Genomic DNA, 121,972 nt, shown 5'->3' with positions numbered 1-121,972 from the left:
GGGGAAGGGCGAAGGGGGGGAAGGGCGAAGGGGAGGGAAGGGCGAGGGGGGAGGGCGAAGGGGAGGGAAGGGCGAGGGGGGAGGGCGAAGGGGGGAGGGCGAAGGGGGGGGAGGGCGAAGGGGGGGGAGGGCGAAGGGGGGGGCAAGGGCGAAGGGGGGGGCAAGGGGCGGAAGGGGGGGCAAGGGCGAAGGGGGGGCAAGGGCGAAGGGGGGGAAGGGCGAGGGGGGGAAGGGCGAAGGGGGGAAGGGCGAGGGGGGAAGGGTGAGGGGGGGAAGGGTGAAGGGGTGGAAGGGTGAAGGGGGGGAAGGGCGAAGGGGGGGGAAGGGCGAAGGGGGGGAAGGGCGAGGGGGGGAAGGGCGAGGGGCGAGGGGGGGAAGGGCGAGGGGGAGGGGGGGAAGGGCGAGGGGGGAGGGGGGGGAAGGGCGAGGGGTGTCATGAAGCTATTAATGGATATAATATTTTGGAATAGGGGTTTAGTCTGTGGGTGTGTGTTAACTGGATTGGAGCCAGTTAGTCTGGGTGCTCTACTATGTTTAGTTTTGAGGTGTAAGAGAGATAATGAGCATTTGCATTTTTGAATAGAGCATTCAACAAGTGGGGTGAAAACTTGATGCCTATCTCGCAGCTACCAAGCAATAGGTTTATATTCCTAATAAAACTGGTACAATGAAAGGGGTTTCATTGTTAAAAAGATGAAGTTGAAAGAGACAAGGATAACTTGAATCCAATCGGTGGTGGTAGGTATAACTCCAGTAGTTTTCGGGTGTGCAGGGCAGAGGCAATGTGAGATTAAAAGGCAGCTGTCAGCCTCCAACTGGTTCCACAGCGAAAGGAACCTCATTCTGAATTCATCAGGTGAAAACGCTTTGCCTGGTGTTTGGTTAAGTTATGGGTTGCTGTTGCCTTAATGGAGATTCGTTTGGGAATTTGTTAAAAGTTATGACTAGTAATTTATATATATGTATATATATATATATGTTTAACCTGTGTAAATTAATAAAATGTTTCAATTAGTTTAATGTAAAACCTCAAGAACTGATGGTCTGGTTCCTGAATTTAAAGTTGCATCTCAACCCTAACACTTAAAATTATAGGTTATGACAGTTGTTTAAAGTTTCCCTCTGGGATTTTTAAATGACTCCACTTTACCAACTGCATCGGCCATAACAGGGGGCAGGGAGAGGGCAGGGAGAGGGGTAGAGGGGGTTAGGGAAAGGGGTAGGGGGGGAGGTAGAAGGGGGTGGGAAGTAGGTAGAGGGGAAGGGAAAGGGGTAGATGGGCGAGGGAACGGAGTTGACGGGGTGGGTAAGGGATGAGGGGGAATGGCATGGGAGGGAAGGAGTAGGGAGGTGGAGGGGGAAGGGAAATGGGGAGATGAGAAGGGGAGGGAGAGGGGAGAGGAGAAGGGGAGGGAGAGGGGGGAGGGGGAGGAGGGGAGGGGAGGGAGAGGGAGTTAGTTAATCTGTGCTTAAATCCAAATGTGTGTGCACGCTGACACATTGGACATAAGCAGGCCTTGACTGAGCTGCCAACACTCGCTTATGTGGGACACTTGACCACAGGACTGAAGGGTAGACCGCACTGAGCCTCAGCATCTTCATGAAAGTGGGGGGGGTGGTTTGAGTGTATCCTTGCGTGTGCAGATCAACAGGAATCATGCCCCTGGGCACTCACCATCCTCCAACGCTTCGTCTGCGATGTGTTCGGACGGTCCTGAGGCCAGTTTCATCAGGTCCACATCGTTGGCCTTGAGGAGATCTGTCAGTGCTTGCCCCACGCTCTGTCCCAGGATGTCAGTCCCAGGGCGATCGTCTACACTCAGTTCACTGGTCCCACTGTCCTGTGATATACCGTCACTCTCCTTGGCTGTGAAGACAGAAAGTCCCCAGTGAGGGGGGGGGTGTCAGGGGATGACATTAGGATTCGGGACATGAAAATAGAGGGGAGTTCAGCATTCATGTTCTCCAAAAAAAACCCCACTCGCCCTCCCCTAGCATCACAGCTCTGGTCTCGGGGAGACCCTGACAGTGACTTGCGTTGAAATGATGTTAATTTTTCAAGCTGACATTAACCCTCCCCAGTCCAACCCAAAATGCCCCAGGAGCCACCCTCCGACAAGACACAGCCTCGTCCAACCCTGCAACCCAATCACCTAACTCAACATCTCCTCGACCACCCCAAGCCAAATACCCCCAACTCAACATCCCCAATATGGGGAGGCAGTAGCGTAGTGGTATTGTCACTGGGCTGGTATTCCAGAGACCCAGCGTAATGCTCTGGGTTCGAATCCCACCACGGCAGGTGGTGAAATTTGAATTCAATAATAATCTGGAATTATAAGACTGACAATTGTCATAAAAGCCCGTTCACTACTGTCTTTTAGGAAGGAAATCTGCCATCCTTACATGAGACTCCAGACCTACATCAATGTGGTTGACTCTCAAAATGCCCTCTGAGCAAGGGCAATTAGGGATGGGCAATAAACGCTGGCCTCACCAGCAACGCTCATAATCTATGACCAAATAAAAAAAACACCCCATCACTCTCAAACTCCAATTCCACCAGAACCACCTCAGCCCACTTAACACCACCCCCAACCCAAACCCCCAACTTCAACCCCATCCAACACCCCTTCAACTCAACCCCAAACCTCAACCTAACCCCAACACACCAACCCAAACCCATTCAACCCTCATCACCCTCAATCACACCAATATCCCCAACCAACAACCCATCCAAACCAAATCCCATCAACCAAACCTCAAACTCCCAACCCAACTCCAACCTCAGCACAACCCCATCCCCCCCCGAACCTCAACGCAACCTTGACCCACATTCTCCCAACCTCGGCCCAGCCTAACCCCACTCAATTCCATCAACCAAACCTCAAACCAACCCCAACCTCAAACCCCCCAACCCAAACCGCGACCCAGCACCCCCCGCCACAAACCTTCCCCCAACCTCGAAGCAACACCCCAAACCCCTGAACCTCAACCCTCCGCCCCTGAACCTTGAACCAACTCTTCCCAACCGCGACCCAACCCCGCTGAACTGTGATCCAACTCCGCCAACCTCAAACCACCCCTCCCCAGCTCAACCCAACCCCTACTACCAACAAATAAAAATTCCAAGCCATGCCCAAATCAAACCCAAACCTTCCTCCCAAACCCTCAACCCTCAAACTCAACCTACTGCAACCCCGCCACCCCCCCCAACATGTCCCACACCCCCAACCCAACCATCCCCACCTCCAACCCAATTCCTCCTAATCCAACCCAGATTCACAACCCCCAACCTAGTCCATCCACCTCAGACTGTCCCTCACCTCCAGCCAAACCCAGAGCTCCCCCCCAACCCTGCCGACCACCCTCCAACCCAACCACTCTCTGACAGCTCACCCTTCAGCTTGGGGCTGGGTTATGAGCCCAGGTCCCAAAGCCAGCAGAACTGTGTGAAACATCCCCTGTCCATTTAAGCAACACCAAGCTCCCCACCCCACTGACCACACCCCCACCACCCCACACCCCAGTCCCTCCCTGCATCAAAACCCGTTTGGACTTCCCAGACTGTCCTGGGAGCCCCTCACTTCATCGGCTTCCCCGCCTTACCACTGAAGTCGGAGTTGATTCTGTCCCGAGTTGAGAAACTGTTCTCGGAGTTGAGCATCGGCTCCTTGTAGGACATGCTGGGGTGGGGTGGGGGCAGAGAAGAGAGACAGGACAGACTTAAAAGCAGACTGACACAGAGCCACAAACCAGGTACTCTGTACCTTACCTTTTTTACACAGGAACAGAAGGAGGCCATTCAGCCCCTCGATCCTGTTACACAGGAACATGAGGAGGCCATTCAGCCCCTCGATCCTGTTACACAGGAACATGAGGAGGCCATTCAGCCCCTCAATCCTGTTGCACAGGTACATGAGGAGGCCATTCAGCCCCTCAATCCTGTTGCACAGGTACATGAGGAGGCCATTCAGCTACTCAATTCTGTTACACAGGAACAGGAGGCGGCCATTCAGCCCCTCAATCCTGTTACACAGGAACATGAGGAGGCCATTCAGCCCCTCGATTCTGTTACCGAAGAAGAGGAGGAGGCAACTCAGCCCCACGATCCTATTGCACAGAAGGAGGAGGCCATTCAGCCCTTTGTGCCGATGCCAGCTCTTTGGTACAACGATTTAATTCATCCCCCTCCCCTGCTCTTTTGCCATAGTCCTGTAATTTAAAAGAAAAATAATTTTTCCAATGATGTTTTAGAAGTTCCAATTGAATCTGCTCCCACCGCCCTTTCTGACAGTGCATTCTAGGTAACAACAACTCGTTGAGCAAAGAAGGTTTCCCCATGTTGTCTCTGGTTCTTTTAGCAACCGGCATTATTCTGTACCCTCTGGTTACGAGCAATGCCCTTGCACTTATGCATTCCTGGTATTGGCTTCTCCGACAACGTTTTGGCTCTCATTGGGTCCGTGCATTCTGCCGTGTTTTCAAGGCCTCTATCAAGGCACCCCGAAAATAACCCTAATCCTTCTCTTTTCTGAAGCAAGAGATGTTTCCTGCTGGCTGCCATTTCTCACGTCTGCTCCCCTGGTTTCTGCACCCTCTCCAGTGCCCTTGTTAAGAGCGTGGAGCCCCAGAACTGTGCACAAACCTCCAAGTGAAGGCTGATCAGGGCAGGTTCGATGTAACCGCACTCCTTTCGAATTCCGCACCCCTGGTAATCGAGCCAAGCGCTCTGTTTGCATTTTTTTTATTGCCCTTGGACTGCTCGCCTCCCTCCCTCCCCCCCGACAGCGCCAGGCCGCCGAGATACTTACGTGGGGCTAAGGGGCATGTTGGCCGAAGGTGGCACCAAACTGTTCCTGGGCGCCATCGAGGGCTTCAGCTGACTGAGGGCTTCCTGCGTGCTCAGGATCTTCTCGCACCAGCTGTGGGAATCACAGGAAAAGAGCGGGAGGTTAAGTCGTTGCAACGGGCGCTGAGAGGTCTGTTTCTCAGCTGGTGTTGGCGCCCTGGGCACCGGCTCTCTCGACGGTGCCCGTGCTGGCAGTGCCGCGGCGACCCGCAGCCCCTCCAAAACAGCCCGATTTTGCCGCGCGCGAGCGGCGTGCTATTCGACCAAGGGGGGCGGGGATTCATCAAAGTCAGACAAAATTCCCTGTCCTGACTCGGTGTCCTTTCACAGCAGGGGACGGCGGCTGGTGACCTGGAGCTAACGAGACCTCCTCCCCGCCACCTCCCCCGCCCCCCGCCCGCAGCGAGGCCAGGCCCCGTCCCATCACGAGATCTGCCAACCCGGTTTCGCCTGCTACTTACTTTCTCCTCTCGGAGACCGTCTGTGCCACCAGCTCGTAAATCTGTGCCCCAGTGCTGGTCTGAAACAAGACGAAGAACGCCTTGCGGTCTGTAACAGAAGCACAAGTGTTTGTGAAGGACAAAGGTCATGGTTTACAGGCACTGACCGTCAACTGTCTCACAAGGCAAAAACACACACACACATATCATCACACACAAAACCAGACGGAGGGACTGACAGACACACTCACAAGCAAACATATCGTAACACAAGCAACCAGAGCGATAGACGATAGGCAAGTGTGCGTACACACACTCACACCATATGGAGACACACACATACACATACACAAACACACAGACGCACAGACTGGGGGGGGACGCACAGACTGGGGGGGGACGCACAGACTGGGGGGGGACGCACAGACTGGGGGGGGACGCACAGACTGGGGGGGGACGCACAGACTGGGGGGGGACGCACAGACTTGGGGGGGGACGCACAGACTGGGGGGGGGACGCACAGACTGAGGAGGGCTCACAGACTGAGGGGGACGCACAGACTGAGGGGGACGCACAGACTGAGGGGGACGCACAGACTGGGGGGGGACGCACAGACTGGGGGGGGACGCACAGACTGAGGGGGGACGCACAGACTGAGGGGGACGCACAGACTGGGGGGGGACGCACAGACTGGGGGGGGACGCACAGACTGCGGGGGACGCACAGACAGACATGGAGACAGGGGACACAACCACACACACAGGCAAAGCACACAAATAGAGACCGGGCCATGAATACAGACACAGGTGCATGCACAGGCGCACATGCGCGCACACACACACACTCAGAAAGACACAAGTATGAACAGATACACACAACAAAGATTTGTAAATCCTTTAACAAGGTAAAATATGCAAACGCAGACAGCCCCACTCACACTGACTAGACTCTCCCTGCAATCAGGGGATTATGGTGCCATAATGGTTGTGTTACTGGGCGAGTAATCCAGAGAATGGTCCAGAGACATGGGTTCTGATCCCATCGCGGCAGCTGGGGGAATTTAAATTCAGTTAATTAAATAAATTGGGGATAAAAAGCCAGTTTCAGTAGGGGGTTCCACGAAACGACTGAATTGTCCATAAAAAATCCCATCTCGCTCACTAGTGTCTTTTTAAATGAAAGGCGTGCATTTCTAACGCGCTTTTCACGACCACGGGATATCTGAAAGCGCTCTACGGATAATGAAGTGCTTTTTGCAGCAAAGTCACGGCTGTAATGTAGAGAACGGAGCAGCTAATTTCTGCACAGCAAGCTCCCACAAACAGTGATGCAGTAATGACAGGTACAGATAATAATTTTTGTGATGTTGATGGAGGGACAAACATTGGCCAGGACACCTGGGGGAACACCCGCACTCTTCCGCAAAACAGTGCCGTGAGATCTTTTACATCCACCAGAGCAGGCAGGGGGGAAAGTACAAACATACGATTTAGGAGCAGGAGTAGGCCATTTGACAAGGAAGTATTCAATGAATGGCATGACACCAGGAATTCTGAGGAACAAAGGGATCTTGGCGTGTGTGTCCATAGATCTCTGAAGGCAGAGGGGCATGTGAGTGGGGTGGTGAAAAAGGCATATGGGACACTTGCCTTTATCAATCGAGGCATAGATTACAAAAGGAGGGAGGTCATGTTGGAGTTGTATAGAACCTTGGTGAGGCCACAGCTGGAGTACTGTGTGCAGTTCTGGTCGCCACATTATAGGAAGGATGTGATTGCACTGGAGGGGGTGCAGAGGAGATTCACCAGGATGTTGCCTGGGATGAAACGTTTAAGTTATGAAGAGAAGTTGGATAGACTTGGGTTGTTTTCGTTGGAGCTGAGAAGACTGAGGGGCGACCTGATCGAGGTGTACAAGATTATGAGGGACATGGACAGGGTGGATAGGGAGCAGCTGTTCCCCTTCGTTGAAGAGTCAGTCACGAGGGCACATAAGTTCAAGGTGAGGGGCAGGAGGTTTAGGGGGGAATGTGAGGAGGGTAGTGACGGTCTAGAATGCGCTGCCTGGGAGGGTGGTGGAGGCGGGTTGCCTCACATCCTTTAAAAAAAGTACCTGGATGAGCACTTGGCATGCCATAACATTCAAGGCTATGGGCCAAGTGCTGGTAAATGGGATTAGGTAGGTAGGTCAGGTGTTTCTCACGTGTCAGCGCAGGCTCGATGGGCCGAAGGGCCTCTTCTGCACTGAGAGATTCTGATTTGGCCCCTCGAGCCAGCACCACCATTCATTAAGATCATGGCTGATCTGATTGTGGCCTCAACTCCATATTCTCCCGACCCTCGATAGTCTTTGACTCCCTTGTTAGTCACGAATCTACCTAACGCTGACTTAAAAACATTCACTGACCCTGCCTCCACCGCTGTACGGGGAACGGAGTTCCAAAGATCCACGATCCTCGAACAGAAAACTTTCTCCTCATCTCCATCTTAATTGGGAGACCCCTTATTTTTAAATTGTGTCCCCTAGTTCTCCCATAAGGGGAAACATCCTCTCGGCACCTGCCTTGTCAAGCCCCCTCAGGATCTTATGTGTTTCAGTAAGGTCACTTCTCCTTCTTCTAAACTCTAATGGTTAGAGGCCCAACCCTGTCCAACCTTTCCTCATAAGGTCATCCCTTCATCCCAGGGACCAGGCGAGCGAACCTTCTCTGAACTGCTTAATGGACAACTGAGCAATTACGTCCTTTCTCAAATAAGGTGATCAAATAAATGTGGTCTCACCAAGGCCCTGTACAACTGCAGCAAAACTTTCCCTGTTTTTATATTCCATTCCCCCCCTGCAAGAAACGACAATATTCCATCTGTCTTCCTGGTCACTCGCTGTACCTGCATACAAACTTTTCCTGACTCTGTACCCCCAGATGACTCTGTACCCCCAGATCCCTCTGTACCGCTGAGTTCTGCAATCTCTCACCACTTGAAAAACATGGCGCTTTTCTATTCCTCACCCCAAAGTGGACGGGTTCACAGTTGCCCACATTGTACTCCATTGGTCCAATTTTTGCCCACTCACTTAACCTAATCTTAACTTAATCCCTTTGCAGACTCCTTATGTCTTCTTCACAACCTACTTTCCTATCTACCTTTGCGTCATCTGCCAATTTAGCATTCAGTCCCTTCATCCAAGTCATCGATACAAATTGTACGAAGCTGAGGTCCCAGCACCGATCCCTGTGGCACTCCACTTGTTATATCATGCCAACCCGAAAATGACCCATTAATGCCAACTCATTGCTTCCTGTTGGCTAACCGGTCCTCTATCCATGCTAATATGTTACCCCACCCTACACCATCAGCCCTTGCTTTGTGCAGTGAAGACGGAGCCTCAGTTTAACATCTCATCTGAAAGGCCCACATGGGGCCCCAGATCCACAGCACTGCGGTTGGCTTTTAACTACCCTCCGAAAGGGTCCCGTACGCCACTCGGTTGTATTCAAGAGGGCGGCTCACCACTACAAGGGCAATTAGGGATGGGGCAATTGAAATGCTGGCCTTGCCAGGGATGCTCGTATCCTCTGAATGGATGAGGGGAACATCACCCCTGCCCCTCTCCCTGACCCACTGTATCGTCCCCAAGGCGACGGGGCCCACCTGTGGCGACGTCCCGAGCGAGCACGCTGCCGAGTTTGATGATGGGGCACAGCATCTGCTTCCCCTCGGAAACCCCCATCGAGTTCTTGCTGTGACACTTCAACACCATCTTGTCGTCCACTTTCTGCATCAAGACCAGGATATCGTCGAGTAACAGCACGTGGACATCTGAGAGAGAGAGAGAGAGAGAGAATGTGTTAGAGCAAGGAGAAACACAGAGCACCAGGGAAAGGACAAGGAGTGTTAGAGAGTTGTGGAGGGAGAAAGAGTATGTGTTAGAGGTGTTGGGAGTGTCAGAGAGAGAAAGGAGGGAGGGAGAGAGAGAGAGAGAGAATGTGTTAGAGTAAGGAGAAACACAGAGCATCAGGGAAAGGACAAGGAGTGTTAGAGAGTTGTGGGGGGTTGGAGAAAGAGTATGTGCTGCAGATGTTGGGAGAGTCAGAATGAGAGAGAAAGAGAAAGAGAGAGAGAGAGAGAGAGGAAGAAAGAGAGAGAGAGCGAGAGAGAGAGAGGGAGGGGGGGAGAGAGAGAGAGAGAAGGAGAGAGAGACAAGGGCCATGAGAGAGGCAGGGGGGAGAGAGGGAGTGTGTTAGAAGGGCTGGGAGTGTGTGATAGAGAGAGTGAGAGTGAGAGAGTGAGAATGAGAGAGAGAGTGAAAGTGAGAGTGAGAGAGAGAGAGAGTGTGAGAGAGTGAGACAAAGACCATGTGACTGGGAGGGAGAGAGACACGGAGAATGTGAGCGTGTTAGAAAAAGCTTACAGGGAGTGTCAGTGAGGAGGGAGAGTATTACGAGACAGAGCATGTGAGAGGGAGGGAGAGAAAGTGTATGTCAGACTAGGAGAGGGAGGGATAAGGAGTGTTGGAGACGAGGGAGAGTATGAGAGACAGAGCGTGGGAGATAGGGGAGAGGTAGAGTGTCCGAGAGGAAGAGCGAGTGAGTGTGTTAGAGATGGAGGGAAGGATGGGCGGGGGGATGAGAGAGTGTGTCAGAGAAACAGGAAGAGGGAGAGCAAATGTCAGAGGAGGCGGGGGTACAGAGGGACAAGGAGTATCAGAGAGGAGGGGGAGTATTAGAGACAGAGCAGGAGAGACGGAGGAAGAGCTGGAAAGGGAGTCAGAGAAGGAAGGGAGTGTCAGAGAGTGGGGGAGAGAGGAGGAAGGGGCAAGGACATGCAGCATTAGAGTAGGAGGAATAAGTCTTCACAGAGACCCCTCTCAACCATGTTCACAGAATCCTCCAGAAAGAAGATGTGCAAGAACAGAGAACGTCAAAGCAATACCTGATTCGCTGCTCTTTAACCCAGACCACCCCCTCTAACACTGTCAAGCTGACTGCAAATGAGACCCTTCATAAGGACAAACCTCCTTCAAGTCTCAATTAGCCAAGACCCTTAGAAACCCACACTTAACAGGTCCTTAGTAATGGAGACACACGCTCAGTCCTTGGCGAAGATTCCCGCTAATTGAGAGTCTCAATGTCTGGAAATAAATTCACGTCAGACACCCTCTCTGGAATTTATACCCTGCTCAGTCTCTCACTATTTTACACCCCTTGAGCAGGGCTCCTCCTCCCATCGATGCTCTCTCACTTACCAACAGCTTTTTCCCTTGTGAGTTTCCAGATCAGGGGTCCCTCATGCACCATTCGACGCTGAGTCAGGTCAATGTTCTAACCCAAAGACAAAGAAACGCTTCGATTTAATCAACAGCATCAATTAAATCCCAACCCGCTCCCTGCCAAAGGTAGCTGCACTCCAGGGCAAAAGCACTGGACACCTCAGACAACCACCTACAGTTGCCTCTTTTTACATTTAGGCCGAAGGGACATACACGGGAGAGAGCAGGGCAGTGGGATTAGTTTGGGATTGATGACAGGGCAGTGGGATTAGTTTGGGATTGATGACAGGGCAGAGGGATTAGTTTGGGATTGATGACAGGGCAGTGGGATTAGTTTGGGATTGATGACAGGGCAGTGGGATTAGTTTGGGATTGATGACAGGGCAGTGGGATTAGTTTGGGATTGATGACAGGGCAGTGGGATTAGTTTGGGATTGATGACAGGGCAGTGGGATTAGTTTGGGATTGATGACAGGGCAGTGGGATTAGTTTGGGATTGATGACAGGGCAGTGGGATTAGTTTGGGATTGATGACAGGGCAGTGGGATTAGTTTGGGATTGATACAGGGCAGTGGGATTAGTTTGGGATTGATGACAGGGCAGTGGGATTAGTTTGGGATTGATGACAGGGCAGTGGGATTAGTTTGGGATTGATGACAGGGCAGAGGGATTAGTTTGGGATTGATGACAGGGCAGTGGGATTAGTTTGGGATTGATGACAGGGCAGTGGGATTAGTTTGGGATTGATGACAGGGCAGAGGGATTAGTTTGGGATTGATGACAGGGCAGAGGGATTAGTTTGGGATTGATACAGGGCAGTGGGATTAGTTTGGGATTGATGACAGGGCAGAGGGATTAGTTTGGGATTGATGACAGGGCAGAGGGATTAGTTTGGGATTGATGACAGGGCAGAGGGTTTAGTTTGGGATTGATGGCAGGGCAGAGGGATTAGTTTGGGATTAATGACAGGGCAGAGGGATTAGTTTGGGATTGATGACAGGGCAGTGGGATTAGTTTGGGATTGATGACAGGGCAGAGGGATTAGTTTGGGATTGATGACAGGGCAGTGGGATTAGTTTGGGATTGATGACAGGGCAGAGGGATTAGTTTGGGATTGATGACAGGGCAGAGGGATTAGTTTGGGATTGATGACAGGGCAGTGGGATTAGTTTGGGATTGATGACAGGGCAGAGGGATTAGTTTGGGATTGATGACAGGGAAGTGGGATTAGTTTGGGATTGATGACAGGGCAGAGGGATAAATTTGGGATTGATGACAGGGCAGTGGGATTAGTTTGGGATTGATGACAGGGCAGAGGGATTAGTTTGGGATTGATACAGGGCAGTGGGATTAGTTTGGGATTGATGACAGGGCAGAGGGATTAGTTTGGGATTGATACAGGGCAGTGGGATTAGTTTGGGATTGATGACAGGGCAGAGGGATTAGTTTGGGATTGATACAGGGCAGTGGGATTAGTTTGGGATTGATGACAGGGCAGAGGGATTAGTTTGGGATTGATACAGGGCAGTGGGATTAGTTTGGGATTGATGACAGGGCAGTGGGATTAGTTTGGGATTGATGACAGGGCAGTGGGATTAGTTTGGGATTGATGACAGGGCAGAGGGATTAGTTTGGGATTGATACAGGGCAGTGGGATTAGTTTGGGATTGATGACAGGGCAGAGGGATTAGTTTGGGATTGATACAGGGCAGTGGGATTAGTTTGGGATTGATGACAGGGCAGAGGGATTAGTTTGGGATTGATACAGGGCAGTGGGATTAGTTTGGGATTGATGACAGGGCAGAGGGATTAGTTTGGGATTGATACAGGGCAGTGGGATTAGTTTGGGATTGATGACAGGGCAGTGGGATTAGTTTGGGATTGATGACAGGGCAGTGGGATTAGTTTGGGATTGATACAGGGCTATGGGGAGAGAGCAGGGGAGTGGCATTAGTTTGGGACTGATACAGGGCTATGGGGAGGGTGCAGGGCAGTGGGATTAGTTTGGGATTGATACAGGGCTGTGGGGAGGGTGCAGGGCAGTGGGATTAGTTTGGGATTGATACAGGGCCATGGGGAGAGAGCGGGACAGTGGGATTAGTTTGGGACTGATACAGGGTTATGGAGAGAGAGCGGGACAGTGGGGTTAAATTGTGAATACTCGACAAGCAGCAGGCAGATAGGATGGGCTGAATGGCCTCTTTCTACACTGCAAAAGGCTGAGGCTGCTTGTGAGAGCATTGGCTGTGAGTATCAGCACGATACTCAAGTGCAGATAGCAGGATAGCTGAACCAGATGCTGTGCACCTTTTATAGGCAGTCACTGTTGCACATTTCCCCCCTACACACCCGCTCGCTCTAAGTGAAGCATCATGGCTCATCGGAAACAGGCACCAAGGCTGATTACCCTCTTTCCAATCCCTGTGGCACTGAGGTGAACAGTAACACCACCATACTTGCTCCTTAACACAGTGCTGAGCAAGAGTGGAGTCTGACTCCTTGGCCTGCCTCTTCCATAGTCCCACAAGGCATGGCTTGGGGCTAACTGAATCACATACAGGGGGATGCCTGCTTGCCCCCCCAGGCTCACCTTATAATCGGCCATGACCGCGTCAGTGCTCTGCCTGAGGTTCGAGACATCCAGGCGCCGTTGGTAATCGTGCAGTCGCTGGAGGGAAATGAGGGCAGGGTTTAGAAACAAAATCAGGGGCAGCAAGAGACACACTTTAAAACAAACACACTGAATTTAACACCAGCTACACTGTCCCCATCAAACACTCCCAGGACAGGTACAGCACGGGATTAGATACAGAGTAAAGCTCCCTCTACACTGTCCCCATCAAACACTCCCAGGACAGGTACAGCACGGGGTTAGATACAGAGTAAAGCTCTCTCTACACTGTCCCCATCAAACACTCCCAGGACAGGTACAGCACGGGGTTAGATGCAGAGTAAAGCTCCCTCTACACTGTCCCCATCAAACACTCCCAGGACAGGTACAGCACGGGGTTAGATACAGTGTAAAGCTCCCTCTACACTGTCCCCATCAAACACTCCCAGGACAGGTACAGCACAGGGTTAGATACAGAGTAAAGTTCCCTCTACACTGTCCCCATCAAATACTCCCAGGACAGGTACAGCACGGGGTTAGATACAGAGTAAAGCTCCCTCTACACTGTCCCCATCAAACACTCCCAGGGCAGGTACAGCATGGGGTTAGATACAGAGTAAAGCTCCCTCTACACTGTCCCCATCAAACACTCCCAGGGCAGGTACAGCACGGGGTTAGATACAGAGTAAAGCTCCCTCTACACTGTCCCCATCAAACACTCCCAGGACAGGTACAGCACGGGGTTAGATACAGGGTAAAGCTCCGTCAATGTGCAGTTGGCCCACACGCAGTAAAACTGTTGATAGTCTTGAGGACTGGGATTTTCTCCATGATGCTCCAGACTCTAATCACCAAATTATAAAAAAGAACTATAATTTCAACACCACCTCACAACCCCTTAGGATTCCCCGAACGGTTTCAGCGTCAATGAATCTACTGTTGCCATGTCAGAAAGGTTGCTGCTAACTTGTACAGGAAGCACCACAAAGCACAACACGGCAAGCATTTTGGTGAGGTTAGGTAAGGGATAGGTTTTAGCTCCAGGTACCTCCATCCCACCCCCAACACTCGCCCACCCCATCCCACTTCCAAATGTTGGCCTTTGGATCATTGAAGTTCAACTGAGGGGGGAGATGGTTTTAGGTCTCCTTTGAAAACAGCACATCTGACAGTGCAGCACACCCTCAGTACTGACCCTCTGACAGTGCAGCACTCCCTCAGTGCTGACCCTCCGACAGTGCAGCGCTCCCTCAGTACTGATCCTCTGACAGTGCAGCACTCCCTCAGTACTGACCCTCTGACAGTGCAGCACTCCCTCAGTACTGACCCACCGACAGTGCAGCGCTCCCTCAGTACTGACCCTCTGACAGTGCAGCGCTCCCTCAGTACTGACCCTCTGACAGTGCAGCGCTCCCTCAGTACTGACCCTCTGACAGTGCAGCGCTCCCTCAGTACTGACCCTCTGACAGTGCAGCGCTCCCTCAGTACTGACCCTCTGACAGTGCAGCACTCCCTCAGTACTGACCCTCCGACAGTGCATCACTCCCTCAGTACTGATCCTCCGACAGTGCAGCGCTCCCTCAGTACTGACCCTCCGACAGTGCAGCGCTCCTTCAGTACTGACCCTCCGACAGTGCAACACTCCTTCAGCACTGATCCTCTGACAGTGCAGCGCTCCCTCAGTACTGACCCTCCGGCAGTGCAATGGACCAGTGCTCCTGAACTGGAGCGAGTTGGTGAATAACGTTGAGTGGTTTTACACTGTGCTAAGCCCACGTAGAGAGCAGGGTTGGATTCGAACTCCTGCCCCAGCAGTGAAAGGCCACCGCCCTTTCCTGTGCCCCTTCTTCCCCGCTTGACGTTTTGTAAAACGGACGCTCTGGCATAGTTGATTGGCAGTCTGTCTGCGGGCATGGGGGACCTACTTACCCGGAGATTCTCGGTTTCCCGCACTTCCTGGTTGACATCCTTCAGGATGTTCCGGCAGCAGTCGGCCGCTTGCTGCACCTGCTGTTTCTCCGTCGGTTGATCTGCAGGGTAGAGACAGAGCGAGAGAGATGAGGGAGAGGCGGAGAGAGGGCGGCGGACCTGAGCTCAGCTCTGTGTCATGGGCCACGCAGTGTCCAGGTGGCTGACAGGTCGTAGTCTGTGGCAAGCAACGCACCTCCCGACTCCCCAAATCCTGACATCTACAAGGCACAAGTCAGGAGTGTGATGGAATACTCTCCACTTGCCTGGATGAGTGCAGCTCCCACAACACTCAAGGCGTTCAACACCATCCAGGACAAAGCAGCCCCGCTTGATTTAAACACCCAACTTCAACATTCACTCCCTCCACCACTGACGCACAGTAGCAGCAGTGTGTGTACCATCTACAAGATGCACTGCAGCAACTCACCAAGGCTCCTTCGACAGCACCTTCCAAACCCACGACCTCGCCACCTAGGAGGACAAGGGCGGCAGAGACATGGCAACACCAGCGCCTGCAATTTTCCTCCCAAGCCACTCACCATCCTGACTTGGGAATATATCGCCGTTGGCTCATGGGTGCAGGGTCCAAGTCCTGGAATTCCCTCCAAACAGCACTGTGGATGTACCTACACCAGGGTAGGCTGCAGCAGCAGCAGGAGGTGGCTCACCACGAGCTTGCCAAGCGCAAGTCAGGCTGGGCAATAAATGCTGGTCTTGCCAGCGATGCCCATGCTCCAAGAGTGAATTACCAAAAGCAAACAGATCGAATACCTGGGCGTTACTTTTTAAAATATTATTTGGTGGGTGGGGTTGAGGGAGATGGGGAAAAGGTGCTGGGTCGGATTGAGGGATACGGGAGAAGGTGGGTGGGTGGGATTGAGGGAGATGGGGGTAAGGTGTGTGAGTGTGTCACGGTGGACTCTGCTTTGGTTCCAGTGACAGCCAATGGTGCAGAATGAATGCTGTGGGGACTGAGCCTCTCCAGGGCAGCCTCTGTACAGTACCTGTGTACTTGGCGATGTTCTCCAGTAGCAGGGGGTACTTGGTCAATCGCTGCATTTCAATGGGGATGATGTCCTTGAGCTGCAGGCGTCGGCACTGAGGATTACTCTCTGCATCCTGTTCGGGGAGCGAGAGAGAGAGAATGAGAGAGGGGGCAGCGGGGGAGGTGGGGGGGTGCGGAGGCAGGGAGAGATAGAGAGGGGGTCAGCAAGACAGAGAGAGAGAGAGAGAGAGAGAGAGGGTCAGCGAAACAGAGAGAGAGAAAGGGTCAGCGAGACAGAGAGAGAGAGAGAGAGAAAGAGAGGGTCAGCGAGACAGAGAGAGAGAGAGAGAATGGGTCAGCGAGAGAGAGAGAGGGTCAGCGAGACAAAGAGAGAGGGTCAGCGAGACAAAGAGAGAGAGAGGGTCAGTGAGACAGAGAGAGAGAGAGAGAGAGAGAAAGAGAGGGTCAGCGAGAGAGAGAGAGAGACAGAGAGAGAGAGGGAGAGAATGGGTCAGCGAGAGAGAGGGTCAGCGAGACAGAGAGAGAGAGAGAGAGAGAGAGAGAGAGAGAATGGGTCAGCGAGAGAGAGACAGAGAGAGAGAGAGAGAGAGGGTCAGCGAGACAGAGAGAGAGAGAGAGGTGGGAGGGGGGTCAGCGAGACAGAGAGAGAGAGAGGCGGGGAGGGGGGTCAGCAAGACAGAGAGAGAAAGGGTCAGCGAGACAGAGAGAGAGAGAGAGAATGGGTCAGCGAGAGAGAGGGTCAGCGAGACAGAGAGAGAGAGAGAGAGAGAGAGAATGGGTCAGCGAGAGAGAGACAGAGAGAGAGAGAGAGAGAGGGTCAGCGAGACAGAGAGAGAGAGAGAGGTGGGAGGGGGGTCAGCGAGACAGAGAGAGAGAGGCGGGGAGGGGGGTCAGCAAGACAGAGAGAGAAAGGGTCAGCGAGACAGAGAGAGAGAGAGAGAGAGAGAAAGAGAGGGTCAGCGAGACAGAGAGAGAGAGAGAGAGAAAGAGAGGGTCAGCGAGACAGAGAGAGAGAGAGGGGGGTAGAGAGAGGGAGAGATGGTCAGCGAGACAGAGAGAGAGAGAGAGAGAGATGGTTATCGAGACAGAGAGAGAGAGAGGGGGATCAGTGAGACAGAGAGAGCGAGAGAGTTTGGGGGGCAGCGAGCGAGAGTTTGGGGGGCAGCGAGCGAGAGTTTGGGGGGCAGCGAGCGAGAGTTTGGGGGGCAGCGAGCGAGAGTTTGGGGGGCAGCGAGCGAGAGTTCGGGGGGTAGCGAGCGAGAGTTGGGGGGGCAGCGAGCGAGAGTTGGGGGCAGCGAGCGAGAGTTCAGGGGGCTGCGAGCGAGAGTTCGGGGGGCAGCGAGCGAGAGTTGGGGGGGCTGCGAGCGAGAGTTGGGGGGGCTGCGAGCGAGAGTTCGGGGGGCAGCGAGCGAGAGTCTGGGGGGCAGCGAGCGAGAGTCTGGGGGACAGCGAGCGAGAGTCTGGGGGGCAGCGAGCGAGAGTCTGGGGGCAGCGAGCGAGAGTCTGGGGGACAGCGAGCGAGAGTTTGGGGGGCAGCGAGCGGGAGTTGGGGGGGGCAGCGAGCGAGAGTTGGGGGGGCAGCGAGCGAGAGTTGGGGTGTGAGGAGGGGAGAGCGGGAGCAGGGAGTGTGAGGAGGGGAGAGTGGGGGTGTGAGGAGGGGAGAGTGGGGGTGTGAGGGGGGGAGAGCGGGAGCAGGGAGTGTGAGGAGGGGAGAGTGGGGGGTTTGTGGAGGGGAGAGTGGGGGTGTGAGGGGGGGAGAGCGGGAGCAGGGAGTGTGAGGAGGGGAGAGTGGGGGTGTGAGGGGGGGAGAGCGGGAGCAGGGAGTGTGAGGAGGGGAGAGTGGGGGTGTGAGGGGGGGAGAGCGGGAGCAGGGAGTGTGAGGAGGGGAGAGTGGGGGTGTGAGGGGGGGAGAGCGGGAGCAGGGAGTGTGAGGAGGGGAGAGTGGGGGTGTGAGGGGGGGAGAGCGGGAGCAGGGAGTGTGAGGAGGGGAGAGTGGGGGTGTGAGGGGGGGAGAGCGGGAGCAGGGAGTGTGAGGAGGGGAGAGTGGGGGTGTGAGGGGGGGAGAGCGGGAGCAGGGAGTGTGAGGAGGGGAGAGTGGGGGTGTGAGGGGGGGAGAGCGGGAGCAGGGAGTGTGAGGACGGGAGAGTGGGGGGTTTGTGGAGGGGAGAGTGGGGGTGTGAGGGGGGGAGAGCGGGAGCAGGGAGTGTGAGGAGGGGAGAGTGGGGGGTTTGAGGAGGGGAGAGCGGTGGGTTTGAGGAGGGGAGAGCGGGAGCAGGGGGTGTGAGGAGGGGAGAACGGGAGCAGGGGGTGTGAGGGGGGTGTGTGGGTGGGGGAGAGTGGTGGGTTTGAGGAGGGGAGAGTGGGGGTGTGAGGGGGGGAGAGCGGGAGCAGGGGGTTTGAGGAGGGGAGAGTGGGGGGTGTGAGGGGGGAGAGCGGGAGCAGGGGGTTTGAGGAGGGGAGAGTGGGGGGTGTGAGGGGGGGAGAGCGGTGGGTTTGAGGAGGGGAGAGTGGTGGTGTGAGGGGGGGAGAGCGGGGGGTGTGGGTGGGGGAGAGTGGTGGGTTTGAGGAGGGGAGAGCGGGAGCAGGGGGTGTGAGGGGGGGAGAGCGGTGGTGTGAGGAGGGGAGAGCGGGAGCAGGGGGTGTGAGGGGGGGAGAGCGGGGGGTTTGTGGAGGGGAGAGCGGGGGGTGTGAGGAGGGGACAGCGGTGGTGTGAGGAGGGGAGAGCAGGAGCAGGAAGTGTGAGGAGGGGAGAAGGAAGACAAGCGCTCTCCATCCCAGGCACTGTACCTGTATGAACTGGCTGAATCGTGGGTCCTTTCTGTGCTTGGATTTAATCTGCTCGAGGGCGTACGATTGCCGGCTGCAGAACCGAGAGGCCAGCTTCTTAAACCAGTCTCCCTCCGTGCCATGGAACTGTAAGGGAGAGGCACACGGAGAGCAGAGTGAGTGCCAGACAGTTTTGGCGGACAGATCACTTGTCGAACCTGTTCAGCGGAGGTGCGATCTATCTGATATAACCCGCTGACCTACCCTGGCAAGTAAGGTGTCGCCAATCTCCGTCACAAGGTAGCCATTGTCCTGACGAATCTTCTTCATGTTTTCGTAGAAAGATGCTGGAAGGGGAGAGGAAGAGGTGACTATCAGATAGTGTTGAGGAGTGAAAGAACAATCGATGCAGAGAGCTGGAGTGGGGTCAAGCGACAGACATCTGCCTCTCACTGGGCAACGCGATTGGGACAAGCATGTGTCGCAGTCGGTTCAGCACCTGCCAACCGCTCCAGATGTAGGCCTGTCCCCATACACACCCCCATGAACCCAAATCCGCCTCCCCTAGTCCCCGTGCTCTCCTCCCCTCGGTCCCCGCGCTCTCCTCCCCTCGGTCCCCGTGCTCTCCTCACCTCGGTCCCCGCGCTCTCCTCACCTCGGTCCCCGCGCTCTCCTCCCCCCGGTCCCCGCGCTCTCCTCCCTCGGTCCCCGCGCTCTCCTCCCTCGGTCCCCGCGCTCTCCTCCCTCGGTCCCCGCGCTCTCCTCCCCCGGTCCCCGCGCTCTCCTCCCTCGGTCCCCGCGCTCTCCTCCCCTCGGTCCCCGTGCTCTCCTCCCCTCGGTCCCCGTGCTCTCCTCCCCTCGGTCCCCGCGCTCTCCTCCCCTCGGTCCCCGTGCTCTCCTCCCCTCGGTCCCCGTGCTCTCCTCCCTCGGTCCCCGTGCTCTCCTCCCTCGGTCCCCGTGCTCTCCTCCCCTCGGTCCCCGTGCTCTCCTCCCTCGGTCCCCGCGCTCTCCTCCCCCAGGTCCCCGCGCTCTCCTCCCTCGGTCCCCGCGCTCTCCTCCCCCAGGTCCCCGCGCTCTCCTTCCCCAGGTCCCCGCGCTCTCCTCCCCCGGTCACCGCGCTCTCCTCCCCTCGGTCCCCGCACTCTCCTCCCTCGGTTCCCATTCCCTCCCCCCAGTCCAGGTGCCCTCTGCCCACAGTGCCCATAACCTCCTCCAGTGCCCATACCGCATCCCACCAGTCCCCATATCCCAAGTCTTTCTTCCCTCCTCCTTCCCAAATCCCTGTGCCCCCTCTCAGCAGTCCGCATGCCTAACATTCCCAAGCCCCTCTAAACCTCCCCTCCCTCTCCATTTTCTGTGCCTTCCTCTCTGCGTCCCCTGGCCCCAGCCAATGTACCCCTCTCCCTCTCCGGGCAGGCTCAGGTGCCCCAAATCCCCAGGCTTAAGCCCTGCCAACATACCGTGCACCTCGATGAGCTCGTCCAGGCTGGGGAAGATGCTCTGAAGTTCAGTGTCGGTCAGGATGGACTCCACCAGCATACGTTGATAGAAAACCTCATACAGGACTTTCAGCATTCGGACATGAGCATGTTCTGTGATGAAGAGCTCTGCGCAGTCGAGAGAGAGAGGTCACACAGGGAGCTGAGAGCATATTTGAAGAGAGGACAGACAGGGAACCTGGAACATAACTGGAGATTAGGCAGGGAGCTGGGAGTATAACAGAGAGATCAGACAGGGAGCTGGGAACAGAGAGAGATCAGACAGGGAACTGGGAACATAGAGAGATCAGACAGGGAGCTGGGAATATAGAGAGATCAGACAGGGAGCTGGGAATCTAGAGAGATCAGACAGGGAGCTGGGAATATAGAGAGATCAGACAGGGAGCTGGGAACATAGAGAGATCAGAGAGGGAACTGGGAACATAGAGAGATCAGACAGGGAACTGGGAACAGAGAGAGATCAGACAGGGAACTGGGAACAGAGAGAGATCAGACAGGGAACTGGGAACAGAGAGAGATCAGACAGGGAACTGGGAATATAGAGAGATCAGACAGGGAGCTGGGAATCTAGAGAGATCAGACAGGGAGCTGGGAATATAGAGAGATCAGACAGGGAGCTGGGAATATAGAGAGATCAGACAGGGAACTGGGAATATAGAGAGATCAGACAGGGAACTGGGAACAGAGAGAGATCAGACAGGGAACTGGGAATATAGAGAGATCAGACAGGGAACTGGGAATATAGAGAGATCAGACAGGGAGCTGGGAACAGAGAGAGATCAGACAGGGAGCTGGGAATATAGAGAGATCAGACAGGGAACTGGGAATATAGAGAGATCAGACAGGGAGCTGGGAATATAGAGAGATCAGACAGGGAACTGGGAATATAGAGAGATCAGACAGGGAGCTGGGAATATAGAGAGATCAGACAGGGAGCTGGGAACAGAGAGAGATCAGACAGGGAGCTGGGAATATAGAGAGATCAGACAGGGAACTGGGAATATAGAGAGATCAGACAGGGAACTGGGAATATAGAGAGATCAGACAGGGAACTGGGAATATAGAGAGATCAGACAGGGAACTGGGAATATAGAGAGATCCGACAGGGAGCTGGGAATATAGAGAGATCAGACAGGGAGCTGGGAATATAGAGAGATCAGACAGGGAGCTGGGAATATAGAGAGATCAGACAGGGAGCTGGGAATATAGAGAGATCAGACAGGGAACTGGGAATATAGAGAGATCAGACAGGGAACTGGGAATATAGAGAGATCAGACAGGGAACTGGGAATATAGAGAGATCAGACAGGGAACTGGGAATATAGAGAGATCAGACAGGGAACTGGGAATATAGAGAGATCAGACAGGGAACTGGGAATATAGAGAGATCAGACAGGGAGCTGGGAATATAGAGAGATCAGACAGGGAGCTGGGAATATAGAGAGATCAGACAGGGAACTGGGAATATAGAGAGATCAGACAGGGAGCTGGGAATATAGAGAGATCAGACAGGGAACTGGGAATATAGAGAGATCAGACAGGGAGCTGGGAATATAGAGAGATCAGACAGGGAACTGGGAATATAGAGAGATCAGACAGGGAACTGGGAATATAGAGAGATCAGACAGGGAGCTGGGAATATAGAGAGATCAGACAGGGAGCTGGGAACATAGAGAGATCAGACAGGGAGCTGGGAACAGAGAGAGATCAGACAGGGAGCTGGGAACAGAGAGAGATCAGACAGGGAACTGGGAATATAGAGAGATCAGACAGGGAACTGGGAATATAGAGAGATCAGACAGGGAGCTGGGAATATAGAGAGATCAGACAGGGAGCTGGGAACAGAGAGAGATCAGACAGGGAGCTGGGAACAGAGAGAGATCAGACAGGGAACTGGGAATATAGAGAGATCAGACAGGGAACTGGGAATATAGAGAGATCAGACAGGGAGCTGGGAATATAGAGAGATCAGACAGGGAGCTGGGAATATAGAGAGATCAGACAGGGAACTGGGAATATAGAGAGATCAGACAGGGAACTGGGAATATAGAGAGATCAGACAGGGAGCTGGGAATATAGAGAGATCAGACAGGGAGCTGGGAATATAGAGAGATCAGACAGGGAGCTGGGAATATAGAGAGATCAGACAGGGAACTGGGAATATAGAGAGATCAGACAGGGAGCTGGGAATATAGAGAGATCAGACAGGGAACTGGGAATATAGAGAGATCAGACAGGGAACTGGGAATATAGAGAGATCAGACAGGGAACTGGGAATATAGAGAGATCAGACAGGGAGCTGGGAATATAGAGAGATCAGACAGGGAGCTGGGAATATAGAGAGATCAGACAGGGAGCTGGGAACAGAGAGAGATCAGACAGGGAACTGGGAACAGAGAGAGATCAGACAGGGAACTGGGAATATAGAGAGATCAGACAGGGAACTGGGAATATAGAGAGATCAGACAGGGAACTGGGAATATAGAGAGATCAGACAGGGAACTGGGAATATAGAGAGATCAGACAGGGAACTGGGAATATAGAGAGATCAGACAGGGAGCTGGGAATATAGAGAGATCAGACAGGGAGCTGGGAATATAGAGAGATCAGACAGGGAACTGGGAATATAGAGAGATCAGACAGGGAGCTGGGAATATAGAGAGATCAGACAGGGAACTGGGAATATAGAGAGATCAGACAGGGAACTGGGAACAGAGAGAGATCAGACAGGGAGCTGGGAACAGAGAGAGATCAGACAGGGAACTGGGAATATAGAGAGATCAGACAGGGAACTGGGAATATAGAGAGATCAGACAGGGAACTGGGAATATAGAGAGATCAGACAGGGAACTGGGAACAGAGAGAGATCAGACAGGGAGCTGGGAATATAGAGAGATCAGACAGGGAGCTGGGAATATAGAGAGATCAGACAGGGAGCTGGGAATATAGAGAGATCAGACAGGGAACTGGGAATATAGAGAGATCAGACAGGAAACTGGGAATATAGAGAGATCAGACAGGGAGCTGGGAACAGAGAGAGATCAGACAGGGAGCTGGGAATATAGAGAGATCAGACAGGAAACTGGGAATATAGAGAGATCAGACAGGGAGCTGGGAATATAGAGAGATCAGACAGGGAGCTGGGAATATAGAGAGATCAGACAGGGAACTGGGAATATAGAGAGATCAGACAGGGAACTGGGAATATAGAGAGATCAGACAGGGAGCTGGGAACAGAGAGAGATCAGACAGGGAACTGGGAATATAGAGAGATCAGACAGGGAGCTGGGAACAGAGAGAGATCAGACAGGGAACTGGGAACAGAGAGAGATCAGACAGGGAGCTGGGAACAGAGAGAGATCAGACAGGGAACTGGGAATATAGAGAGATCAGACAGGGAGCTGGGAATATAGAGAGATCAGACAGGGAGCTGGGAATATAGAGAGATCAGACAGGGAGCTGGGAATATAGAGAGATCAGACAGGGAGCTGGGAATATAGAGAGATCAGACAGGGAACTGGGAATATAGAGAGATCAGACAGGGAGCTGGGAATATAGAGAGATCAGACAGGGAGCTGGGAATATAGAGAGATCAGACAGGGAGCTGGGAATATAGAGAGATCAGACAGGGAGCTGGGAATATAGAGAGATCAGACAGGGAACTGGGAATATAGAGAGATCAGACAGGGAGCTGGGAATATAGAGAGATCAGACAGGGAGCTGGGAATATAGAGAGATCAGACAGGGAACTGGGAACATAGAGAGATCAGACAGGGAACTGGGAATATAGAGAGATCAGACAGGAAACTGGGAATATAGAGAGATCAGACAGGAAACTGGGAATATAGAGAGATCAGACAGGAAACTGGGAATATAGAGAGATCAGACAGGGAACTGGGAATATAGGGAGATCAGACAGGGAGCTGGGAATATAGAGAGATCAGACAGGGAGCTGGGAACAGAGAGAGATCAGACAGGGAGCTGGGAATATAGAGAGATCAGACAGGGAACTGGGAATATAGAGAGATCAGACAGGGAACTGGGAATATAGAGAGATCAGACAGGGAACTGGGAATATAGAGAGATCCGACAGGGAGCTGGGAATATAGAGAGATCAGACAGGGAGCTGGGAACATAGAGAGATCAGACAGGGAGCTGGGAACATAGAGAGATCAGACAGGGAACTGGGAATATAGAGAGATCAGACAGGGAGCTGGGAATATAGAGAGATCAGACAGGGAGCTGGGAACAGAGAGAGATCAGACAGGGAGCTGGGAACAGAGAGAGATCAGACAGGGAACTGGGAATATAGAGAGATCAGACAGGGAGCTGGGAATATAGAGAGATCAGACAGGGAACTGGGAATATAGAGAGATCAGACAGGGAGCTGGGAACAGAGAGAGATCAGACAGGGAACTGGGAATATAGAGAGATCAGACAGGGAACTGGGAATATAGAGAGATCAGTCAGGGAACTGGGAATATAGAGAGATCAGACAGGGAGCTGGGAATATAGAGAGATCAGACAGGGAACTGGGAATATAGAGAGATCAGACAGGGAACTGGGAATATAGAGAGATCAGACAGGGAGCTGGGAATATAGAGAGATCAGACAGGGAACTGGGAACATAGAGAGATCAGACAGGGAACTGGGAACATAGAGAGATCAGACAGGGAACTGGGAATATAGAGAGATCAGACAGGGAGCTGGGAACAGAGAGAGATCAGACAGGGAGCTGGGAATATAGAGAGATCAGACAGGGAGCTGGGAATATAGAGAGATCAGACAGGGAACTGGGAATATAGAGAGATCAGACAGGGAGCTGGGAATATAGAGAGATCAGACAGGGAGCTGGGAATATAGAGAGATCAGACAGGGAGCTGGGAATATAGAGAGATCAGACAGGGAGCTGGGAACAGAGAGAGATCAGACAGGGAGCTGGGAATATAGAGAGATCAGACAGGGAACTGGGAATATAGAGAGATCAGACAGGGAGCTGGGAACAGAGAGAGATCAGACAGGGAACTGGGAATATAGAGAGATCAGACAGGGAGCTGGGAATATAGAGAGATCAGACAGGGAGCTGGGAATATAGAGAGATCAGACAGGGAGCTGGGAATATAGAGAGATCAGACAGGGAGCTGGGAATATAGAGAGATCAGACAGGGAACTGGGAATATAGAGAGATCAGACAGGGAGCTGGGAATATAGAGAGATCAGACAGGGAACTGGGAATATAGAGAGATCAGACAGGGAGCTGGGAATATAGAGAGATCAGACAGGGAGCTGGGAATATAGAGAGATCAGACAGGGAGCTGGGAATATAGAGAGATCAGACAGGGAGCTGGGAATATAGAGAGATCAGACAGGGAACTGGGAATATAGAGAGATCAGACAGGAAACTGGGAATATAGAGAGATCAGACAGGGAGCTGGGAACATAGAGAGATCAGACAGGGAGCTGGGAATATAGAGAGATCAGACAGGAAACTGGGAATATAGAGAGATCAGACAGGGAGCTGGGAATATAGAGAGATCAGACAGGGAGCTGGGAATATAGAGAGATCAGACAGGGAGCTGGGAATATAGAGAGATCAGACAGGAAACTGGGAATATAGAGAGATCAGACAGGAAACTGGGAATATAGAGAGATCAGACAGGGAGCTGGGAACATAGAGAGATCAGACAGGGAGCTGGGAATATAGAGAGATCAGACAGGGAGCTGGGAACATAGAGAGATCAGACAGGAAACTGGGAATATAGAGAGATCAGACAGGAAACTGGGAATATAGAGAGATCAGACAGGGAGCTGGGAATATAGAGAGATCAGACAGGGAACTGGGAATATAGAGAGATCAGACAGGGAGCTGGGAACATAGAGAGATCAGACAGGAAACTGGGAATATAGAGAGATCAGACAGGGAACTGGGAATATAGAGAGATCAGACAGGGAGCTGGGAATATAGAGAGATCAGACAGGGAACTGGGAACAGAGAGAGATCAGACAGGGAACTGGGAATATAGAGAGATCAGACAGGGAGCTGGGAATATAGAGAGATCAGACAGGAAACTGGGAATATAGAGAGATCAGACAGGGAACTGGGAATATAGAGAGATCAGACAGGGAGCTGGGAATATAGAGAGATCAGACAGGGAGCTGGGAATATAGAGAGATCAGACAGGAAACTGGGAATATAGAGAGATCAGACAGGGAACTGGGAATATAGAGAGATCAGACAGGAAACTGGGAATATAGAGAGATCAGACAGGGAGCTGGGAATATAGAGAGATCAGACAGGGAACTGGGAACATAGAGAGATCAGACAGGGAACTGGGAACATAGAGAGATCAGACAGGGACCTGGGAATATAGAGAGATCAGACAGGGAGCTGGGAATATAGAGAGATCAGACAGGGAGCTGGGAATATAGAGAGATCAGACAGGGAGCTGGGAATATAGAGAGATCAGACAGGGAGCTGGGAACATAGCGAGATCAGACAGGGAGCTGGGAACATAGAGAGATCAGACAGGGAGCTGGGAATATAGAGAGATCAGACAGGGAGCTGGGAACGGAGAGGGATCAGACAGGGAGCTGGGAACATAGAGAGATCAGACAGGGAGCTGGGAATATAGAGAGATCAGACAGGGAACTGGGAATATAGAGAGATCAGACAGGGAGCTGGGAATATAGAGAGATCAGACAGGGAGCTGGGAATATAGAGAGATCAGACAGGGAGCTGGGAATATAGAGAGATCAGACAGGGAGCTGGGAATATAGAGAGATCAGACAGGGAGCTGGGAATATAGAGAGATCAGACAGGGAGCTGGGAATATAGAGAGATCAGACAGGGAACTGGGAACATAGAGAGATCAGACAGGGAACTGGGAATATAGAGAGATCAGACAGGGAGCTGGGAACATAGGGAGATCAGACAGGGAGCTGGGAAGAGAGAGAGATCAGACAGGGAGCTGGGAATATAGAGAGATCAGACAGGGAGCTGGGAATATAACAGAGAGATCAGAAAGGGAGCTGGGAATATAACAGAGAGATCAGAAAGGGAGCTGGGAATATAACAGAGAGATCAGAAAGGGAGCTGGGAATATAACAGAGAGATCAGAAAGGGAGCTGGGAATATAACAGAGAGATCAGAAAGGGAGCTGGGAATATTACAGAGAGTTTAGATAATGACCTAGGAATGTAGCTGGAGATCTGACAGGGAGCTGGGAGCATAACTGGAGCTCGGACTGGGAACAGGTAATATAACAGAGGTCAGGCACAGAGCTAAGAATATAACAGAGAGATTAGCCAAGGAGCTGGGAATATAATAGAGAGATCAGACGAGGAACTGGGAGCATAACTGGAGGTCAGACAGGGAGCAGGGAATATAACAGAGATCAGACAGGGAGCTGGGGAGGTAACAGAGATCAGACAGGGGGCTGGTTATATAATTGCGAGACCAGGCAGGAAGCTGGGAATATAACAGATATATTCCCAGCTCCCAGTCTGTTCTAACTGGTGATCAGGCAGGAAGCTGGGAATATAACTGGAGATAAGACAGGGGACTGGGAAGAGAACGGAAAACTGACTTAGGTTCCCACAGGCACTCGCTTGCCCAACAGTTCACATGCCCTGACAGATATTAACATAAGTGCAAATCTGGATAGCCATAAATTAATGCAGAATCCACCCAGACCGTATTTCTCATGTTCCAGCACGTAACTCCATCTCGGTATCTGTTATTCAATATATAAAGCACCAGTTCCCATTCCCTTTTGCGTGCACTGTCAGAGGGCGAGTACAGAGGGAGTACTGCATTATCGAAGGGTCAGTACTGAGGGAGTGCTGCACTGTCGGAGGGTCAGTACTGAGGGAGTGCTGCACTGTCAGAGGGTCAGTACTGAGGGAGTGCTGCATTGTCAGAGGGTCAGTACTGAGGGAGTGCCGCACTGTCAGAGGGTCAGTACTGAGGGAGTGCCGCACTGTCAGAGGGTCAGTACTGAGGGAGTGCCGCACTGTCAGAGTGTCAGTACTGAGGGAGTGCCGCACTGTCAGAGGGTCAGTACTGAGGGAGCGCTGCACTGTTGAGTACTAAGGGAGCGCTGCACTGTTGAGTACTGAGGGAGCGCTGCACTGTTGAAGGGACAGTACTAAGGGAGTGCTGCACTGTCGGAGGGTCAGTACTGAGGGAGTGCTGCACTGTCGGAGGGTCAGTACTGAGGGAGTGCTGCACTGTCGGAGGGTCAGTACTGAGGGAGTGCTGCACTGTTGAAGGGATAGTACTGAGGGAGCGCTGCACTGTTGAAGGGATAGTACTGAGGGAGTGCTGCACTGTTGAAGGGTCAGTACTGAGGGAATGCTGCACTGTTGAAGGGACAGCACTGAGGGAGTGCTGCACTGTTGAGTACTAAGGGGGCGCTGCACTGTTGAAGGGATAGTACTGAGGGAGTGCTGCACTGTTGAAGGGACAGTACTAAGGGAGTGCTGCACTGTCGGAGGGTCAGTACTGAGGGAGTGCTGCACTGTCGGAGGGTCAGTACTGAGGGAGTGCTGCACTGTCGGAGGGTCAGTACTGAGGGAGTGCTGCACTGTTGAAGGGATAGTACTGAGGGAGCGCTGCACTGTTGAAGGGATAGTACTGAGGGAGTGCTGCACTGTTGAAGGGTCAGTACTGAGGGAATGCTGCACTGTTGAAGGGACAGCACTGAGGGAGTGCTGCACTGTTGAGTACTAAGGGGGCGCTGCACTGTTGAAGGGATAGTACTGAGGGAGTGCTGCACTGTTGAAGGGTCAGTACTGAGGGAGCGCTGCACTGTTGAAGGGACAGCACTGAGGGAGCGCTGCACTGTTGAGTACTAAGGGGGCGCTGCACTGTTGAAGGGATAGTACTGAGGGAGTGCTGCACTGTTGAAGGATCAGTACTGAGGGAGCGCTGCACTGTTGAAGGGACAGTACTGAGGGAGTGCTGCACTGTTGAAGGGACAGTACTGAGGGAGTGCTGCACTGTTGAAGGGGCAGTACTGAGGGAGTGCTGCACTGTTGAAGGGATAGTACTGAGGGAGTGCTGCACTGTTGAAGGGATAGTACTGAGGGAATGCTGCACTGTTGAAGGGGCAGTACTGAGGGAGTGCTGCACTGTTGAAGGGATAGTACTGAGGGAGTGCTGCACTGTTGAAGGGGCAGTACTGAGGGAGTGCTGCACTGTTGAAGGGATAGTACTGAGGGGGCGCTGCACTGTTGAAGGGACAGTACTGAGGGAGTGCTGCACTGTTGAAGGGGCAGTACTGAGGGAGCGCTGCACTGTTGAAGGGACAGTACTGAGGGAGTGCTGCACTGTTGAAGGGGCAGTACTGAGGGAGCGCTGCACTGTTGAAGGGACAGTACTGAGGGAGTGCTGCACTGTTGAAGGGATAGTACTGAGGGAGCGCTGCACTGTTGAAGGGACAGTACTGAGGGAGTGCTGCACTGTTGAAGGGACAGTACTGAGGGAGCGCTGCACTGTTGAAGGGACAGTACTGAGGGAGCGCTGCACTGTTGAAGGGACAGTACTGAGGGAGCGCTGCACTGTTGAAGGGACAGTACTGAGGGAGCACTGCAGTCGGATCTGCTGCCTTTTCAATGTCACATTAAACCAAGGTCCCAATGGTAAATGGCGCCATAGAAATGCAACACTTTTATGTTACTTCCCTGACGAACAAATGATGGAACCCCTGACCGAGTGGGCGGAAACCCTGACCGGGGGGCGGGGGGAGCTCTGACCAAAGGCTGAAGGCAGGGTGCAGTCTCTGAACGAGGGGGCTGGAGGGGGGGGGTAACTGACCTGGTGTGGGGGGAGTGGGGTGGGGTGGGGAGTGAAATCTGAGCTGGAGATACTCTGACTGACAGGGTGGAAACCCTGACCAGCGGTGGGGCTGGAGAGGAAACCCTGACTAAGAGGGTGGGAACCAATAACCAGGGGGCAGGGGGAAACTCTGACCGAGGGGAGTGCGAAGTGCTCAGCAAATGCAGGAAAACACGTTACCGTTGATGACTTCTTGCCGCTTGACTTCACTTTTCTTCAGCCTGAGGAGGGTTTCGGAGTTGATGAGTTGCCGCCAGCTCGGCGGGTCAGCCTCCAGCTCCGAAACACGCGGCCCATTATCCTCAGACTGGGGAGACAGAAAGGACTGCTGGCTGTCTGGTCCTCCACTCCCACCAGGCTCAACGCTGCAAGGGGACAGAAAGCAGAGTGTGAGCGAGGTTGTGGGGGGGGGCGCTGCGTGGAGGGAGCACTCACAGAACCGGAAAGGGTGGGGGGGGGGAAACGAGACAGAGAACGGGGTGGGTGGACGAGACAGAGAGCGGAGTTGGGTGGGGGGGTGGCAAGACAGAGAGCCGGGTGGGTTGGGCGGGGGGTGGGAGGTAAGACAGAGAGCAGGAGGGAGCCGGGACAGAGAGGAGGGTGCGGCAGAGGAGGCCGAGGGCGGGCAGAGGAGGCCGAGGGCGGGCAGAGGAGGCCGAGGGCGGGCAGAGGAGGCCGAGGGCGGGCAGAGGAGGCCGAGGGCGGGCAGAGGAGGCCGAGGGCGGGCAGAGGAGGCCGAGGGCGGGCAGAGGAGGCCGAGGGCGGGCAGAGGAGGCCGAGGGCGGGCAGAGGAGGCCGAGGGCGGGCAGAGGAGGCCGAGGGCGGGCAGAGGAGGCCGAGGGCGGGCAGAGGAGGCCGAGGGCGGGCAGAGGAGGCCGAGGGCGGGCAGAGGAGGCCGAGGGCGGGCAGAGGAGGCCGAGGGCGGGCAGAGGAAAGCGAGTGCTTGACAAGTCAGATGGTCAAAGGTAGCGCAGATGAGGAGCTCATAGAGTGTTTCCAGGATAGTTTCTTAGAACAGCACGTTCTGGAGCCAACCACAGAGCAGGCTATACTAGGCCTGATATTGCGTAATGAGATAGGATTAATTAATGATCTCGTAATGAAGGCGCCCTGAGGTAGCAGCAACCAAAAGATGCTTGAATTTTATATTCAGTTTGAGGAGAGAAGAGTGGGTCTGAGACTATGTTTTTAAACTTAAATAAGGACAATTATGAGGGCATGAAAGCAGAGCTGGCTAAAGTGAATTGGCCAATTAGGTTAAGAGATTGGTCAATAGGGATGCAGTGGCAAACATTTAAGGGGATATTTCAGAAAACACAGAACAGATTCATTCCAACGAGTAAGAAAAAGTCCGATGGATGGACACACCACCTGTGGTCAACAAGAATGGTTAATGATAGTATCAAACTTAAACAAAATGTATATAATTGTGCAAAGATAGATGGAAGGCCTGAAGATTGGACAGAATATAAGAAACAGCAAAGGACGACTAAAAGATTAATAAGGAGGGAAAAATTATGAGTACAAGAGAAAGCTAGCCAGAAATACAAAAACAGGTAGTAAGAGTTTCTACAAATATTTTTAACAAGAAACGAGTTAACAAAGTGAGCGTTAGTCCCATAGAAAGTGAGTCTGGAGAATTGATAATGGAAAACAAGGAAATGGCAGATGAATGGAACAGGTATTTTGCATCAGTTTTCACTATAGAGGATACAAGTAACATCCCAGTGACTTGGCCTCCACAGCCTTCTGTGGTAGAGAATTCCACAGGTTCACCACCCTCTGAGTGAAGAAGTTTCTCCTCGCCTCAGTCTTAAATGGTCTACCCCATATCCTGAGACTGTGGCCCCCTTGTTCTAGACACCCCAGCCAGAGGAAATATCAACCCTGCATCCAGCCTGTCCATCTCTGCCAGAATTTTATATGTTTCAATGAGATCTCTTCTCATTCTTCTAAACTCAGTGAATACAGACCTTGTCGGCCCAATCTCTCCTCATACGACAATCCTGCCATCCCAGGAATCAGCCTGGTGAACCTTCGCTGCACTCCCTCTAAGGCAAGTATATCCTTTCTTAGGTAAGGAGACCAAAACTGCACACAATACTTCAGGTGTGGTCTCACCAAGGCCCTGTACAGCTGCAGTAAGACATCCTTGCTCCTGTACTCAAGTCCTCTCGCAATGAAGGCCAACATACCATTTGCCTTCTTGCTTGCTGCACCTGCGTGCTTGCTTTCAGCGACTGGTGTACAAGGACACCCAGGTCCCTTTTCACATCAACATTTCCCAATCTATCACCATTTAAATAATGCTCTACCATTCTGTTTTACTTACCGAACTGGATAACTGCACACTTATCCACGTTATACTGCATCTGCCACATATTTGCCCACTCACTCAACCTGTCCAAATTGCCTTGAAGCCTCTTAACATCCCCCTCATCAAACATTCCCACCAAGTTTCGTGTCGCCCGCAAACCTCGAAATGTTCCTTCATCCAAACCATCGATATATATTGTGAATAGCTGGGGCCCCGAGCACTGATCCCTGCGGTACCCCACTAGTCACTGCCTGCCAATCTGAAAAAGACCTGTTTATTCCTGCTCTCTGTTTCCTGTCTGCGAACCAGTTCTCAATCCATGCCAATATATTACCCCCAATCCCGTGTGCTTTAATTTTACACACTAACCTCTTGTGTGAGACTTTATCAAAAGCTTTCTGAAAATCCAAATACACCACATCCACTGGTTCCCCCTTATCTATTCTGCTAGTTACGTCCTCAAGGAACTCCAGTAGGTTTGTCAAACATGATTTCCCTTTCATAAACCCATGTCGACTTTGTCTAATCCCGTTGATCTTTTCTAACGCCGGGATTTTCCCTGCCCACCGGCATTGGGCGTGTCCGGTGGTGTGAGCGGACAATACGGAGTGAAACCAGTTTGTGATTGTCCGCTCAGCCCACGTTTCCTGCCATCAGACGTCGGGGAACCTCATACATCCGCACATCATTATCAGGCCAGCCGGCTGGAATCTCACACACCGCACTGCTGGATCGTCCGCCCGCGTCGGCGGGAAAACACCCCGACATGTTTCACAACAGCACAAAAGTGATGTGCGCTTGGCCGGGCTGCACTTCACTCGGGACCTCGAGGTTTGTTTGCCTACCTTGCTTCGGGCAGCACTCGCAGTCATCAGCGCCAGGCTTCACAGATAGCGCCACATCACTATTAGGGGGGCTCATGGGCAGGACTCTACCTACCGGATCAGCCATATGTGGGTGGCCTTTCAATGGCTCAAGGGCTAGGGCTTGCTTGGCAAAGGAGGGGGAAGTGGCCTCGGGCGAGGGAAGAGGCTGTAGGGCGAGGGCTGTACTGGGGAAGGAGGGTATCCCAGGGTGTGTGTGTGTGGGGGGCACATGTTAATCTGTGCAAGTGGCCTCAAGATGGTGAGGGCTGAGGAGGCAGCCTCCAGAGGAGATGAGGCCAGATGGACATGTGAGGGTGTGTGTGTGTGTGTGTGAGAATGGGTGGTGATGTCCCTTGAGCTGGCAGTGAGCGAGATGCCAGTGAATGTGAGATGGGCTTGAGTGCGTGAGGCTAGAGCGATGAGACGGCTGACATAGCCTGGCTGCACGGATGAGATTACACATCCTCTATCTGCATTGGATGGTCAACCTCTCCTGTGCAGCACTGGCACTGATCACCACGGCCATTGGCTACCAAGCCTGCAGCCTGAGCGGAGGTCGAGGACATGGCGGTGGGTCTCTGTGACATCCAAAAGGCGCTCCAGTGACATGTCGCTAAACCTGCAGTCTTCTTGCCTTTTGTGGCCATCTTCCCTGCAGTCGCCCTGGGCTGGAAGCACTGGGGTGTGTGCGAACATCTGGACTTCAAATACGGCGCCCAGCGTGATGAAGCGATGAGGGGATAGCGTGGCGGGCAAATGAGAGCCCCGCCCGCCAACAAAACGGAGCGTTTCCTGGGAACACATAACTAATGCGGCGGGTCTGGGACGATACGGTGTGAAAAAAGTGCGGCAGGTAATCCTACCGCACTCGGTGCAAATACGGGACAATTCCACCCTACGCGTCCTGTTGTCACATTCTTTATAATAGACTCTAACATTTTCCCTGCTAACGAGGCTAGGCCAAGCAGTCTGTAATTCGCTGTTTTCTCCCTCCCTCCTTTTTTAAATAGCGGGGTTACATTTTCCACCCTCCAATCTGCTGGGACTGTTCCAGAATCTACAGAATTTTGGAAGATGACAACCAACACATCCACTATTTCCATGGCCGCCACCTTTAGTGATTAGCAGATTATCGGGCTCTGGGGATTTATCAGCTTTCAGTTCCATTAATTTCTCCAGCACTATTGTTTTAGTGATACCAATTTCCTTCAATTCCTCCTTCTCACTAGACCCATGGTTCCCTAGTATTTCTGGGAAGTTATTTGCGTCTTCCTCCATGAAGACAGGACTAAAGTGGTTGTTTAATTGCTCTGCCATTTCCTTGTTCTCTATTATAAATTCTCCCATTTCAGACTGTGAGGGACCGACGTTTGTCTTCACTAATCTTTTTCTTTTCACATAATTATAGAAGCTTTTACCGTCTGCTTTTATGTTCCTTGCAAGTTTACTCTCACGCTATATTTTCCCCTCTTAATCAATCTCTTGGTCCTCCTGTGCTGAATTCTAAACTGCTCCCAATCCTCAGGGTTGCTACTTTTTCTAGCAACTTTATATGGCTCCTCTTTGGATCGAATACTATCCTTAATTTCCTTTGTTGACCATGGTTGGGCAGCTTTTCCCGTTGTGTTTTTGCACCAGAAAGGAATGTATCATTGTCGCAATGCATACATTCGTTCTTTAAATATCAGCCATTGTCAATCCGCTGTCATGCCCTTCAATGGCGTTCGCCAAAATATCTTAGCCAACTCACACCTCATACCTTCGTAGTTTCCTTTGTTAAGACTTAGGACCCCAGTTTCAGATCGGACTACTTCACTTTCCATCCTAATGAAGAATTCTATCATGTTATGGTCATTCTTCCCTAAAGGACCCCACACAACAGGATTATTAATTAAACCCTTCTCATTGCACAATACCAATTCTAGGAGAGCCTGTTCCCTAGTCGGTTCCTCGACACACTGGTCTAAAAAAACCATCTCGCGCACACTAGCAATTGATTGGCCACAGTATTACTGCTAATTTGGTTTGCCCGGTCTATATATAGATTAGAACAGACCATAATTACTGTATCACACTTTAATAACGCCCCCTACTTTATCACTACTGTTTGGAGGCCTATGAGACAACTCTCGCTAATGTTTCCACCCTTTGTTGCTTCTTAGCTTCACCCAGGCTGATTCTACATCTAGCTTTTCTGAGCCAATATCCCCTCTCACTATCGCACTGATTTCATCCTTAACTAACAATGCCACACCACCCCCTTTACCTTTTTACCTGTCCACCCTAAATATTGAGTACCTTCGAATATTCAGTTCCCAGCCTTGGTCACCCTGCAGCCATGTCTCCGTAATCGCAACCATATCGTACCCGTTTACATCTATTTGCGCTGTTAATTCACCTACCTTATTGCGAATGCTCTGTGCGTTCAGATACAGTGCCTTTCGATTTGTCTTTTTAACATTTTTACACATTATTTTTGTACTATGGCCCTATTTGCTGCTATCCCTTGTTTCCTCTGCCTTCCACATTTACTTTCTACTTTTCTGTCTTTCATTTCTATCTTTGTTTCCCTCTCTTTGTGTCTCCCCGTTCAGGTTCCCATCCCCCTGCCAGTCTAGTTTAAACCCTCCCCCACAGTACTAGTGAATGCCCCTGTGAGGATATCAGTCCTGGTCCTGCTGGGGTGCAACCCGTCCAGCTTGTACAGGCCCCACCTTCCCCAGAATCGGTCCCAATGCCTCAGGAATCTAAATCCCCTCCCTCCTACACCGTCACTCCAGCCACGCATTCATCTGGTCTATTCTATTCATGATCTCGCTAGCTTGTGGGCACTGGGTGTAATCTTGAGATCGCTACCTTTGAGGTCCTGCTTTTTAATTTATTTCCTAGCTCCTTATGTTCTGCTTTCAGGACCTCATCCCTCTTTTTACCTATGACCGATGTGGACCACGACCTCTGGCTGTTCACCCTCCCCTTTCAGAATGTCCTTCAGTCGCTGAGTAACCTCCTTGAACCTGTCACCAGGGAGGCAACACGCCATTCCTGGTGTCATGTCTGCAGCCACAGAATTGTCTATCTGTCCCCCTTGCAATAGAATCCCCTATCACTATTGCTCTCCCTCTCTTTTTTCTCCCCCTCTGTGCAGCTGAGCCACTCGTGATGCCACGGACTTGGCTTTTGCTGCACTCCCCTGACAAACCAGCTCCCCCGCCCCCACAGCGATATCCAAAATGGGAATTCTGTTGGAGAGGGAGATGGACCCCAGGGACTCCTGCGCTACCTGCCTAGTGCTTTTACTCTGTCCGGTGGTCACCGATTCCCTTTCTGCCTGTGCACTCTTTAGCTGCGAGGTGACCATCTCAGTGCACGTGCTATAGGGTAGGCATTAATGGGTCTTTTTCAGGTTGGCAAGTGGTGTGCCACAGGGATCAGTGCTGGGACCTCAACTGTTTACAATTTATATAAATGACTTGGATAAAGGGATGGGTGGGATGGGATAGTTGCCAAAATTGCGGACGACACATAGATAGGTGAAAAGCTAACTTGTGAAGAGGACATGAGGAGGTTACAAGGGGATATAGATAGGTTAAGTGAGCGGGCAAAGACCTGGCAAATAGAGTATAATGTGGGAAAATGTGAAATTGTTCATTTTGGCAGGAAAAATAAAAGAGAGACATGTTATCTAAATGGTGAGAGATTGCAGAGCTCTGAGATGCAGAGGGATCTGGGTGTCTTAGTGCGTGAATTACAAAAGGCTAGGATGCAGGTACAGCAAGTCATTAGAACGCTAGTAGAATGTTATCCTTTACTGCGAGGGGAATTGAATACAAAAGTAGGAAGGTTATGCTTCAGTTGTACAGGGCACTGGTGAGGCCACATCTGGAGTAGTGTGTATATTATTGGTCACCTTATTTAAGGAAGGATGTAAATGCGTTGGAAGCAGATCAGAGAAGGTTTACCAGGCTAATACCAGGAATGGGCAGGTGGTCTCATGAGGAAAGGTTGGACAGGTTAGGCTTGTATCCACTGGAGTTTAGAAGAGTAAGAGGCAACTTGATTGAAACATTTAAGATCCTGAGTGGGTTTTGACAGGGTGGATGTGGAGAGGATGTTTCCTCTTGTGGGAGAATCTAGAACAAAGGGGTCACAGTTTACGAATAAGGGGGTCACCCATTTAAAACTGAGATGGGGTGAAATTTTTTCTCTCAGAGGGTCGAGAGTCTTTGGAACTCTCTCCCTGCAAAGGAGTTGGAAGCAGAGTCTGTGAATATTTTTCAGGCAGAGGTGGATAGGTTCTTGGTAAGCAAGGGGGTGAGAGGTTATAGGGGGGGAGGCGGGATGCAGATTTGAGGTTAAGATCAGATGAGCCACGATCTTATTAAATGGCGGAGAAGGCTTGAGGGGCTGAATGGCCGACTTCTGCTCTTTATTTGTATGTAAGCTTGCGCGATTGAGGGAGAGGCAGGGCAAGCGGGGGCGAGAGCCGGGGGTGGGTGGGCGAGTTCCGGGGGGGAGGGGCGAGAGCCGGGAGGGGAGGGCGAGATCCGGGGGGGGTGGGGTGAGAGCCAGGAGGGCAGGGTGAGAGTGGGGGCGAGGGTGAGGGGGCGCTAGCATGTGGAGAACAGAGCACATGAGGTTACTCAGCCTGAACCACCGCCCCCCCCACCAATAACACCTGACTTGGCCCATGTGTGGAGGGACCCGGTGGTTTTCTGCTTTGCCGTCGGTTTAACTGTTTGACGGGTTGTGGCAAGATCAGAATCAAACACCGGTCGGGCCTCAGCTGGAGGGTCGTGTCCAATTCTGGGCCCTGAACTTTGGGAAGGACGTCAAGGAGGGGGGCAGGGAAGATTTCCCAGAATGGTTCCAGGGATGAAGGAGTTCAGTTCGTGTGCAGAGAGACTGGGATTATTCTCCTTAAGAGCAGAGAAGGTGAAGTGGGGGGGAGATTTAAATCGAGGTGTTCAAAATCATGAAGGATAGAGTCAATCAGGAGAGACTGTTCCCAGCGGCAGGAGGGTCGGTATCCAGAGGGACACAGATTGAAAAGAATCGGTGAAGGAACCACAGACGGGGGGAGATGAGAATTTCTTTCCCGCCGGGAGTTGTTATGATCTGGAAAGCGCTGGCTGCGAGGATGCCTTCTGGTCGAAATGACTTGTCTGCGCTCTTGACCCTGTGGGGTCACTTCACATGGCGCCTGGGCAGGGGTAACTACAGGTGGTCAGGCTGCGTAGGGCTGCGCAGGGCCGCACCATGACGGGCGAAGGCCATTCAGCCCATCGCGCCTGTGCTGGCTCTTTGAAAGAGCAACTCAATTAGCCCCACACTCCCCTCCCTCCCCCTCCCCCCTGTCCTTTTTCCTTCAGCCCTGCAGATGTTGGAGGGGTGCAGATTCACCAGAATGATGTCTGACGGGGCGGGAGAGGGAGGGTCTGCGGTGGGCTTAAACAAAAAGTTAAAATTTGACAGGGTAGGTTGCGTAGACTAGACTCACATTCCCTCGCGTGTAGAAAATTCAGGGGTGGTCTGAACGAGGAGTTTAAGAGGATTAAAGGATTTGGTCGGGGTTGATAGAGGGAAACTATTTCCTTTGGTGGTGTGAGGGGGTGGTGTGGGAGGACGGGAGGTGTGAGGGGTTGTGTGGGGTGGGGGGGGAGTCCAGAACAAGGGGGCAGAATCTTAAAATGAAGCCAGGCAGTTCAGAGTGACGTCAGGGAGAACCTCTTCACACGAGGAGAAGTGGAAATCTGGAACTCTCCCCCCACCGCCCCCACCAACAAAAAGGTGGGAGAAGGTTGAGAGGGGGCCCTGATGGAGGTGTATAAGATTATGAGGGGCATAGATAGGGTGGATAGGAAGGCATTTTTTCCATTAGTAGAGGGGTCAATATCCAGGGGGCATAGACTTAAGTTAAGAGGTAGCAGGCTAAGAGGGGAGTTGAGGAGAAACTTTTTCACCCAGAGGGTGGCGGGGGTCTGGAACTCACTGCCTGAAAGGGTGGTTGAGTCAGAAACTCTGGTAACATTTAAGAAGTATTTACATATTCACTTACATTGCCATAGCCTCCAGGGCTATGGGCCAAGCGCTGGAAAAAGGGATTAGTGTGGTCAGATTTTTGTCGACCAGCGTAGACTCGATGGGCCGAATGGCCTCCTTCTGTGCTGTAAACGTCCATGAGTCTATGAAAAGCTGCTGAGGTTGAGGGTCAGCAGAAAAGGTCGAAACCTAGACTGACAGGTTTTTTATTGGGCAAGGGGAGTTAAGAGTTACAGTGCCAAGGCGGGGTGGAGAGGGTTAAGATACACATGAGCCTTCATCTAGTTGAATGCCGGAACAGGCTCGAGGGGCCTCCTCCTGTTCCGATGTTCCTTCTTAAGCATATTTATCAAATTCCCTTTTGAAAGTTACTACTGAGTCTGCTTCCACCTTCCTTGCAGGCAGCACATCACAACAACTCACTGGATTTTAAAAAAAAAACACAATTCTCTCCATCTTGCCCAGCTCCGGTTCTCGGTTTAACGACAGCCTTGCTGCAGCTTTCGTGCGCAACTTTGTTTTTAAATGGCTGCTGACCAAAAACACACACACAGGCACAGGCACACACACACACAGACAGACACACACGCAGACAGACAGACACACACGCAGACAGACAGACACACACAGACAGACAGACACACACACAGACAGACACACACACAGACAGACACACACACAGACAGACACACACACAGACAGACAGAGACAGAGACACACAGACAGAGACACACAGAGACACACAGACAGAGACACACAGACAGAGACACACAGACAGACACACAGACAGACACACAGACAGACACACACAGACAGACACACACAGACACAGAAACACAGACACAGAAACACAGACACAGAAACACAGACACACACACACACAGACAGACACACAGAGACACGCACAGACACACACACACCTGTGGCTGATGCGCCAGACCACTGCATCCTCTAAAGTCATTTAGAACGTCCCAGACACATTCATTGGCGACCGTGCCTTCAGCTGCCTGGACCCTAAGCTCTGGAATTCCCTCCCTAAACCTCTCCGTCTCTCTCTCTCTCCCCTCTTTTAAGATGCTCCTTCAAATTGACCCCTTTGGCCAAGCTTTTGGTCACCTGTCCTCTTATCTCCTTTTGTGGCTCGGTATTAAATCTTGTCCAATTTATGCGCCGTGGGACATTTTACAACATTAAAGGCGCTATTGTAAAGGGCAAGTTGCTGTTGCCACACACACCAGACCTTATTTCAGTGACGGACTAACAGTAGGTGCAAACAGCAGAGACAATTAGAAAGGGAAAAGTTGTCACAAAGGGAACGGAAGCTAAGAAACACACCAGATTGAGTGAACAGCTATCACAACAATATCAGGTCCCAAATGCTGCATCAAATATTAATCACTTCCAGAAAACTAAACAAACGAGAGTGCTGAATGTCCCTGGGACAGGCTCCATCTGGCCGGGAGCTGCACTCCATGAGGTTCATTATATTCGCAATGCAGCAACATGTAACAGCGGAGAAAGAATTCTCCACTTAACAGTTAGATCATCCCAAACCCAACCTACCCAATTTATCCTGAGCCCACACAACCTGCCCACCTTGTACTCAAAATCCCACCTACCCACCTTCTCCCCATATCCCTCAATGCCACCATCTCCCCATATCCCTCAATCCCACCTTCTCTCCATATCCCTCAATCCCACCATCTCCCCATATCCCTCAATCCCACCTTCTCTCCATGCCCCTCAATCCCACCTTTTCCACATATCCCTCAATCCCACCATCTCCCCATATCCCTCAATCCCACCTTCTCTCCATATCCCTCAATCCCACTTTCTCCCCTTATCCCTCAATCCCACCTTCTCCCCATGCCCCTCAATCCCACCTTCTCCCCATGCCCCTCAATCCCACCTTCTCCCCATGCCCCTCAATCCCACCTTCTCCCCATATACCTCAATCCCACCATCTCCCCATATCCCTCAATCCCACCTTCTCCCCATGCCCCTCAATCCCACCTTCTCCCCATGCCCCTCAATCCCACCTTCTCCCCATATCCCTCAATCCCAACCTCTCCCCATATCCCTCAATCCCACCTTCTCCCCATATCCCTCAATCCCACCTTCTCCCTTTATCCCTCAATCTCACCCCTTCCCCATATCCCTCAATCCCACCTTCTCCCTTTATCCCTCAATCCCACCTTCTCCCCATAGCCCTCAATACCACCTTCTCCCCATATCACTCAATCTCACCCTCTCCCCATATCCCTCAATCCCACCCCTTCCCCATATCCTTCAATCCCACCCTCTCCCCATATCCCACCTTCTCCCCTTATCCTTCAATCCCACCTTCTCCCCATATCCCTCAATCCCACCTTCTCCCCATGCCCCTCAATCCCACCTTCTCCCCGTATCCCTCAATCCCACCTTCTTCCCATATCCCTCAATCCCAACCTCTCCCCATATCCCTCAATCCCACCTTCTCCCCATAGCCCTCAATCCCACCTTCTCCCTTTATCCTTCAATCCCACCTTCTCCCCATATCCCTCAATCCCACCTTCTCCCCATATCCCTCAATCCCACCTTCTCCCCATAGCCCTCAATCCCACCTTCTCCCCATATCCCTCAATCCCACCTTCTCCCCATATCCCTCAATCCCACCTTCTCCCCATATCCCTCAATCCCACCCTCTCCCCATATCCCTCAATCCCACCTTCTCCCCATACCCCTCAATCCCACCTTCTCCCCATATCCCTCAATCCCACCTTCTCCACATATCCCTCAATCCCACCTTCTCCCCATACCCCTCAATCCCACCAGCTCCCCATATTCCCCATATCCCACCTTCTCCACATATCCCTCAATCCCACCTTCTCCCCATACCCCTCAATCCCACCAGATCCCCATATCCCACCTTCTCCCCATATCCCACCTTCTCCCCATATCTCCCCTTATCCCTCAATCCCACCTTCGCCCCTTATCCCTCAATCCCACCCTCTCCCCATAGCCCTCAATCCCACCCTCTCCCCCTATCCCTCAATCCCACCCTCTCCCCATATCCCACTTTCTCCCCATAGCCCTCAATCCCACCCTCTCCCCATACCCCTCAGCCGCACCGCCCCCTTGCTGCCAGTTGTCGGAATGATCGCTCACTGCTTTGACTAAGATGGCTGAGGGTTGCTCTCTCAGTACCGGGTGGGGAGGGGGACTTTGCTCCCTCTGAGGCTCTGGTTCTCTTCCCCAGACCCAGTGAAATGTTGGCACGTACTTCTGGCTCTGCAGGTCGCTGGCCGTGGCGGCTGCCTGGATGTCCACGTCGCTCCGCGAGCGCGGCTGCTTGCCCTTGGTTGATCCTTTGTTAGAGCGTCGGCGCTCGCTGTAGGTGCGCAGGCTCTCCGAGCGACGCAGCTTCGCCGGCAGTCTTTACCGTGGCAGGAAAAGGGAAAAGAACCTGTCACCCCTGGCATGGAGGTCATCACACATAGGGGGAGGGGGCAGGTAGGGAGAGGGGGCAGGTAGGGAGAGGGGGGCAGGTAGGGAGAGGGGGGCAGGTAGGGAGAGGGGGGCAGGTAGGGAGAGGGGGGCAGGTAGGGAGAGGGGGGCAGGTAGGGAGAGGGGGGCAGGTAGGGAGAGGGGGGCAGGTAGGGAGAGGGGGGCAGGTAGGGAGAGGGGGGCAGGTAGGGAGAGGGGGCAGGTAGGGAGAGGGGGCAGGTAGGGAGAGGGGACAGGTAGGGAGAGGGGGGCAGGTAGGGAGAGGGGGCAGGTAGGGAGAGGGGACAGGTAGGGAGAGGGGGCAGGTAGGGAGAGGGGGCAGGTAGGGAGAGGGGACAGGTAGGGAGAGGGGGGCAGGTAGGGAGAGGGGGCAGGTAGGGAGAGGGGGCAGGTAGGGAGAGGGGGGTAGGGAGGGGGTAGGGTGAGGGGGCGGTAGGGAGGGGGGAAGGTAGGGAGAGGGGGGTCGGGAGGGGGGTAAGGAGAGGGGGGTAGAGAGAGGGGTGAGGGTGGGCGGGGTTTGGGGTGAGGGCAAGGGTGGAGTGGTGATGAGGGGGGAGAGAAAGAGAGGGCCGGGTGGTGGGGGGGGACGGGGGAGGGAGAGGAGGAGGAAGAGGTAGGAAGTTGGAGAGAATGGAAGGAACGAGGTGAGAGGGGGAAGAGAGAGAGAGAGAGAACGAGTGCAGAAGGGAGAGCCAGAGACAGACACAGAGAGAGAGAGAGAGAGAGAGAGCCCGACGCAGGCTAACAGGGGAAAGGAGAGTTCCTGACCAGAGTGTGGGTGAGACGGGGAAGGAGAGGGGGAGAGTGGGGGGGTGAGGGAGTGAGGGGGGGTGCGGGGGTGAAGGGGGGTGAGGGGGAGAGGGGGGGGTGGCGCTGGGCGCTGGGAGGAGACAGCTTGGATCCGGCGTTCACCAGGCCGACCTGAGGGCGCTGCGGCTCCGAGCAAGTGACAGGCCTCAGGCCTGAGCGAAGGAGCCTCTCGGGGTGAGGTCTGAGCCGCCGGCAGCAGCCAGTGGCCCCCAAGGACCAGGCCAGGACCCAGCTGCAGCCGGTGGGGTGGGGGGAGCCGGGGGTGGGGGGTGCGGGGGGAGAGAGAGAGAGAGGAGTCGTGGGCGGGGAGGCTGCCAGGCTCAGCCTCCATGTATCTCTCCGTCGGGATTGTCTCCATCGCTGGCCGGCCAGGACTCACGGAGATATCGGGGGGGGGGTTAACCAGGTGGGGGGGAGAGAGAGAGAGAGAGAGAGGGAGGGGGAAGAGAGCCTGGGAATGTGGAGAGAGACCCCAGCACCTCCCTCTCTCTCAGCCAAGTGCCCAGTCCTGGGGGGGGCGTGGGTGCCCCGAGGGTGTGGGGAAGTGACAGGTCAGGGACCGGGGCGGGGGGGGCTGTGTGTGGGGACCGGGGGGGTGTGGGAAGCCTGTAGGAGGGGGGTGAGGGTGGGGGTGGGTGTGAGGAGAGGAGCCTCACTCCGTGTGGGGCCGGAGGAGGAGGATGGCGACACGAGGTAGGGTGTGGTTTGGGTTGGCCTGGGCGATACTTATCCTGACCTGCGCGTCTCATCAAACATTTACAGTCACGTCACCTGCTCTCTTTACCACTAGAGCACAGCCCGTGTGCCTCCCCAGTCAAGAAGAAACATGCATCACCACCACCACCAACCTGAGTTTCCTTCTGTGGACAGAGCATTGCAAGCCATTAATATCAGGACACCGAGAGAGGGGGAGAGAGAGAGAGAGAGAGGGGGGCAAGGAGGGGCCCTGGGTAACCTGCACAGGTCACTCGCAGGCATTACAGCAGCCGGGTCCAGTGAACAGAGGAACACTGGCGATTTGAACGCCCTCCCACCCACGTTTCCAGGCTGCGTTTCCCCCCACCCCTCCCCCGGTTTGAGGCTGGGGTATCATTCACTTGCTCAGGGTTGAGTGTGACCCCTGGGTTCAGGGGCTGGACCCACACGAGGGCACAGCCAGTCTCCGGGGAGGATGCTGACTCTTTCCCGTGTGCCCCTGGCCCAGGCCTCTCTCTCTCTCCCGACTGCTGCCTGCTCTGGTCCCACCTCCTCTCCTCAGCCTACCGGCCGCACCCCCCCCACAAGTTGATGGTGAGGTGGTTGGGTGAGGGCAGGGGTACGGGCGGGGGGGATTTCCTCAGCTCTTTGTATTGAACTAGGAGGTTCCAGCAACATCCCCACACATTCACACACACACACACACACACACACACACGCTGGCGCTCACACGCGCACAGACGCTCGCGCTCGCACAGACGCTCGCGCTCGCACGCGCACAGACGCTCGCGCTCGCACAGACGCTCGCGCTCGCACACGCACAGACGCTCGCGCTCGCACACGCACAGACGCTCGCACACGCACAGATGCTCGCACACGCACAGACGCTCGCACACGCACAGACGCTCGCGCGCGCACACGCACAGACGCTCGCACGCGCACACGCACAGACGCTCGCGCGCGCACACGCAGACACTCGCACTCACACACGCAGTCACTCGCGCTCACACACGCAGACACTCGCGCGCGCACGCGTACAGACGCTCGCGCTCACACACGCACAGACACTCGCGCTTGCACACGCACAGACACTCACGCGCGCACACGCACAGACGCTCACGCTCACGCGCACAGACGCTCACGCTCACGCGCACAGACGCTCACACACGCAGACACTCGCGCTCACACACACACAGACACTCGCGCTCACACACGCAGGCTCTCGCGCCCACACATGCACAGACACTTGCGCACACATGCATGCTCTCGTGCGCACACACGCACGCTCTGCGCGCTCACACACACATGCTCTCGCGCTCACATGCACGCACGCCCTCGCGCTCTCACACACACCCGCACGCATGCTCTCGCGCTCACACACGCATGGTCTCGCACTCACGCTCACACACGCACGCACTCTCTCACACTCACACCCGCACGCCTTCGTGCTCACACACGCGCTCTCTCAATCTCACATGAACGCACGGTCTCGCGCTCACAAACACGCATGCTCTCGTGCTCACACATGCGGACACGCTCGCACACTCACTCGCTCATACACGCTCTCGCGCATTCTCGCACTCACACGTGCGCGCTCTCGATCTCACATGCACGCAACCTCTTGCGCTCACACACGCACTCGTGCTCGCACACACGCACACTCTCGCGCTCGCGCACGCACGCTATCGCGCTCACACATGCACGAACGCTCTTGCGCTCACACACGCTCTCGCGCTCACACACGCCCTCGCGCTCACACACGCACGCCTGCTCATGTTCACACACGCACGCTCTCGCGGACACATGCATGCTCTCGTGCGCACACACGCACAGACACTCGCGCACACATGCACACTCTGCGCTCACACACACACATACACTTGTGCTCACACATACACACACTCGCGCTCACGCACGCACGCTCTCACACTCACGCACGCACTCTCTCACACTCACGCACGCACTCTCTCACACTCACGCACGCACTCTCTCACACTCACGCACGCACGCCTTCGTGCTCACACACGCGCTCTCTCAATCTCACATGAACGCATGCTCTCGTGCTCACAAACACACACGCTCTCGCGCTCACTCGCTCATACACGCTCTCGCGCTCACTCGCTCATACACGCTCTCGCGCTCACTCGCTCATACACGCTCTCGCGCTCACTCGCTCATACACGCTCTCGCGCTCACTCGCTCATACACGCTCTCGCGCTCACTCGCTCATACACGCTCTCGCGCTCACTCGCTCATACACGCTCTCGCGCTCTCTCGCTCATACACGCTCTCGCGCTCATACTCGCTCATACACGCTCTCGCGCTCATACACGCTCTCGCGCTCACTCGCTCATACACGCTCTCGCGCTCTCTCGCTCATACACGCTCTCGCGCTCTCTCGCTCATACACGCTCTCGCGCTCTCTCGCTCATACACGCTCTCGCGCTCACTCGCTCATACACGCTCTCGCGCTCATACACGCTCTCGCGCTCACTCGCTCATACACGCTCTCGCGCATTCTCGCTCATACACGCTCTCGCGCATTCTCGCTCATACACGCTCTCGCGCATTCTCGCTCATACACGCTCTCGCGCATTCTCGCTCATACACGCTCTCGCGCATTCTCGCCCTCACACCCGCATGCACTCGCGTTCACACATGCGCGCTCTCGATCTCACATGCACGTACCCTCTCGCACTCGCACACGCACGCTATCGCATTCACACAAGCTCTCGCGCTCACACACGCACGAACGCTCTCGTGCTCACACACGCTCTCGCGCTCACACATGCGCGCACTCTCTTGCGCTCACACACGCTCTCGCGCTCACAGATGCGCGCACTCTCTTGCGCTCACACACGCTCTCGCGCTCACACACGCTCTCGCGCTCACACACGCTCTCGCGCTCACACACGCACACACGCTGTCGCGCTCACACACGCTCTCGCGCTCACACACGCACGCACGCTCTCGCGCTCACACACGCACGCACGCTCTCGCGCTCACACACGCACTTGCCAGGTCTCACAAACAGGACCCACTTTAGCAAAGGTACGGTGTACCTGCCTTCTCCTCGCTGTCCTCTCGAGGGAGCTGACTCACTGGGATACGGGGACCCCAGGAGCTGGCCGCCCTTCGGGATAAGAGCCGTGTGGCCACTCTTGACGTGTGGGCTGAGGCCATGAGCTCAGCCCGTTTACACCGCGCATCCCCAGCCAGAGGTCCTGCTCTTTCCCAAAAGCCCCTTAACACCACCCTCCCACCCGTCCCTGATTGCCTGGCCCGCTGTGTTAATAGGGTTAGATCACACTCTACGATAAGGCTACACACAAAGCTGACACTGCAAAGGCCACACAAGACCAGGGGTTTGGGGGGTGGAAAAACGGGCTGCGGGGTGAAAATCACACTCGATCGATTCCAGATGGCAGACTGCCAAGCGCGGGATGGGGTCGGGGGTCGGGGGGGGGGGGGGTCAGTGCCCTCTGAACCCGGCCGGTGCAGGGTCGTGGGTTGCAAGAGTAACCACCAAATCGGGGGAGCGAGCGAGGGGGTCGACCATCTGAAATGTATCGGTGGAAATCCACAGACGGGATAGTCGCACAGAGCACGGGATGGAGGGGGGGGCTTGGCAGGGGACTCACACACCCATCCCCCCCACCCCCCACCTCCCCGCCCCACCCGACAATCTTCCCAATCTCGGGGAGCCCTCCTCTGGCGCTGCTCAGGTCCACGGCCGTTCTACCTGCCCTTGGCTGCCTCTTTACACAATGATTCCCGGCAACATTCCTCTTCCAAATTCCACGGGTCTGGAAAGCCTCAAGCGACTTCACAGCCCCCTTGGCGCGCAGCGTTTCCTGGCTCCAATTTTAAGGTGTTGCCCCCTTGTTCTGGATCGTCCCGCACACCCCAATCCCCGCACCCCTATCCCCGCTCCGGCAGAGGAGGCACTTTCTCTCCATCCACCCCAGTGAATCCATCAGTCCCCTGTCGGTGTTCGTTGTTGTGGGTGGGGGGGTGGGCGGGCAGGGAAATGGAGTCTAAAACAAAAACAGAAACCCCTGGAAAAACTCAGCAGGTCTGGCAGCATCGGCGGAGAGGAGCACAGTTAACGTTTCGAGTACGGATGACCCTTCAACAGAACACGTCACGGGGACTCGAAACGTTAACTGTGCTCCTCTCCGCCGATGCTGCCAGACCTGCTGAGTTTTTCCAGGGGTTTCTGTTTCTGTTTTGGATTTCCAGCATCCGCAGTTCTTTGCTTTTATCTCTGCGTTAAACGGAGTATGAGAGTCGGGGTGTTTCACTGCAGCTGTACGAGGGGCCTTGGCGAGGGCCATGGCTGGGGTACCGTGCACAGCTTTCTTGTCTTCCTTGTTTGAAGGGGGAAGGTTGGAAGCAGTTCAGAGAAGACTCGTTCCTGGCACCGAGGGGGTGCCTTATGAGGCTAGGCTGGGCCCGGAGCCACTGCAGTTCAGGAGGATGGGAGGCGATCTTATTGAAACACATAAAGGTCGTAAGGGGGCTTGGTGGGGTGGATACCGGGAGGATATTTCCTCTCGTACAGACAACTAGAGCTAGGGGGGAGGCACATTCAGTATAAGCGGAGAGGAGGAGAATTTTTTTTCCCCTTCACAGGTTGGGGGGTCATTCGTCTGTGGAATTCTCTTCCCCGGAGAGCAGTGGAGGCCGGGTCAGTGAACTGATTCAAGACCGGGTCAGGCAAGGGGGTCAAGGGTCACAGAGAGGCGGGGAGGCAGACAGGAAAGCGGAGCTGAGACCCCCACCATCGGATCTTATCGAATGGCGGAGCAGGGTCGAAGGGCTGAATGGCCTCCTCCTGCTCCTGTGATCTCCGATATTCCTTATAAACACCTCGATGAGGTCGCCCCCATCGGTCTTGTGAAATCGAGGGGAATATGAGCCGTGTGTGTGCAAACCGCACCCCCCCCACCCCACCCCGATTTAACCCTCTCAGCCCGGCTATCGTTCTGCGCTGTGTGCACCCCCTTCAAGGTCAGTATGTCCCTCCTCAGATGCACTGCCCAAGCCTGAACACGGTTACACTCCAGAGGGTGGGAGGGGGTGGGGGTCTAACCAGAGCTCTGTCCAGCTGTGACTTCACTCCCACCCCCCACCTCCGGGAGAGGAAGGCCCACATTGCATTGGGATTTCGGGATTTATTTTCTATTCCCGCGATTTCTGCCCACGGACCCTCGACAGTTCGGTCAGGCAGACAACAGCTTTTGCGCGATCCGCTTGGTCTCCGTAGCCGCCGGGGTAAAGCGCGAGCGAGGGAGGGCCAGTGTCCCAACTCTCAGCCCACCGCCGCTCCGGCCAGCGAGGAGGGGCACCAAGCTCTGGCAGGGTCCCCCTCCCCACCAGGCCCGGGACGGGGGAGGGATCCACGGGCGGCTGGGAGGGAGAAGCCGGCAGGCGAGGGTTTTTTTTTTGACGGGACTGCGGCGTTAAGTGGTGGGGGGTAAGGTCTGGGAGAGATAGAGAGAGAGAGAGAGAGAGAGAGAGAGAGAGAGACAGAGAGAGAGACAGAGAGACAGAGAGAGAGAGAGAGAGACAGAGAGAGAGAGACAGAGAGATAGAGAGAGAGAGACAGAGAGAGAGAGAGAGAGACAGGGAGAGAGAGAGAGAGAGAGACAGAGAGAGACAGAGAGAGACAGAGAGAGAGAGAGAGAGAGAGAGAGAGAGAGGGAGAGAGAGAGACAGAGAGACAGAGAGACAGAGAGACAGAGAGAGAGAGAGAGAGAGACAGAGAGAGAGAGAGAGAGAGAGAGAGAGACAGAGAGAGAGAGAGAGAGAGAGAGAGAGACAGAGAGATAGAGAGAGAGAGAGAGAGAGAGAGAGAGAGAGAGACAGAGAGATACTCACAGGGAATAGGCTGAGCAGCAGCGGCAGCAACAGCAGATGAGAATGCCAGGGAGCCAGGTCAATTCCCATCCTCCGATCACCTACAACGTAAAAGGGGGGGGCAGGGACAAGACACACGCCCGGTGCCCACTGGTGCCCCCAGACCCCCACCAGCTCCAGAGTCCCGACTGAGAACACAACGCGCCGAACGTACAGGGGGTCTCGGTGTCCCCCCCACCCCTCGGCTGGTGGGAGTCGGGAAGCGTACGTGACTCACCTCGGAGATGCCAGAGGGAGTGCGGCTGACCGGCGCGCACAGTGCAGGGCCAGCGCCTGGGCTGCGGCTCTGTCCTGCTCTGTGGGGCGGGGTCCGCCAGCACTCAGGCGGCCAAGGGGAAGCCGCCCGGCTTTTCGTCAGCTCCTGGAGAACGTCGGCGGACAATCAGACAAAGGCACGACAGGAGCACAGCAATGTTAAAGACTGGGTCCACACAGACCAGCGGCAGCAAAGCCTCACAAACAGACCCGCCATCAGGCGGCGGGGGGGGGTCTCACCTCTCGTTCTCCGCTCCCTCCTCCTGCCCGTGCTCTCCTCCGGGCACCTGCTCACTCGAGGCTCCTGTCCGCAGGCTGCCATCTCCGCAGTCAGGAAAGGGCTGGTTCTCATTCCCTGCTCTCGAGCTGCTCGAGGGATGACCTGAGCCAAGCGGACGGAGAGTGTTAGTGATACACGGATACCCCACCCACGTGAATCCAGCTCCCTCACACTGTCACTCAGTAACCCCTCTCCCCCCAGCGCCCTGTGTTACTGACTGTATCTCTACTGATGTGAATCCAGCTCCCTCACACTGTCACTTAGTAACCCCTCTCCCCCTCCCAGCGCCCTGTGTTACTGACTGTATCTCTACTGATGTTAATCCAGCTCCCTCACACTGTCACTCAGTAACCCCTCTCCCCCCAGCGCCCTGTGTTACTGACTGTATCTCTACTGATGTTAATCCAGCTCCCTCACACTGTCACTCAGTAACCCCTCTCCCCCCAGCGCCCTGTGTTACTGACTGTATCTCTACATGTGAATCCAGCACCCTCACACTGTCACTCAGTAACCCCTCTCCCCCAGCGCCCTGTGTTACTGACTGTATCTGTACCGATGTGAATCCAGCTCCCTCACACACTGTCACTCAGTAACCCCTCTCCCCCCAGCGCCCTGTGTTACTGACTGTATCTCTACATGTGAATCCAGCACCCTCACACTGTCACTCAGTAACCCCTCTCCCCCCAGCGCCCTGTGTTACTGACTGTATCTCTACTGATGTTAATCCAGCTCCCTCACACTGTCACTCAGTAACCCCTCTCCCCCCAGCGCCCTGTGTTACTGAGTGTATCTCTACATGTGAATCCAGCACCCTCACACTGTCACTCAGTAACCCCTCTCCCCCAGCGCCCTGTGTTACTGACTGTATCTGTACCGATGTGAATCCAGCACCCTCACACTGTCACTCAGTAACCCCTCTCCCCACCAGCGCCCTGTGTTACTGACTGTATCTCTACATGTGAATCCAGCTCCCTCACACTGCTTACCTATGTCGGACTCCGAGTCTTCCCTGGGGAGTGCCAGACTCGTCCCAGAGCTCCCGCTGACCTCGGAGACGTCGAGGGATGCTCCGCTGACCTTGTGCCTGCCAGTGATGGCGTCCAGCTGGGATTTGACCGCATAGCAGGAATTCTTCCGGTCGACAGCCGCTTTCACTTGTGGAGGGAGGAGAGACCGGAACGTCAGCTTAATGACCCTCTGGCTTTCTAGAGTCGGCTGCTGGGCATGTGGGGCGCGGAGGTGAACACTAGCGGGTGACTGGGTGTGCGTGTGACATGACCTGCCTCAACGTTTTTGCCGATCATATTGAGGTGATGCCAGGCTCCATTAATCTGTGGGCACCGCGAGGTGGTGGGCGCCTCGAGGTGGTGGGGACCGCGAGGAGGTGGGTACCGCGAGGAGGTGGGCACCGCGAGTTGCAACCACGCAACTCACAGCCGCAATTTGACCGGGAATGTTCCAATATATTCGGCACCTGCCTAGTTCGCTACCAGAGGGAGTGCTGCACTGTCGGAAGGTCAGTACCGAGGGAGTGCTGCACTGTCGGAGGGTCAGTACCGAGGGAGTGCTGCACTGTCGGAGGGTCAGTACCGAGGGAGTGCTGCACTGTCGGAGGGTCAGTACCGAGGGAGTGCTGCACTGTCGGAGGGTCAGTACCGAGGGAGTGCTGCACTGTCGGAGGGTCAGTACCGAGGGAGTGCTGCACTGTCGGAGGGTCAGTACTGAGGGAGTGCAGCACTGTCCAGGGGTCAGTACTGAGGGAGAGCTGCACTGTCGGAGAGTTAGTACTGAGGGAACGCTGCACTGTCGGAGGTTCAGTACTGAGGGAGCGCTGCACTGTCGGAGGGTCAGTACTGAGGGAGCGCTGCACTGTCGGAGGGGTCAGTACTGAGGGAGCGCTGCACTGTCGGAGGGTCAGTACTGAGGGAGCGCTGCACTGTCGGAGGGTCAGTACTGAGGGAGTGCTGCACTGTCTGAGGGTCAGTACTGAGGGAGCGCTGCACTGTCGGAGGGTCAGTACTGAGGGAGCGCTGCACTGTCGGAGGGTCAGTACTGAGGGAGTGCTGCACTGTCGGAGGGTCAGTACTGAGGGAGCGCTGCACTGTCGGAGGGTCAGTACTTAGGGAGCGCTGCACTGTCGGAGGGTAAGTACTGAGGGAGCGCTGCACTGTCGGAGGGTCAGTACTGAGGGAGCGCTGCACTGTCGGAGGGTCAGTACTGAGGGAGCGCTGCACTGTCGGAGGGTCAGTACTGAGGGAGCGCTGCACTGTCGGAGGGTCAGTACTGAGGGAGCGCTGCACTGTCGGAGGGTCAGTACTGAGGGAGCGCTGCACTGTCGGAGGGTCAGTACTGAGGGAGCGCTGCACTGTCGGAGGGTCAGTACTGAGGGAGCGCTGCACTGTCGGAGGGTCAGTACTGAGGGAGCGCTGCACTGTCGGAGGGTCAGTACTGAGGGAGCGCTGCACTGTCGGAGGGTAAGTACTGAGGGAGCGCTGCACTGTCGGAGGGTCAGTACTGAGGGAGCGCTGCACTGTCGGAGGGTAAGTACTGAGGGAGTGCTGCACTGTCGGAGGGTCAGTACTGAGGGAGTGCTGCACTGTCGGAGGGTCAGTACTGAGGGAGTGCTGCACTGTCGGAGGGTCAGTACTGAGGGAGCGCTGCACTGTCGGAGGGTCAGTACTGAGGGAGCGCTGCACTGTCGGAGGGTCAGTACTTAGGGAGCGCTGCACTGTCGGAGGGTAAGTACTGAGGGAGCGCTGCACTGTCGGAGGGTCAGTACTGAGGGAGCGCTGCACTGTCGGAGGGTCAGTACTGAGGGAGCGCTGCACTGTCGGAGGGTCAGTACTGAGGGAGCGCTGCACTGTCGGAGGGTCAGTACTGAGGGAGCGCTGCACTGTCGGAGGGTCAGTACTGAGGGAGCGCTGCACTGTCGGAGGGTCAGTACTGAGGGAGCGCTGCACTGTCGGAGGGTCAGTACTGAGGGAGCGCTGCACTGTCGGAGGGTCAGTACTGAGGGAGCGCTGCACTGTCGGAGGGTCAGTACTGAGGGAGCGCTGCACTGTCGGAGGGTAAGTACTGAGGGAGCGCTGCACTGTCGGAGGGTCAGTACTGAGGGAGCGCTGCACTGTCGGAGGGTAAGTACTGAGGGAGTGCTGCACTGTCGGAGGGTCAGTACTGAGGGAGTGCTGCACTGTCGGAGGGTCAGTACTGAGGGAGTGCTGCACTGTCGGAGGGTCAGTACTGAGGGAGTGCTGCACTGTCGGAGGGTCAGTACTGAGGGAGTGCTGCGCTGTCGGAAGGGCCATGTTTCATATATTTAACCAGGGTCCATCTACCCTGTCAGGTGGATACCCTGACCGCTGTTAGATGGAGAACGGGGGAGTTCTCCTTGCTGCAGTGAGGCCAATAATTATCCCTCAGCCAATATCACTAACACAGGTTAATGACACTTACTACAGCTCATCCGCTGCTGAAACCCTCACACCAGCCTTTTTTATCTTCACACTGGGCTATTCCAACACATTCCTGTCTGGTCTCCCACGCTCCATCCCAAACTGTTATACAGCACGTTCAAACCTACTCCAAATCCCATTCATCCAACACCCCCAGTGCTCGCTGAGCAACATCATCTTCCAGCAGGGGAATGTATCATTTTAATATTCACCTTATTCACACCCCAGCATGGCCTCAACCCTCCCTATCTCTGTAACCTCCCACAGCCCCTACAACCCTCCCTATCTCTGTCACCTCCTCCAGCCCCTACACCCCTCCCTATCTCTGTAACCTCCTCCAGCCCCGACAACCCTCCCTATCTCTGTAACCTCCTCCAGCCCCTACAACCCTCCCTATCTCTGTAACCACCCCCAGCCCCTACAACCCTCCCTATCTCTGTACCCTCCTCCAGCCCCTACAACCCTCCCTATCTCTGTACCCTCCTCCAGCCCCTACAACCCTCCCTATCTCTGTACCCTCCCCCAGCCCCTCACACCCTCTCCATCTCTGAAACCTCCTCCAGCCCTACAACCCTCCCTATCTCTGTAACCTCCTCCAGCCCCTACAACCCTCCCTATCTCTGTAACCTCCCCCAGCCAATACAACCCTCCCTATCTCTGTAACCTCCTCCAGCCCCGACAACCTTCCCTATCTCTGTAACCTCCTCCAGTCCCTACAACCCTCCCTATCTCTGTAACCTCCCCCAGCCAATACAACCCTCCCTATCTCTGTAACCTCCTCCAGCCCCGACAACCTTCCCTATCTCTGTAACCTCCTCCAGCCAATACAACCTTCCCTATCTCTGTAACCTCCTCCAGCCCCTACAACCCTCCCTATCTCTGTAACCTCCTCCAGCCCCTACAACCCTCCCTATCTCTATAACCTCCTCCAGCCCCTAGAACCCTCCCTATCTCTATAACCTCCCCCAGCCCCTAGAACCCTCCCTATCTCTGTAACCTCCTCCAGCCCCTACAACCCTCCCTATCTCTGTAACCTCCTCCAGCCCCTACAACCCTCCCTATCTCTGTAACCTCCTCCAGCCCCCTACAACCCTCCCTATCTCTGTAACCTCCTCCAGCCCCGACAACCCTCCCTATCTCTGTCACCTCCTCCAGCCCCCTACACCCCTCCCTATCTCTGTAACCTCCTCCACTATTGGCCTCTTGTGCACTTGGCCACTCCCCCCTCAACAATTCCCATCGCTCCGCCATTGGCGGCCGTGCCTTCAGCTGCATTGGGGCGGGGGTCCTGAGCTCTGGAATTCCCTTGCTCAACCTTTCCGCCTCTTGACCAAGCTTTCCTCCATTAAGGTGCCCCTTCAAACCCACCTCTCTGGCCTGGCGTCTGGACCCCCCTCCCCCCCGGTCCTGATGTCCCCCCCGAGACTCCGTGTCAGGCTTGGTCCAAGTGCCTGGGGACCACCGTGAACTCCCCGAACGGTCCTATCCGGGACGCAAGCTGTCTGGACGTGACTCGGAATGTGCCGGAAGGTTCCCCCCGCTGGGCAAGGAGCGTGGGGCCTAGGAGCAGGGAGTAAGGGGGCCACTCGGCCCCTCTCGAGCCTGCTACCCCGTTGGAGAAGGTGGCTGATCCGACGGGCGGTCTGGACTCCGGCCGGTGGGACCCCAGAGCCAAGGGGGACGGCCTTCCCCACGGAGCGGGGTCCGGTCTGGCTCGAGTCGTTCCGGCCTCTGTCTCTGGGGGGGTCCCTCTCCGAATGGATTGGGAGGGGGGGTGGGGAGGGGGAGATGGTCCCCGACTCTGCAGCCTCCTCCCGCCTTCCTCCCACCGAACACACTCCCCGCTGCCATTCCTCCCGTCGCCTCCCTGCTATCCCACAGTGAGCGCCGGGAAAGATCCTGACACGAGAGCCAGGCCGGGAAACGAGAGATTCAGCAGGAAAATCTACCTCCTTCTGGTCGCGGGTCAGCACCTGGAAAAGCAAAAGGAAGAATTAAGCAGCGGGTTCAGCGGCCGGAGGTTTGCAGTGGTTATTGAGCCCTCTACACTGCTGCGCTCTGGCTCCATCCCCTCACTCCTCTCCTGCTCTGGAGCAGAGTGCCCCGTGGATCCGACGGTGGAGGGCACCACCATCTAGTGGCAGTAGACCAGTACTGCTGCCTGCGATCCTGCAGCTTTCACTTACAGGCAGGCGACAGCAGAGGGCAGCAAACGTCCCCACTCCGAAAGCTGCTCTGGGGAGATGGGGGTCAGTCCCTCACCCAACCCCTTCCCCACTTCCTCCGCTTCCCTCGCTCGCTCCCCTCTCCTTCCTTCCCATCCCTTCCCTTTCTCTGCTCTGCTTTCCTGCCTTCTCCTTCCCTTACACTCCCCAGTCCAAAGGATCCCCGATCCCCCTCTCCCAGGTACAGGATCCCCGATCTCCCTATCCAGTGTACAGGATCCCCGATCCCCCTCTCCAGTGTACAGGATCCCCGATCCCCCTCTCCCAGGTACAGGATCCCCGATCTCCCTCTCCAGCGCACAGGATCCCCGATCTCCCTCTCCAGCGTACAGGATCTCCGATCTCCCTCTCCAGCGCACAGGATCCCCGATCTCCCTCTCCAGCGTACAGGATCCCCGATCCCCCTCTCCAGCGTACAGGATCCCCGATCTCCCTCTCCAGTGTACAGGATCCCCGATCTCCCTCTCCAGCGTACAGGATCCCCGATCTCCCTCTCCAGCGCACAGGATCTCCGATCTCACTCTCCAGCGTACAGGATCTCCGATCTCACTCTCCAGCGTACAGGATCCCCGATCTCCCTCTCCAGCGTACAGGATCCCCGATCTCCCTCTGTAGCGTACAGGATCGCCGATCTCCCTCTCCCAGGTACTGGATCCCTGATCCCCTTCTCCAGCGTACAGGATCCCAGATCTCCCTCTCCAGCATACAGGATCATCGATCCCCCTCTCCAGCGTACAGGATCCCCGATCTCCCTCTCCAGCGTACAGGATCCCCGATCCCCCTCTCCAGCGTACAGGATCCCCGATCACCCTCTCCAGCGCACAGGATCCCCGATCACCCTCTCCAGCGCACAGGATCCCCGATCTCCCTCTCCAGCATACAGGATCCCCGATCTCCCTCTCCAGCGCACAGGATCCCCGATCTCTCTCTCCAGCGTACAGGATCCCCGATCTCCCTCTCCCGGGAACAGGATCCCCGATCTCCCTCTCCAGCGCACAGGATCCCCGATCTCCCTCTCCAGCGCACAGGATCCCCAATCTCCCTCTCCCGGGAACAGGATCCCTGATCTCCCTCTCCACGTACAGGATCCCCGATCTCCCTCTCCAGCGTACAGGATCCCCGATCCCCCTCTCCAGCGTACAGGATCCCCGATCTCCCTCTCCAGCGTACAGGATCCCCGATCTTCCTCTCCAGTGTACAGGATCCCCGATTTCCCTCTCCAGCGTACAGGATCCCTGATCTCCCTTTCCAGCGTACAAGATCCCCGATCTCCCTCTCCAGCGTACAGGATCCCCGATCTCCCTCTCCAGCGTACAGGATCCCCGATTTCCCTCTCCAGCGTACAGGATCCCCGATCTCCCTCTCCAGGGTACAGGATCCCCGATCTCCCTCTCCAGGGTACAGGATCCCCGTTCCCCCTCTCCAGGATCTCCCTTCCCCCTCAGAGTGGCTCCGTGCTGTCCCTGCGCACACGTCTCAGAGGAAGGAGTATGTGGTTGTTACTCACTGCTGCTGGGCTCATTGCGAGGCTGTCGCCTCAGATCCAAAATGCTGCCAATCCCCTTCCTCTTCTTCTCATCAGGCCTGACTGGATCGCTGTCCTTCCTTGGTGCAGGCCCCTGCACAGCACAGCACTCAGTGAGCAACAACAACTTACATTTAAACAGCACCTTAGACAGAGCAAAACATCCCAAACTGTCTGACAGCAGCATCAAAGCGGCAGAAACCTGACACCAGGGGCCGACAGGAGAGATTAGGATGGGTGATCAAAAGCTTAGTCAAAGGGGATGCTTTTAAGGACCATCTTAGAGATGGAGATAGAGAGAGAAAGAGAAAGAAAGAGAGAGTGAGAGCGAGAGAGTAAGATGGGTGGGATGGGGTTTAGGGAGGGTTGTAGGCAGAGATGGGGGGGGTGTAGGGGCTGGAGGAGGTTACAGAGATAGGGAGGGTTGTAGGGGCTGGAGGAGGTTACAGAGATAGGGAGGGTTGTCGGGGCTGGAGGAGGTGACGGAGATAGGGAGAGATGTCGGGGCTGGAGGAGGTTACAGAGATAGGGAGGGTTGTCGGGGCTGGAGGAGGTGACGGAGATAGGGAGAGTTGTCGGGGCTGGAGGAGGTTACAGAGATAGGGAGGGTTGTCGGGGCTGGAGGAGGTTACAGAGATAGGGAGGGTTGTCGGGGCTGGAGGAGGTTACAGAGATAGGGAGGGTTGTCGGGGCTGGAGGAGGTTACAGAGATAGGGAGGGTTGTCGGGGCTGGAGGAGGTTACAGAGATAGGGAGGGTTGTCGGGGCTGGAGGAGGTTACAGAGATAGGGAGGGTTGTCGGGGCTGGAGGAGGTGACGGAGATAGGGAGGCCTTGGTGTGATTTGAAAACTGGGATGAGAATTTTAATATCGAGGTGCTGCCGGACTGGGAGCCGCTGTATCTCAGCGAGTCCAGGGGGTGACGAACTGGACCTTGTGTCGGGATGCACAGCAGCAGAGGTCTGAATGAACTCACGCAGGGCAGAATCTGGGAGGCCAGGCAGAAGGGCATTGGAATGATCAGGTCTGGGGCTAAAAAAAGGCTGGGGTGAGGGCTTTGGCAGTGGAAGAGCTGAGGTGGGGTGGGGGGGGGTTGTTACGGAGCTGGAGATAGGTGGTCTTCGTCATGGTGATGATGTGGTCGGAGGCTTATCACAGGGTGAACTTGTGAACAGTCTGGTTCAGCGTCCGACAGTTGTTAGGAAGAGGAATGGCGTCAGTGATTGAGGAACAGAGTTTGTTGTTGGGCCTGAAGGCGATGGCTACAGTCTTCCCAACGTTCATGGAGCCCTGGACACTGAGCTCCCAGCAAGCCTCCCGGGCTGCTTCGGCTCACGCCATGGGGCCCTGGGTCTCAACCCGCCGCCACCCACAGCTCATCGCGACGTCACCCAGTGAGAGAAGGTCGAGAGGTGACCGGACGCAGGTCATCGAGGTTCAGTGGGATAGGTGCAGAGAAGGTGTTTCCATTTCCAAGTGCCCGTTACTGGCGTGCCTGCCAGGATATTCGGCCACAAAGGCATCGCCATCCCGCCTAACTTTCCCACTTTGCAATGGGAGCTCCACGCTCGGGGTCCCCTGGGTTTGAAGAAGGGGTGGGGGCTGTTGCGGGGGCGGGGGGGAAGGGGGGAAGGGTCACAGGGGAGAGGGAGAGGGATCGGTTCATGCTCTATAGGGCAGCAAAGCACTGCTGGGCTCTGGGCAGGGGGTCGGGGGTTCCCACTGCTGAGGGAAAAAATGATTAGCGAGCTTCAATTTAAAATCATTTTTCAAAAGTTAGTTGAATGATTAGTTTGGGGATTGATACAGGTCAATGGGGAGAGAGCGGGACAGTGGGATTAGTTTGGGATTGATACAGGGCTATGGGGAGAGAGGGACAGTGGGATTAGTTTGGGATTGATACAGGGCTATGGGGAGAAAGCGGGACAGTGGGATTAGTTTGGGATTGATACAGGGACATAGGGAGAGAGCGGGGCAGTGGGATTAGTTTGGGATTGATACAGGACTATGGGGCGAGAGCGGGGCAGTGGGATTAGTTTGGGATTGATACAGGGCTATGGGGAGAGAGCGGGACAGTGGGATTAGTTTGGGATTGATACAGGGCTATGGGGCGAGAGCGGGGCAGTGGGATTAGTTTGGGATTGATACAGGGCTATGGGGAGAGAGCGGGACAGTGGGATTAGTTTGGGATTGGTACAGGTCTGTGGGGAGAGAGCGGGGCAGTGGGATTAGTTTGGGATTGATACAGGGCTATGGGGAGAGAGCGGGACAGTGGGATTAGTTGGGATTGATACAGGGACATGGGGAGAGAGCGGGACAGTGGGATTAGTTTGGGATTGGTACAGGTCTATGGGGAGAGAGCAGGACAGTGGGATTAGTTTGGGATTGATACAGGGCTATGGGGAGAGAGCAGGACAGTGGGATTAGTTTGGGGATTGATACAGGGCTATGGGGAGAGAGCGGGACAGTGGGATTAGTTTGGGATTGATACAGGGCTATGGGGAGAGAGCGGGACAGTGGGATTAGTTTGGGATTGATACAGGGCTATGGGGAGAGAGCGGGGCAGTGGGATTAGTTTGGGGATTGATACTGGGCTATGGGGAGAAAGCGGGACAGTGGGATTAGTTTGGGATTTATACAGGGCAATGGGGAGAGAGCGGGACAGTGGGATTAGTTTGGGGATTGATACAGGGCTATGGGGAGAGAGCGGGACAGTGGGATTAGTTTGGGGATTGATACTGGGCTATGGGGAGAGAGCGGGACAGTGGGATTAGTTTGGGATTTATACAGGGACATGGGGAGAGAGCGGGGCAGTGGGATTAGTTTGGGATTGATACAGGGACATAGGGAGAGAGCGGGGCAGTGGGATTAGTTTGGGATTGATACAGGGCTATGGGGAGAGAGCGGGACAGTGGGATTAGTTTGGGATTGATACAGGGCTATGGGGAGAGAGCAGGACAGTGGGATTAGTTTGGAGATTGATACAAGGCTATGGGGAGACAGCAGGACAGTGGGATTAGTTTGGGATTGATACAGGGCTATGGGGAAAGAGCAGGACAGTGGGATTAGTTTGGGGATTGATACAGGGCTATGGGGAGAGAGCGGGACAGTGGGATTAGTTTGGGATTGATACAGGGCTATGGGGAAAGAGCGGGGCAGTGGGATCAGTTTGGGATTGATACAAGGCTATGGGGAGAGTGGGACAGTGGGATTAGTTTGGGATTGATAGAGGGCTGTGGGGAGAGAGCGGGACAGTGGGATTAGTTTGGGGATTGACACTGGGCTATGGGGAGAGAGTGGGACAGTGGGATTAGTTTGGGGATTGATACAGGGCTATGGGGAGAGAGCGGGGCAGTGGGATTAGTTTGGGATTGATACAGGGCTATGGGGAGTGAGCGGGGCAGTGGGATTAGTTTGGGATTGATACAGGGCTATGGGGAGTAAGCGGGGCAGTGGGATTAGTTTGGGATTGATACAGGGCTATGGGGAGTGAGCGGGGCAGTGGGATTAGTTTGGGATTGATACAGGGACATGGGGAGAGAGCGGGACAGTGGGATTAGTTTGGGATTGATACAGGGCTATGGGGAGAGCGGGACGTGGATTAGTTTGGGATTGATACAGGGCTATGGGAGAGAGCAGGACAGTGGGATTAGTTTGGGGATTGATACAGGGCTATGGGGAGAGAGCGGGACAGGTGGGATTAGTTTGGGATTGAGGGTAGGAAAGAGCAGGAAAGAGCAGGACAGTGGGATTAGTTTGGGGATTGATACAGGGCTATGGGGAGAGAGCGGGACAGTGGGATTAGTTTGGGATTGATACAGGGCTATGGGGAAAGAGCGGGGCAGTGGGATCAGTTTGGGATTGATACAAGGCTATGGGGAGAGTGGGACAGTGGGATTAGTTTGGGATTGATACAGGGCTGTGGGGAGAGAGCGGGACAGTGGGATTAGTTTGGGGATTGACACTGGGCTATGGGGAGAGAGTGGGACAGTGGGATTAGTTTGGGATTGATACAGGGCTATGGGGAGTGAGCGGGGCAGTGGGATTAGTTTGGGATTGATACAGGGCTATGGGGAGTGAGCGGGATAGTGGGATTAGTTTGGGATTGATACAGGGCTATGGGGCGAGAGCGGGGCAGTGGGATTAGTTTGGGATTGGTACAGGGCTATGGGGAGAGAGCGGGACAGTGGGATTAGTTTGGGATTGATACAGGGCTATGGGGAGAGCGGGACAGTGGGATTAGTTTGGGATTGATACAGGGCTATGGGGAGGGTGCAGGGCAGTGGGATTAGTTTGGGATTGATACAGGGCTATGGGGAGAGAGCAGGGCAGTGGGATTAGTTTGGGATTGATACAGGGCTATGGGGAGAGCGGGACAGTGGGATTAGTTTGGGATTGATACAGGGCTATGGGGAGGGTGCAGGGCAGTGGGATTAGTTTGGGATTGATACAGGGCTATGGGGAGGGTGCAGGGCAGCGGAATTAGTTTGGGATTGATACAGGGCTATGGGATTAGTTTGGGATTGATAGAGGGACATGCAGAGAGAGCAGGGCAGTGGGATTAGTTTGGGACTCGCACTGAGCCAGCACAGACTTGAGGGGCCAAACAGGCTCTTTCTGTGCTTCCAGTGCAATGGAACAGGAAACCTTCCCTGGGCCTGCAGCCAATTCCATGTCCCGGCTGAGACAGCAGACTCTCCGGGATCCACAGGCATTGGCTGCACTCGAGGCACACACTCAGCAACTCCCCTCCCCGGGCCGCACACCCCCACCACCCACCCCACCCTCCACCCCGCCCGCCACCACCCACCCCGCCCTCCACCACCCACCCCGCCCTCCACCACCCACCCCGCCCGCCACCACCCACCCCGCCCGCCACCACCCACCCCGCCCGCCACCACCCACCCCGCCCACCACCACCCACCCCGCCCTCCGCCCTCCACCACCCACCCTACCCTCCACCGCCCACCCTACCCTCCACCGCCGGCCGCGCACCCCCACCACCCACCCCGCCCTCCACCACCACCACCACCACCATGGTGGCTATTTGGCTATGTGGGCATCACAGGCAAGACCGGACTTGTAGCACCCACCAACCCTCTCACTCCCCGACCCACAGTGGAGGGCAAGGGCAGATACTGAATAAATAATCGATGGCAGAAATCCTGCCTCATTCCCCGCCCCCACCCCTCCGCCCCCCACAATGGTCCTGAGGGCAAGTGCATGCTTAAATGCGACTTGGGGGATGAAGAGAGTGAAGCCTGGTTATTGAGGTCAGGCTGAATGCCCCACATGGTGGGGCGGGGGGTCGCGAAGATGCCAACCTCTCCCGAATCTCAGGTCTGGCGGTGCCATCTCCCCCAGCCTCCGGGGGCAGCCTTGGGGGTCCCTTGCACCCTCCCTCCACCCCTTCCCCCAGCCTCAGGCCCTTCACTCACCTTCCTGCGCATTAAAAAGTGTCGCTTCTTCTCAAGTATCCGCGGCTCCTTGGTTTTCACGCCAAGGTGCTTCATGTAGGTCACCACGGCGTTGTAGACAGAGGTGCTGCAGTGGGAGGGTCGGAAGAGGCGGGAGCGGGGACGAGAGGGAAGAAGAGCAGAGTTTCAGTCAGTCGGGCCTCCTCGTCGCCGCACCTTTTAGCTCCCCGAAACCGCCGGTCGGAGCTGGCGTCAGCTGGCAACAACCCGCTTTCACTCCCCCCCCGCTCTTTAGATCAACCGGCGGCCCACCAAAGCGTGAAGCCCGCCCTAGTCGAATAGCCACTGACGCTCAATCAGCGCATCGGGGCACGGGTTAATAACCGGATGAGGGAGAGCCTGCTTCGCAGGGCGCAGGGGACCCGGGACTGCCCTCGTCTCTCATGAATTTGTTCAGCAGCCTCTGTATCTGGCCCCGCGCTGTACCTGTCCTGGGAGTGTTTGATGGGGACAGTGTAGAGGGAGCTTTACTCTGTATCTAACCCCGTGCTGTACCTGTCCTGGGAGTGTTTGATGGGGACAGTGTAGAGGGAGCTTTACTCTGTATCTAACCCCGTGCTGTACCTGTCCTGGGAGTGTTTGATGGGGACAGTGTAGAGGGAGCTTTACTCTGTATCTAACCCCGTGCTGTACCTGTCCTGGGAGTGTTTGATGGGGACAGTGTAGAGGGAGCTTTACTCTGTATCTAACCCCGTGCTGTACCTGTCTTGGGAGTGTTTGATGGGGATAGTGTAGAGGGAGCTTTACTCTGTATTTAACCCCGTGCTGTACCTGTCCTGGGAGTGTTTGATGGGGACAGTGTAGAGGGAGTTTTACTCTGTATCTAACCCCGTGCTGTACCTGTCCTGGGAGTGTTTGATGGGGACAGTGTAGAGGGAGCTTTACTCTGTATCTAACCCCGTGCTGTACCTGTCCTGGGAGTGTTTGATGGGGACAGTGTAGAGGGAGCTTTACTCTGTATCTAACCCCGTGCTGTACCTGTCCTGGGAGTGTTTGATGGGGACAGTGTAGATGGATCTTTACTCTGTATCTAACCCCGTGCTGTACCTGTCCTGGGAGTGTTTGATGGGGACAGTGTAGATGGATCTTTACTCTGTATCTAACCCCGTGCTGTACCTGTCCTGGGAGTGTTTGATGGGGACAGTGTAGAGGGAGCTTTACTCTGTATCTAAACCCGTGCTGTACCTGTCCTGGGAGTGTTTGATGGAGGCAGTGTGGAGGGAGTTTTATTCTCTATCTAACCCATGCAGTACCTACACCGGGAGTACGGGATCATTGTTGACATCTCCCCTTTCTCCTCCTAATGGGAGCTGATGGTCACCTCTTGCAAGTTCCCATGACTGGCTCGAATCTCCGGGTCTGAAGGAGGGTTCTGTGGTGTTGGGGGGGGCAGTGGATACAGGGAATAGGCTTTGGTTAGTCAGCTGCTGAGCAGTGAAGCACTGTTGGAGACTGCACTGGGGGCTCTGGGAGTGGAAACAAAGTGAAAAACATGCAAAAAGCGTTTGGGAAAATGTGCAGACTGTGTTTCCCCTGGGGTATCACACCCCCTCCCCACCTCCCCGACCCTGCAATCTCACAGCCAGCAGCACACAGTCATCTGTGGCAAGCCAGGAGTTTATTTTGAAAATCCTTTCCTGGAAGAGGACCAAGGCCCCAGGGGACAGAGCAGAGGCACACATTCTCCCAGACCCAGGTCCCATGTGGTTGGATGGAAGACATGGAGAGATGCCCAAGTGTGGGAATGTCAATCCTGGACTCTCTCATATCCCCACACACTGCTGCCTAACCCCAGCGGTGCTCAGAAACAAGGGAACAGCATTCAGTCACTGTCCAGCAGAATGGCTGGCACTTCCTGGGGTCAGTCACTCGGACATATACCCTCCCTCCTAGTGTTCTCTGTCTGTCTGTCTGCCTCACCCTCTGCCTGCCTGCTTCTGTCTGCCTCTCCCTCTCTGTCTCTCTCTTTCTCCCTCTGTCTCTGGGTCTCTCTCTCCCTCTCTGTCTGTGTCTCTACATGTCTCTCTCTCTTTTTTCCATGTGTGAGAGTCTCTCTGTCTCTTTCCCTTTGCGCCTATCTCTCCTTATTCTCCCTCTGTCTGTCTGTCTCTCTGCCCCCATGTCTCTTTCCCACTCTGACTTTCCCTCTACATCGGTCTCTCTTTCTCCCTCTGTCTCTTTGTATCTCTGTCTGTCTCGGTGTGTGTCTCTGTCTCTTGCTCTCCCTCTGTGTCTGTCTCTCTCTTATTCTCTCTCTCTCCCCCCAGTGTCTCTTGCTCCCTCTGTGCCTCTTTCTCTCTCTTCCTCCGTGTGTGTCTCTCTCTTTCTCCCTGTCCCTCTCCCTCTCTCGTGCTCTCTCTCTCTCTTCCCCCCCCGTGTGTTTCTTCCTGTGTCTGTCTCTCTCTCTCACTCTGTGCCTCTCCCTCCATGTTTGTCTCATTCTCAGAGTGGCGCTCTCTCTCTCCGTGTGTCTCTTCTCTCTCTCTCTCCGTGTGTGTGTGTGTGTGTCTCTCTCTCTCTTCCTGTGTGTCTCTCTCTCGCCCCATGTGTCTCTCTCTCTCCTCCCTGTGTGCCTCTCCATCCTTGTGTCGCTCTCTCTTTCTCTACTGTGCGTCTCTCCATGTGTGTGTCTCTCTGTGCGTGTGTGTCCCTCTCTTTCTCCGTGTGTCTCTCTCTCTCCGTGCAAGTCTTTCTCCCTCTGTGCCCCTCTCTCTCTCTCCTGTGTCTCTCTCTCTCTCTCCGTGCAAGTCTCTTTCTCCATCTTTGCCCCTCTCTCTCTCTCCTTCTGTGTCTCTCTCTCTCTCCGTGCAAGTCTCTTTCTCCCTCTTTGCCCCTCTCTCTCTCTCCTGTGTCTCTCTCTCTCTCCATGCAAGTCTCTGTCTCCCTCTGTGCCCCTCTCTCTCTCTCCTGTGTCTCTCTCTCTCTCTCCGTGCAAGTCTCTTTCTCCCTCTTTGCCCCTCTCTCTTTCTCTCTCTCTTCTGTGTGTCTCTCTCTCTCTCTCTGTGCAAGTCTCTTTCTCCCTCTGTGCCCCTCTCTCTCTCTCCTGTGCCCCTCTTTCTCTCTCTCTCTTTCTGTGTGTGTCTCTCTTTCTCTGTGCAAGTCTCTTTCTCCCTCTGTGCCCCTCTCTCTCTCTCCTGTGTCTCTCTCTCTCTCTCTCCGTGCAAGTCTCTTTCTCCCTCTGTGCCTCTCTCTCTCTCTCCTTCTGTGTGTCTCTCTCTCTCTCCGTGCAAGTCTCTTTCTCCCTCTTTGCCCCTCTCTCTCTCGTGTGTCTCTCTCTCCGTGCAAGTCTCTTTCTCCCTCTGTGCCCCTCTCTCTCTCTCCGTGCAAGTCTCTTTCTCCCTCTGTGCCCCTCTCTCTCTCTTTCTGTGTGCGTGTCTCTCTCTCTCTCCGTGCAAGTCTCTTTCTCTCTCTGTGCCCCTCTCTCTCTCTCTCCTTCTGTGTGTGTTTCTCTCTCTCTCTCCCTCTGTGCCCCTCTCTCTCCTTCTGTGTGTGTCTCTCTCTCTCTCTCCCTCTGTGCCTCTCTCTCTCTCTCCTTCTGTGTGTGTCTCTCTCTGTGCAAGTCTCTTTCTCCCTCTGTGCCCCTCTCTCTCTCTCCTTCTGTGTGTGTCTCTCTCTCTCTGCGCAAGTCTCTTTCTCCCTCTGTGCCTCTCTCTCTCTCTCCTTCTGTGTGTGTCTCTCTCTCTCTCCATGCAAGTCTCTTTCTCCCTCTGTGCCCCTCTCTCTCTCCTTCTGTGTGTCTCTCTCTCTCTCTCTGTGCAAGTCTCTTTCTCCCTCTGTGCCTCTCTCTCTCTTTCTCCTTTCGTGTGTGTGTCTCTCTCCCTCACCCCGCCCCTCTGTATGTTTCTTTCCACATTTTGCTGTTGCACTGAGATTACATCAGAAAGCTGTGAGGACCTCCCTTTCCCCTCCTCCTTCCTTTCAGTGTCCTGACCTCTGGCAGCCGAGGGAGGGAGGGAGGGAGGGAGGGAGGGAGGATGTCTACAATTAGCAACCCCTTGAAGAGGAGGGGAGGGGTGTTTCTGGACGGGAAGCTCAGCTCCACCCAAGACTGGGATTGCCACGCTGGCAGAGGTGGGAGAGCTAGTGGGCCGGGAACTAAAACAAAATCAGACACATATCAATGAACCATTGTCCCTCAGTGGCACTTTCACCCACTGCCCAGCTCTCCCGACTCAATCCCCCCCTCTCTCTCTCTCTCTCTCTCTCTCTGGCTTCACTGATGCTGAATCTTTCTTCTTAGCCTTCATAACACATCCCACACTCTACCCAGCACCCTGCTCCCTGCGCCACTCCCTGCCCCCATTACAGCCTCCTGCATGAGCGTTAGGCCATTCGACCCTGGAAGGTATCACAATCCTGTCCTCTCCCACGCACACAGCCTCAGTGAGGGTGGGCAGAATGGCCACATACTCATTCAGCTGCGTTTGAATTTTCATTCCTGTTCAGGTTATTTTCAAGGGTGGGGGGTGGGCTTGGGGGAATTTTTACCAAAATAACTGTTTTCAATCCCCTTCTCGCTCTCCTCTCCCACACCCACTGAAGATGACGGGGGGTGGGGGCGGGGGGGGGGGGGGGGGGGGGGTGAACCCACTGCCTCAGAGCAACCCTACACCACCCACCCCCTCCGCAGCTGGTGTGAGGAACAGCTGCGTTCCTGGCTCTAAGTTTCTCTTCACGTCCTGGCTGGGTGTAGGGAGACGGGTCCGGCTGCGTGTAGGGAGACGGGTCGGGCTGGGTGTAGGGAGACGGGTCCGGCTGGGTGTAGGGAGACGGGTCCGGCTGCGTGTAGGGAGACGGGTTCGGCTGCGTGTAGGGAGACGGGTTCGGCTGGGTGTAGGGAGACGGGTCCGGCTGGGTGTAGGTGCATGTGCATGTGTTTAAATTTGTGTGGATGTGGCTTTGCAGATTTGTGTTTGTGTGTGTCAGTTTGTCGATCGGGCGAGTGAGAAAGCGCGCGAGAGAGAGAGAGAGCGAGAGCGCGCACGAGAGAGAGAGAGAGCGACAGCGCGCGCAAGAGAGAGCGACAGCGCGCGCGAGACAGAGCGAGAGAGTGTGCGTGCGAGAGAGAGAGCGCGAGTGCGAGAGAGAGCGAGAGAGCACGCGCGAGAGAGAGCGAGAGAGCGTGCGCGAGAGAGAGCGAGAGAGAGAGCGAGAGAGAGTGTGCGTGCGAGAGAGAGAGAGAGCGCGAGTGCGAGAGAGAGCGAGAGAGCTCGCGCGAGAGAGAGCGCGCGCGAGAGAGAGCGAGAGAGAGAGCGCGCGCGAGAGAGAGCGAGAGAGAGCGTGCGCGAGAGAGAGCGAGAGAGAGAGCGTGCGCGAGAGAGCGAGAGAGCGTGCGCGAGAGAGAGCGAGAGAGAGCGCGCGAGAGAGAGCGAGAGAGAGCGCGTGAGAGAGCGAGCGCGTGACAGAGCGAGCGCGTGACAGAGCGAGCGCGTGACAGAGCGAGCGCGTGACAGAGCGAGCGCGTGACAGAGCGAGCGCGTGACAGAGCGAGCGCGTGAGAGAGAGCGAGCGCGTGAGAGAGCGAGCGCGTGAGAGAGCGAGCGAGCGCGTGAGAGAGCGAGCGAGCGCGTGAGAGAGAGCGAGCGCGTGAGAGAGAGCGAGCGCGTGAGAGAGACAGCGAGCGCGTGAGAGAGAGAGCGAGCGCGTGAGAGAGAGAGCGAGCGCGTGAGAGAGAGAGCGAGCGCGTGAGAGAGAGAGCGAGCGCGTGAGAGAGAGCTAGTGCGAGAGAGCTAGCGCGTGAGAGAGAGCTAGCGCGTGAGAGAGAGCGCGTGAGAGAGAGCGCGTGAGAGAGAGAGCGCGTGAGAGAGAGAGCGCGTGAGAGAGAGAGAGAAAGAGCGCGTGAGAGAGAGAGAGAAAGCGTGTGAGAGAGAGAGAGAGAGAGAGAGCGCGTGAGAGAGAGAGAGCGCGTGAGGCTGAAAGATATATTTTTGGTCTTGGGGAATTCAGGGACATGAGGAGCGGGCGGGAAAATGGAGTTGCAGCCAAGGTTAGCCGTGATCATATTGAAAGGTGGAGCAGGCAGGATATCTGCGTTTGTGTGCATGTGAAGCATTTCATACAACTATCAATGCGAGGATTCTGCATGTATTTGGCATACACTTCATTGTGAGGTGTTTGCCTGTGTGCATGTTTGTGAAGGTTTGCATGATCTTGTTTGCATATATGTATATGTGCAGGTGAGTACAGCTGCATTGGTGCCGGTTGACGTGGCTGCATTGGTGCCGGTTTACGTGGCTGCATTGGTGCAGGTTGACATTGGTGTGTTTAAATCTCAGGCAGGTTGTGAGTCTGACATGCTGTTGAACCCCAGCAAGAGTGCAGTTGGTAGAGGACCAGAAACCGACTGAGAACTGTAAGACCCCCATGCGAAACTCCTCTTCCAGAGTCCCAAACTCCCTTCTTTCAGAGGCAATAGTCTGTGTGTGTTTGCGTAATTATGCACACGCACAAGTGTGCGAGTGCATGCGTTTGTGCAAACGTGTGTGCGAGTCATATGTAAGAGTGAGAATGAGTGAGTGTGAATATGTCTTGAGTGTGTTTGTCTGAGTATGTGAATGTGAGATTGTAAGTGTGTGTTTGTGTGCGTGAGAAAGAGAGTGTGTGTCTGTGTGCATTTGCGTGACAGAGCGAGTGTGCAGTTGCAAATGTGTGTGTTGGGATCAGGCTGTCCATGCATGTGTCGTGCACATCAGTGCGCGATTTGAGTGACTGAAACTCAAGTGAGTGAAAGTGTGCAAGTGTGTGTGTCTGTTGTGCATGTGTGTGATTGTGATTGTGTGTGATTGTGATTGTGTGTGAATGTGAGGGTGTGAGTGTGTGCAAGTGAACTTGCAGAGTGAGCCAGTCCAGTGTGTGTGCGAGTGAGACTCGAGTGTGTGTGTGTGCGCGTGTTTGTGTGTGTTTGTGTGTGCGTGCGAGCAAGTCAATATGTGAGAGTAAGAGTGTGTGTGAATGTGAGAGAATGTTTGAGAGTGTATGAATGTTTGTGTGTGCACGCATGTGGGCGTGCGTGAGCATGAGTTTGCGTGTGTGTGTGACACTGAGAGTGTGTGTGTGTGTGAATGTGAGGACGTGGGTGTGCAAGAGTGTGTGCATGTGTGAGAGAAAAAGTGTAAGTGTGAGTATATTGGTGTGTCCGTGCATCTGTGCCTAGGTTTAGGATTTTCCCTTTAACAAACGGTCCCACAATTCCCCTCCCATACCAGGGGCCATCACAAGAATCACATTGATGCACTGATGCCACGGACGCACACCCGCACACGGGCACACACCCGCACACGGGCACACACCCATACACGGGCACACACCCGCACACGGGCACACATCCATACACGGGCACACATCCATACACGGGCACACACCCATACACGGGCACACACAGATACACGGGCACACACAGATACACGGGCACACACCCGCACACGGGCACACACCCGCACACACAGATACACAGACACACCCGTACACAGGCACACACAGATACACGGGCACACCCGCACACAGGCACACACCCGCACACGGGCACACACCCGCACACGGGCACACACCCATACACGGGCACACACCCATACACGGGCACACCCGCACACAGGCACACACCCGCACACAGGCACACACCCGCACACACAGATACACAGAGACACCCGTACACAGGCACACACAGATACACGGGCGCACACCCGCACACAGGGGCACCCCCGCACACAGGCGCACACCCGCACACACACGGGCGCACACCCGCACACACACGGGCGCACACCCGCACACACACGGGCGCACACCCGCACACCGGCTCACACAGACACATTGGCGCACACCTGCACACAGGCACACGGACGTACAACCACACACAGGCGCATGCCTGCACACAGGCACACACCCGCACACGGGTGCGCACAGACAACCGCACACCCTTGCGCACAGACAACCGTGCACTCTTGTGCACCGATAACTGCGCCCCCTGACACACCGATAACTGCGCCCCCGGCACACCGATAACCGCGCCCCCTCGCACACCGATAACCGCGCCCCCTGGCACAATGATAACCGCGCCCCCTGGCACAACGATAACCGCGCCCCCTCGCACACCGATAACCGTGCCCCCTGGCACACCGATAACCGCGCCCCCTCGTACACCGATAACCGCGCCCCCTGGCACACCGATAACCGCGCCCCCCTCACACACCGATAACCGCGCCCCCCTCACACACCGATAACCGCGCCCCCCTCACACACCGATAACCGCGCCCCCCTCGCACACCGATAACCGCGCCCCCTCGCACACAGACGCAGGTACACACCTGCATTGACACACAGGTGCACACAGACATGTGCAGAGACAGAGTTGCACACCCAGGATACACATACCAACACATGCAAAAAAGAAACAGGAAGACAGAGCAACAAACAGAAGGAAGAGGCAGAGACAGTGATAGGCAGGACAGAGACACAGAGAGAGACACATGCACACAGATACAGAGAGAAAGATGGACACATACACACAGAGAGACAGAGGGGGAGCCACATGTGCGCGTGCACACACACACACAGAGACAGAGACACACCCAGAGATGGAGAGAGAGAGACAGACACAGACAGATAGAGGGAGAAAGGCATAGTGACAGACAGACAGACACAGGGAGACACTGCCATCCCTACCTTCTCTCGTCGTCTGTATTGGACCTGAAAGGGAGAAACAAACAAAAGCAGCTTGGTGAAATCCTGGGTGTTTAAACAGAGGCGACAAGGCAGGGGAATCATCACATTGACAAAACCGAGCATCAGCAGCAACCCTGGAAGGGAGGGAGGGAGGGAGCGAGCGAGCACAAACAGGAAGGAGATAAAGTAGATGCAGTCTCACACACAGACACAGACCAAACTCGGGGCTTTCCTCGTTGTTTGACACTTCCACCTTTCAAAGCACAGGGCAGAAACAGACACAAACTCACCGGTGGAAGATCATGTTGCCAGATCGCCAGTGCTGCAGTGTTTGAAGCTTTGGTTGGCTGGCTGTGCATGATCTGACGGGGAGAGCGGTGGAGAGAGCTGGACGCTGGTCTTGGACTGCCTGGAGGACGAGTGGGCTTGCAGGCTGGACAGAACCTCCTCTCTTTTTTATCCCCGCGCCTCGCCGATGATGCAACAACTTTACTCAGTTTTCCCTCTGGATCCCTTTAAAACGCGGATACAAAGGGATGGGTTGTCGGGGTTGGGGAGGGGAGGGGGGGGTCACAGCTGTGACCAATCAGGAGGCCCTGGGACCGGCAGCCAATTAGCAGCCAGGAAACTGACTTCATTCATTCTCTCTCTCTCTCTCTCTCTCTCTCCCACCCCGAGGGATCAGGATCACATGTTTCCCACTGAATGAATGAGGCGGTGAGGTCACTCACTTGCAGTCTCTTGTTCCCAGGGAGAACGTCTTCCTCCTGTTGCTTGTTTAACATCAGATCTATTTCCTGCCTCTCTATGCGGTGGTGGTGGTGGTGGTGGTGGAAGGGGGGGCGTTGGTTTGTGCTCACAAGCCAAGTCCGGTCCGAGTCGCCTCTTAAAGGGACAGCGCCTTCCAGAGGCATCCCTGTCGCACCCTCTCTTTTCTTTAAATAAAATGCAATCTCCCTCAACCGTGAGGGCAAACTCGGGTCCTCCCGGCTCTGCGGACTCACAGGGTGGATGTGGAGGGGGTTGTTTCCTCTGGTGGAAGAATCTAGAACTGGGGTGGGGGGTGGGTCACACAGTTTAAAAATAAGGGGTCGCCCATGTAAGAGAGAGAGATGAGGAGAAATGTTTTTCTCTCCGAGGGCTGCAAGTCTTTAGAAAACTCTTCCTCAAAAGGCAGTGGAGACAGAGTCTTGGATTATATTTTAAAGGGGCAGAGTTAGGTAGGTAAACCAGGGGGGGGTGAAAGGGTTATCGGGGGGAGGCGGGAGGTGACAGTCCGATCAGCCACGATCTTACTGAATGGCGGAGCAGGGGCGAGGGGCCAACTCCTGCTCCGGATTTGAACGCTCATGTGGCCTCCCTCCCTCTCTCGTGCGGTCAAGGATCCAGAGCCCAACACGAAACGCCCGCGGCCCTCTCCATCCCGTCTCCCTCCGGCACAGCTCCCCGTATCTCGCTCGCCCTCCCACCCGCTCTCCAATGGCCAGGATTCCTCAGGGAGAAGAGTCAACGACCAGGATCGCACTGCTCGGGCGCCTTTTGCCACCTCAGGAAGCGGCCCCCGCAGCCGATGAAGTGCAGCCGTGCCACTGTGAGGCCGCAGCTAATTTGCGCACAGCAAGCTCCCAGAAACGGCAGTGAGGCCAACGACCGGTGATGTTGGTTGAGGGTGGGAAGGCTTGGCCCCTCAGGACGCCGGGGAGAACTCCCCACCTACCCACCCACCCACTCACCACAACCCCGCCCTTCTTTGAAACGGTGCCCATGGGGGACTTTCACCATCCACCAGAGCGCGCGGACCACAGATCTCAGTCGAACAGCTCGTCCCAGAGACAGTGAGGCTGTCCTGGGTATGACTGTGATCCAGCAAATTTACTCCATCTCTTTCTCTCTCTCTCTCCCCCTCCATCCCCGCGTCCCTCTCGAGTGCGTTCCTGCAGGCCACACAGTGTTGGTCATCCTTTGGTTTTCCAGCTGATCAGCTCGAGTAGCATTCCCAGCAGCGCTTCCTGAATCCAAGGCTGGGTTTACGCTTCAAGGGCCGGGGTGGGGGGATAAACGAGAGACAAAGAGAACCTGGGATCTCCACAGGTCTCCTCTCACGCAGCAGTTAACCAATATTTCTGCCAGGTGTCTCTCCCTCTCTCTCTCTCCCTGCGAGACCAAATACCACCTCTGCTCCCCGGAGGGTCCCGCTGAGACTCTTGCTGGGATACAGGTACAGCTTCCCGTCCGTCGCCCTCGGATATTGAACTGCATGGGCATCACGCCTGAGCTATGCAAACACAGCCATTCAGGCGGACAGTCCGAAGCCACTGGGCTGCCTTCAGGAGCGGGGACGCCAACTCATCGCTTTCCCTCTCCAGCCCAGAGAAAACGGCCCAACTGCAGCTCTCACGGCAATCGGCTTGGCTCACACTGGGTCGCACTGTCACCTCTGTGGCAGGAGGTCATGGGATAGAGCCCCCACTCCATGGAATGGAGCCCCATAACCCAGGCCAATCCTGAGGGATCCCAGCACTGTTGGAGGGTCAGTACTAAGGGAGTGTTGCACTGTGAGAGGGGGTCGGTACTTAGGAAGTACTGCATTGTTGGAGGGGCAATACTGAGGGATTCCTACGTTGTTGGAGGAGCAGTACAGAGCGAGTACCACACAGTCGGAGGGTCAGTACTGAAGGAGTGCTGCACTGACAGAGAGTCAGTACTGAAGGAGTGCTGCACTGTCAGAGAGTCAGTACTGAGGGAGTGCTGCACTGTCAGAGGGTCAGTACTGAGGGAGTGCTGCACTGTCAGAGAGTCAGTACTGAGGGAGCGCTGCACTGTCAGAGAGTCAGTACTGAGGGAGTGCTGCACTGTCAGAGAGTCAGTACTGAGGGAGTGCTGCACTGTCAGAGAGTCAGTACTGAGGGAGTGCTGCACTGTCAGAGGGTCAGTACTGAGGGAGTGCTGCACTGTCAGAGAGTCAGTACTGAGGGAGTGCTGCACTGTCAGAGAGTCAGTACTGAGGGAGTGCTGCACTGTCAGAGAGTCAGTACTGAAGGAGTGCTGCACTGACAGAAGGTCAGTACTGAGGGAGCGCTGCACTGTCAGAGGGTCAGTACTGAGGGGGTGTTGCACTGACAGAGGGTCAGTACTGAGGGAGCGCTGCACTGTCGGAGGGTCAGTACTGAGGGAGGGCTGCACTGTCAAAGGGTCAGTACAGAGGGAGTGATGCAGTGTTGAAGGGTCAGTGCTGAGGGACAGTTGGAAGGTTGGAGGTGCTGTCTTTTAGGTTAGACTTAACCAAGGAGCCTGCCCTCCAAGGTGGATGTAAAAAATCTCACACCCACACTTGGAAGAAGAGTTGTGGAGTTCTCTCTATCATCCAGGCCATTATTTATTCCTCAACCACCATCATAAAAGTGATCTGGACATCATCACATTGCAATTTGTGAGATGATCTGTGTGGGTCAGTAACACACCAGACCAGTCACACTCCTGGTCAGCGATGATCAGTGTGGATCTTTGTGAAGTGTTAGATCATGAGGGACGTCACCTTGGCGTGAGACATGAAAGCTGTGTTAGGGGGGATTGAATGGGCGCTTTACTAACTGAACTTGACATGGAAAGGAAATGTGTGAAGACAGGTGTGACAATGAACGCGTTAGCAGTTTTAAGCAGGAAGCCTGCCCCCTCTGCGATGTAACAGGCGCTCTGAGAAGGGGGCTTGGCAGTCCCATCTCCTGACTCTGCTGATCTCAGTGAGATGCTGAAGGGGCTGCGGGTTTTGGGGGCTGGGGTTCAGCCTGGAGGACAAACCAGTCGACTGACCAGTGTCGAGTGACTCCTGCCATGCAGCCCAGCAGGCTGTCGAGGTTTCCCCTGCTCAGGGGTAGCCACTCCAGGGTTACCCACAAAGCCGTGGGCGAAGGGAGGACTCGGTTCCCACAGTGGTGAGCAGCTCACAGCCCTCAGCCCTCAGCACACTTGCATCCAGCAGCGTCTCCAAAATGTGATTCAGCCTTTGGACAAAGGCAGGCTGTCATCTCCAACCCGAAGCCTTGCCAAGTGACGCCACGCCAGCTGCACATGGTAACGCTCTGTGCATTCTTCAAACCAGTCACTCTCCGTGGTTTCTGCACTGAGTTCACAGGCTGGGAGAATGAGGCTCACAGCTTGGCTCATTTCACACGGAGATTTACTCTGTATCTAACCCCGTGCTGTACCTGTCCTGGGAGTGTTTGATGGGGACAGTGTAGAGGGAGCTTTACTCTGTATCTAACACCGTGCTGTACCTGTCCTGGGAGTGTTTGATGGGGACAGTGTAGAGGGAGCTTTACTCTGTATCTAACCCCGTGCTGTACCTGTCCTGGGAGTGTTTGATGGGGACAGTGTAGAGGGAGCTTTACTCTGTATCTAACCCCGTGGTGTACCTGTCCTGGGAGTGTTTGATGGGGACAGCGCAGAGGGAGCTTTACTCTGTATCTAACCCCGTGCAGTACCTGTCCTGGGAGTGTTTGATGGAGACAGTGTAGAGGGAGCTACTCTGTATCTAACCCCGTGCTGTACCTGTCCTGGGAGTGTTTGATGGAGACAGTGTAGAGGGAGCTTTACTCTGTATCTAACCCCGTGCTGTACCTGTCCTGGGAGTGTTTGATGGGGACAGTGTAGAGGGAGCTTAACTCTGTATCTAACCCCGTGCTGTACCTGTCCTGGGAATGTTTGATGGGGACAGCGCAGAGGGAGCTTTACTCTGTATCTAACCCCGTGCTTTACCTGTCCTGGGAGTGTTTGATGGAGACAGTGTAGAGGGAGCTTTACTCTGTATCTAACACCGTGCTGTACCTGTCCTGGGAGTGTTTGATGGGTACAGTGTAGAGGGAGCTTTACTCTGTATCTAACCCCGTGCTGTACCTGTCCTGGGAGTGTTTGATGGGGACAGTGTAGAGGGAGCTTAACTCTGTATCTAACCCCGTGCTGTACCTGTCCTGGGAATGTTTGATGGGGACAGCGCAGAGGGAGCTTTACTCTGTATCTAACCCCGTGCTGTACCTGTCCTGGGAGTGTTTGATGGGGACAGTGTAGAGGGAGCTACTCTGTATCTAACCCCGTGCTGTACCTGTCCTGGGAGTGTTTGATGGGGACAGCGCAGAGGGAGCTTTACTCTGTATCTAACCCCGCGCTGTACCTGTCCTGGGAGTGTTTGATGGGGACAGTGTAGAGGGAGCTTTACTCTGTACCTAACCCCGTGCTGTACCTGTCCTGGGAGTGTTTGATGGGGACAGCGCAGAGGGAGCTTTACTCTGTATCTAACCCCGTGCTGTACCTGTCCTGGGAGTGTTTGATGGGGACAGTGTAGAGGGAGCTTTACTCTGTATCTAACCCCGTGCTGTACCTGTCCTGGGAGTGTTTGATGGGGACAGTGTAGAGGGAGATTTACTCTGTATCTAACCCCGTGCTGTACCTGTCCTGGGAGTGTTTGATGGGGACAGTGTAGAGGGAGCTACTCTGTATCTAATCCCGTGCTGTACCTGTCCTGGGAGTGTTTGATGGGGACAGCGCAGAGGGAGCTTTACTCTGTATCTAACCCCACGCTGTACCTGTCCTGGGAGTGTTTGATGGGAACAGTGTAGAGGGAGCTTAACTCTGTATCTAACCCCGTGCTGTACCTGTCCTGGGAGTGTTTGATGGGGACAGCGCAGAGGGAGCTTTACTCTGTATCTAACCCCATGCTGTACCTGTCCTGGGAGTGTTTGATGGGGACAGCGCAGAGGGAGCTTTACTCTGTATCTAACCCTGCGCTGTACCTGTCCTGGGAGTGTTTGATGGAGACAGTGTAGAGGGAGCTTTACTCTGTATCTAACCCTGTGCTGTACCTGTCCTGGGAGTGTTTGATGGGAACAGTGTAGAGGGAGCTTTACTCTGTACCTAACCCCGTGCTGTACCTGTCCTGGGAGTGTTTGATGGGGACAGCGCAGAGGGAGCTTTACTTTGTATCTAACCCCGTGTTGTACCTGTCCTGGGAGTGTTTGATGGGGACAGTGTAGAGGGAGCTTTACTCTGTTTCTAACCCCATGCTGTACCTGTCCTGGGAGTGTTTGATGGGGAGAGTGTAGAGGGAGCTTTACTCTGTATCTAACCCCGTGCTGTACCTGTCCTGGGAGTGTTTGATGGGCACAGTGTAGAGGGAGCTTTACCCTGTATCTAACCCCGTGCTGTACCTGTCCTGGGGGTGTTTGATGGGGACAGTGTAGAGGGAGCTTTGCTCTGTATCTAACCCCGTGATGTACCTGTCCTGGGAGTGTTTGATGGGAACAGTGTAGAGGGAGCTTTACTCTGTACCTAACCCCGTGCTGTACCTGTCCTGGGAGTGTTTGATGGGGACAGTGTAGAGGGAGCTTTACTCTGTTTCTAACCCCGTGCTGTACCTGTCCTGGGAGTGTTTGATGGGCACAGTGTAGAGGGAGCTTTACCCTGTATCTAACCCCGTGCTGTACCTGTCCTGGGGGTGTTTGATGGGGACAGTGTAGAGGGAGCTTTACTCTGTATCTAACCCCGTGATGTACCTGTCCTGGGAGTGTTTGATGGGGACAGTGTAGAGGGGGATTTACTCTGTATCTAACCCCGTGCTGTACCTGCCCTAGGAGTGTTTGACGCTTGAATAGTGAAATGTCTGCTGCACTAACATGCCTCTCTCTGACTGGAACAGAGATTTCCCAAATGGTCTGACTGTAATAATAGAAAACAGGCTTACAGAGTCAGCCGGACGCTGAGATTTACATAATTTCTGAAAACCTCAGACAGCTGACGAAGCTGTGTCACTGGACTCAGAAGGGCCAATCAGAACACTTTGCTGGCCGTGTTACTGGGCAGACTGCCATGTCTGCAAAGGGCTGGCAAGAGCTGCAGCAGCTCATGTCACCCGTTGAATATTGGCAGCGCTGGATATTCACAGTCCACCACCGCCTCGCCAAACAACACGGGGCCCTGACCCTTGGGCACACTGGACCAGCGCACAGTTACCTACTGGTTAGCTTGCAAACCAGTTATGATCAATGCCCTTATATTAGGCAGCAATCGCCCAGGGCCCCCTTGCTTTAAGTTACCCTGCACCCTCAACAGGCAAGCGGGGGGTCTGTGGCTTCATTGGGCTTAGCAGCGAGGCTGCCACAGTCAGCCAGCACATCCACGCCCACCTCGCGTCTTATCTGACCCTGAGCTGCGTCGACAACTCCATATCCGCTCCATCGCAAGGTCCAGATACTTCCACCTCCTAACATTGACTGGCTCTGCCCCAGGCCCAGCTTGTCAGCTGCTGGAACCCTCATCCACATCTTTGTTATCTTCAGACTCAACTATCCAAACACCCTCCATGCTGGCCTCACATCTCCCACCCTCTGTAAACATCAGTTCCTCCTAAACTCTGCTGTCTGTGTCCTAACTCGCAACAGGTCCCGTCCAGGGCCGGGACTGGCTCCTGGTCATACATTTAAAATGCTCATCATGTTCAAATCCCTCCACAGCCATGCCCCTCCTCCCTATCTCTGTAACCTCCTCCAACCTCTACAACCCTCCCTATCTCTGTAGCCTCCTCCAGCCCTTACAACCCTCCCTATCTCTGTAACCTCTTCCAACCTCTACAACCCTCCCTATCTCTGTCACCTCCTCCAGTCTCTACAGCCCTCCCCGTCTCTGTAACTTCCTCCAGCCCCTCCAACCCTCCCTATCTCTGTAACGTCCTCCAGCCCCTACAACCCACCCTATCTCTGTAACTTCCTCCAGCCCCTACAACCCTCCCTATCTCTGTAACCTCTTCCAGCCCCTACAACCCTCCCTATCTCTGTAACCTCTTCCAGTCCCTACAACCCTCCCTATCTCTGTAACCTCCTCCAGCCCCTACAACCCTCCCTATCTCTGTAACTTCCTCCAGCTCCTACAACCCTCCCTATCTCTGTAACCTCCTCCAGCCCCTACAACCCTCCCTATCTCTGAAACCTCCTCCATCCCCGACAACCCTCCCTATCTCTGTATCCTCTTCCAGCCCCTACAAACCTCCCTATCTCTGTAACCTCCTCCAGCCCCAACAACCCTCCCTATCTCTGTAACCACCTCCAGTCCCTACAACCCTCCCTATCTCTGTAACCTCCTCCAGCCCCTACAACCCTCCCTATCTCTGTAACCTCCTCCAGCCCCATAACCCTCCAAGACCTCTGCAGTCCTCCAATTCTGGCCTGTGATACATCCCTGCCAATCGCTCTGCCAGTGGTAGCCCTGCCTTCAGCTGCTGTTTAAAATGTAATTTTAAAATGAGAGGGTGCCTTAAAATGAATACCCCGTGGTGTGGTGAAGAGTGATAAAGTGGTGTTGAACAACGAATACAGCACAGTGCAGCAGTCTCTGATCAGGTTGAACAAAATTATATCCAAACGCTTTCAGAAGCTGCCTAGTCATGGCCTCAGCCGCTTGAAGGGCTGAAAGACGAAGGCAATGAGGGGAAAATAGTCTTGGAGATTAATTCACCATGCGGGTGCGGCTAGTCTAATGGGCAGGGTCAGTTTCCAGGCCAACGTTTCTTAGACTGGCGCCAAAGGTTGCGTTCACACAATTTGCAGTAGGGCCGACCTTGCACTCAAAATTCCGCCCTCCTTCGCACCGGTGTTGTTGACGTTGGGCGATTGACAACCAGGCAGAAACACCAGGCCCGCCCCATGGACTAGGCCAGCCCTGCCGGCTCCTGCTCTCCCGGCAGCTAACAGAGAAGCAGAGGGCTCGCATTTTGATAGCGCCTTTCCCGACGTCCCAAAGCGCTTCACGGCCAGTGGAGCACGGGCGTTCGCTCGTGGTCACGCGGTGAACAGGGCAGCCAGTGGGCGCACAGCAAGATCCCGCAAGCATCGGCGGGATCACTCACGACCAGGCGGCCTTCCTTCTGACGTGTTTTATCGTTGAAAGGCGAGCGTTGGCCCGGGACGTCGGGAGGACGCCCTCTGCCCTCCCAACACCCACAGGCAGGCGGAGGGGAGCCTTCGGTTCGATACAAAAATCTCACAGCACGGAAGGAGGGTCATTCAGCCCATCGTCTTCTGTGCCGGCTCTTTGAGGGAGATATCCAATTGATCCCACGCCCCTGCCCTTTCCCTCTCGCCGTTCCAATTTTATCTTTTCAAGTATTTGTCCGGTCCCCAATTTTGAAAGTTCCTGCTGAATCTGCTTCCGCCGCCCTTTCAGGCAGCGCCTTCCAGGTCACAACAACTCTGCTGCGTGAAAACATTTCTCATGTCCCTGATGCTTATCGTACCGATGCTCTTCAATCTGCGTCTCCCCGGTCACCGACCTTGCTGCCACTGCAAACAGTTTCTCCTTATTTACTCTCTCGAAGCCCTTCGAACGCCTCGATGAAATCTCCTCCCGACCTCCTTTACCGGAAGGAGGACAACCTCAGCTTCTCTCCAGTCCTTCCAGGTAACATGACATTCTAGTAAATCTCCTCCACGCCCTCTCCGAGGCTTTGACATCCTTCAGGAAGAATTGAGCACAATATTCCAGCTGGGGCCTCACCAACGATTTGAAAATATGTTCAGCCTAACTTCCTTGGTTTGGTCGTCGACTTATAAAAGCACAAGACCCTGAATACTTTCTTTTAAAAACAGCCTCATTAACTTGTCCAACCACGTCCAACTTCAAACCAGTTAATTTTTCGACAACTGTATCCTCTGGTTACCGACCCTCCTGCCACTGGGAGCAGTTCCTCCTTATTTACTCCATCCAAACCCCTCATGATTTGGAATGCCTCGATTCAATCGCCCCCCTCTTAACCCTTCTGCGTTCTAAGGAGAACAATCCCAGCTTCTCCATGCGAACTGAGCTCCCTCATCCCTGGAGCCATCCTTGGAAAACCTCCTCCGCGCCCCTCTCCAAGGCCTTGACCATCCTTCCTGAAGTGCGGGGCCCAGGATTGGAACGCGATACTCCAGCGGGGGACCAGACACTGATTTGTAAAAGCTTCAGCGTAACTAAGAACCCCACAAACGCGCCTCACACTCTCCCGATGGGACATTTGGCATTTTCCCATTCTGAGGTGGTCAACACTTCAGATAAAAGCAAAATACTGCGGATGCTGGGAATCTGAAACAAAAACAAAAATAACTGGAAAAACTCAGCAGGTCTGACAGCATCTGCGGAGAGGAAAACAGTTAATGTTTCGAGTCCGTATGACTCTTCATCAGAACTAAGGAAAAATTTTTCCTCAGTTCTGATGAAGAGTCATACGGACTCGAAACGTCAACTGTATTCCTCTCCGCAGATGCTGAGGTGGTCAACCCTCAATTTAATGCCCAGTCACTTATTTGATGATGACATTACAACTGCAAGGGCAGAAACTCCTAACCTCAGTCTGCACAGTCATTCCACATCCTCCCCGAGTTTCCTCAAGTCACACAGTTACCTTGCTCTGTGAACCTTGCTGAGCTCCACATTCCCTCACTACAGAGTCCATTGCTCTTGGCTATCCCATTCCTTCTATGTCTTTCAGTTTAAAAAGCCTTCTGCACTTCAGGGTTATCATCGATTTTCCTGGCTAACACTTCCAGTGCCAGCGCTGAGAATGCTGCACTGTCAGAGGGTCAGTACTGAGGGAGTGCTGCACTGTCAGAGGGTCAGTACTGAGGGAGTGCTGCACTGTCAGAGGGTCAGTACTGAGGGAGTGCCGCACTGTCAGAGGGTCAGTACTGAGGGAGTGCCACACTGTCAGAGGGTCAGTACTGAGGGAGTGCCGCACTGTCAGAGGGTCAGTACTGAGGGAGTGCCGCACTGTCAGAGGGTCAGTACTGAGGGAGTGCTGCACTGTCAGAGGGTCAGTACTGAGGGAGTGCTGCACTGTCAGAGGGTCAGTACTGAGGGAGTGCTGCACTGTCAGAGGGTCAATACTAAGGGTGTGCTGCACTGTCAGAGGGTCAGTACTGAGGGAGTGCTGCACTGTCAGAGGGTCAGTACTGAGGGAGTGCTGCACTGTCAGAGGGTCAGTACTGAGGGAGTGCTGCACTGTCAGAGGGTCAATACTGAGGGAGTGCTGCACTGTCGGTGGATCAGCGCTGAGTCAGTGCTGCACTGTTGGAGGGTCAGTACTGAGGGAGTGCCGCACTCTCGGAGGGTCAGTATTTAGGGAGTGCTGCACTGTCAGAGGGTCAGTACTGAGGGAGTGCTGCACTGTCAGAGGGGCAGTACTGAGGGAGTGCTGCGCTGTCGGAGGGTCAGTACTGAGGGAGTGCTGCACTGTCGGAGGGTCAGTACTGAGGGACTGCTGCACTGTCAGAGGGTCAGTACTGAGGGAGTGCTGCACTGTCGGAGGGTCAGTACTGAGGGACTGCTGCACTGTCAGAGGGTCAGTACTGAGGGAGTGCTGCACTGTCGGAGGGTCAGGATTGTCTGGATTTCAAAGGGATGTTAGTCTGTTTACAACTAGCCAGATAAGCAAGGCTAAGGAACGTGTTTATTTTGTCCCAAAGGTTACAGACAATATTGGCGACATGAAAGTTGTTATATTATGGGAAAGGTACCGCTCCAAAGACATATGCAACAAGAGAATTTACATATTAAAGAGAGAGAAACATTTATAAAAGGAGGATGAAAGGCCATGTGAGGAGAGGGCCATGCGTGTGAAACAGTTTTCAAGAAGCCTCCAGCCATTTGTGCATAAGTCAGCCTTGTCCAGTAACTGAAGTTAGACAAAGCCCTTTGGAATTCCGCTGTCAAGTGGGTACTGTGTTAACTTGCTGGTTCTTAAAAAATATATATAAAATCTATTTTGGACTATTGCCTTAAATGGGGTGTGTAACTGGGAGTCTGGTTAATTCGGAATTTTACTAGTTGTTATCATATTAAGTAATTGTAGACTTATGTAAGTGCTTGAAATCTTTGATTTTGTTAAAATATTTTAATTTTTAATAAATCTAAAGGTCTTGGTGGACTCATTACTTCAGAATTCAGTGCCCACATCTTCTCGTAATAAATACAAATCGCAAAACCGTTGTAATAGCAGGACCAAGTTTCCCTTGTGGATTTGGTCCACCTGGAACACATCATCGGACATAAGGCAGAGGAGGGTCAGTACTGAGGGAGTGCTGCACTGTCGGAGGGTCAGTACTGAGGGAGTGCTGCACTGTCGGAGGGGCAGTACTGAGGGAGTGCTGCACTGTCGGAGGGGCAGTACTGAGGGAGTGCCGCACTGTCGGAGGGTCAATACTGAGGGAGTGCTGCGCTGTCAGAGGGTCAGTACTGAGGGAGTGCTGCGCTGTCAGAGGGGCAGTACTGAGGAAGTGCTGCACTGTCGGAGGGGCAGTACTGAGGGAGTGCCGCACTGTCGGAGGGTCAATACTGAGGGAGTGCCGCACTGTCGGAGGGTCAATACTGAGGGAGTGCTGCACTGTCAGAGGGTCAGTACTGAGGGAGTGCTGCACTGTCGGAGGGTCAGTACTGAGGGAGTGCTGCACTGTCGAAGGGTCAGTACTGAGGGAGTGCTGCGCTGTCAGAGGGTCAGTACTGAGGGAGTGCTGCACTGTCAGAGGGTCAGTACTGAGGGAGTACTGCACTGTCGGAGGGTCAGTACTGAGGGAGTGCTGCACCGTCGGAGGGTCAGTACTGAGGGAGTGCTGCACTGTCGGAGGGTCAGTACTGAGGGAGTGCTGTACTGTCAGAGGGTCAGTACTGAGGGAGTGCTGCGCTGTCGGAGGGGCAGTACTGAGGGAGTGCCGCACTGTCAAAGGCTCAGTCCTGAGGGAACGCTGAACTGTCTTTGCGATGTCTCGTAAAACCATGGCCTGTCTGCCCTCCCAGGCGGTCAGAAAAGATCATGGCCAGGATTTTTAGGATGGTGGGGGTTTCCCTTCCCGCTATCCTGAGAGTCGGCTGGGAACACACCCCCGCCGACACTGCCTGCCCCGCAGCGATTTCATGCTCCAACGAGCGTTAATTGGCTGCAGTTGGGAATTCTGCCCCTCACTTGGGAGCAAGTCCCGCCTTAGAGAGTTGCCAGTCATGGCAGCGGCCAGGAATGGGACTGAATGCATCCTGCCCCCGGGGAACCTAAGTCCCGGGATTCCAGAAAGAGGTAAGTTTTGGGGTTCTCAGCAACGGGGTGGGGCGCCTGGGAGGGGTGGGCAGAGGGGGGAGTTGGGGTGCCGGGGAGAGGCCAGGGGCAGTGGGGGGGAGCTGTGGTTACCGGACCTTAGGAAGTTAAAAGGGGGCCTTCTGGTTCAGGTTTCCACAACCCCATTTTCACCTCAGTTTTTCTTGCACTACTTCCCCTCTATTTAGCAACGTCACTTTGCTTTCTTGAAGAAAAACGACTAAGAAACAGGGGCTGGACTAGGCCATTCAGCCCCTCGAGCCTGCTCTGCCATTCAGTAAGATTATGGTGGAGCTTCTACCTCAACTCCAATTTCTCGTCCCTTCCCCAAATCCCTCGACTCGCTTGGCGTCCCAAAGTCTCCCTCCCGCTCTCAGCCTTGAAAATGCCCAGCGACTGAGCAACCACTGGTCTCTGGCGTACAGAATTCCAAGGATTCATAATATTCCGAGTGGAGAAATTTCTCCTCATCCCAAAAAGAAATAAGGAGGGAGAAGATTAAATATGAGGGTAAACTAGCCAGTAATATAAAGGAAGATTGCAAGAGTTTTTTTTAGATATATAAAGGGTAAGAGAGAGGCAAAAGTGGACATTGGGCCGCTGGAAAATGACGCTGGAGAAGTAGTAGTGGGGAATAAAGAAATGGCGGAGGAACTGAATAGGTATTTTGCGTCAGTCTTCATGGTGGAAGACACGAGTAACATCCCCAAAGTTAAAGAGAGTCGGGGGGCAGAGGTGAGTATGGTGGCCATTACCAAGGAGAAGGTGCTAGGAAAACTGAAAGGTCTGAAGGTGGATAAATCCCCTGGACCAGATGGATTACACCCCAGAGTTCTGAAGGAGATAGCTGAAGAGATAGTGGAGGCGTTAGTGATGATCTTTCAGGAATCACTGGAGTCAAGGAGGGTCCCAGAGGACTGGAAAATCGCTAATGTAACCCGCCTGTTTAAGAAGGGAGTGAGGCAAAAGATGGGAAATTACAGGCTGATTAGCCTGACCTTGGTCGTCGGTAAGATTTTAGAGTCCATTATTAAGGATGAGATTTCAGAATACTTGGAAGTGCATGGTAAAATCGGGCAAAGTCAGCATGGTTTCATCAAGGGGAGGTCATGCCTGACAAATCTGTTAGAATTCTTTGAGGAGGTAACAAGTAGGTTAGACAAAGGACAGCCAATGGATGTTATCTACTTGGACTTCCAGAAGGCCTTTGACGAGGTGCCGCACAGGAGGCTGCTCAGTAAGATAAGAGCCCATGGTGTTAGAGGCAAGGTATTAGCATGGATAGAAGATTGGCTATCTGGCAGGAGGCAGAGAGTGGGGATAAGGGGGTCCTTCTCAGGATGGCGGCCGGTGACTAGTGGAGTTCCGCAGGGGTCAGTGTTGGGACCACAACTTTTCACTTTATACATTAATGATCTAGATGAAGGAACTGAGGGCATCCTGGCCAAGTTTGCAGATGATACAAAGATAGGTGGAGGGACAAGTAGTATTGAGGAGGCGGGGAGGCTGCAGAAGGATTTGGACAGGTTAGGAGAATGGGCAAAGAAGTGGCAGATGGAATACAACGTGGGGAAGTGTGAGGTCATGCACTTTGGTAGGAAGAATAGAGGCATAGACTATTTTCTAAATGGGGAGAGAATTCAGAAATCTGGAGTGCAAAGGGACTTGGGAGTCTTAGTCCAGGATTCTCTTAAGGTTAACTTGCAGGTTGAGTCGGTAGTTAGGAAGGCAAATGCAATGTTGGCATTTATTTCGAGAGGACTAGAATCTAAAAGCAGGGATGTGCTGCTGAGGCTCTGGTCAGACCACATTTAGAATATTGTGAGCAATTTTGGGCCCCGTATCTCAGGAAGGATGTGCTGGCCCTGGAGAGGGTCCAGAGGAGGTTCACGAGAATGATCCCAGGAATGAAAGGCTTAACATTTGAATTCTCTTCCCCAGAGAGCAGTGGAGGTTGGGTCATTGGATATATTCAAGGTTGAGTTAGGTACACGATTTTTGATCGACAAGGGGAGTCGAGGGTTACGGGGGGCAGAGGTGAAAGTGGATTTGAGGCCACAATCAGATCAGCCGCGGTCTTATCGAATGGCGGAGATGGCTCGAGGGGCCGAATGGCCTACTCCTGCTCCTCCTCAATTCTAGCAAGGCAAATCCCGTATCCTGAGACTGCGGCCCCGCATTCTAGATTCCACGGTCAGGGGGAGACAGCCTCCCAGCATCGACCCTGTCAGATCCTCTCAGAAATTTCTACCTTTCAGCGATCAGCACCCTTTTCTCTTCTGGTACAAATTGTCGTGATCGTTTGAAATTTGGTGTTCTAGCATTTGTCCTGATGAGTGCGCTGACAAGAAACTTCGGCAACACGTCTCCCTTTTTAGGGAGGTTTAACTCAATACCACAACTTGTCCCGGTGGGGTTTTGCACTGATGACCTCTGGTTCTCAATACCAGGAGCGCCACTCTGACTAGGCTGTTAGTATATTACTGGGGCCCAAATTTGCTCTAATTTCCCTGCCTTGAAACCCCAGCCTGTGTCGCACATCCCTTTGCGCCCAGTTGGAACGCACCAATCTGTAGAAAAAGTGCCCTTGGGAGATGGAGGAAGAAGACGGTATTGATTCATCCCTGCACCATCTGACTGAGTTCCCTTGGACGGTAACAGTGTAGCGTCCTGTCGAGAGTGATATGAGTCGGTCTGGAGGATTTTAAGGCCCCTTGGAGTGGGAACGGAGGCAGACGGGTGCCAAATTTAGAGCTGCCAGTTCCCTCACTCGGTGGGGGGGGGTAGCGGTCATGCACAGGACTACCCACCCAGGAGTAGCTAATAGCCAATTCGGCCAATGAGTGGCCACTTAAGACCAATTGTTGAAGGCCAATTGGGAATTTTCCAGGAAGGCAAATGGAATATTGTCCTTTATTGCAAGGGAATGGAATACAAAAGTAGGGATGTTATGCCACAATTTTGCAGGACATTGGTGAGAGCACATCTGGAGTGCTGTGTACAGATTTGGTCTCCTTAATTTCTACTGCATTAGCGGTTCAGAGAAGGTTCACTCGGCTGATTCCTGGGACGAAGGAGTTATCTCATGAGGCAAGGTTGGGACAGGTTGGGCCTGTATCCATCGGAGTTTAGAAGATTGAGAGGTTGAAACATATAAGATCCTGAGGGGACTTGACAGGATGGATGTGGAGAGGATGTTTCCCCCGCCGTGGGAGAGACTAGAACTAGGGGATGCAGTTTAAAAATAAGGGGTCCCCCATTCAAGACGGAGGCGAGAAGAGTTTTTTTTTCCCTCCGAGGGTCCTGAATCTGCGGAACTCTCTTTCCCAGGGAGTGGTGGTCATTGAATATTTTTAAGTCAGCATTAGATAGATTCCTGACCAGCAAGGGAGTCAAAGGTTATAGGAGGGAGGCAGGCAGGAAAGTGGAGTTGAGGCGGTAATCAGGTCAGCCGCGATCTTACTGAACAGGGGAAGCAGGCTCGAGGGGCCGAATGACCCACTCCTGCTCCTAATGCGTATGTTCGCAGGTTTGTAGGTTCCCGGAGGTGTCAGGGGAACAGTTTAGCTGCCTCGAGGTGGCCTCTCTCTGGAGGACCACTGTGGTGTTTGGGAGCGCTGTTGGGGGAGAGGGGGGCGGTGTGGGTGAGGGTGGTTGGGAAGCGGCCCAAGCAGGCTGTTCTGTCCAGGGACTCCCCACACCCCCCTGCCCACTACCCTCCCCACCCCGACCACCCACAGTGGCGACCCGGGTGGCTTAATCTGTTCTTAGTTTAAAGCTTCAAAATGTTGTTGAGAGGGTGCCTCTACCTCCTTGAAGCACCCTCTCCCTCCCTCAACTACCACGGCATCCTGCTGCTGCTTTCATGCTTGAAGGTGACTAATAGGGGCACCCCCCCACCCCCTCACCAGCTTTGACAGCCCACCCACCATCCTTAACTGGACAACGGGTGACTGTTTCCCCACACAGGGCAGGCTTCGGTCCCCCATTCGGGCCTTAGGGCGGGGGGGTCCTGAGGCACGCAGGGAAAGGCCCTGCCCATGTCGAACAGGTGCAGCGAGGCTTGGGGGGAGGGGAGCTGGGGGGGCTTTGCACCTGTTTCCAAAAGCGCTCCATCACCTTGGGGGTGGGGGGGGCGGGGGGTGCAGTTTCCCTCACCTCAGGTCTGCGTCTGTTGTCGACAATTCATAGCTTATGATTCATCAACTTCATTATCATCCCATCACGTGTACATGCTATCGGGGGTACTGTTACTGGGCTAGGAATCCAGTGGCCTAGGCTAGTGATTCCAAAACATGAGCTCAAATCCCACCACAGCAGCTGGGGAGTTTAAATTCAATTCATTTCGTAAACCTCAAGTTAAAAATCTAGCAGCACAAATGACCAGATTGGATCTGGCATGAGTAGAGAATTGGTCAGCTGATAGGAAAGAGAGAGGAGGTATAAAAGGGGTCAGTTTCTGGCTGGTAAGGTGTAATGAGCGGAGCGCCACAGGGATCAGTGCTGGGGCCTCACCTATTCAGGATCTATAATCAATCACTTGGGACGAAAGGGCTGAACGTATGGTGACTAAATTTGCTGATGACACAAAGATGGGTGAGAAAAGTAAGTTGCGAAGAGGACACAAGGAGTCTGCGAAGGGATATACACAGCCTGAGCCAACGGGCAGAAATTTGGCAGACAGAGCGTGAAGTAAGAAAATGCGACTTTGCCCACTTTGACAGCAAGAATTTTTTAAAAAAGCAGCACCTTATTTAACCGGAAGGTGACTGCAGGACTCTGAGGTACAGAGGGATCTGGGTGTCCTGGAACACGAATCATAAAAAGTTAAGTGTGCAGGTACGGCAAGTGATTAGAAAGGCAAATGGAATGTTGTCGTTTATTGTAAGGGAAATGGAATTAAAGGCAAGTATGTTTTGCCACAGTTGCACAGGGCGTTGGGTGAGACCACGTTTAGAGTGCTGTGTACAGTTTTGGTCTTCTTACTTAAGTAAGGACGTAATTACATTGGGAACAGTTCTGAGAAGGTTCACTCGACTAATTCCTGGGACGAGGGAGTTATCCTATGCGGAAAGGTTGGACAGGTTGGGCCTGTATCCAGTGGAGTTTATAAGAACGAGAGGTGATCTTATTGAAACATTTAAGATCCTGAGGGGACTTCACAGGGTGGAGGCTGAAGGGACGTTTCCCCTTGTGGGAGAGACTAGAACTCGGGGACACAGGATTAAGACGGAGATGAGGAGAAATTTTTTTCTTTCAGAGGTTCGTGAGTCTTTGGAGTTCACTTCCCCAGAGAGCAGCGGAGGCACGGTAAGTGAATATTTTTAAGGCAGAGCTAGATTGACTCCCTTGTCAATCAAGAGTCTAAAGGGTATAGGGGTTGGAAAGGAAAGTGGATTTGATACCACAATTGGATCAGCCATGATCTTATTGAGAATCGGAGCAGGCTCGAGGGGGCGAATGGCCTCCTTCTGCTCCTAATTTGTATGTTTATACAACTGTCGTTAAAGACCCATCTGTCCTTTAGGGAAGGAAATCTGGCCAACGTTGGACTCCGATCCACAGCAAGGTGGCTGACATTTATCTGCCCCCTGACAGGGCCACCCCAGCTGTATTCAAGAAGGCAGCTCACCACCGCCTTCACAAGGCCCATTAGGGATGGGCAATAAACGTGGGCCTTGCTCAAGACCGCACATCCCGTAAATGAGAAAAGAATAAACATCATGCACCACGAGGGGACAATGTGATCTGGACAGTCCTTAGGCTCTCTTCATCCAGCAACTTGTACATTCCCATGTATTCCCTTTGAACCTAAGCCATCGCATGTTTCAATATCTACCACAGCTGCTCTTTGATACAACATTTTTTCCAGCCAATTAAGCCTGCGCTTGCTTCCCATGCATCCCACTGGGGTTTGGCTCGATTCCAGCTCTGCGTCTTCATTGTCAAGTCCTTTCTCTTCAAAGTCAACCCGAGCAGCTCGTAAAACAAAAAAACAAAAATTGCTGCAAAAACTCAGCAGGTCTGACAGCGTCTGTGGAGGGAAAGACGGAGTCGATGTTTCGAGTCCCTGTGACTCTTCTTCAGAACTAAAGAGAAATAGAAATGTGGTGAAATATAAACTGTTTAAGGGGCGGGGGGAACGGTGGGACAGGTGAAGCTGGATAGAGGGCCAGTGATAGGTGGAGGCAAAGGAGGGATTGCAAAAGATGTCATAGACAAAAGGTGGAAGGGGTGTTGATGGTGATACTGGCTAAAGGAGGTGTTAATGGGGACATTAAGAGTAGAAAGCAGGATGAGCGAGTGACAAATGGCGCTAGTGGGGGTGGGGGGAGGAGACGGTTTGGGAGAGAAGATCAAAAATAGGCTAAAGGGGATAAAACAATGAATGGAAATAAATTTTAAAAATAATAATAGAAATAAGTGGGAAAAAAATATACATATAAAAATTTTAAAAATAAATATTAGAAAAAAGGGGATCAAAAAAGGGGGTGGGAATGGAGGAGAGAGAGTTCATGATCTGAAGTTGTTGAACTCAATATTAAGTCCGGCTGGCTGTAAAGTGCCTAGTCGGAAGATGAGGTGCTGTTCCTCCAGTTTGCGTTGAGCTTCACTGGAACATTGCAGCAGGCCAAGGACGGACTTGTGGGCATGAGAGCAGGGTGGAGTGTTGAAATGGCAAGCGACAGGGAGGTCTGGGTCATGCTTGCGGACATGAACTCTCTCCCCCATTCTCATCCCCTTTTTTTGCATTATTTAGGTTTTTAATTTTTATATATATTTTTTTCCACCTATTTCTATTATTATTTTTACATTTTATTTCCATTCGTTGTTTTATCCCCACCTTTTAGCCTATTTCGATCTTTTCTCCCACACCGTCCTCTCCCCCCACACCACCCCCACTAGGGCCATCTGTCACTTGCTCATCCTGCTTTCCACTCTTATTGTCCCCAATAACACCTCCTTTAGCCAGTATCACCACCATTAACACCCCTTCCACCTTTTGTTCATGACATCTTCGGCAATCTCTCCTTTGCCTCCACCTATCACTGGCCCTCTATCCAACTCCACCTGTCCCACCCCCTCTTAAACAATATATAGTTCGCCACATTTCTACTTCTCTTTAGTTCTGATGAAGAGTCACACGGACTCGAAACGATGACTCTGTCTTTCTTGCCACAGACGCTGTCAGACCTGCTGAGTTTTTCCAGCAATTTTTGTTTTTGTTTCGGATTTCCAGCATCCGCAGTATTTTGCTTTTGTCCGAGCAGTTTGCGATCCCAGTTTCCCCAAATGTCCATCCACTTTCCTGTCTGGAACGCAAAGGGCAGCGGCAAAGGCTGAAAGGGCAGCCAATAATAACTTACAAACGAGAATTGGAAAAATATTTGACAAGGGAAACGTCTGTGAGGATAATGCGGGGAAAGAACAACGGAGTGCGAGCAACTGGGTAGCTCCGTCAAAGAGCTAGCACAGGTATATAGGGCCGAATGGAATGGCGCTCTTTGTTCTCCTGCTGCAACATCCAGCACATCCAAAGCTGCGCGCTATCGTTTCGGAGACGCGCTGGGACTCTGACCTCGAGTCAGAAAGTCAAGGGTTCGATTCCCCACTCCAGGGACCTGACCCCCATAATCAAGGCTGGCACACCACAGCCCGCGCTGATGGAGAGCGGCACAGTCAGAGGCATCGTCTCTCAGGCGAGGCGTTAAACCTCTCAGGGTGTGCCAAGGACAATATTTCTTCAAGACTGAAAAAGGCGGCAGGGTAAGGGCATATGACGCAACTGGTCTCAGCGAGAATACAAATCGCACCCCATGATCAACACTTTGACTCAAATTTGAAGAGCAGTCATTGGCCCAGCGTGGATCGCCCGGTGGGCGCCAGGGGGAAATCGCCTGCGGCGTCACCGGGGGAAAATTGCCCATGGCATCCCGGGTGGAAAATCGCACCCGCCGTCGCGGTGAAATCGCGCCAGCCCTCGCGGTGTAATCGCGCCCGCTGTCGCGGCGAAATCGCACCCGCCGTCGCGGTGAAATCGCACCAGCCCTCGCAGTGAAATCGCACTCTGATACTGCTCCACTTTCACCCAACAAGCTCACTGCCACACACTCTAGCATTCTCAAGGGTTCTGCTAATTTGTGCACTTACGTGGCTTCTTCGACTTTGGGTAACAGCTGCTCTGCCAGCGTCCTCTCTTTCAATTCCAATGCTGCCGGGTCAATGTGCCGATCCGAATCCAGTTCTGCCAACTCCCGTTCGCCAATTGTCATTCCCATCATCCGCTTGTTCCTAATTCACAAAGTCGAGAGTTAGCATCCACCTCAGTATTAGCCATCGCAGGTTCCTGTTTCTAATCTGGTACAAGATGTCACTGGTGAGGAATGTGATATTTTCCAGTTCTATGCATCAGGTATTGGACATAATGGGTTCAATACAAAGTAAAGCCCCCTCTACACTGTCCCCATCAAACACTCCCAGCCAGGTACAGCACGGGGTTAGATACAGAGTAAAGCTCCCTCTACACTGTCCGCATCAAACACTCCCAGGACAGGTACAGCACGGGTTTAGATACAGAGTAAAGCCCCCTCTACACTGTCCCCATCAAACACTCCCAGGACAGGTACAGCACGGGGTTAGATACAGAGTAAAGCTCCCTCTACACTGTCCCCATCAAACACTCCCAGGACAGGTACAGCACGGGTTTAGATACAGAGTAAAGCTCCCTCTACACTGTCCCCATCAAACACTCCCAGGACAGGTACAACACGGGGTTAGATACAGAGTAAAGCTCCCTCTACACTGTCCCCATCAAACACCCTCAGGACAGGTACAGCACGGGGTTAGATACAGAGTAAAGCTCCCTCTACACTGTCCCCATCAAACACCCTCAGGACAGGTACAGCACGGGGTTAGATACAGAGTAAAGCTCCCTCTACACTGTCACCATCAAACACTCCCAGGACAGGTACAGCACGGGGTTAGATACAGAGTAAAGCTCCCTCTACACTGTCCCCATCAAACACTCCCAGGACAGGTACAGCACGCGGTTAGATACAGAGTAAATCTCCCTCTACACTGTCCCCATCAAACACTCCCAGGACAGGTACAGTACAGGGTTAGATACAGAGTAAAGCTTTTTCTAAAATGGTGTGTTGGATTGAGAGTCCCAGTCTCCACACGTGGAAGGAAAGATTTAGTGATCACAGCGTGACGAATTGACAGCCCATTCTCAAACGAAGCCCACAGTGGATAAAGGCGACAGTGCCTCATTCCCGGAAAAGCAACTGCTACAACTCCCATTAGTTCAGGCATCCAAGGCCAATACATCGATCTGTCTGGTGTGGAGCGTCTATCAGCGCCGGACTCAACGGCCCGGCGTGGGAGAGGTGTTTGTACCTGAAATCGTCCAGCTGGTTGTATATCTCCAGAGTCAAAAACTTCTGCATGCCTTTGACAATGTTCTTCACAGCTTCTTCACAAAGCATGTCAGGACGGCAGCGATCTTTAACACAAACACATACATCAATATCAGGACAGTGGGGATTTACTAAAGCACAGAAGGGAATCATTCAGGCCCTCAAGCCGGTAACACGGGAATAGGAGGCCATTCAGCCCCTCGAGCCTGTTACACGGGAATAGGAGGAGGCCCATTCAGCCCCTCAAGCCTGTTAGACAGGAACAGGAGGAGGCCACTCAGCCCCTTGAGCCTGTTACACAGGAACAGGAGGAGGCCACTCAGCCCCTTGAGCCTGTTACACAGGAACAGGAGGCCATTCAGCCCCTCGAGCCTGTTACACGGGAACAGGAGGAAGCCATTCAGCCCCTTGATCCTGTTACTCAGGAACAGGAGGAAGCCAGTCAGCCCCTCGAGCCTGTTACACAGGAACAGAAGGCCATTCAGCCCCTCGATTCTGCCCCATCATTCAATCAGATCATGGCTGACCTGCATCTCAACTCCATTTATCCAATCTCCGCTCCATATCCTTTAATATCCTTGCCCAGCAAAAATCGACTGATCTCAATCCTGAATGCTCTGAGTGAGTGCCAAGGTCCAGCATCATTTGAACGGCCTGGCTCATATTTTAATGTTCTGGACTCTCCCCCAGCCACAGGAAACAGTTTCTCTCGATCAAATCCTCCAATCATCTTAGACACCTCAATCGGATCACCCCCTTCATCTTCTACACTCGAGGGAATACAAGCTCAGTCTGTGCAAGCTGTCCTTGCTACTTAACCCTGTTAACTCCGGGTTTCCTGCTGGTTTCATACCCCCTCATGCTCAGAGGGTGCACCGCGCCCCTTCTGAGGCCAACATACCCTTCCTGGCGTGCAGTGCCCAGGACAGTACACGGTTACTCCAGAGGGGGTCTAACCAGAGCTCTGTACTACTGATGACTCAGTTCCTCGCTTTAGTATTCAAACCCTCTGGAACCCAACACTGTATTAGCCTTTTGCTGCCTCTTGTAGTACTTCTGTCATCTCGGTGGATGGGCCTCTGGCTTCTCCACAGTTCTAGCCTGTCTCTAACAAGAAGGCGTTCTCAAACACATACCCTCCCACGAAGACACTGCACTCACACACGAGCTCCTGTCGAATTCTGCCCCCCCACCACCACCCCTCCACCAACCCCCCCAGGCCCTGCCGCAAGGCACTCCCTCTGCGTGCAGCCATTCTACATCCCACACAGGACGCACTCCACCACCGGCGCACTTACCCAGCTCAAAAGAGATTTCGTGTGGCACAGATACCTTGAGGACCTGAAACAAAAATCAGACAAACGTAAAGCGTCACAATGGGTGCCCATCACCAGCGGGGTAACGGGGGTGGTGGGTGGGAGGGGTGGAGCAGTGTGGCGGGAGCAGCCTGTTAGTGCCCGGGCTCCAGCCACAAGAACGAGACCAAGACCTACGGGCGGCGGCAAACAGTTCACAAAGTGAGAATCCCGGGTCAAGAGTCAAGAACAGGAGACAAGCCAGAGAGAAAAGGGGGGAGCAGGAAAATGGGGTGAGAGAGCTGGCAGGAGAACAGCTGCAGATTACGTAGCACAGGCCTGTACATCTTCTGGCACACAAAGAGGTCATTTGGCCCATTGATGCGAAGCCAACTCTTGACTAGAGCAATCCAAAATAATTCCACTCCTCTACCCTCCTCCCACAGCCCAGTGTCTTGCTCTGTCTCAAGTATTTACATGCATTTTTTCCCCTTTAATATACACATACAGCACGGGATTAGATACAGAGTAAAGCTCCCTCTACACTGTCCCCATCAAACACTCCCAGGACAAGTACAGCACGGGGTTAGATACAGAGTAAATCTCCCTCTACACTGTCCCCATCAAACACTCCCAGGACAGGTACAGCACGGGGTTAGATACAGAGTAAAGCCCCCTCTACACTGTCCCCATCAAACACTCCCAGGACAGGTACAGCACGGGGTTAGATACAGAGTAAAACTCCCTCTACACTGTCCCCATCAAACACTCCCAGGACAGGTACAGCACGAGGTTAGATACAGAGTAAAGCTCCCTCTACACTGTCCCCATCAAACACTCCCAGGACAGAGACAGCACGGGGTTAGATACAGAGTAAAGCTCCCTCTGCACTGTCCCATCAAATGCTTGCTAGATACATCATGCAGAATGATCAACATCAACAGGATAAATCCAGTGGCCCTGCTCCTTATTTGGAAGAGTGATAATGAATTGAAAGGTAAGCTCACCGCTGCTCTGTCCAGAAAGGTGCTGCAATAATCCACAAACATTCGACGAGTGTCTTTGAGATTGGCTCCTTTAAACATCTCCCCATGCAGATAACACAGCTGTCGAAATATCAGGAGTTAGCTGGACTGTCAACACCAGAACTGAGTGCTCACCCAATTCTCATCATCACATCAACTACTCCTCACCCAGTGAGGAAACCCATCAAATAGCCCGTCCCAGGACCCAATCCATATCAAATACCCCGGCCCCAGGACCCAATCCATATCAAATAGCCCACCCCAGGACCCAATCCATATCAAATACCCCGGCCCCAGGACCCAATCCATATCAAATAGCCCAACCCAGGACCCAATCCATATCAAATAGCCCGGCCCCAGGACCCAATCCATATCAAATACCCCGGCCCCAGGACCCAATCCATATCAAATAGCCCACCCCAGGACCCAATCCATATCAAATAGCCCACCCCAGGACCCAATCCACATAAAATACCCCGGCCCCCAAAACCCAATCCATATCAAATAGCCCACCCCAGGACCCAATCCATATCAAATAGCCCGGCCCCAGGACCCAATCCATATCAAATAGCCCAACCCAGGACCCAATCCATATCAAATAGCCCTGCCCAGGACCCAATCCATATCAAATAGCACACCCCAGGACCCAATCCATATCAAATAGCCCAACCCAGGACCCAATCCACATAAAATACCCCGGACCGCAAAACCCAATCCATATCAAATAGCCCACCCCAGGACCCAATCCATATCAAATACCCCGGCCCCAGGACCCAATCCATATCAAATAGCCCAACCCAGGACCCAATCCATATCAAATAGCCCGGCCCCCAAAACCCAATCCATATCAAATAGCCCGGCCCCCAAAACCCAATCCATATCAAATAGCCCGGCCCCCAAAACCCAATCCATATCAAATAGCCCGGCCCCCAAAACCCAATCCATATCAAATAGCCCGGCCCCCAAAACCCAATCCATATCAAATAGCCCACCCCAGGACCCAATCCATATCAAATAGCCCACCCCAGGACCCAATCCATATCAAATAGCCCACCCCAAAACCCAATCCATATCAAATAGCCCACCCCAGGACCCAATCCATATCAAATAGCCCACCCCAGGACCCAATCCATATCAAATAGCCCTGCCCAGGACCCAATCCATATCAAATAGCCCGGCCCCCAAAACCCAATCCATATCAAATAGCCTGGCCCCCAAAACCCAATCCATATCAAATAGCCCACCCCAGGACCCAATCCATATCAAATAGCCCAACCCAGGACCCAATCCATATCAAATAGCCCGGCCCCCAAAACCCAATCCATATCAAATAGCCCACCCCAGGACCCAATCCATATCAAATAGCCCACCCCAGGACCCAATCCATATCAAATAGCCCACCCCAGGACCCAATCCATATCAAATAGCCCTGCCCAGGACCCAATCCATATCAAATAGCCCGGCCCCCAAAACCCAATCCATATCAAATAGCCCGGCCCCCAAAACCCAATCCATATCAAATAGCCCGGCCCCCAAAACCCAATCCATATCAAATAGCACAGCCCAGGACCCAATCCATATCAAATAGCCCAACCCAGGACCCAATCCATATCAAATAGCCCACCCCAGGACCCAATCCATATCAAATAGCACACCCCAGGACCCAATCCATATCAAATAGCACACCCCAGGACCCAATCCATATCAAATAGCCCTGCCCAGGACCCAATCCATATCAAATAGCCCACCCCAGGACCCAATCCATATCAAATAGCCCAGCCCCCAAAACCCAATCCATATCAAATAGCCCACCCCAGGACCCAATCCATATCAAATAGCCCAGCCTAGGACCCAATCCATATCAAACAGCCCACCCCAGGACCCAATCCATATCAAATAGCCCGGCCCCCAAAACCCAATCCATATCAAATAGCCCACCCCAGGACCCAATCCATATCAAATAGCCCACCCCAGGACCCAATTCATATAAAATACCCCGGCCCCAGGACCCAATCCATATCAAATACACCGGCCCCCAAAACCCAATCCATATCAAATAGCCCACCCCAGGACCCAATCCATATCAAATACACCGGCCCCCAAAACCCAATCCATATCAAATAGCCCACCCCAGGACCCCATCCATATCAAATAGCCCGGCCCCCAAAACCCAATCCATATCAAATAGCCCACCCCAGGACCCAATCCATATCAAATAGCCCAGACCCCAAAACCTCGCCCCAAGCAGAGTTTCCCAATCAATTACCCTTCCCCGAAACATAGCCCCCATCAAATACCCCACCCGAGACTCACCTCATCACATATACCCCGAGACACACTTGTCATCAAATACCCCCCTTGTCACATTGCCCGTCAAATACCCACCGAGACACATTCGCCGTCAAATACCCCCCGAGACACATTCCCCGTCAAATACCCCCCGAGACACATTCCCCGTCAAATACCCCCCGAGACACATTCCCCGTCAAATACCCCCCGAGACACATTCCCCGTCAAATACCCCCCGAGACACATTCCCCGTCAAATACCCCCCGAGACACATTCCCCGTCAAATACCCCCCGAGACACATTCCCCGTCAAATACCCCCCGAGACACATTCCCCGTCAAATACCCCCCGAGACACATTCCCCGTCAAATACCCCCCGAGACACATTCCCCGTCAAATACCCCCCGAGACACATTCCCCGTCAAATACCCCCCGAGACACATTCCCCGTCAAATACCCCCCGAGACACATTCCCCGTCAAATACCCCCCGAGACACATTCCCGGTCAAATACCCCCCGAGACACATTCCCCGTCAAATACCCCCCCCGAGACACATTCCACGTCAAATACCCCCCGAGACACGTTCCCCATCAATTACCCCCCGAGACACGTTCCCCATCAATTACTCCACCCAAGACAGGGTTCCCATTAAATATCCTTTCTCAATCAAATGCCCCTCCCCGAGGCACAGTCCCCGTCAAGAACCCCAGCCTGAGACTCAGCTCATCATATACCCTTCTGAGGCAGTCCCCATCAAACACCCCTCTCCAAGATTTAGCCTAAAAATATACCCCGCCCCTCATATACTCCACTCTGAGATTTATCCTATCAAATACCCCTCCTCGAGATACACCCCCATCAAATACCCCTCCTCGAGATTCACCCCATCAAATCCCCCTCCGAGATTCACCCACATCAAATACCCCTCCGAGATTCACTCTCATCAAATACCCCTCCTCGAGATTCACCCCATCAAATCCCCCTCCGAAATACATCCCCATCAAATACCCCTCCTCGAGATTCACCCCATCAAATCCCCCTCCGAGATACATCCCCATCAAATACCCCTCCTCAAGATTCACCCCATCAAATCGCTCTCCGAGATTCACTCCCATCAAATACCCCTCCTCGAGATTCACCCCATCAAATACCCCTCCGAGATTCACCCCATCAAATATCCCTCCTCAAGATTCACCCCCATCAAAGACCCCTCCTCGAGATTCACCCCCATCAAAAACCCCTCCCCCAGATTCATCCCAAATGCTCCTCCCCGAGATACACCCCCATCAAATACCCCTCCCCGAGATACACCCCCATCAAATACCCCTCCCCGAGATACACTCCCATCAAATACCCCTCCTCGAGATTCACCCCCATCAAATACCCCTCCAAGATTACCCCCATCAAATACCCCTCCAAGATTCACCCCCATCAAATAACCCTCCGAGATTCACCCCCATCAAATACCCCTCCAAGATTCACTCCCAAATTCCCCTCCAAGATTCACCCCCATCAAATACCCCTCTGAGATTCACCCCCATCAAATACCCCTTCTCGAGATTCATCCCCATCAAATACCCCCTAAGACACATTCCCCATCAAATACCCCCCGAGACAAATTCCCCATCAAATACCCCCCCGAGACACATTCCCCGTCAAATACCTCCCGAGACACATTCCCCGTCAAATACCCCCCGAGACACATTCCCCGTCAAATATCCCCCCCGAGACACATTCCCCGTCAAATAGCCCCCGAGACACATTCCCAATCAACTACTCCACCCAAGACAGGGTTCACATCAAATATCCTTTGTCAATCAAATGCCCCTACCCGAGGCACAGTCCCTGTCAAGAACCCCAGCCTGAGACTTAGCTCATCACATACCCTTCTGAGGCAGTCTCCATCAAACACCCCTCTCCAAGATTTAGCCTAAAAATATACCCCACCCCTCATATACTCCATCTGAGATCTATCCTATCAAATACCCCTCCTCGAGATACACCCCCATCAAATACCCCTCCTCGAGATTCACCCCATCAAATCCCCCTCCGAGATTCACCCCCATCAAATCCCCCTCCGAGATTCACCCCCATCACATACCCCGCCAAGATTCACCCCCTCAAATACCCCTCCGAGATTCACCCCCAACAATTCCCGCTCCGAGATTCACCCCCCAAATACCCCTCCGAGATTTACCCCCAAATACCTCTCCTCAAGATTCACCCCAAATATCCGTTTGTGATTCACCCCCAAATACCCCAGCCGAGATTCACACACATGAAACACCCCTCCCTGACACAAAATTGCCGCTCCACAACACTCGCCCCCACATAGCCCCCTTTCTGTTTTCCATCGCAGCCACTGGGGTAATGTCGGTAACCTGGCAGCCAACGTAGACACAGCACAATCCCACAAACAGCAATGTGACTGACCACCAGATCATTTGCTGTTATGATGTCGGTTCGGGGGCAAATGTCGGCCAGGGCAACGGGGGAGGGCTTCTGCTCTTCTTCCAATAGCCAGCGTCGGGGTCTTTAACATCCATCGGAGAGAGCAGACGTGGCCTCGCTTTCACATCGCGTGGGCAAGATGGCACCTCCGACAAGGTGGCTCTGGTCTCTGGAGTGGGACTTAAGCCCGAACCTTCTGAGTCGGAGGTGGGAGAGCTGCCCACTCGACCTTAGCTGACACTTTACGAAGGGCAGCCCCACTGAGACAATGGAGACGGGGCAGGGTGGAGAGGGGAGGGGGGAGGCACAGCAGTTGTGGGGGGGGTTATATAGCCCTTGATTAGGGGATCTGGCTGTACCCCAGAAACTAACAGTGGCACATGGAGAAAGACATGGCCGCAGACCAAATATACCAGGGGTGGGCAAGTTGCCCCTGTCAGGGTCGGGGGGAGGCAGATGCAACACTCACCACAGCCGCGGCGTCGAACTGCAGGATGACATGATGGAGGAAGATGATGAGGCAGGTCGGCCGATCCTTCAGCAGCTCAATGCATTGGAAGTGGCTGCAGTTATCATCGACCGTCTGAAAGGCAGAGCAGCATTGGTTAGAGAGGGGCCCACACTCCCGCATTACAAAGCAAGACTCCAGGCTCCAACTGTTCAGACTAGACTGAGGCAAATTGGTTGGGGGGAGGTGGGCGGGTTCCTTTTTGACAGACTTAAGATCATTCAGGGACTCAACTACTGTTTACCTCAGGGCCTGAGAATCAGACTGAGGGGCCTGGAAGAAAAAGTATAGTCGGGGACAGATTAGATAGGCTTATTCGGCATGGAAGAGTCATAAAAGCACGGATTAGATAGATTTACTCTGCACGGAGTGATAAAGGGGCAGATTAGACAGGGGTACTCTGCACAGAGGACTGATAAAAGGACAGCTAAAGATGCAGCCACCGAGGGGGCAGCGATTAAAAGCAGAGTTGCTGCAGAAGCCAGAATTAGGGGAACACAAGAGTTAGGGAGAGTTGTAGGGGCTGGAGGAGGTTACAGAGATAGGGAGGGCTGTAGGGGCTGGAGGAGGTTACAGAGATAGGGAGGGCTGCAGGGGCTGGAGGAAGTTACAGAGATAGGGAGGGTTGTAGGGGCTGGAGGAAGTTACAGAGATAGGGAGGGTTGTAGGGGCTGGAGGAGGTTACAGAGATAGGGAGGGTTGTCGGGGCTGGAGGAGTTTACAGAGATAGGGGGGGTTGTAGGGGCTGGAGGAGGTTACAGAGATAGGGGGGTTGTAGGGGCTGGAGGAGGTTACAGAGATAGGGAGGGGTGTAGGGGCTGGAGGAGGTTACAGAGATAGGGAGGGTTGTAGGGGCTGGAGGAAGTTACAGAGATAGGGAGGGGTGTAGGGGCTGGAGGAGGTTACAGAGATAGGGAGGGGTGTAGGGGCTGGAGGAGGTTACAGAGATAGGGAGGGGTGTAGGGGCTGGAGGAGGTTACAGAGATAGGGAGGGTTGTAGGGGCTGGAGGAAGTTACAGAGATAGGGAGGGGTGTAGGGGCTGGAGGAGGTTACAGAGATAGGGAGGGGTGTAGGGGCTGGAGGAGGTTACAGAGATAGGGAGGGTTGTAGGGGCTGGAGGAGGTTACAGAGATAGGGAGGGTTGTAGGGGCTGGAAGAGGTTACCGAGATAGGGAGGGTTGTGGGGGCTGGAGGAGGTTACAGAGATAGGGAGGGTTGTAGGGGCTGGAGGAGGTTACCGAGATAGGGAGGGTTGTAGGGGCTGGAGGAGGTTACCGAGATAGGGAGGGTTGTAGGGGCTGGAGGAGGTTACAGAGATAGGGAGGGGTGTAGGGGCTGGAGGAGGTTACAGAGATAGGGAGGGGTGTAGGGGCTGGAGGAGGTTACAGAGATAGGGAGGGGTGTAGGGGCTGGAGGAGGTTACAGAGATAGGGAGGGGTGTAGGGGCTGGAGGAGGTTACAGAGATAGGGAGGTTGTAGGGGCTGGAGGAGGTTACAGAGATCGGGACGAGGCGAGGCCATGGGCGGATTTGGAAACAAGGATGAGGATTTTCAAATCATGGCGCCGCTTAACCGGGAGCCAGTGCAGCTCAGCGAGCAGAGGGTGCAGGCTGAACAGGACTCGGCGCGACAGAGGGCACAGGCAGCAGAGATTTGGATGACCTCAAGTTTTAGCAAGGGTGCAAGGTGAGAGGCCAGTCAGGAGCGCATGATGATAGCCAAGTTAGGAGGCAACAAAGGCCTGGGTGAAGGCTTCAGCAGATGAACTGGGGCGGGGTCTGTGAGGGGAAATGAGTCAGGCAATGTTACAGCGGAGGAGTGCAGCGGCGATGGTGGGGATATGTATATTACAAGATGTGCAACAGGCTGCCGTAATGCCTACCCGCCTATATGCCTGTCAGAAGCGGACTACCTACTCCAGGCATATTAAGCAGTTGGACAGGTCCCAGATTGGGATGCTTTAGGAACAACATGGCATCAAGTGGGGAGACAAAGTGTCCAACACTTCAAACAGCAGAAACATCTGGAATTGACGCACTTGTCAACAAAGCCCAGCTCAGGTACAGTGGACATGAGCATTTACTGACAATAAAGTCCTTAAAGCGGGGAGGGGGGTCGCGTATTCACAAATTATACTTGAAAAGCTAGGCCGACATTAAGGTTCAAGGACTCCTGAAGGCGACCCTCAGGAAATGTAGCATGCCCGCCACAGGCTGAGAGAAAAATGCACAAGAAGGAACAAACCGGGGGAGCAACCTGTTCCTCCGAACAGGAAGGGAATACAAGGCAGCAAAGAATAAAAGTCAAGCTCAAAAAAATAACAGACAGTGCCCCGAAACAAAAAAAAAATTAAAAATCAGACAATTCACCCTCGCCTGCTCTGTGGGAAGTCACGCGGACCTGTCATTAGGATCCACAGCCATGGCACAATGCACAACAGACGACTCGACACACACACACTAGGAATGGCCACCTTCCAGAGCGATGGGGAACCCACCATGAGGGGATGTGATCTGGCAAAGGTGGACTGGGAGCAGCTACTTGAAGGTAAGTCCGTCAGAGAAGGGGGAGGTCAAGGAGGAGATCGTGAGGGTTCAGAGTAAACACGTTCCCACGGGTGGGTGTGGGGGGGGTGGGGGGTGGAGAAGAGAGAGAGGGAGGGGAAGGGTGCGATTCCCAAATCGAGAGCCCTCGGGGATGTCGAGGGGCTGGCAGGGGTAGGATGAGGGAAGCTCATGTCACACACAACAAAAGCGCTCGACACTGCAGGAAGCCTCAAGGGTAGGACAGAAAGCGCGGGGGTGAAATTCAAAAGTAAACTAGGAAAGCAAGAGAGAGGACATGAGAAAATATTGCCGAGTAAGATCAAAGAAAGTCCAAAGGATGTTTTCTAAATAGGCAAAGTACAAGGGTGTGGTGAAGGCTGATTCAATCGTGGCTTCCAAATTGGTTCATTATCTGAGGAGGAAAAGATTGCAGAGCAGGACTGGGAAAAGGCAGGGCAAGTGACACTAGGTGAGTTGCTCTTACAGGGAGTCAACACAGACAGGAAGGGCCGAATGGTCCCCCTCTGTGCCGTCACCATTCTGTGATTCCATGGTTCTATAAATATTAGTCCCAGGACACCGGGGAGAACTTCTCCTAATAGTGGCCCTGAGATCTTTTAGCTCCATCTGAGAGGTCAGACGGAGCCTCGTTTTAATGTCTCATTCGAAAGGGGGCGCCTCTGACAGTGCAGCACTTCCTCAGCACGGACACCGGAAGCAAGAGCCTGGGTTATGGGGGGTGCTAAAGTCTCTGGCGTGGGGCTCGGGTCCGAAAAGGGAGTTTCTGCCCACTGAGAGGTGGCGGGCAGCTCCGCTTGCAGGCGGATCCTCCCCGTGAGCGGTCAGCTACCTACCGGGTCAAGGTCATTCTCAAACTCCTCGTCCTCAGCCCCAATGATGAGCATGGCGGGGTTGGCGGATCCGTGGGCCTTGCCAAACTGCAGACGCTGAAATGAGAGAAGGACACAGTTGTCAGCATGTAAAGCAGACACATTTGCTTAGTCAAACCTAGCCAGCCTGAACGACAAAGGCCTCACATGGCCTGTCCCCTGAAATAGCTCGAGCCCAGCAGACAACAATCAGTGAGTGCGCTGCTCGGAGTTTAACTCAACACACACTGCTCACGTTGGGGTGCAGAGGCTAAGAGCAGCAGGAGGTGAGAGGCACCAGAGAGGGCAGCTTGGGGCGTGGGGGAGGGCAGCTTGGGGCCTGGGGGAGGGCAGCTTGGGGCCTGGGGGAGGGCAGCTTGGGGCCTGGGGGAGGGCAGCTTGGGGCCTGGGGGAGGGCAGCTTGGGGCCTGGGGGAGGGCAGCTTGGGGCCTGGGGGAGGGCAGCTTGGGGCCTGGGGGAGGGCAGCTTGGGGCCTGGGGGAGGGCAGCTTGGGGCCTGGGGGAGGGCAGCTTGGGGCCTGGGGGAGGGCAGCTTGGGGCCTGGGGGAGGGCAGCTTGGGGCCTGGGGGAGGGCAGCTTGGGGCCTGGGGGAGGGCAGCTTGGGGCCTGGGGGAGGGCAGCTTGGGGCCTGGGGGAGGGCAGCTTGGGGCCTGGGGGAGGGCAGCTTGGGGCCTGGGGGAGGGCAGCTTGGGGCCTGGGGGAGGGCAGCTTGGGGCCTGGGGGAGGGCAGCTTGGGGCCTGGGGGAGGGCAGCTTGGGGCCTGGGGGAGGGCGCGAGGGCGGCTTGGGGGAGGGCGCGAGGGCGGCTTGGGGGAGGGCGGCGGAGGGGAGAGAGCGAGAGCGGCGGGGGGGAGAGAGCGAGAGCGGCGCGGGGGAGAGAGCGAGAGCGGCGCGGGGGAGAGAGCGAGAGCGGCGCGGGGGAGAGAGCGAGAGCGGCGCGGGGGAGAGAGCGAGAGCGGCGCGGGGGAGAGAGCGAGAGCGGCGCGGGGGAGAGAGCGAGAGCGGCGCGGGGGAGAGAGCGAGAGCGGCGCGGGGGAGAGAGCGAGAGCGAGAGCGGCGCGGGGGAGAGAGCGAGAGAGAGAGCGGCGCGGGGGAGAGAGCGAGAGAGAGAGCGGCGCGGGGGAGAGAGCGAGAGAGAGAGCGGCGCGGGGGAGAGAGCGAGAGAGAGAGCGGCGCGGGGGAGAGAGCGAGAGAGAGAGCGGCGCGGGGGAGAGAGCGAGAGAGAGAGCGGCGCGGGGGAGAGAGCGAGAGAGAGAGCGGCGCGGGGGAGAGAGCGAGAGAGAGAGCGGCGCGGGGGAGAGAGCGAGAGAGAGAGCGGCGCGGGGGAGAGAGCGAGAGAGAGAGCGGCGCGGGGGAGAGAGCGAGAGAGAGAGCGGCGCGGGGGAGAGAGCGAGAGAGAGAGCGGCGCGGGGGAGAGAGCGAGAGAGAGAGCGGCGCGGGGGAGAGAGCGAGAGAGAGAGCGGCGCGGGGGAGAGAGCGAGAGAGAGAGCGGCGCGGGGGAGAGAGCGAGAGAGAGAGCGGCGCGGGGGAGAGAGCGAGAGAGAGAGCGGCGCGGGGGAGAGAGCGAGAGAGAGAGCGGCGCGGGGGAGAGAGCGAGAGAGAGAGCGGCGCGGGGGAGAGAGCGAGAGAGAGAGCGGCGCGGGGGAGAGAGCGAGAGAGAGAGCGGCGCGGGGGAGAGAGCGAGAGAGAGAGCTGTCTAGAGGAGTCAGACAGAGTGAGCGATGTCGGGGGGAAGGAGAGTGAGAGCAGCATGGGGGACAAAGGGAGATTGTGTAGGGGGGGGAAGCGGGGAGAGATTGGGGAGCGGGAGAGAGGGGGAGGGGCAGGAAGTGGGGAGAGTGGAGAGATTTCGGAGCAGGAGAGGGGAGGGGGTAGACAGAGGCGAGGGAGGACAGAAAGGGAGGGAGGAGGAGAGGGGGGCAGAGGAAGAAAAGGCAGGGGCAGGGAGGAGGGGAGGGGATAGACAGGATTGGCGGAGATCAGGTGGGGGAGAGGGGAATGAGAAGAGGGAGGGGAGAGAGAAGGTGAGGGGGAGACAGGAAGGGTTAGTGATGTGAGGAAGACTGGAAGGAAGTCAGTCCAATGAAGATTTTCAAAGGGTCACTGTTGTAATGTAGGAAATACTACTCCTCCAACCCTTGGTACAGCCATTCCGCCCATCACACCTCTGCCAACTCTCTGAAAGGGCTCCTCCCTTAGCCCCTTCACCAGTGCCCTTTTGTCCTTCTGCTTCCTCCTCCAAATATTTACCCGCTTCCCCTGTGAAAATTACGTTGAATTCAGTTTCAATTGCCTGTCTCTGGTCAGACACTTTGTGTCCCAATCCTTCTCATCTGGCCCTTCCCTCTCTCAGCAATGATGTTAAACAGAGACCAAAGCAAAATGCTGGAAATACGAAACAACAACCAGGAATGCTAGAAATACTCAGCAGGTCTGGCATCTTCTATGAGGAGAGAGCGACTCCCAGAGAACTGCCACTTCTTACTCTGCTTCTCTCTCCACAGCTGCTGCTAGACTTGCTGATACTTCCTGCATTTCCTGTTTTAATCTCAAATCGATGCCCTTTAACCGTGAGCTTCACCGAGTGGCCAATCTCAACATTCCCAATCATCCCATCCAAAACCCTCACAGTCGACCAGGTTTCCCCCCTTCCTCACGATCTCTCCGTTCATTTTCAAATGTTACCAATGGGGTCTTCTGCATCTTCCTGCCCACCCCTCTCAAAGCCACAACCTCCACCACCCAGAAGGATTAAGGGGGCAGCAGGCGCACGGGAACACCACCACCCGCAAGTTCCCCGCCAAGCCGCACGCACCATCCAGACTCGGAACTGTTATCGGCGTCCTCTCACTGTCGCTGGGTCAAAATCCTGGAACTCCCTCCCTAAGAGCGTCGATAAAGGCTCTGGAGAAGAGGAGGACGCTCCCTTTCCTTCAACGACTACAGTCCAGAGGGTAGGTCTGGCAGCATCGGCGGAGAAGAACAAAGTTGACGTTTCGAGTCCTCATGACCCTTCAACAGAACTCAGTTCTGTTGAAGGGTCATGAGGACTCGAAGCGTCAACTTTGTTCTTCTCCGCCGATGCTGCCAGACCTGCTGAGTTTTTCCAGGTATTTCTGTTTTTGTTGTGGATTTTCAGCATCCGCAGTTTTTTGTTTTTATCATGGTCCAGAGGGTGGAGGTTCTCCCGGCAGTGCTATATAAGGCAGCACGTTTGACCCCGGTGGCAACTGGAGGAACAGCCAACATCTGTCCAAGTCAGGATGGGTGCTGTGACTGGGTGGGGAGCCTGCAGGTGGAGCCATGCATCTGTTGCCTTTGTCCTTCCAGATGGTACAGGTCACGAGTGCCGTCGAAGCAGCCTTGGCAAGTCGCCGCAGGGCATCTTGCAGATGGTACACACACACTGCTGCCACTGTGCGTCGGTGCTGGAGGGACTGAATGGTTAAGGCGGTGGATGGGGTGCCGAGCAAGCGGGCTGCTTTGTCCTGGACGGCGTCGAGATCTTTGAGTGCTGTTGGAGGTGCGCCCGTCCAGGGCGAGCGTGTGTGCCACCTCGGTCACCTTACACAAGGAAGGATGTCCTTGCCCTAGGAGGAGTGCAGCAAAAGTTCACCAGACTGGTCCCTGGGATGAGGGGATTTGTCCTATGAGGGGGCGGTGGTGATTGAGGAGACTAGGCCATAACCCTGGGAGTTGAGAAGATCGAGAGGTGATCGAATTGAAGCGTATAAAACCCTTACCGGGCTTGACAGGGTCGATGCTAGGAACACGGTGCCCCCTTGGCTGCAGGGGCTCGAGGTAGGGGGGGGGTCACAGTCTCAGGAGAAGGGGTTGGCCGTTTGGGCCTCGATGAGAAGAAATTTATTCACTCACAAGGTTTTTGGAATTCTCTAACCCCGAGACTGTGGTCGAGTTGATTCAAGACGGAGAACAGTAGATTTTTGGGTACGAAGGGAATCGAATAGGGGGCAGGGCAGCAAGGTGGTGTTCGGGTAGATCGACCATAATCTTGTTGAATGACAAAGCAATTTTGAGGGGCCGAATGGCCTGTAGCTCCAATTCCACTCCTGACCTATCCCCTGTAAGGCAGTGCCTCTGTACTCACCACATCGTGGCCATCGTCCAGGTCCATGGCTGCAGGTGGCTCCTGGGCACCCCTGAGGGAGGGGTGTGTGCCGTTCCCCCTGCGCTGAGCACTCAACTCTGGGTGGCGAGCCTGTTGGAGAGATAGATCAAAAGAGTTGAAGCACAGATGAGCCACTTCCTGCTCCTGCGTTTAAGGCGAAGCAGAGCACTGATGATCTGAGTCAAAGGAAGTGGCTGGTTTCATCCCTGTTAGACTGTCAGAGAGCACCGACACTGCCCGCCCGCTACCGCACAGGGCCCCGATTCAAACATCCCAGCGAGGCACAGGCAAGGAGCTCGACATTTCACCCGACGCGTTCAACTGAACCGCGAGAAAGACCGAGCGTCATAGCTACAGGCTCTGTGCCTGCAGATGTGGGGCTCTGCGTGTGTAACTTCAGTCGCTTGCCGGTTGAACAGATGCAGTGGAAGTAACTCAAGAGGATGAATTGAGAAACATCCAGAGCTGCATTAAACTGATCTGTATATCATCGCAGGAACAGCAGTGCACAAATCAGCAACAACACTGAGGTTTTCAGAGAGCTACCACTCCACAGACTGAAGGATGAGGAAATATTCTTCATGTATGCACACGACATATCCACCAGCATTTCACACACACTGACCGGTGTCCACCTGTATTTCACACACACTGACCGGTGTCCACCTGTATTTCACACACACTGACCGGTGTCCACCTGTATTTCACACACACTGACCGGTATCCACCAGTATTTCACACACACTGACCGGTGTCCACCTGTATTTCACACACACTGACCGGTATCCACCAGTATTTCATACACACTGAGCCGTATCCACCAGTATTTCACACACACTGAACCGTATCCACCAGTATTTCACACGCACTGAACCGTGTCCACCAGTATTTCACACACACTGACTGGTATCCACCAGTATTTCACACACACTGAACCATATCCACCAGTATTTCACACACACTGAACCGTGTCCACCAGTATTTCACACACACTGACCGGCATCCACCAGTATTTCATACACACTGAACCATATCCACTAGTATTTCACACACACTGACTGGTATCCAGCAGTATTTCATATACACTGAATGGTATCCACCAGTATTTCACTCACACTGTCCGGTATCCTCCAGTATTTCACAAACACTGGTATCCACCAGTATTTCACACACACTGACCAGTATCCATCAGTATTTCACACACACTTAACCGTATCCACCAGTATTTCATACACACTGAACTGTATCCACCAGTATTTCACACACACTGACCGGTATCCACCAGTATTTCACACACACTGACCGGTATCCACCAGTATTTCATACACACTGACCGGTGTCCACCAGTATTTCACACACACTGACCAGTGTCCACCAGTATTTCACACACACTGACCAGTATCCACCAGTATTTCACACACACTGACCGGTGTCCACCAGTATTTCACACACACTGACCGGTGTCCACCTGTATTTCACACACATTGACCGGTGTCCACCAGTATTTCACACACACTGACCGGTGTCCACCTGTATTTCACACACACTGACCGGTGTCCACCAGTATTTCACACACACTGACCGGTGTCCACCAGTATTTCACACACACTGACCGGTGTCCACCAGTATTTCACACACATTGACCGGTGTCCACCAGTATTTCACACACACTGACCGGTGTCCACCTGTATTTCACACACACTGAATGGTATTCACCAGTATTTCACTCACACTGTCCGGTATCCTCCAGTATTTCACAAACACTGGTACCCACCAGTATTTCACACACACACTGACCAGTATCCACCAGTATTTCACACACACTGACCAGTATCCACCAGTATTTCACACACACTTAACCGTATACATCAGTATTTCACACACACTTAACCGTATCCACCAGTATTTCTCACACACTGAACCGTATCCACCAGTATTTCACACAGAGACTGATATCCACCAGTATCTATCACAGTGAGCGATATCCACCTGTATCTTGCACACCCGTACTGATAGCCACCTGTATCTCTCACACACATCAAGCCCTATCTCGCACAGACCAACATCCACCCGTATCTGACACACGCTGACCAATATCCACTCCATCTCTCACACTAATCGATATCCACCCCTATCTGATGCACCGAGTAATATCCACCCCATCTCACACACTAACCAGTATCCACTTGTATCTCATACACACAGAAATATCCACCTGTTATCTCTCACACACACACTGACCGATACCCACCCATGCTGCCCACACACATTATCAGGGCCCTGTGCATTCAGTGTAAGAGATTACTCTACAGTGTACCCGCGTATTCAGAGTATGGGTTACTGTACAGTGTCCCTGTGTATTCAGTGTATTGGTTACTGCATCTCGTCCCTGTGCATTCAGAGTATGGGTTACTTAACAGTATCCCTATGTATTCAGAGTACTGGTTACTGTGCAGCCTCCCTATGTGTTCAGAGTATGGGTTACTTAACAGTGTCCCTGTGTATTCAGAGGATGGGTTACTGTGCAGTGGTCCCCATCTGTTCAGGATAAGTTTGACTGTACAAAATCCCTCTGAAGGCAGGGTAAGGGTTAACACAATACAACTCCCTTGAGAAGATACCGTGTCTGTCTAGCTCCGTAAACAATTCCAAAGTTGAACATGCGGCTCTGGGCCGGGCTGTGAAACAAGCTCCTATGTGAACACACAACCCAACTCTGCAAGCCGGCTGAGAGTCTGGCTCCTGGGTCCTGAGCCTGGCAGAGCGAGTATTCGCCTGCGCGAGCTGCTCTGCCCAATCTGAGTGATAAGCTCTGGAACAAATCTTCGTCAATCTTTGTCTGTCGGAGGGTACAAGCTGCAGCAGGAGCTCCAAATCACACCTGGAACATCCAGCCCAGCATTGCCAAAACTCTAGGGTTATTCTTCAGGGATTAAAGATGAGTCTTTAGGACTCTGCTACCAGCAACACCCAAGGGAAGGGAGGGGGGGAGGGGGGTGCAGGGGAGGCAAACAGAGGGGTGTTAAAATGAATGGTCTTTTCTCTTTATTTTTGCCAGAATATTGTCAGGGTTCCAAGTGTTAAGACACAAGGAGAGTTTGCATAAGTGGGGCTAATGTTTTCTGCAATGCATTTATATAGAGCCTTTTATGTAGTAAAATAGCCCAAGGTGTATAACACGGCAAAATTTGACTTGGGCCACAGAAGGGTATATTCGGCCAGCTGGTCAAAGAAGTAGGTTTTTAAGAGCGTCTTAAAGTAACAAAGAGAGAGAGAGGGAGGGAGAGTGCAAGTTGGAGAGGTTTAGGGAGGGAATTCCAGAGCTTGGGACCCAGGCAGTCGAAGGGCAGGGACCAGAGCGGGGCATCTCTGAGAAAATCCTTAACCCAGCCAGGCTGAGAGGCAGAGAGTCGGGACAGGCCCAGGATGGATCACATGACCCTCGTGCCCACACGGCAGTGGTCACCAGGCGCCAGGTTAAACCGCGGATGCGTCGGTGAACAACTTTGACCCCTGCCCGCGCTCCCCCCCTCGCTGCCTCCCTCCTCACCACCTCAACTCACCTCCCACCCTTCCTCCTTGGTCTCCCGCTGCTCCTTTCCTCACCTTCCCACTTCCCTCTCCTCTGCCTCTTGACAGCGAGAAACTTGAGTCCCACACTAGTATTCTGGAGTTAAACAAAGGTAACTAACAGAGGCCTGAGGGCAGATTTGACCCTGGTGGACTGGGCTGGAAGACTACAAGGTAGGACAGTTGAGGAACAGTGGCAGATATTTAAGGAGATATTCAATTCCTCCCAAGTAAAATATATTCCAAAGAGGAAGAAAGATGGTAAGAGGGGGAAAAAAGCATCCATGGCTAAGCAAGGAAGTTAAAGATAACAAAGGCAAAAACTAAGGCATACCAAATTACAAAGGTCAGTGGCAGGCTGAAAGATTGGGAAACTTTTAAAGGTCAACAAAGGGTTTCTAAAAAAATAATAAAAAGAGCAAAAGTAAATTATGAAAGAAAACTAGCGCAATATGTAAAAACTGATAGCAAAAGCTTCTACAAGTATATAAAAGGAAAGAGAGGAGCTGAGTGAATGTTGGTCCCTTGGAGGATGAGACGGGGGAGTTAATAGTGGGGAATTATTGAAATTAATCAATATTTTGCCTCAGTTTTCACGGTGGAGGACACTAGTACCACCCCAATAATAACAAGTAGTGCAAAGGATATAGAGAAGGAGGAACTTAGAACAATCACCATCACTAGAGAAAAAATACTGAGCAAACTGTTGGGATTAAAGGGTGACAAGTCCCCAGGACCTGATGGCCTACACCCCAGGGTCTTAAAGGAAGTGTCAGCGGAGATAGTGGAAGCTAAAATATTCCAAAATTCCCTGGATTCTGGAAAGGTTCCGATGGATTGGAAAAATGCTAATATTATATGCTTATTCAAAAAGAGGGGGAGGCAGAATGTAGGAAACTATAGAGCAGCTAGTTTAATGTCTGTCGTTGGGAAATTGTTGGAATCTATTATTAAGGAAGTAGTAATGAGGCATTTGGAAAGTCAAAACGCAATCCATCAGAGTCAGCATGGTTTTATGAAGAGTAAATCGGGTTTGACTAATTTGCTAGAGTTCTTTGAAGATGTGACAAGCAAAGTGGATAACAGGGATCCTGTAGATGTAGTATATCTGGACTTCCAGAAGGCCTTTGGTAAGGTGCTGCACAAAAGATTAATACACAAGATAAGATCACACGGAGTTAAGGGTAATATATTAGCTTGGTAGAGGATTGGCTAACCAACAGAAAGCAGAGAGTCGGGATAAATGGGTCTTTTTCTGGATATGGTGCCACAGGGTTCAGTCCTTGGGCCCCAACTATTTACAATCTATATTAATGACTTGGATTCAGGAATAGATGATACTATCACTAAATTTGCAGATGACACCAAAATTGGTGGGAAAGTAAGTTGCAATGAAGAAATAAGAAATTTACAAATGGATATGGACAGGTTAGGTGAATGAGCCAAAATGTGGCAGATGGAGTTTAACGTGGATAAGTGAGAGGCTATCCATTTTGGTCTGAAGAATAAAAAGGCGATTATTATTATTTAAATGGAGAGTAACTTCAGAATGCTTCAGTGCAGAGGGATCTGGGTGTCCTCATGCATGAATCGCTGAAAGCTAGTATGCAGGTACAGCAGGTAATAAGGAAGGCAGATGGAATTTTGGCATTTATTGCTAAATGAATAGAGTATAAATATAGGGAAGTGTTGTTGCAACTGTACAAGGCATTGGTGAGACCGCACCTGGAGTACTGTGCACAGTTTGGTCCCCTTACTTGAGGAAGGATGTAGTTGCATTGGAGGTGGTTCAGAGGAGGTTCACTAGATTGATTCCAGAGATGCGGGGCTTGTCTTATGAGGAGAGATTGAGCCTATACTCGCTAGAGTTTAGAAGGATGATAGGAGATCTAATTGAGGTATATAAGATGCTAAAGGGGATAGACAAAGTAGACTTGGAGCAGATGTTTCCCCTTGTGGGGCATTCTAGAATGAGAGGCCATAGTTTTAGGCTAAGGGCTGGTAGATTTAAATCAGCGATGAGGAGAAATTACTTTTCTCAAAGGGTCGTGAATCTGTGGAATTCACTACCTCAGAGTGCAGTGGATGCCGGAACATTGAATAAATTTAAGGAGGAGATAGACAGATTTTTTAATTAGTTACAGGTTGAAAGGTTATGGGGAGAGGACAGGAAATTGGAGTTCAGGCCGAAAGAGATAAGCCATGATCGTATTGAATGGCGGGGCAGGCTCAAAGGGCTGAATTGCCTTCTCCTGCTCCTAGCTCTTATGTTCCTTGCCTCCCTTCCCCTCCCCTACTCCCTCCCTCTTTGCCTTCTCTCCTCATTTCCCTCTTAATCCTCCTAGCCTGGCCCTTGCCTCCTTCCATTCGTCACCCTCCTCAATTGCTCCTTCCACATTTTGCATCCTCTATTTCCTCACCTCCTCAGGGGATCACAGAGAGAAAAATGAGGAGAAACATTTTAACACCACATCCGTTTCAACAGTAGCATTCAGGACAAGACAGGATACGTATCGGAAAGCAATAAGTTGCAGGTCTGTGGGCAAAGAGCAGGGGGGTGGGATCAGTTGGATAGCTCTGTCAAAGTGCTAGCACTGGCATGACGGGCTGAATGGCCTCCTTCTTTCTCATCCGGTCCCTTCATTCACTCCCTCCCTGCGCCAAACCTGCCTCCGAGACTATGCTTTCAGCAGCCTGCCCCACGTTGCTCTCCCTCCCCTAGCACAGGTCTGACGCTGCCTCAGGAAATTGTCTTAGGGCACATGTCCTGACATGACAGGCAGACGCCAGAAGCAGGGCCTCAGTGAACATTCCAGCCGCAATCTGGTTTCTCCTCCAACACCCTCGCAGAGCTCACGTGTTTCCCTGACGCTTTCCCTCCTCATTTCAGACATGCAAGGGCACAGCTTCAGTGATAACTGCAGCCACACCGCACTCTCGGCAAAACAAACCAGCTCAAAACAACGGAGGCAGTAAGAGATTCATCCATTCCTTGCTGGACTGGAGGGAAGTCAGCCTCCTTCAGGGCTAACACAGGACGGTAATAAGTGGCACAGATACGTATACAATGCTTTACCAAAAAACAGACCTGTTCCCATCAGTACTATACCCCAGTGTTATACAGTAACAGGCCCGTCCCCACCAGTACTGTACCCCAGTGTTATACAGTAACAGACCCGTCCCCACCAGTACTGTACCCCAGTGTTATACAGTAACAGACCCGTCCCCACCAGTACTGTACCCCAGTGTTATACAGTAACAGACCCGTCCCCACCAGTACTGTATCCCAGTGTTATACAGTGACAGACCTGTCCCCACCAGTACTGTACCCCAGTGTTATACAGTGACAGACCCGTCCCTGCCAGTACTATACCCCAGTGTTATACAGTGACAGACCCGTCCCCACCAGTACTGTAACCCAGTGTTATACAGTGACAGACCCGTCCCCACCAGTACTGTATCCCAGTGTTATACAGTGACAGACCTGCCCCAACCAGTACTGTATCCCAGTGTTATACAGTGACAGACCTGCCCCAACCAGTACTGTACCCCAGTGTTATACAGTGACAGACCTGCCCCCACCAGCACTGTACCCCAGTGTTATACAGTGACAGACCTGTCTCCACCAGTACTGTACCCCAGTGTTCTACAGTGACAGACCCGTCCCCACCAGTACTGTACCCCAGTGTTATACAGTGACAGACCTGTCCCCACCAGTACTATATCCCAGTGTTATAAAGTGACAGACCTGTCCCCACCAGTACTGTACCCCAGTGTTATACAGTGACAGACCCGTCCCCACCAGCACTGTACCCCAGTGTTATACAGTGACAGACCTGTCTCCACCAGTACTGTACCCCAGTGTTCTACAGTGACAGACCCGTCCCCACCAGTACTGTACCCCAGTGTTATACAGTGACAGACCTGTCCCCACCAGTACTATATCCCAGTGTTATAAAGTGACAGACCTGTCCCCACCAGTACTGTACCCCAGTGTTATACAGTGACAGACCCGTCCCCACCAGTACTGTACCCCAGTGTTATACAGTGACAGACCCGTCCCTAACCAGTACTGTACCCGAGTGTTATACAGTGACAGACCCGTCCCCACCAGTACTGTATCCCAGTGTTATACAGTGACAGACCTGTCCCCACCAGTACTGTACCCCAGTGTTATACAGTGACAGACCTGTCCCCACCAGTACTGTACCCCAGTGTTATACAGTGACAGACCTGTCCCCACCAGTACTGTATCCCAGTGTTATACAGTGACAGACCCGTCCCCACCAGTACTGTACCCCAGTGTTATACAGTGACAGACCCGCGCCCACCAGTACTGTATCCCAGTGTAATTCAGTGACAGACCCGTCCTCACCAGTACTGTACTCCAGTGTTATACAGTGACAGACCTGTCCCCACCAGTACTGTATCCCAGTGTTATACAGTGACAGACCTGCCCCCACCAGTACTATACCCCAGTGTTATACATCGACAGACCAGCCCCCACCAGTACTGTACCCCAGTGTTATACAGTGACAGACCTGTCCCCACCAGTACTGTATCTCAGTGTTATACAGTGACAGACCTGCCCCCACCAGTACTATACCCCAGTGTTATACATCGACAGACCCGCCCACACCAGTACTGTATCCCAGTGTTATACAGTGAGAGACCTGTCCCCACCAGTACTTTGCCGCAGTGTTATACAGTGACAGACCCGTCCCGTCCAGTACTGTATCCCAGTGTTACACAGTGACAGACCCATCCCCACCAGTACTGTATCCCAGTGTTATACAGTGACAGACCCATCCCCACCAGTACTGTACCCCAGTGTTATACAGTGACAGACCCGTCCCTGCCAGTACTGTACCCCAGTGTTATACAGTGACAGACCCGTCCCTGCCAGTACTGTACCCCAGTGTTATACAGTGACAGACCTGTCCCCACCAGTACTATGCCCCAGTGATATACAGTGATAGACCTGTCCCCACCAGTACTGTATCCCAGTGTTATACAGTGACAGCCCTGCCTCCACCAGTACTATGCCCCAGTGTTATACAGTGACAGCCCTGCCCCCACCAGTACTATGCCCCAGTGTTATACAGTGATAGACCTGTCTCCACCAGTACTGTACCCCATTGTTATACAGTGACAGACCTGTCCCCACCAGTACTGTACCCCAGTGTTATACAGTGACAGACCTGTCCCCACCAGTACTGTACCCCAGAGTTATACAGCGACAGACCCGCCCCAACCAGTACTGTACCCCACTGTTATACAGTGACAGACCCGTCCCTGCCAGTACTGTATCCCAATGTTATACAGTGACAGACCCGTCCCTGCCAGTACTGTATCCCAGTGTTATACAGTGACAGACCCGTCCCCATCAGTACTGTATCCCAGTGTTATACAGTGACAGACCTGTCCCCACCAGTACTGTACCCCAGTGTTATACAGTGACAGACCCGTCCCTGCCAGAAATGTACCCCAGTGTTATACAGTGACAGACCCGTCCCCACCAATACTGTACCCCAGTGTTATACAGTGACAATCCCCTTCCCACCAGCACTGTATCCCAGTGTTATACAGTGACAGACCTGTCCCCACCAGTACTGTACCCGTGTTATACAGTGACAGACCTGTCCCCACCTGTACTGTACCCCAGTGCTATACAGTGACAGACCCGTCCCCACCAGTACTGTACCCCAGTGTTATAGTGACAGACCCGTCCCCGCCCAGTACTGTACCCCAGTGTTATACAGAGACAGGCTTGTCCCCACCAGTACTGTACCCCAGTGTTATACAGTGACAGACCTCTACCCAGCAGTACTGTATCCCAGTGTTATACAGTAACAGACCTGTCCCCACCAGTACTGTACCCCAGTGATACACAGTGACAGACCTGTCCCCACCAGTACTGTACCCCAGTGTTATACAGTGACAGACCTGTCCCCACCAGTACTGTACCCCAGTGTTATACAGTGACAGACCAATCCCCACCAGTACTGTATCCCAGTGCTATACAGTGACAGACCTGTCCCCACCAGTACTGTATCCCAGTGTTATACAGTGACAGACCTGTCCCCACCAGTACTGTATCGCAATGTTAGATAGCGACAGACCTGTCCCCACCAGTACTGTATCCCAGTGTTACACAGTGACAGACCCGTCCCCGCCCAGTACTGTACCCCAGTGTTATACAGTGACAGACTTGTCCCCACCAGTACTGTACCCCAGTGTTATACAGTGACAGACCTCTACCCAGCAGTACTGTATCCCAGTGTTATACAGTAACAGACCTGTCCCCACCAGTACTGTACCCCAGTGATATACAGTGACAGACCTGTCCCCACCAGTACTGTACCCCAGTGTTATACAGTGACAGACCTGTCCACACCAGTACTGTACCCCAGTGTTACACAGTGACAGACCCATCCCCACCAGTAGTGTACCCCAGTGTTATACAGTGACAGACCTGTCCCCACCAGTACTGTATCCCAGTGTTATACAGTGACAGACCTGTCCCCACCAGTACTGTATCCCAGTGTTATACAGTGACAGACCTGTCCCCACCAGTACTGTACACCAGTGTTATACAGTGACAGACCTGTCCCCACCAGTACTGTACCCCAGTGTTATACAGTGACAGACCTGTCCCCACCAGTACTGTACCCCAGTGTTATACATTGACAGACCTGTCCCCACCAGTACTGTACCCCAGTGTTATACAGTAACAGACCCGTCCCCACCAGTACTGTATCCCAGTGATATAGTGACAGACCCGTCCCCACCAGTACTGTATCCCAGTGTTATACAGTGATAGACCCGTCCCCACCAGTACTGTATCCCAGTGTTATACAGTGACAGACCCGTCCCCACCAGTACTGTATCCCAGTGTTATACAGTGACAGACCTGTCCCCACCAGTACTGTATCGCAATGTTAGATAGCGACAGACCTGTCCCCACCAGTACTGTATCCCAGTGTTACACAGTGACAGACCCGTCCCCGCCCAGTACTGTATCCCAGTGTTATACAGTGACAGACCCGTCCCCACCAGTACTGAACCCCAGTGTTATACAGTGACAGACCCGTCCCCACCAGTACTGTATCCCAGTGTTATACAGTGAAAGACTTGTCCCCACCAGTACTGTACCCCAGTGTTATACAGTGACAGACCTCTACCCAGCAGTACTGTATCCCAGTGTTATACAGTAACAGACCTGTCCCCACCAGTACTGTACCCCAGTGATATACAGTGACAGACCTGTCCCCACCAGTACTGTACCCCAGTGTTATACAGTGACAGACCTGTCCACACCAGTACTGTACCCCAGTGTTACACAGTGACAGACCCATCCCCGCCAGTAGTGTACCCCAGTGTTATACAGTGACAGACCTGTCCCCACCAGTACTGTATCCCAGTGTTATACAGTGACAGACCTGTCCCCACCAGTACTGTATCCCAGTGTTATACAGTGACAGACCTGTCCCCACCAGTACTGTACACCAGTGTTATACAGTGACAGACCTGTCCCCACCAGTACTGTACCCCAGTGTTATACAGTGACAGACCTGTCCCCACCAGTACTGTACCCCAGTGTTATACATTGACAGACCTGTCCCCACCAGTACTGTACCCCAGTGTTATACAGTAACAGACCCGTCCCCACCAGTACTGTATCCCAGTGATATAGTGACAGACCCGTCCCCACCAGTACTGTATCCCAGTGTTATACAGTGATAGACCCGTCCCCACCAGTAATGTATCCCAGTGTTATACAGTGACAGACCCGTCCCCACCAGTACTGTATCCCAGTGTTGTACAGTGAAAGACACGTCCCCACCAGCACAGTACCCCAGTGTTATACAGTGACAGACCTGTCCCCATCAGTACTGTACCCCAGTGTTATACAGTGACAGACCCGTCCCCACCAGTACTGTATCCCAGTGTTATACAGTGACAGACCCGTCCCAACCAGTACTGTATCCCAGTGTTATACAGTGACAGACCCGTCCCCACCAGTACTGTACCCCAGTGTTATACAGTGACAGACCGGTCCCCACCAGTACTGTACCCCAGTGTTATACAGTGACAGACCCGTCCCCACCAGTACTGTACCCCAGTGTTATACAGTGACAGACCTGTCCCCACCAGTACTGTACCCCAGTGTTATACAGTGACAGACCCGTCCCCACCATTACTGTACCCCAGTGTTATACAGTGACTGACCCGTCCCCACCAGTACTGTATCCCAGTGTTATACAGTGACAGACCTGCCCCCACCAGTACTGTACCCCAGTGTTATACAGTGACAGACCTGCCCCCACCAGTACTGTACCCCAGTGTTATACAGTGACAGATGTATCCACCAGTACTGTATCCCAGTGTTATACAGTGACAGACCTGCCCCCACCAGTACTGTATCCCAGTGTTATACAGTGACAGACCTGTACCTACCAGTACTGTATCCCAGTGTTATACAGTGACA

The 121,972-nt window shown here is 53.8% G+C and overlaps 1 protein-coding gene and 1 pseudogene across 1 annotated transcript; one reads left to right on the top strand and one right to left on the bottom strand.

Annotated features, from left to right (window-relative positions):
* Positions 1–1,675: 1,675 nt before the first annotated feature.
* Positions 1,676–109,998, bottom strand: arhgef1 (Rho guanine nucleotide exchange factor (GEF) 1; the record flags this gene model as incomplete). The annotated part of the gene is made up of 27 exons (XM_078536121.1): positions 109,891–109,998; positions 105,749–105,841; positions 102,309–102,422; positions 97,082–97,180; positions 96,078–96,120; positions 94,760–94,865; positions 93,512–93,652; positions 72,259–72,282; positions 63,562–63,667; positions 58,107–58,218; positions 56,324–56,347; positions 51,909–52,076; positions 50,883–51,024; positions 42,736–42,888; positions 30,432–30,616; positions 20,375–20,521; positions 19,179–19,261; positions 18,936–19,061; positions 16,147–16,261; positions 15,101–15,201; positions 13,151–13,228; positions 10,537–10,612; positions 8,943–9,110; positions 5,314–5,401; positions 4,815–4,925; positions 3,610–3,686; positions 1,676–1,867 (listed from the first exon to the last, which is right to left on the bottom strand). Coding segments are annotated over exons 1-27 (2,899 nt in total), but the record flags the coding sequence as incomplete, so codon positions are not given.
* LOC144675119 (uncharacterized) lies at positions 56,618–57,838 on the top strand (annotated as a pseudogene).
* Positions 109,999–121,972: the final 11,974 nt, after the last annotated feature.

This window comes from Cetorhinus maximus, unplaced genomic scaffold (assembly GCF_964194155.1).
Source record: "Cetorhinus maximus unplaced genomic scaffold, sCetMax3.hap1.1 HAP1_SCAFFOLD_917, whole genome shotgun sequence".
In the NCBI taxonomy this organism is placed as follows: domain Eukaryota; kingdom Metazoa; phylum Chordata; class Chondrichthyes; order Lamniformes; family Cetorhinidae; genus Cetorhinus; species Cetorhinus maximus.
Note: the sequence above shows the minus strand (reverse complement) of the source record. Positions and strands in the feature narration are given on the sequence as shown.